The sequence below is a fragment of the Monodon monoceros genome, unplaced genomic scaffold (genome assembly GCF_005190385.1).
Source record: "Monodon monoceros isolate NGI ecotype Baffin Bay Population unplaced genomic scaffold, NGI_Narwhal_1 Super_Scaffold_22, whole genome shotgun sequence".
NCBI lineage: Eukaryota > Metazoa > Chordata > Mammalia > Artiodactyla > Monodontidae > Monodon > Monodon monoceros.
Window position 1 is genome coordinate 110,355,498 of NW_021703779.1, and position 144,179 is coordinate 110,499,676.

The following is a 144,179-nucleotide window of genomic DNA, read 5'->3' on the forward strand; positions in this document are numbered from 1 at the left end:
CTACATGTGAATGAAATTGTTCGGGCCACATCTACCTCTCAGTACTGTAACCAATTGGTGAAGGCAAGAAGTAATGAGCTCAATTCTGTTCATACTTAAATGCAAATATTGCAAAGTGAGTAAGCGTACATGTAAAGAAATGTTCTAAGCAGGAAACCGCTTAAGCAGCATCTGCTTCCACCCACCTCCTCCGTTGCTCTACTCCCCTCAGTAGTGTCAGGAAGTAAAGCTAGCAAGAAAATTCAGCTGTGCTGAGTCTTAAATGCTAGGTTTTTGTTATAAATAATACTATGGCAGAGTACTGTGCGAGCCCCCAAAGGTGCAAGGTTATTTAGGAGAATTAAGCAATTACACAGGTTTAATGCTCCTTGACCAAGAATTGATTCAATATGTTTTTCTTTGGGATGCTTTGCTGGAACAATAGCGAGGTTACAACATCCGCAAGAACTATTATTTCGTGCTTTCCAATTTGATACCCACAGAGAGTAAAGTAAAGAGGAGAGTTACGGTATCACGTATGCTTTTGTAAAAAAAAGAAAACGAAAAGAAAAGAACCTTTGAATGTTATATTTCCAAATATCAATAGAGTCTAGTAGCTTAAATCAAAATATTCCTATCACTGGATGGTGAGGTTCTAGAATTACCCAGATAATTTCCTTTAGTTTCAAATATTCAGATAATTGAAAGAAATTCAGATAATTATATCAACTTCTCTTACACTTCAGACATATATGCACTTTATACATTTTAATGTAGTGATGAGTCTCAAAATGTGACCGTCTAAAATGTGAAACCCTACCTTTGAATTTTATAAAGTGGAGTAAGAGGTCAAATTTATCTCGATGAGGTAACATATTTGAAGGCTCCTAGGTAATGCCCGGTACATTAGAACATGCTCCATGATTACATTTTTTAACACAAATCATTAAATTTTGCTTAAGGTTATTTTCTGTTCAATAGTATTTTTCATTAAGTAGTATTCACTCTTTGGGGGAAGATAATCTATGGTCTATACAAAGGTGGCATAAAAATACTGCTTTGTTTCCGGTACCCCCTTGATGTGGCCCAATATCTTGTGGGATTGTTTGTTTCTTTGTTTTAGCCCCAGCCACCACATTGAACTAAAATCTTCAGGGAACAAGGATTCTTAAGTCTGATACCTTGTTATGGGACTTCCCTGGCGGTCCACTGGTTAAGACTTCACCTTCCAATGAAGGGGGTGCAGGTTCGATCCCTGGTTGGGGAGCTAAGATCCCACATGCCTCGCGGCCAAAAAACCAAAACAGAAAACAGAAGCAATATTGTAACAAATTCAGTAAAGACTTTAAAAATGGTCCACATCCATTGGTTCTGTTTTATGTTTTGGTTTTTTGGCGCGAGATATGTGGGAGATCAGCTTGGTGCTTTGTGTCCACATAGACGGGTGGGATAGGGAGGGTGGGAGGGAGATGCAAGAGGGAGGGGATATATGTATATGTATAGCTGATTCACTTTGTTATAAAGCAGAAACTAACACACCACTGAAAAGCAATTATACTCCAATAAAGATGTTAAAAAAATGGTCCACATCAAAAAAAACTTAAAAAAAAAAGTCTGTCACTTGGTGAGTAAACCCTAATGCAAAGAGTATAGAGCATGGTGTTTCAAACCTTGGCACCATGGACATTTTGGGCAGGCTAATCCTTTGTTGTGAGGGCAGCCCTGTGCATTGGAGTATGGTTAGCAGCATCTCTGGCCCCTACCCACTACCACTAGCACCCTTCCCCCCAATTCATGACAACCAACAATGTCTCCAGGAAGCAAATTTGCTCCTGGTTGAGAACCATGGCCCTAATGCATTACCTCACTATTGCCTAAATTAAAGTTTGGCCATTTCTGTCTACCTACACTTTAGCTATGAACCCAGTCCATTCAGTAAATATTTATAAACGTGGGAAAAGTTAAATATTTAATATTGAGGGTATGACAAATGTCAGGAAACCGAAGCCACAGATTGTAAATTTAAATTAGTAACTCTTATTGGGTTCAAGGGCACAGTCTAACTTGGAATTCACTGACTTTGCTTAATCTGCATATACTTTTGCTTTATTTATGTGGTTATTAAGTATTCATACCCACTCAGGTATGAATCAAGCAGGTACCAAATCCGATCTGATACACTATGTCACACTCTATGCAGCTACTCAGAACATAAGATGTGGTGTCTCCCCTCAAGCTGTGGGAACACATTGTAATATGTTATTAGATTCTAGGCTGACATTTTGGAGTAAAAATATTCAAGTGCCGTTTTTGGGGGGAATAACAAAAGCATATTTGAATTTCTTGTCATTTTGTTTAAATTAAGAAATAGACACGTGAAAAAGCATAAGCAAACTACAAGGAACTCCATATAAAAACTCAAGTGATCTCTATCAATAATAACAACAACAGTTTATTTAATAGCAGGAAACATAAAGAAAGATCAGAAAGTTCACTAAGATCTCAAAAGCAGTGTTTTTAAGGAAATTTCTCAATAGTTCAGGTCTCAAAATTTACCATTCAGTCTTCCACAGGCTTACATAACTCTGGCCCAGAATCATGTCAAGAAAAGTCACTTCTTAGATATGCTTACCTTATTTATTAAAATTACACAACTTGCTCTTAGGTAGTTGTGAAATTAAAGTAATGGAAAATAATTTAGGAGACAAAAAAAAGAAAGATGTAACATATAGTAAAGTGAACAATTTAAAGATTCAGCAAGAGCAGTGCCTAGGAGTTAAACCAGGCCATCAATAAAACACTATAACAACTAGCACTATGCCAACCTCAGTGAAGAGTTCAAAGGAAATCCATCCATCCATTCATTCAACAAATATCTATTGAGGGCTTCCTATGTGCCATACACTGTTCTAGGCTCTGAGGATACAGCAATGAATAAAACCGACAAAAATCTTGCCCTCAGAAAGCTGACATTCTATCTGAATAATTCTTACATAAGAGAAGCAAATGAAATGCATGAAATAAGAAGAAAGAACTGGGCTTCCCTGGTGGCGCAGTGGTTGAGAGTCCGCCTGCCAATGCGGGGGACGTGGGTTCGTGCCCCGGTCCGGGAAGATCCCACATGCTGCGGAGCGGCTGGGCCCGTGGGCCATGGCCGCTGGGCCTGCGCGTCCGGAGCCTGTGCTCTGCGACGGGAGAGGCCGCAACAGTGAGAGGCCCGCGTACCGCAAAAAAAAAAAAAGAAGAAAGAACTACAATGTGAGTGCTGCTTCCACCAACATGCAATAGGAGGAGCTTGAAGGAGGGCTTCGATCAATGAGGAAGTCAGTGGGGGTGGGACTTGAGATGAGCCTTAAATGATGGAGCTTGATTCAGACCCTTGCTACTCAAAGTGTGGTCTAAGAATCAGCACTATATGCACCACCTGGGAAATTGAGAGCAATGCAGAATCTTGGGCCACTCCAAACTTGCTAAGTCAAAATCTGCAGTTTAAAAATATCCCAGGGAATTTCTATGGACATTAAAGTTTAGATGGCACTGCAGGTTTCTGGTCAAGCTGGCATTAAGTGTGAACTGGGCTGGTGGGAAATAGAGACTGGATTGTGGCCTATCGTCAGTTTAGAAGTGGTGAGGGCCTGGACTTGAGGATGATATCCTTTGCCATCTGAATGGATAAAGAAAATGTGGTGTATATACATGAAATGGAATGTTATTTGGCAATAAAAAAGGAAATCCTGCCATTTGTGACAACATGGTTGGACCTTGAGGGCATTATGCTAAGTGAAATAAGGCAGACAGAGAAAGACGAATACTGTATAATCTCACTTATATGAGGAATCTAAATAAATACCAAACTTATAGAAACAGAGAGTAGATTGGTGGTTGCCAGGGGAGGGTGATGGGGGAAGTAGGTGAAGGTGGTCAAAGGGTTCAAACTTCCAGTTAGAAGATTACTAAACTCTGGGGATGTAATGTATGGCATGGTGACTTATAGTTAACAATACTATTTTGTATACTACTTGACAGTTGCTAAGACAGCAGACCTTAAAAGTTAGAAGGACTTGGGTTTGAATTCCCAGCCCTACCACTTCTTAATTATGTGATATTTGGCTCAAATTATTTAACCTCACTGAGCCTTTTTCTGCATTTCTGCAAAATGGAAGAAAAGCAATGTGACCTCAGGGGATCCTTGTAAAGATTTAATAAGGTAACATATATATAGCAGTTAGTGGTCCCTGGCACAAAGAAAATGGCACCCATTAACAATAACTATATTGATAACAATAATTTGCTATCTTTTGAGACAGATTCTAAAGGAACAAGAGAAACATTTATTGTCTGCCGGAGTCCCAACACTGTGTTGGGTACAGACCTACAACAACCTGCAAGTTAGGGAACTCCATCCTCATTTTAAACTGGCACTTGTATTACATATTACAACCCCTTGTGGGTTCTCAAAGGTTCCTTCATAATGAGATGACCATAATTGCTATTATTATTATAGCGGTTGTTATTGTTAGGTTATTCTCAAAAGAGCCTGTCTCCCTGCTGGAGTGAAACTTCAAATGGGGTGGAGGCAGGGAGTTGCTAAAACCACTGCTATGTATGCTGAGTTCAGTAATACGCCCATCTAATGACCCAATCTCATTTCCCATGCCTCTATTTCCTCATTAATTTTTCTGCCGATGTACCATCTGTTTTCCAACTTCCCTCTCTCTTACATGTGCAGAACTTGTGATGAAGAGAAGCCCCAGTCTGGTCGCCCTCACCAAACCCCCCAACTGACAGCCCAAGAGATAGGTAGGGGTAGCCTCAGTTCTAAGTCACCTGAAGCCTGTCTGGGGGCGGGGAATCCGGAAAGAGGAGAGTGGCCACGGACCCGCCCAGTGGCCCGGCCCGAAGCTGGGGAAAGAGCAGGGGTCCACCGACTCGGCGGCTCTCTGCGTCCCCGCCCTCGACCAGATCGGGGAGTCAAGAAGGACTTCCAACACCCGCCAAGTTTCAACTCAAGACTTCTGCGAGGCCGCGTGTGCCCGAGCCCTTGCACGCCTGCCTGCAACGTGGCCGCGTCCGGGACGCCCTCGGACCCCGAGGGTCACCCGAACTCTTCCCTTCTCTCTCCAGGCCGAGCCGTGTTCCAGGCCCCCCTGTCCGCGGGTTCTCCTCTCCGTGGGCCGGGAAAGCCTCCCTCCTCTCGGGCTCCAACCACCCCAGCCGAGCCCCTTCCCTGCGCGGAGCCTTAGCTCTCCTGACACCGCCCGGCTGCAGGGCGGAGGCAGGGCCAGCGGCGGAACCGCCCCCAACCGCCTTCCCGGCCCGGCGAGCAGGCGGGTGGCTGGGGCGCCTCCACCTCCTCTTCCTAAAGCGGCGAGGAGCAGACGAGCGGCATCACTCGAGCCCAGGTCCCGGCCACCGCCACACACGGTGCCCAGCGTTCAGTAGGGGGAGCAGCAGCTGAGGCGGCTGCCACAGCGGCGGGCCGGCGCCAGAAAGGTAGACTGAGTCTCGGGGAGCCGCGCCGCGGACCGCCCACCTCCCGTCCCCGGGCCGCGCGCGCCACCCGCCCCGTAACCCCACTCGTATGTGTCCTTCCAGGCCCGGGTCGAAAAGCCTGGGAGGGCCGCCGACCTACCCCCGGAGGAGGAGCCAGTCGGAGCCCAAGGCGCCACCGCCGCCGAAGCCGCGCGGAGCTGCTTTCGCCTTCATGGCCCACTCACCGGTGGCTGTCCAAGTGCCCGGGATGCAGGTGAGGACGCCCGGGCCTCCCCCGCCGTCCACGTGACTGCCCGGGAGCCGGGGGCGCGCTCCGCGCTGGGCACGGGCGACGAGAGGCGGCCCAGGGCTTCCCCGAAGCCGGGCCGGGCGCTCCGGCCAGGTGACCCGGGAAGAGCGTTCTCAGTGTTTCCCGGCGTGTAAGCTAGGTGGTGCACTGCGCCGGCCGGGCGCGGAGGGACTGGGGGCGCGGCAAGGTGGGGATGCTGGGGGGCGAGGGGGGGTGCACAAAATAGCCCGGAGCGAGACACCTGCGCCGGCTGACCGTGGTGCGGTTGGGGGTTGGAGGTGGGAGCACTTAACTTGGGAGAGATGGAGGTGTCTCGGAATTCGTGGGGTAAAACGCAAGTGGTGCTCCCCCCTCACACACACACACACACACACACACACACACACACACGACACAAGTTGGGGCGGAGCAAGGCAACGGGGTGTCGGTGGTGGCGGCTTTGAATTGGGCTCTTCCTGTATGCGTAGAGCAAAGAGCGAGGTGACTTCTTTTCCCCTTTTGGTGCTGCTGCTTCAGGGCCAAGTTGTATCTCGCTCCCCCAACCTGGTCCAGCCCATAGGGTGGCGTGAGAAATGCAGGGTCCTAAGTTAGAGTAGCGGAGGTGATGACTCCCCCGCCCCGCCCCCTGCCTTTCCCACAGGAGGTCTGTTGCAATGCGGTTAAAGGAAGCTTTTTGTCCTGAACAAGGGACTACTTGCCTGGGACCCAACTTTTTACTCGACATCTTCCCAGCTCTCTCCCATTATATTTTCATTTTATTGAAGAAGAAATAAGCTATGGCCACACACTTTTTATGCTGTTATGTTTTTAAATCGGTGCATTTCAAGCTATCTACTAAATGTTATCCAAGTTTACTGACTTTTAAGCGTTCACATTTTATTTTTTTTCCTTTGCTAGACAGCCTAAACAACCTATTTATGAATAGGTCAGAGACTAGAAACACTTAAGCCTCATTACCTTCTAAAAATGTGAAAGCAAACATTTTCTACGTTCAGAAAAAATGTTTAGAGTAGTAAACAGCTTATGTTTCTAGTAGAAATCAAAGTGCTATGGATTGGGGCCTCAGTTTACTAATTAATTAATGGAATTCATTTTTTTAAAAAAGCAGTTGGTTACATTTGATGCATGGTCACACAAAAAAAGGGATTTTTAAAATACTTTCCCCCAAAAGGACCGTTTGTGTCGGACATATATCTAACCTAGGACGCCTGTGTCTCCTAAGCACCAGGCCTTTTAGCTAAATATAGGGCAAGTCTGGGTTGAGTCCCAGGAAGTCGCTGTGTAGTTAATAAAAAAGAAAGGAAGAAAAAGGGAAATGAGAAATATTAGGGCCTTTTTATAGGTTGATCCATTCAAGCTTTACAAAATGCCTCAAACTTCCTTCTTCTCACGCCACCCCCCTCCTTCCCTCCCTCTTTCCCCCAGCCACTGCCCCTCACCCCATTCATTCAGTTCTGCCTTTGATTATATCAAGAGAATTAGTAATTTGCATTACTAACTACAGTTTTGCTCTGTCTGATGTGGAAGAAAGTGCGAAATTTTTCCCACCGTGCTCTCCTTTCCATTCTGTGAAGAGTAGAACGTTACGGATGTGTAGTTTGTCTCTGAGGGTCTCGGTACTTCTCTCTCCATTGTGTGCACGCGCTGCCTGCGTGCGTGCGTCAGCAGATTGAGTGCCTCCCGTTCATCAAGTTTGTGATTCTGTGGAACTCTGTGTGCTAAGGAGAAAATGGTTTCTGGTCTTTATTTCATTTGTCTTGACTTTATTTGATTTATATGGTTTCTGGTCCTTATTTGATTTGTCTTTATTTGATTTATATGGTGTAGGAACTGCTTGCTGTTCAGTATTTATTATGGCTCCCTGCTTTGTTTCATTATCTGAGTTCCCTATCTCTTGAATTTTAAAATCTTAATTAAGGTGGTTTAGAATGTGAATCACATATTTTGAATGATAAATTCTGCTTTTCACTTTATGTCTGCCCAAAGTTGTGATTACTTTGTCTACCCTGATTTGGGGAGGGCAATCATCTCAATATTAGAAAAGAGGAGAGGAATATTTATTTGTCATTTTCTCTGTCTGAATGAAATGGTACATTCTTAACTTCTTATTTCCATTTTCTTTGTATATGTGGTTCTTACGCATTTGGTGCAACACAAAAGTTTTCCACTTTTAAAATTGTGGAGTATCCTAAAAATAAATTTGATGGCATGCAGTGCGACTCTTGAGCCTAGACTACTTTGACTATTCTTTTGTTTAAAAATATTGCAGATGAGATGCAGAAATATATCATGAGCTTGTAGAATTCTCCTTGAGTTTTGTGAAAGAGGGGCAACTTTTAGACCTATAGAGTAGTAAGAAAACGTGAGTTAGCCATGTGTTCTTGAAATTCATGTATAGTATTTCCACAAATCTGGGTGAAGTGGTTGACCGGCCTATTACTTTTTAACAGTTTATTTTAGGGAATTATGAAGATTGATGGAAAAAAATGATTTTTCCAGAAATAAAAACAAATTTACTTTATCCACAGTGTTTTTCTCCCCCCTGAGGAGAGACGTGAAGTCGAGCTACCTGTTCTATCACTTAAGACTTCCAGCATTCCTGACTTTCAAACAAAGAAATTTCTGTTGCCACTAGTTTAAAATAGAAAAGAAACTTGGAGTGATGAAAGAAAACCCAGGATTTGGTCCAGTTCAAACCCTTCCTTGTGAATTAGTTATTCAGACTCATATTGTTAATATTTCTTAATATTGTGGTAATGAACTTTTGCCATATTACACCAAATGTGGAGGGTATGAATTTTTTTGGTACTTAATTTGTGCTTACTTCTCTAGTATATAACTAATTTTCCATACCAGGAGCTAAACTCTTGAAAAATATTTAAAGCACAACTTAAAAAAATAAGCCAATAAACCTGTTTCTTTCCACTCAAATATTTACTCTTTAATGATTTAAAACATGTTTTTTCTTTGAAGTTCTCAGTTGTAAATCATACTTAAGTTTAAGATATTTCCCCTTAGAACCTGCATTAGTATTTATGAAGACAAGTGTTCTAAATTGGGTGTTAAATCTTTCATAAAATGTGGGTGGGAGAATAAGGCTAAATGTTGAATTAGAGTACTAAGTATTATTATGTTATGCTTTGTGTTATGCCTTTTGTGAAAGAATTTTTTAAACTTCCTGCTAAAGAATTTAAACATTAGTCTTCATGTATCTTTAAATGTGATCAGGGTGGTACAGTTTGTAAATGGTAGTTATTTGAGATGTGAGATGGAAATGAAGTTTAAGGATTAATGAACACTTTATTGGAGACTTTTATCTAAGAGTTGGAAAACATTGCCTTGCATTGGTGAACCTAGTTACTGGGTTCTGGGAAGGATACAGAAGTATACTACATGATGTCTGCCCTTAAAGATCTTAAAATGTTGTTGGGGAGATAAATCTAGCACATGAAATATCAAATAATGCAAAATCTGTGATACTTACTCTATAATAGAAGTTGCTGACTGGAAGAGTTGAAGGCTTGCCCCCAAAGGATTTTTAGGATCCATATTGGGGAGGGCATCTCCAAGCAGGGAAATACCCTGAGCAAGTGTGTGCACGCACACGATCTTTGAGCGTGGGATAAAATAATAGGGGGTAAGATTGGAAAACTTGACTGCGTCCAGATTATGGTGGTTCTTGAATGCTAGGGAAGGGTTTTGGCCTTCAGACTAGCCACTAAACATTTCTAAGTAAGGGAGGCTCAATGAACAAAGTTGTATATAGGAAGAGAAATCTTAAGATTGGTTGAATGGATGAGCTGGAGGATTGAGAGACTTGAGGCAGTTTGATCTACTGAGACTACTTCAACAAGGTATTCATATCTGTACAGATGTAATGGACCTTGCATTGACTGATTGCCTTCCCTATGCCTAGTACTATGAGGTAGAAAATATAATTACCAGACTTGTAATTAGCTAGTTACAGGAGGAAGAATCGAAGCCTTTGTGATGTTGAATATGGGCAACTGGGACAATTATGGTACATCCAAAAGAAATCGGAAAGTCAGGGAGAAGAGCCAGATCCAGCAGAACATTAATGATTTCTGTTCTAGGCTTGTGAAGTTCGAGGTAACAGTGGGATGACAAAATAAAAATGTAGAGCTGTATGTCTATTATCTTGATTGTGGTGATGGTTTCAAAGGTGTATACATATGTCCAAACCCATCAAATCGTATACATTAAATATGTACAATTTTTTTGTATCTCAACATGCCTCAGTAAAGCTGTTTTTAAAAATGTCCAGCAAATACTTGAAGATATAGATCTGGAGCTCTGGTCATTCATCAGACATTTACTGAGCATTTACTATATGCCAGTTTCTTTACTTGAAACTGAAGGGTGGGAGCCACCAAGGAGGGAAAGGTCATAATGCCAGAGAGCATGTGGAAGTGAGGGCACTTGTGAGGCAGGAAGCATAGGTGGAGGGTTGGCTTGTAAGAAAAGGAAGGGTGACTTAAGATGCATGGCGGCGGGGGGCTTCCCTGGTGGCGCAGTGGTTGAGAGCCTGCCTGCCGATGCAGGGGACATGGGTTCGTGCCCCGGTCCGGGAAGATCCCACATGCCGCGGAGCGGCTGGGCTCGTGAGCCATGGCTGCTGAGCCTGCGCATCCAGAGCAACGGGAGAGGCCACAACAGTGAGAGGCCCGCGTACCGCAAAAAAAAAAAAAAGCATGGAGGGATGAGAAAATGTGTCAGGATCGGGAAGGAGTTAACTGGGGTGGGGGGACTTCTTAATTTAACTCTCATCATGAAACCTAAATTGGAGAAAGAATTCAGTTTGGTGTCAGAATCTAGTATGTAGGCTTCTTACCTTCCTTCCGCCTTCTGAAAGGAATGATCAGCTTTGCAATTTGAGGTGGAAAGAGGTAGAGAGCAATGCTTGCACTAATAGATAAAGCCAAACCATTGTCCTCGTTGGTGGGAAGCATATTCAGAGATGTTGAATATGCTAATGATAGTGGCAGAAGACCAGCTGAAACAGAATAATCAAAGACAACTGTGAGCTGGGAGAGTTGGAGGTAGTTGCAGGGTATGGGGTTAGCAGGCTGGGGGCTGAACGGAGAGTAAACAGGAATTGGGCATGGTAGGACATGTGCCTTGAACACTAATGAGGGTCTAAAAATGGCACATGAGGACAAATGTCCATCATGTACCTCCCTTGCTTGAGTTATAGAAAATGAGAGAATATAATTTAGCTGGTACCTAGGAACCATTGAACATTGTGATACTGTGTTTTTTTATTCTGCCTTTCATTTATTCAGTGACCTTGAGCAAATCATCTACAAAATGGGGAATAATAAAAGCTGCATTTCCTTTGCCTCAGTGAGGTGCTATTAGGATGAATTAGCTATCATCTGTGGAGTATATTTTGAACTCCTTCATCAAAGGTGTTATGATGTATGTGGGCAGTTCATCCTACAGAACAATGCTAGGCTAATCACATGAAAACACTGTCATTATCCCCTCTCACTCCTGCTTGACAACCCATGTTTTTCTATTGAAATCCAGTCTCCCCACCCCCGCAAAACACCCACACACATACCACCACCACCAGACCCAAAGTCTCCTGCTCAGCTTTCCAGACTTTCTGTTATCTGGCTCCTCTCTACAGATCTGTACTTAGTTATTTCTACTCCCCAACAAGAAATCCCTTTTGTTCTACCATGCCAGTTGCAATTCAGCAATCACTGACTGGCCAAATCCTACCTGATTTTCAAGGTCTCCATCTTGCTTTCCCTATGAACTTTCTGAGTGTTCCAGGCTACGGAAATCACTCCCATTTCCAAGCACCTGTTATATCCCTTGTCAGTAGCAGACAGTCCGGTCCTTGATTTATATACTGCCTTAGATTTTCCCTAATTATATATGTTATACTTGTCTCCCAAACTAGGTTGTAAATTTCTTGAACGCAGGGACCATGTATCTTACTTTTATTTATACCGTTAGGTATGAATTATATGTAAAAGTGTAGGCTAGTGAGTGCAGTACATATAGACTAGACTTTTCTGACTTTTTTCCATTGTTTCTGTAAATATATTGTGTAATGCTTGAATTCTTCTAGCTCATGAAGGCTAATTTATGTGTGTACAATGTAGAGATTTTATACTTAGTAAAATGATTTTAATGTATTACATGTAATAGGTCTAACAAAATATACTTGTAACTAATCAGCTGTCCACACACTGAAGCTCTCATTCTCATCTTGCAAGACCTTTGAGAGAAAAAGGAGCCCTCATTGCTTTCCTAGTAACTAGGGCTGATTTCAGACAAATTTATGGCTTTGGGAGAAATAACCTCTTGTTCCTTCCCTTTGTTCCCCCATCCCCCAAATATACAAACAAATAAATAAAAGAAACTTCTTTACTTCTCTGTCCCAGCCATCACATTAGAAAGAATCTGATACATTTCACTGATATTAAGGTGTTTTTGATTAATGGCTCACCATGTGACCTCTCCCATGGATGTTCACATGTTACAGGAAGTAATGCCTTTTAAAAAGAAATATAATAGTAGAATTTCAAACTGCTTGGTGATAATTTTTGAATGAATTGTATCTTTTGAAAGACTCGTGGTTTTACTCATTTGTTGCTAGAAAGCAGAGTTAGGAGAACAAAAACTAACACTATTATTAGGTGTGATGCAACAAACTCCTTTTCATTTCTTGTAGTTAAGACCCAAAGAATTTCTACCACAGGTACATATAAAACAATGTCTCTGGAGGAATGCCATGAGGTAACTCATTTTTGAAAGAACAAAAATCAATAAAATATGAACAGCTAAAATTTTCACTCCATCTTATGTACATTTCTCATTTGGTCATCTGCCACTTTAGACCAAGGTGTTATATGGTAGGGACCACAGAAAGCAAACATTTAAATAAGATATTAACTAATTCCTCTCAACAATCCTATGAAATAGGAAGAGTTCTCCAATAGGAAAATGACTTCAAATTTATATTTAAAAACAGAAGAGCATATTGCTGGCCAACTCTACCCATCATCCTCTTTGTTGTCCCTCCCCCAAATCCCATATATTTCAAGCAGATCTTCTGAAATGCACATTCAGAGAAACCAGGAAACCTAGTGCAGAGCAGATCCCATCCTTCTCCTCTATTCCTGCTTGTCTCTCCCCATTACCTCTCACCAGCATTTACCTTACTGGGGATAGAGCTATACTCTCCCTCAGCCTTTTCTGGACTTGTTCCAGCATACTTCTGACAGCAGCCCGCTGGCCTTTCTTTTCCTTCGTTTATCATACGATCATGGATTAGAATGATTCGTGTCCTAAAATATTGGATTAGCCATTGGTACGACAGCTTTGGATATTCTAGCAAAATATGAACAAAATTGTGGTTCATACTTCCTGGGGACTAGAGTAAACAAAACTATAGACAGCTTAGGTGTAAGAGTTAAAAAATATTCTAATTATCTTTTTTAAAATGTCCACTCTCCTCCTTTTTGATCAAGTACCTTCAAGAATGTGCTGCTGAGGAAATCCAAGGCATTGTGTTTTTATCTTTTTCTCATGAAAAATGTTTACAGAAAAAAACTTCTCAACCTTTCTTTAAGATCCTTGTAACAGAGATCGTGTGTTCGTAGTGGTATTTTTTCCCCTCTTCCCCTTTCACCTGTTTTATAAAAAAGTGAGGAAAAGAAATCTGTAAAACCCTATCAATTTAAAATGTAAAGGACTGAAAAAAGTAGGGCTCAAATCAACTATCATTGAATTTTTCAATTTGTTTATTACAGAACAATAGAGTGTCTAGCTGAAGAATAACAGTTGCTTTGAATTATAGAAATAGCTTCCCAGTATCAACTTAATGAAGTTTTTACTGGATTTGAAATCCATACCATACTAGATATGTTAGGGAATTTCTAAGCACACTAGTGAATTACTCTACCAGATTTCAATAGTGCCTAGTAACACAATCCTAGGAGTGAATTTTTGGCAGGTGGAGTAAAGACTTCAAGGACATTTAGACGCATCCAGATTTTTCTTTGAAAATGCATTTTTGAGTTGCTCTGTTAGTGCCTTTTTATCCCCCTCCCCCGGCTTTCCATTAAGCCATTGGCTTTGGGACATATCACTTTACAGTATGTTATATTAAGCTAGGATTTAACTGCTTGCTGCAGTATAGTATAAATAACATAGCAGTGGGTGATGGGGAAGGGATGGGCAACATAGATAATCAAGTGGGGCATAAGTTGTTATTAATGCAAGAAAATTTGGGGCAGCTGAGCCAGTAGAAACCATGAAGTCATAATTTCTTCCCAGAGCTAGGTTCATCATTATTGTTGCCCCCTAGAGCTGGGAAAGTTTCTGGCCTCCCTGGTCTCAATTTCCTGCTGCCTGCCTTAACTTTAAGTAGAAGCATAAAAGAAACCAATCAGCAAAGCATGCACACATGCTACTAAGTATAGGGATAGAAAATAGAACTTTGACCTCTTGTGGTTAAGGAGACTACAGTCAGTGTGTCTAGCAGCCTCAGGGAAAGGAGCATATTTCAAACGTATGCTTTTTAAGTGCTACCGACCCCATGGGAAGAACAGTTAGCAAGCTCATTAATTAGGGTCCTGTTTGCTTCTCTAGTTTTATTTCAAATCCTTTGTTTGAACTTTGCTCTGAGCCTTCCTATGTGCCTGTCAGTTAATGGTAATATATTAGACTTTCACAAGTTGGACGCTGGTGATCCAGGTTTAATGTCTTTACACGCTTAGTCTTCATGAAACAACTAGGTGTGATTTAAGCTAGAAAATTATTAGCAGCAAAGTTTGGAAGACCCACATTGTGTAGGACATAGTGCTTGATACCTATCTTTGAGATACAAAAAGTATAAAGGAGTCCCTGACCTCAAGAAGTTTATACTGAAACTGAAGAGATTAGACATCTACACATTTAGGCATCTAACAATGCAGAGCAATAGTAATGAATCCCAAATGTGATAGAAACTGACGTAGTAGCATTCCAAGGAACATCAGACTAAGGAAGGGAATTATCATTTATAGAATGCCTTTATGCTAGGCACTTGTGCTTTTGTCACTGCACTACCTTGCTTCTAGGCAGGGCATCCCTGAACAGACCCTTAAAGGAGAGTGGGAGACAGGCAGGAGAAAAGGCATAAAGGGACACACACAAGGTTCCTTCCATAACAGAGGTGTGAGGTAGGTGCTTGTTGCCATGAACTACGTTAGGACCAAATTATGAAAGGCCTTGAATGCCAGACTGAGACAGTTATTTTTAACTCAGTCTACAGCAAGTTGTTGTTGTTGTTGTTTCTGTTGTTGTTTTTTAATCAAGAAAGTGAACTGATGAAAGCAATGGCTCGTTGTCTGTTTTTGGAAGATTACATTAGGCTTCCAACCTAACAGGCTGGGTTGGAGAGGGAAAGGCTAGATATAATAAGTGGATGTTGTAATAGCCCAGGCTTTAGCTGTTAAGGGTGTGATCTAGGGCAGTGATGGTCAAGCTTGAGCATGTATCAGAACCACCTGGAGGGTTTGTTAAAACACAGATTGCCAGGCCTCATCTCCAGAGTTTCTTTTTTTCTTTTCCTTTTTTTCTTTAAACATCTTTATTGTAGTATAATTGCTTCACAATGTTGTGTCAGTTTCTGCTGTATAACAAAGTGAATCAGCTACATGTATGCATATATCCCCATATCTCCTCCCTCTTGCGTCTCCCTCCCACCCTCCCTATCCCACCCCCCTAGGTGGTCACAAAGCACCGAGCAGATCTCCCTGTGCTGTGCAGCTGCTTCCCACTAACTGTCTATTCTACATTTGGTAGTGTATGTATGTCCATGCCACTCTCTCACTTCGTCCCATCTAACCCTTCCCCCTCCCCATGTCCTCAAGTCCATTCTCTACGTTTGCATCTTTATTCCTGTCCTGCCTCTAGGTTCATCAGAACCTTTTTTTTTCTTTTAGATTTCATGTATATGTGTTGGCATATGGTATTTGTTTTTCTCTTTCTGACTTACTTCACTCTGTATGACAGACTCTAGGTCCATCCATCTTACTACAAATAACTCAGTTTTGTTTCTTTTTATGGCTGAGTAATATTCCATTGTATATATGTGCCACATCTTCTTTATCCATTCATCTGTCGATGGACATTTAGGTTGCCTCCAGAGTTTCTGATTCAAGTAGGTCTGCAGTGTCCGTGAATTTGCATTTCTAATGAGTTCCCAGCTGCTCCGTTGGTCTGGGGACCACTCTGAGCACCATGTAAGGAAGACTTGACAGACCTTGGTGACTAATTGGATATGGGAAGGGCAAAAACATGATGGGAGAGTAAAGACTCAAAGATATGGTTGAGTTTGGGAGAAAATGGGTTTATTTTTAAAACTTGAATTTGAAGCACTGGCCACACAACCAAGCAGAAGCAATTAGTAACAGGTTTGTTCAGGAGTGAAGATGGAGATGGGAGGTCCTACATGGAGAGACATAGTAGATGAAATTGTGAGAAATCAAAATAACATGATTTTCAATCATCCTTCCAAGAAGCTGAACTCAATTTTGTATTAAGTTTTGTAGCTTCCAAAATCTCGCCGTCACCCACCACTTCTGTGCTCCTTGATCCAGGTAGGTTTGACAGCTCAGTAAATGCTCTTCAAATGCAAACACTTTTATTAAGAACATGAAATCTATTTATGCTTATACTTGTGAAAATGCAGTTTGACTAAAGTGAAATAAAATGCCAATTTCCTAAATGCCAGTAAGTGGCACCATTTACCCCAAAGATAGACATTTTAAAGACTTTTTCCAATTTTGATACATCTCATCAATTTTGTTGTACAGAATCCCTTTCCCTCACTCTGTATTCCCCCCCACCAACAAAACCCGGATGTAATAACTCTGAGCTGCTATTATGTCAAAAATACCCATTCAAAGTTATCATATTCCAAAGCCACCTTGTGTTTACATATGGAAATTCTTGGAGGGGAGAGGAAGTTACTTCTGAATCATTAAGGAAATATCAAACCACTTCCTAAATGGCCTTTCTGACTCCAGCTTCTGCTCTCTAAAATATTCTCTATACCTGTCAGATTAATATATTACCATTTGCCAACAGGTGCCATGTAGGAAAGCTCAGAGCTCAGTTTAAACAAAGGATTAGAACTGAAAATAAGAGAAGCAAATGGGCCTACTTAATGAGTTTGCCAACACCAAACAATGTGAGCAAACTTGATTCCCCACTTCATTCACCAGCCTTGGACCTAAGTCACTTTTCAATTTCTAAAATGAACACACAGCTAACAAAACCGAAATTATCCTTCAGAATCGAAGATGTGCCACCAGTGAGGATGTTCAAAAACATGTGTAGAAATGTACCTCTAAACACATTTTAGGTGATGTTTAATTACCATTAAAATAAGTTCCTTGAGTACCTAGGGGACTTTCTCCCCCTTTAGGCAATACAATTTGTTTGGGTGTAAAATTCTGATATGTTTACCTTATACCTCTCACCTCTTTTGGGGTAGCTGTCTCTTTTCCAGGATACTTAATTACTTTTGTGACCCATTTTTCATTATTTTGGACGGTAAATTAAGTTTTCATTGGGGAAAATTGATGGGGGCTGTGTGTATATGCACATGAAATGTATATTGTACATGAAGTATATTTTGTGTTTGAAAACACTGTTGATCTATTCAAGAAAATGAGGCTCAACATTGGCCAGTAGTTTTTAGTCAGCTGTACCAAATTTAGACATAACTATTTTAAAAAGTAGAAAAGTGCATTGTCAAAATAAAAATGGGTGAAAGATAGGATGAAGCAGAAAATGATGATTTGGTAATGTCATTTAAGAAGGTCTGCAGGGCTTCCCTGGTGGCGCAGTTGTTGAGAGTCCGCCTGCCGATGTAGGGGACACGGGTTCGTGCCCCGGTCCAGGAAGATCCCACATGCCGCGGAGCGGCTGGGCCCGTGAGCCATGGCCGCTGAGCCTGCGCGTCCGGAGCCTGTGCTCCACAACAGGAGAGGCCACAACAGTGAGAGGCCCACGTACCGCCAAAAAAAAAAAAAAAAAAAAAAGAAGGTCTGCATATAAAAGGAATTCAGTAAAACTGATGTAAAAATTATGTACTCAGTAAAAATTATGGTATCCATGGATTTGCTAAATATTTTTATTATATAGTAAATATATAGAGTTCTTTACCACCTTTAAAAAGATTTATAAAAATCTTTAAATATGTATTTATAAAAGGTAAATACATATGCATATATGTACCTATGACTAAATACATAACAGTGTTATCAGGATTTTACATGTTGCAGTTTTATCACCACTAGTTCCTTTTTCTGTCTTTAATATTTAAACTATTACTATCCTTAAAGAAATTGGACTCACAGCAGTCTATTCCATACAGGAAACAGGTCATGGAAAACAACTTTTAATGAAATTCAGTACCAGTGTTAAGCTGTTTTAGTGAATTAGAATTGGATTGAACATTACGTAGGATTATATTAAGATTCTCAATTCTCTGCTTAATTTCTCCCATAGAATAGTCTTACAGAGAATCATTGCATCAAAGGAACTGCTTTTGATAGATATAAATCTGTTTACCTATTAGTAAAATCAGAGGCATGTGAGTAGTATACAAATGACTTCTGGTTAACAGAAACTTGTGATCATTGTCTAAGCTCTTATTTTGAAGCTAAAATTGTTATCGGTACTTTACACTGGATTCTAAGGTGATAGGGAATGGAGGGGGTTACGGCATTGGATTCTGTTTTAGTGGCAAACAAAATCTCATACAGGAGAGCTGCTTTTTTTTTTTAACTATTTATCTCTTCATGAAAAATGGTGACTGTCACTGAAAGATCTTTTTTTTACTCTGTCACAGGCTTCCCAAAGGGTACATAAAATGAAAACGTGGGATTTAACTAGTTAAATAGTGAATCAGGTTTTAGCATAGGTGACACCTCCATCGTCGTCTTTTCGGACTGTGATTTCTGGTAATAGCAAGTGAAAAAAAACTATCACCGCTGTTGCTATGGCTCTTCTATGTGCTGAGGTTCAGGCATCGTTTTGGAGGCTGCAGTGTAAACCGTGCTTTGGGAAGGTAGAATTTCATAATACCAGAGGATTTCTGCTGCTCATGAGCAGACAGAAAATATAGGTGAGGGAAAAGGTGTTGGACACTGGAAGAAGAGAAAGACAGTATTTCCTAGGAAGGGAAAAAGTAGTCTTTTGCTTTAAAGATTGAGAATTCTCTCTATATTTTTTAGAATGGGAAATTTCTCTACTTTCTGCAGAGAGGAGAAAAAGCTAACAGAAAAGGAAATTGGGGAGGTAATAGTAATTCATTTCTTTCTTGTTGCTTATGACTTCTGTGATAAAAGTTACATTTACGTAATCGACTTGTTATGGCAAGAAAATGTAAAGAGTCTTTTGTGGTTGGGAGAAAGCTTGTGAAAGATCAGGGGGAAGAGCTGACATCATAGGGATGGTGATTTCAGCTGCTTTTCTGTTTACGATGTGCAATTTTGGTGGCGTGTGTACTGCACCAATAAATTGTTTCTAGACACTTGGAGTCATTTTGGGTGGCCTTTTTTTCCCTCTGTAGGCAAAATGAATACTTTTCATTAACAAGGAAAAGTGCCAGATTATCACTGGATTATATCTGACTAATTTGGACTGTTATTTGGGGATGGGGAAGGGGAGGCTAAAGAGAAGAAATCTTTCTTCCAAATGACTGGAATTAATATGATTGTTACTTTTCCAGTAGGTTCTGGCCTTAAAATTCTCCCTCAGGGAATGATTAAAACAGTTTTTTGGAGCATTTCAAGGCTGTGTAGCATCTCAGATTTACTTTTAAATAAGTTTGCTTAATCACACTTTTTAGCACCACTTGATTTATGTCTTGGCTGGGAGAAGAATTCTAGAGAAGTTTGTAGTCCAATTATTTTTTTCTAAGAAGACTTATGGATACCAAATACTATATTATTCTATTGTTGGCTTTTAACTTTCCAATAGTTTAAAAGGTATAAATGTCTTCATACTTGGAAAAAACCAACAACAACATTGTATTTTGCCCAGGGATTGCAGCCCCCTCCCCACTTTCCAGGATAGAGACAGCTTTCTCCCATTGTCCATCCACGTGCCTGGGTTTTTGGGGAGAGTCAATCTGTATAACCCAAAGCAATTTAATTTGATTACTCTTGTGTGTTATTCTTTAATGGCAGTGTGTCGTGCAGTCATAGTGTAAGTATGATCCTGATTGAAAGATAAAGCACAGTTTTAGATGATTTTTTAAAAACCCCTTTAACTCAAAAGATGATCCATATATTGTAAAAGAATATTCTTATTTAATATGGCCGAGTGATTCCAAAGTTTGAGAATTTATCTTTTTTCCTAGTAGGACACTAAATTGTCTTCTCCTAATTACTAGAATGAAGAATGTAGTGTATTCTCTTCCTTTATACTGTGAAATAATGCCTGCACACATCTCCTCAAATGTAAAACTGTGAGCTTTGGGGATTCTGCTCAGGAGTCTGGACCTAGGCTATTATTTATAAAAGATAAGAGATCATGTATTCATTCCAAGCAAATTTTGAATTGGATGTAATTAATTTTCTCCTGAGGCAATTAATGTGTAATTACTTTTCTACTATGTGTAATTAATTTTCTACTAAGAGGTAGTAAGGCTGTAATGTTTGGCTTATGTTTTGTACAAAAGGAAGTTTCCTTGAAATTTTGCATTTTCCCCTCTCCCTTGTAAATATTTTTGAATGCCTGTATTTTTTAAAAATAATAATGATCACCTTCTTCCAGTAGTGTTTTTGGAGCTTTGTTAATCTAATGCAGCCTTTCTCAATTGCAATTGTCATTCTGCACCACAAAACAGAGACAATGGTATGAGTTAATGTTTTCTCAATTCTCCCAAGAAGGACACAACTAAAACCATTCTAGATGCACTAGAGAGGAGTTTATTTATTACACACAGTAGATTCCTTAGAGCATCAGTTGGCAAACTATAGCCAAGGGCCAAATCCTGCCTGCAGTCTGTGTGTAGCCTGAAAGCTAAAAAAAAAATTTTTTTTTTACATTTTAAAGAGTTGTTAAAAAAGAATATATGACAGAGACCAGAGACTGTTACCTGGCCCACAAAGCCTTTAAGACATTGACTACGTGGCCCTTTACAGAAAAAGTTTGCCAAGCCCCTGTCTTAGGGCATGGAACCTCATTGAGAATTGCTGATCTAAAAAAAGGAAGCATTATATAGTATTTCCTCTGGGATTAGGTATACAGTAAGATAATAGGAAAGTTTCTCTTTTTGAGGTAACTGACTTGTATATTGGTCCCATTATTGTAATGCTTAATTCAAGGAAAGACTCCAGATCATAGTTAATAGGGAAATACATTTTTATTTGTTTTCTAGATAAAAATTTTAACGGTTGAGTGATATAGAAAGTTCTGTTGGTAACAGAAAATGAACGATAAATTATGTGTATGTATATACAAATATATTTTAATATTTTTCTTAGTTTCTATAGCAAAAAAATGAAAGTGACTGAATTTTATAGGACTGTGAGGGAGGGCATTGATTGCTTTTATCACTATTTTAAATTAAGGAGCTATATCTATTAGAGAAGGAAAGTGAATAGAGAGAATTAGGCATCAGATATAATCACATTTGTTTCTTCCTTGTACTGAATAAGTGTCTTCACCCTACAATTAACATCTCAGGTACCTTGTCAGCAGTAAGGAGAATAGTACTTAATCAAAACTGCATTAAAATTATCTGATCATAGCATATGAAGTAATTAGGCTCTACCAAATGCCACTTAACTACTTGATTTAGTAGGAGAGGTGCCATCAGCCATAAAACATATATTGGTCAATCACAAAATTGTCAAGGGAGAAAAAGACCAGCAGGCATTATTTGTAATTTGCTGCTGATTTCCTTTATCTCCATATTTAGTTAATCATGAAGTTCTAGCAGTGCTTTTTTCTTGGGAAATGTCAGACATCATCCCTTCTTTTATCATGCCATTCTGGCCTCTGTCACTAAATACACTTGGAAAGTTGTGCTGACAACTTTCCAAGGCAATGTGCAGAAATAATGAAATTACCTGAAACACAGACTTTATTTTTTCACTCATCTGCTAAAAGCTTTCAGTGGCTCCCTACTAACCTGATCAGAAATTCCTAGGATGGATGAGTCAAGTGAGGCTTCTGAGATGGTCAGGAAAGGCATCACTGGATGGCTGAGCTGGCTTTAAGACTGGGTGGGAAGAAGGGAAAGAAAGGAAGGGAATGAAATTAGGCAAGACAAGAAAAGACAAATGGACTTCTAAGGTTGTGTTTTTCAAAATCTTCTGTGGGTCCTTTTGCAGAGGGCCATAAAGATTTGTTTGGTGAATGGTACTTTATCTCTGGTTAGGGCTGTAAAATGATAGGGTACCAGTCAGCTCAAGTTGTAGATCACAGATCTTTTTGGGTAGCATACTGTTCAAAGCATTCTAATTACTTTGAATTGCTCATCAAGATTATTTTCGCTATGGCAGTTCGAAAACTAATTAAGGAACTTTGCCATTTGTCTGCATCCTGAGGTTACTTGTTTGTCATTGCCCCCCCACCCCATCCCCAGCTAGAAATCACTCATTATAAAATCAAAACCGCCAAGTATTTTATAAAGAACACTTCCAGTTCTAAAATCCTATGGTCCTTTAAAGTTTCTAAACAGATTGTATAGCATATTTTTTGGAGGACAAAATCAGATTTTGTACATGTATTCAAATTTGGTACTGGATGTTGATTATCCTTATTGGAGAATTACAGTTTCGTTAAGTTGATTGCAAAGTGAACAGGACCATCTATTCCAACTACTAAAATATATTACCTTAGCCATGGTTTTATGGAGAATATGTAAACAGCCTTATGTTTATAATGGTATTCCTTAAAAATTAAAAAATTCAACTCATATTAGTAGGTATCTCATAATTTCAGTAGCATTTTCCCCTTTATTTGAAAATTTATTTTTCTACTATTGTGCTTTGGTGACATAAATAGATTTCAGCAATGTCAGCACAGATCAATGGGGATTAAAAACTGATGAATCTGTACCTTTAGGGATAGGGATTAGAACATTCACAAATGTTATTGACAGTGGGGTGTAGGGTAGGATGGAGATGGGTTTGAGAAACTTTAGTTCAGGAAAAGCTGATGAACTCTAGGCAGAGATTAATTTATAATAAAAAGAAGAAGAGTTCTCTAAGCTGAAATTCTATGGGAAACTGGAAATATGGCAATATTTAGGACTTTTTTTTTCAAATGAACTGGTACTCCCTGTGCAAAGGAAAGGGAATACTGATGATAAAATCCTTATCAGTGAGGATGTTGAAATCCAGACCCTGTTTTGTTAATGTAACAAATTTGTTGATGTGAGCTAATTTCTCATATATGTTGAGTGTATCATGGTGCGGGGCACAGAACTACTTTATGCTCCCTTGTAGTAGTTCTTCTTAGCTTAGGTTTTCAGGTACAACAGTTACACATACACATCCCACTTTACTTCATTTCTGAGTGCATTCCTATTTATTAATGCACTGCTCCAATTCTTTTAAAGAAGTAGATAGGTCATAAAAAATAATAAACATTATTCTTTTAGCCGTGCACCCATACACACACATAAACACACATTGTGATGATATTTTTCACCTTGGGGAAATGAAAAGTGGGAAATGGATTGTTGAGAAATTAGGGAACATTCTTTCAGAGCATTCTATAATCTCTCTGCTCCATTATTAGGGCTGGCCAAGATTAAAATTTTTGCTATTGACACATCATGCCATCGGTATCATTTTCTTGGGATCAATGAATGTTAAAGCCAGCAGGACCCAAGAGATAAATTTCCTTAGTCCTAAGATTCCATTGGGTAACTCCTTGCAAATACTATTTGATTAAATTCGTTCAAAGTATAGATTTGATTAAAGAGGGAAATGTTGGAAGGAAATTATACTGCAACCACTTTCTCATGAAGAATGAAAAGGTAAGTCTATGTAAAATTCCACTTTTTCAGTGTTAATTTTCTAAAAGAACTCATGGTGTTAATAATTTAGTGCTGTGCTTACAAGTTTCAAACCTATTGATTTTAATTGGAGTTCCACATCGAGAAGGAAGATAGTGAGCAAATCAATTTTGTTTTAATTCAATGCATTTTAATAAGTGTGTTGAAGATTCATTATAGCATTATCCATGATAGTTTGATATTTGCTATAAGGGGCCTCTGCCTTAGGTTCTATCCAAAGGTGTTTATTTCTGAAAGTGCTAGAATGACATCCTTTAATTTTGCCTCTAGTATGGATAGCATAAAATGAGGCTCTCAGTGTCCATCATGTTAAAGTGCCCTGTGTGGGTTTGATTAAATAATGGCCTGTTTTATCATTTATATATTAGCAGAATCTTTGTCTTCCTCTCATTGTATAGCCTTGTCTTCCTTTCCAAATGAGTATTTTATAGTTAGAGCTTGTTATCAATCCCAAGCCATATTTATACAATATCCTGTCTAGTCAGTAAAAATCCCTTTAACTTTAACCTTAATGTTTATGGTTAAACCTGATCCTTGATTGAATTGTGCATTTCTATATGTGTTCAGCCCAACTAAATTAAAAGAAATGTTCGGCAGAGTGATACACAGACTGTAGCTCTTTGAGGCCTCTAATCTTTGCATTAATGTATGACATCATGCGAGACTCTCTAGGACATACAGTAGTCATGTGGCTCTGTTTAATAGTGATTACAGATGTGCTTCCAGAATCAGATTTCCATATGCCACTGAGGTGCATCCTTGTGTGTATGGTTCCTACCAACTCTCCTTAGAGTATAGCTCCATATTATTTCAAGAATTGCTGTTTTGCATAAAATAGGTAGCTAGTGGGAAGCAGCTGCATAGCACAGGGAGATCAGCTTGGTGCTTTGTGACCACCTGGATGGGTGGGATAGGGAGGGTGGAAGGGAGGGAGATGCAAGAGGGAGGAGAGTGGGAACATATGTATATGTATAACTGATTCACTTTGTTATAAAGCAGAAACTAACACACCATTGTAAAGCAATTATACTCCAATAAAGATGTAAAAAAAAAAAAAAGAATTGCTGTTTTGCAACCCCAAAGAGCTCCCCAGTAGAAAGGAAAAAACTCAAAGTTGTCACTTTGGAAAGTTTTTATTATGTCAATCACATGTGAGAGTAGGGATTGACTTAGAATCTCATATCTATTTTAACATCCTTCAGTTTATTGAATGTAATCTTCCTTGTACTGAAAGTCAATTCAAATTGCAAATGGAAGGATAACCTCATGCCAAAGATTTCATCTTAGGAGGGCCCCCAGGTAAGCACCCTAAAAACATTCAAGAGCCACAGTATACGAAGTACTGTACTGGGTGCTGTGAGGGTACCTGGTGCTTAGTGAGATAGAGCCCCAACCTCAATGAGCCTACTCATTAGAAAATAGCAATAGAAAAGTCATGGCAATGAAAGAGAATGCAAAAATAATGAAATGCGTGCAAGCAAAGGGCTGTGGGAGGGCAGAGGGTGAAACAATTGAATTTGTTTGGGTGATCAGGTTCCCCTGGGGAGTTCGGAAGGTGGTTTTTTGTTTGTTTGTTTTAATTAGAGATGCGGATTTCCAGAGGAGACGTAGGGTGTTGTTGACTGCGAAAATGGCATGGCCTAAAGGCTCAAACATAAGAAAGTAGAATTGTGCCCCAATGGAACATTGCATTTGTTTGTACGTCTAAGCTACTACTTACTGAAGCATTGGGTTTGAGATATGGTAAGATATCCCTGAAATTTTCCCTTTGGTCCTTTAGTTTTGTTGGATGTTCTAGTTCTGTATATGGGCAAATATAACTGCATTAGTTTCTGCATGCCACTTTACTTTCTGAATGAATTTACAATTAAAAGAAGAGGAAGACGAATATAACCTTAGGTCCTGTATGAGCTGAACTCCTGGCTCCCCTTGTCTTCCTTGGAGCAGTCACTCATGTATAATGGGCCATGGCCAGTGTGAGGGGCCAGAGGTCAGTCTGGATTGTAGTTCACTCTGCTACTCTTTATCCATCCATCCTTGGCTTCTGAGCCTGCTTCATTATAGTATCAGAGAGTTGGAACTTGAATGCAGCCTACTCTAATTCTGAATTTCTTACTGGAACAATGGGATAGTATATACTTTTCATTTGAGCCATTGTATACCACTGTAGAGTTGGCCATGTGGCCAATGCCAGTTCATCCCTTACCTTAATGATTGCTTCAAAACTAGAGTTGGCAACTGCTAGTGATAGAAGGAGGGGAACAAAGGGATTTGGCTTCTAATGCTTCACTAATTGACAGTGTCAGAACAGTAAGGGACTTAACAGTTCCCTGAGCCCACCTCTCTCCCTCATTATACAGATGGTGAAGCCGACATTTAATCGCTGATTTCATGTAATTTCTGGGATAAGCAAAATTATGCCAATTTTGCCTGACCTCTCTGCTGTTTACCTCTGTAATACTTATAAGAAACCAGATCTCCTTTTTTCCTTTGGAATGGCTGTGAGGTCAGAGAGAAATGAGCTAAATGATGCAATGGAATCTGCGTCCAGCATTTATTGTGATGATAGCCTTGACTTTTGGTTATTGAAAGAAGAATGTGATTGTTTGCAGGATGTTTCCTTCCCTTTACCTATGGATATAATTAAAGGTTTAAGGGAACTTCAGCTCCCAGAGAGTTAGTCAAAAAGACAAAATTAGTTATTTCCTTTAATTTAAGAGGTCTTAGATCCAAAGGTGATTTACCTGGCTGAACAAAATAATCTGACATTTCTACTCTCAATTAAAATACTAGGAATTTAAAGATCTGGGAAATGGAGCTAATAAAAGTGCTGCCTGTTATGACTTTGTTTCTTGCTTGAGGATTTCTAAGATGGAGGAAGCTATAATTAAATTTCTTCTCAGTCTTTCTGTAGTTCAGCTTTGTTGAGAAAAATGTGGCATGTGGTAAAGTGACAATAGAATCAAAGAAATGTTTCATTCTTCTTTACCAGATTGTACATTGGACTGTCCTGCAAACTTATGTAAAGAATTGCATTCTTCACATCCCAGAATGTGTCCTGCTTACTTCATTGTTCTTTTCCTCTGATCTGAGGTTGGGTAAAAAGAAGAATGCAACTTAGGGGGCAGAGGAAGCTCTTCTCTTATCCTCTCTTGAGTAGGAGGAATTAAGATGAAGGAATATTATCAATTTTTCTTTTGTTCTTAAAGATGAAGTAGACTCAGAATTATTAATCAGGTGAAACTCTTCAAACAGCTATGTCAAAATCTTTTGTAATAATTTCAACAGAGTTATCCTTTACTAAAATATTTGCATTCTAAGTATTTTTGCTAATGAGGTGCATTTACAAACAGGAATAATAGGGCTTCCCTGGTGGCGCAGTGGTTAAGAATCAGCCTGCCAATGCAGGGGACATGGGTTTGAGCCCCGGTTTGGGAAGATCCCACATGCTGCGGAGCAACTAAGCCCGTGCGCCACAACTACTGAGCCTGTGCTCTGGAGCCCATGAGCCACAACGACTGAAGCCCGCATGCCTAGAGCCCATGCTCCGCAACCAGAGAAGCCACTGCAATGAGAAGCCCACGCACCACAACAAAGAGTAACCCCCTTCGCCTCAACTAGAGAGAAAGCCTGCGCACAGCAACGAAGACCCAACACAGGCAAAAATAAATAAATTTAAAAAGCCCAAAAAACAGGAATAATAAAGGAAAGATGAAAAAGTACTTATAAATTTAATTTTATTTTTGCCTTACGAACACATTTTTCTTGTTGCTGTGCACAGTATTGCTGAAAGTTTAAATTGTTGACTTTATGCTTTGCTATTACGACCAGGGCTGCCTTGTTGCTGCCTCATCCATCTTTAAACTGCCTTTTAAGTGGGTGAGTAAAGACAAGGACTCAACTGTGAGTTTAGAAAATGCTGTCTGAAGACCACAAGGAAGCCCAGGGCTGTTTTAACTATATCTCTGACTACATTTCATTTATGTCATTATGTACATAAAATCAAATAATTTGACTTCTACTTTATGTTGCAAAAGCAAGTTATAATTACCTTTGAGAGATGTGGGTATTCAATAAGAATAGGTTAACTAGGAACATTTTCTTTATACAAGTATTTTGAGCTCTCACAGACATGGAAATACAAACTCAAACGACTGACCACCTCAAGAGATTTGACTTTAAGCTCAATTCTTCTGTTTAATTTGAAACACATACAGACATAATTAATTTTGATCTTAGTTCTTATTCTGTTATATGCAAAATGTAGTGAAGCTAAATATTTTACTTCATAAATATAAATCACAGAGGTCTCTTAAGATTTCCATAAAATTTCATCAGATACTTGTAATATGAACCTGAGGTAAGGTAGAGAAATACTCTGCTAACATCACATTCTTCAAAAATTTAGAAAAATTTATGAGGAGTTTGCTTTATCCTTCTCATTATTAAAGTAATCTGAGTATTCACGTGGTCATTTGAACAATTCTATGCCTATATAAAACCTAGCACAAAAGTATTGTCTTTATTCTTGGGTAATTTCATCAGTTTGAGGGTCTTTTTTCTGAACAGAACTGAAAACCTTAGTGTTAATGGTTACTGAAGTCTACAATAAATCACTGATAAAGCTGGAATTGGAGCTGTTGGCTTCCGGACATTGGGTCCTATGGGAATCATGGTATAGAATACCATTGCTACCTTGCCTCCCACACTTTAGAGGCTACCCCAATCCAGTCTAGTTATTGACATGGAAAAATGGTCCAAGTATAGTAACCTTGTCAGAAAGTCAAGATTACATACTGTAAGACTCTAATATGAACTGTTTGGTAATTGTGCATATATACAGGGATCAGTCAATTGCATAGTCGTTCAAAACTTATAAGAAATCGTATTCAAAGAATAGGAAAGTCCTATTTTAAATTTTTTCAAATTCTTCTAAGTTTAAATTTTTTTCAAATTCTTTTTTTTTCAATTTCTTTAAATGTAGGGATATTAGTATGTAGACATTGGATAGTTGTGTGATCTGTTCATGATGGAAAATAATTTTGGTTTTATAGCAAAAGGGTATAGTTTAGGTTACAAGCTGTAGTGAAAGAAACTTAGACTTAAGAGTCAGGAGACTTGGGCTCAAGTTTGAGCTTTTCCACTAGTTAATTGCCTTATATCACTGAACAATTTGTAACCTCTCTAGACTACAGTTTTTCTCCCTGTAAAAATACATTTTGGATCAATCTAAATTCCTTTTATCCTGCTAAATTCATTCCTTGCTAAATTCCTGTTCATCTCAGAGATTCTATAATTATTTTAATTCCAGGATTTCTGTTTCCGTTTTTAGTCCCTCCCTACATCTACCATCATTTTGACATAAATGGCCTTAAATTTCGCAGCTTCTGTTTGGTGGTATTAACCTAGGACACAGCAGGCAAACAATAAATGCTTGTTGCTGACGGTGGTGATAAGGAGTTGCATTAAATGACAATTTCCTTCCAGCTCTAAACGCCTATGACTGTTATGGTTCTATCCAGAGAGAAGTCAATTGTGCTTAGATCACATATAGCACTTTAAAAAGACAGATAGTGTCCTGTGGTATTGAACGCAAGTAGTGCTAAGGGGTAGATGGCTGTTGATTTTTAATCTTTCCCTTTTTTCTTCTGGCAATATCTTGATTAGGAAGCACGCAACAGACTTTTGAGGCAGTGTTCATAGGGCAATTGAAAAATCTTAACATACCATAATAAAACAAATTGAATTTGAGGCTTATGGAACCACTAGAGAAAGACTTATATTTCTATGCATTCCATATTGTTAAATGACATGTAATAGTACAGACGTGGAGGTAATCTAGAAAAATATTTCCTCTTTAACTTAGGAGAACTAATCTGAGCAACTTAAAGAGGTAGCTAACTGGGTGTATCTCTAGTTTTTAGTACATTGTTAAGCTAATGTTTTTAGTTACTCTCTGTGATTGTCAGGGCATCCTGAGTTCATTGCAGATCCCTTCTGGTTGTTACCACTTGAGAGGCTGGAATGAGTAAGAGATATTCCTTTCTAAGCTTTGATAGCATTAGCACATTCTTTGCTCATAATTTCCTGTGTGCCCCTCCTCATTAGTGAGTCACTGATAGGCCAATACACAGATGATTCTTTGTAAAGTGCAAAATGTATTTTATAGTCAAGAGCACTCATAGTATGGATTTTACTAAGGTTGGGAGGCAAGTGCAAAACCTAGTTTGAGGTCAGCCTTGCTGACTTTGGTTCTCGGTTTTTGAAGGTTCTTTCACCTGAACTCAACCCTTCTTGGTAAAAACCTCTGAGAAATCTATCTTCTTTTTCCTGAATCTATTATGTTTTCACTTTCAGTTCCAGACTAGAGTGCTTACATAGCTACCTCAGATTCAAAGAAACTAGATTCTTTATCTTTGGTTCTTTCCTACCTTTGGCTTTCCAGGTCTTCATACTGCTAGAACCCCAAGACTAATTCTAATTTGGCCTACAATTTTCTTGTTTCTTCTAATTACCTATTCTTAATGTCCCCTGATGGGGTTCAGGACACACTAACCCCAAAATATGCACTTTGGCATGTTGAATATTTTAAGTTGAAGGAGTTTGAGAAAGACCTCCCCCACACTGCTGCCTTGAAGCAGGTCAGAAAACTCTCATTTGAGAGGTGCTCTCCCTATGCCCAGAGGAAAGGAGCATCCTTATCTCCAAAGACAAGGTGGCACCAAAAAGAATCGGAACAAACAGGTGTTGCTAAGTTTCCCACAGTTTGCTGTATTTAGCTCATACCCTTTGCCCAATCACTCTTTCCGCGACGTTCCACTCTTCATCAAACTTAGCATAAAAACACACAGGTTTAACCATTTCTTTCAGTCTTCATTTCCATATGGAGGTTCCAGTGTCATGTAAAACTTTTATTAAATTATATTCTTTTCTTCTGTTCATCTGTCTTAGTTTAAGTTTCAAACCTAGGCAGAGACCCTAAGAGGGCTGAGGAAAAATTTTTTTGCCCCTACACCCCCCTCCACAGTTTGTACCCATTTTCTAGAAGCTAACTAGACCTAAACTTTTACTCTTTGTCAATATTGACTGTTAACTCAAAATGGCCATCAAATACATCATAGCTTATTATATACCCTATTATTACATAGACTGTATTGGGTAAAAATTATTCAAGAATACATACATAAGGAGTATGGGATATGTTGCATGAGTTTGGGTAAATGTTACATTTACAGTCTTATTCGAGGTGTCCTTAGAACGAGTATAGCAGGACTTAATTTTTAAAATATAGGTATGTATATGTAAATACCAAAGTTCTCTTGGTTTTATTTTAATCTCCAAGATGTTCACTTTTAGTGTGCAGAGTTAGAAGAGAGCCACATGCTTGCCTGGGAAAAATAGGGATAATGAGTTCCCTATAATGAAGGATTCAAATTTCAGATCTATCTGCTCAGTGGTTCCTAAATGCTGATTTTAAGACTGGTGCCAAAATGACTAGATAAAAAATAGTTTGGAGTACTTTTTTAAACAAATACTGATTCATGGGCCCTAGTCTCAGAGATTCTGAATCAGTAGTTTTGGAATGAGGCCTATGTATCTGCATTTTAAAAGATGTACTGGTGATTCTAATGTGTAGCCAGGACTGGAGAGTACTTAGAAAGCCTTTAAGAGAGTTCTTCCAGCCCTCTAATTCTGTGATTTAAGTATACAAGAAGCCTTCTTCCATCTGCCCCTGACTTTCCTTTTCTTTTCCTTTTTTAAAATTATAGTTGATTTATAATATTATAATAGTTTCAGGTGTACAACATAGTGATTCAATATTTTTATAGACTATACTTCATTTAAAGTTATTACAAAATAATGGCTATAATTCCCTGAACTATACAATATATCCTTGTTGCTTATACATAGTAGTTTGTACCTCTTAATCCCCTACCCTTATCTTGCCCCTCCCTAGCCCCTCTCACCACTGGTAACCACTAGTTTATTCTCTATATCTGTGAGTCTATTTCTGTTTTGTTATATATATTTATTTGTTTTATATTTTAGATTTCACATATAAGTGATAACATACACTGTTCATCTTTCTCTGACTTATTTCACTAAGTCCATCCATTTCCAGGTCTATCCATGTTGTTGCAAATGGCAAAACTTCATTCTTTTTGATGGCTGAGTAATATTCCATTGGATACATATACCACATCTTCTTTATCCATTCATCTATTGATGGACACTTGGGTTGTTTCCATATTTTGGCTATTTTAAAGAATGCTTCTCTGAACGTTGGGGTACATATATCTTTTTCAATTAATGTTTTTGTTATCTTCAGATATATACCCAGGAGTGGGATTGCTGGATCATATGGTAGTTCTATTTTTAGTTTTTTGAAGAACCTCCAAACTGTTTGCCATAGTGGTTGCACCAATTTACATTCCCACCAACAGTGTACAAGGGTTCCATTTTCTTAACATCCTCGCCAACATTTGTTATTTGTGGTCTTTTTGATGATAGACATATTGACAGGTGTGAGGCAATATCTCATTGTGGTTTTGATTCGCATTTCCCAGATGATTAGTGGTGTTGAGCATCTTTTCATATGCCTGTTGGCCATCTGTATGTCTTCTTTGGAAAAATGTATATTCAGGTCCTTTCCCCATTTTTAAATCAGGTTGTTTGTTTTTTTGATATTGAGTTGATGAGCTATTTATATATTTTGGATATTAACCCCTTATCAGTTATATCATTTACAAATATTTTCTCCCACTCAGTAGATTGCCTGTTCTTTTTATCAATGGTTTCCTTTGCTGTGCTAAAGCTTTTAAATTTAATTACGTCCCATTTGTTTATTTTTGCTTTTATTGCCTTTGCCTGATGAGACAGATCTAAAAAAAATACTATGACTTATGTCAAAGAGTGATCTGCTATGTTTGTTTTCTTCTGGGAGTTTTATAGTTTCCAGTCTTACATTTAAGTATTTAATCCCTTTCAAGTTCATTTTTGTATGTGGTGTGAGAAAAATTTTCTAATTTCATTCTTTTACATGTAGCTGTCCAATTTTCCAGCACCACTTATTGAAGAGACTATCTTTTCCTCATTGTATATTTTTGTCTCCTTTGTCAAATTGACCATAAATGTGTGGGTTTATTTCTGGGCCCTCTATTCTGTTCCATTGACTTTTGTGTCTGTTTTCATTCCAGTACCATACTGTTTTGATTACTGTAGACTTGTAGTAAAGTCTGAAGTCAGGGAGCATGATACTCCACCTTTGCTCTTTTTTTTTTTTTTTTTTTTTTGCGGTACGCGGGCCTCTCACTGTTGTGGCCTCTCCCGTTGCGGAGTACAGGCTCTGGACACACAGGCTCAGTGGCCATGGCTCACGGGCCCAGCTGCTCCGCGGCATGTGGGATCCTCCCGGGCCGGGGCACGAACCCATGTCCCCTGCATTGGCAGGCGGACTCTCAACCACTGCGCCACCAGGGAAGCCCACCTTTGCTCTTTTTTATCAAGATTGTTTTGGCTACTCAGGGTCTTTCGTGGTTCCATATAAATTTTAGGATTTGTTCTAGTTCTATAAAAAAAAAGGTCATGGATATTTTGATAGGGACTGCATTAAATCTATAGATTGCTTTGGGTAATATAGACATTTTAACAATAGCAATTCTTCCAGTGCATGACACAGGATATCTTTCCATTTCTTTGTATCATCTTCAGTTTCCTTTATCAATGTTTTATAGTTTTCAGAGTATAGGAGTTTCACCTCCTAGGTTAAATTTATTACTAGGTGTTTTATTCTTTTTGATACAGTTTTAAGTGGTATTGCTTCTTTAATTTCTTTTTTTGATAGTTCATTAGTAGTGTACAGAAAGCAACAGATTTCTGTATATAATTTTGTATCCTGTAACTTAACTATGTTATTTATTTATTTTTTTGGTGGAGACTTTAGGGTTTTCTACATAAAGTCTCATGTCATCTGCAAACATTGTAGTAACAGTTTTTACTTCTTTCCTTCCAATTTAGATGCCTTTTATTTCTTTTTCTTATCTGATTGCTGTGGCTAGGACTTCCAATACTATGTTAGAAGTGGTGAGAGGGACTTCCCTGGTGGTCCAGTGGTAAAGAATCTGCCTTCCAATGCAGGGGATGTGGGTTCGATCCCTGGCTGGGGAACTAAGATCCCAAATGCCACGGGGCAGTTAAGCCTGTGTGCCACAACTTCTGAGCTGGTGCACCTCAATGAGAGAGCCCGTGTGCCTGCACACTACAGAGTCCATGCGCTCTGGAGCCTACACACCACAATTACAGAGCCCACACACCACAAATAGAGAGAAAACCCGCATGCCACAACTGGAGAGAAGCCTGCGTGCTACAACGAAGACCCCACACAGCCAAAAAAAAAAAAAAAAAGAAGTGAATAAAATAAATGTTTTTAAAAAAACATATGGCCATGTGACGTTAAAAAAATAAGTGGTGAGAGTGGGCATCCTAGTCTTGTTCCTGATTTTGGAGGAAAGATGTTCAGATTTTTACCATTGAGTATGATTTTACCTGTGGGTATGTCATAAATTACCTTTATTATGTTGATGTGTGTTCCCTCTGTACCAACTTTGATGAGAGTATTTATCATGAAAGGATGTTGAACTTTGTCAAAAGCTTTTTCTGCATCTATTGAGATGATCATTTGATCTTTATCCTTACTATTGTTAGTGTGATATATTACAGTGATTGATTTGCAAATATTGAACCAATCTTGCATCCCTGGAATAAATCCCACTTGATCATGGTGTATGATCATTTTAAGTGTTGTATTTGGTTTGCTAATATTTTGTTGAGGATTTTTGAATCTATATTCATCAACGATATTGGCCTAAACTTTTCTTTTCTTATAGTGTTTTTGTATGGTTTTGGTATCACAGTAGTGGTGACCTTGCAGAATGAATTTGGGAGTGTTCCATCCTCTTCAATTTTTTGGAATAGTTTAAGAAGGATAGGTATTAGCTCTTCCTTATATGTTTAGTAGAATTACCCTGTGAAGGCATCCAATCCTGAATTTTTGTTTGCTGGGAGTTTTTCTTATTACAAATTCAGTTGCACTAGTAGCGATCAGTCTGTAAATTCTCTGTTTCTTCTTAATTCAGCCTTTGCAGGTTGCATGTTTCTAGAAATTTGTACATTTCTTCTAGATATCCAATTTATCGGCATATAACTGTTGGTAGTACTCTCTTATGATTTGTTGTACCTCTGTGGTATCACTTGTAATTTCTTCTCTTTCATTTTGTATTTTGTTTTATTGTGGTCCTCTTTTCCTCTTAGTAGAGGTTTATCACTTTTGTTTATCTTGTCAAAACAGCAAGTCTTAGTTTCATTTATTTTTTTCTATTGTTACTTAGGCTCTATTTTATTTATTTTTTCTATGATCTTTATTATTTCCTTTTTTCTGCTGACGTTCGGCTTTGTTTGTTCTATTTCTATTCCTTTAGATTGTAGGTTAGGCTGTAGGAGATTTTTTTTCTTGAGGAAGGATTTTGTCACTATAAACTTGCCTCTTAGAACTGCATTTGCTGCTTCTAATAGTTTTTTTTAACATCTTTATTGGAGTATAATTGCTTTACAATGGTGTGTTAGTTTCTGCTTTATAACAAAGTTAATTAGCCATAGATATACATATATCCACATTCTCCTCCCTCTTGCATCTCCCTCCCACCCTCCCTATCCCACCCCTCTAGGTGGTCACAAAGCACTGAGCTGACCTCCCTGTGCTATGTGGCTGCTTGCCACTATCTGTCTATTTTACATTTGGGAGTATATATAAGTACATGCCACTCTCTCACTTCGTCCAAGCTTACCCTTCCCCCTCCACGTGTCCTCAAGTCCATTCTCTAGGTCTGCGTCTTTATTCCTGTCCTGCCCCTAGGATCTTCAGAACCATTTTTGTTTTTAGATTCCATATATATGTGTTAGCATACAGAATTTGTTTTTCTCTTTCTCAGCTACTTCACTCTGTATGACACACTCTAGGTCCATCCACCTCACTACAAATAACTCAATTTCGTTTCTTTTTATGGCTGAGTAATATTCCATTGTATATATGTGCCACATCTTCTTTATCCATTCATCTGTCAATGGACACTTAGGTTGCTTCCATGACCTGGCTATTGTAAATAGAGCTGCAATGAACATTTTGGTACATGACTCTTTTTGAATTATGGTTTTCTCAGGGTATATGTCTAGTAGTGGGATTGCTGGGCATATGGTAGTTCTATTTATAGTTCTTGAAGGAACCTCCATACTGTTCTCCTTAGTGGCTGTATCAATTTACACTCCCACCAACAGTGCAAGAGGACTCCCTTTTCTCCACACTCTCTCCAGCATTTATTGTTTGTAGATTTTTGGATGATGGCCATTCTGGCCTGTGTGAGATGATACCTCATTGTGGTTTTGATTTGCATTTCTCTAATGATTAGTGACGTTGAGCATTCTTTCATGTGTTTGTTGGCAATCTGTATGTCTTCTTTGGAGAAATGTCTATTTAGGTCTTCTGCCCATTTTTGGATTGGGTTGTTTTTTTTTTGTTATTGAGCTGCATGAGTTGCTTGTATGTTTTGGAGATTAATCCTTTGTCAGTTGCTTCTTTGCAAATATTTTCTCCCATTCTGAAGGTTGTCTTTTCGTCTTGTTTGTGGTTTCCTTTGCTGTGCAAAAGCTTTTAAGTTTCATTAGGTCCCATTTGTTTATTTTTCTTTTTCTTTTCATTTCTCTAGGAGGTGAGTAAAAAAGATCTTGCTGTGATTTATGTCACAGAGTGTTCTGCCTATGTTTTCCTCTAAGAGTTTGATGATGTCCGGCCTTACATTTAGGTCTTTAGTTTATTTTTGTGTATGGTGTTAGGAAGTGTTCTAATTTCATTCGTTTACATGTAGCTGTCCAGTTCTCTGAGCACCACTTATTGAAGAGGCTGTCTTTTCTCCATTGTATATTCTTGCCTCCTTTATCAAAGATAAGGTGACCATATGGGTGTGCGTTTATCTCTGGGCTTTCTATCCTGTTCCATTGATCTATAATTCTGTTTTTGTGGCAGTACCATACTGTCTTGATTACTGTAGCTTTGTAGTATAGTCTGAAGTCAGGGAACCTGATTCCTCCAGTTCCGTTTTTCTTTCTCAAGATTGCTTTGGCTATTCAGGGTCTTTTGTGTTTCCATACAAATTGTGAAATTTTTTGTTCTAGTTCTGTGAAAAATGCCAGTGGTAGTTTGATAGGGATTGCATTGAATCTGTAGATTGCTTTGGAGAGTATAGTCATTTTCACAATGTTGATTCTTCCAATCCAAGAACATGGTATATCTCTCCATCTGTTTGTATCATCTTTAATTTCTTTCATCAGTGTCTTATAGTTTTCTGCATACAGGTCCTTTGTCTCCTTAGGTAGGTTTATTCCTAGGTATTTTATTCTTTTTGTTGTCATGATATATGGGAGTGTTTCCTTAATTTCTCTTTCAGATTTTTCATCATTAGTGTATAGGAATGCAAGAGATTTCTGTGCATTAATTTTCTATCCTGCTACTTTACCAAATTCATTGACTAGCTCTAGTAGTTTTCTTGTAGCATGTTTAGGATTCTCTATGTATAGTATCATGTCATCTGCAAACAGTGACAGCTTTACTTCTTCTTTTCTGATTTGGATTCCTTTTATTTCTTTTTCTTCTCTGATTGCTGTGGCTAAAACTTCCAAAACTATGTTGAATAAAAGTGGTGAGAGTGGGCAACCTTGTCTTATTCCTGATCTTAGTGGAAATGGTTTCAGCTTTTCACCATTGAGGATGATGTTTGCTGTGGGTTTGTCATGTATGGCCTTTATTATTTTGAAGAAAGTTTCCTCTATGCCTACTTTCTGGAGGGTTTTTTTTTTTTTATCATAAATGGGTGTTGAATTTTATCAAAATTGAGATGATCATATTGTTTTTCTCCTTCAAGTTGTTAATATGGTGCCTCATGTTGATTGATTTGCGTATATTGAAGAATCCTTGCATTCCTGGGATAAACCCCACTTGATCATAGTGTATGATCCTTTTAATGTGCTGTTGGATTCTGCTTGCTAGTATTTTGTTGAGGATGTTTGCATCTATGTTCATCAGTGATATTGGCCTATAGTTTTCTTTCTTTGTGACATATTTGCCTGGTTTGGTATCACGGTGATGGTGGCCTCGTTGAATGAGTTTGGGAGTGTTCCTCCCTCTGCTATATTGTGGAAGAGTTTGAGAAAGATGGGTGTTAGCTTTTCTCTAAATGTTTGATAGAATTCGTCTGTCAAACCATCTGGCCCTGGGCTTTTGTTTGTTGGAAAATTTTTAATCACAGTCTCAATTTCAGTGCTTGTGACTGGTCTGTTTATATTTTCTCTTTCTTCCTCGTTCAGTCTCAGAAGGTTGTGATTTTCTAAGAATTTGTCCATTTCTTCCAGGTTGTCCAATTTATAGGCATATTGTAGCTTGTAGTAATCTCTCATGATCCTTTGTATTTCTGCAGTGTTAGTTGTTACTTCTTCGTTTTCATTTCTAATTCTGTTGATTGGAGTCTTCTCCCTTTTTTCCTTGATGAGTCTGGCTAGTGGTTTATCAATTTTGTTTATCTTCTCAAAGAACCAGCTTTTAGTTTTATTGATCTTTGCTATCATTTCCTTCATTTCTTTTTCATTTATTTCTGATCTGCTCTTTATGATTTCTTTCCTTCTGCTACCTTTGGGTTTTTTTGGTTCTCCTTTTCCTAATTCCTTTAGGTAAGGTTAGGTTGTTTATTTGAGATGTTTCTTGCTTCTTGAGGTAGGATTGTATTGCTATAAACTTCTCTCTTAGAACTGCTTTTGATGCATCCCATAGGTTTTGGCTCATTGTGTTTCCATGGTCATTTGTTTCTACGTATTTTTTGATTTCCTCTGATTTCTTCAGTGATATCTTGTTTACTTGGTAGTTTATTGTTTATTCTCCTTGTGTGTGTATTTTTTCAGAATTTTTCCTTTGATTGACTATAGTCTCATAGCATTGTGGTCAGAAAAGATACTTGATACGATTTCAGTTTTCCTCAAATTACCAAGCCTTGATTTGTTACCCAAGATATGATCTATCCTGGAGAATGTTCCATGAGCACTTGAGAAGAAAGTGTATTCTGTTGTTTTTGGATAGAATGTCCTATAAATATCAATTAAGTCCATGTTGTTTAGTGTATCATTTAAAGCTTGTGTTTCCTTATTTATTTTCATTTTGGATGATCTGTCCATTGGTGAAAGTGGGGTGTTAAAAGTCCCCTACTATGAGTGTGTTACTGTCGACTTCCCCTTTTATGGCTGTTAGCATTTGCCTTATGTATTGAGGTGCTCCTATGTTGGGTGCATAAATATTTACAATTGTTTAATCTTCTTGGATTGATCCCTTGATCATTATGTAGTGTCCTTCTTTGTCTCTTGTAGTAGTCTTTATTTTAAAGTCTATTTTGTCTGATATGAGAATTGCTACTCCAGCTTTCTTTTGATTTCCACTTGCATGGAATATCTTTTTCCATCCCCTCACTTTCAGTCTGTATGTGTCCCTAAGTCTGAAGTGGGTCTCTTGTAGACAGCATATATATGGGTCTTGTTTTTGTATCCATTCAGCCAGTCTGTATCTTTTGGTTGGAGCATTTAATCCATTTACATTTCAGGTAATTATTGATGTGTATGTTCTTATTACCATTTTCTTAATTGTTTTGGGTTTCTTATTGTAGATCTTTTCCTTCTTTTGTGTTTCTTACCTAGAGAAATTCCTTTAGTATTTGTTGTACAGCTGGTTTGGTGGTGCTGAATTCTCTTAGCGTTTGCTTGTCTGTAAAGCTTTAAATTTCTCTGTCGAATCTGAATGAGATCCTTACTAGTCAGAGTAATCTTGGTTGTAGGTTTTTCCCTTTTATCACTTTATATATGTCCTACCAGTACCTTCTGGCTTGCAGAGTTTCTGCTGAAAGATCAGCTGTTAACCTTTTGGGTATTCCCTTGTATGTTATTCATTGTTTTTCCCTTGCTGCTTTCAATATTTTTTCTTTGTATCTAATTTTTGATAGTTTGATTAATATGTGTCTTGGTGTGTTTCTCCTTGGATTTTTCCTGTATGGGACTCTCTGCACTTCCTGGACTTGATTAAGTATTTCCTTTCCCATATTAGGGAAGTTTTCAACTCTAATCTCTTCAAATATTTTCTCAGTCCCTTTCTTTTTCTCTTTTTCTTCTGGGACCCCTATAATTCGAATGTTGGTATGTTTAATGTTGTCCCAGAGGTCTCTGAGACTGTCCTCAATTCTTTTCATTCATTTTTCTTTATTCTGCTCTGCAGTAGTTATTTCCACTATTTTATCTTCCAGGTCACTTAGCCGTTCTTCTCCCTCAGTTATTCTGCTGTTGATTCCTTCTAGAGAATTTTTAATTTCATCTATTGTGTTGTTCATCATTGTTTGTTTGCTCTTTCGTTCTTCCAGGTCCTTGTTAAACGTTTCTTTTATTTTCTCCATTCTATTTCCAAGCTTTTGTATCGTTTTTAGTATCATCACTCTGAATTCTTTTTCAGGTAGCCTGCCTATTTCCTCTTCATTTGTTAGGTCTGGTGCATTTTTATCTTGCTCCTTCATCTGCTGTGCGTTTCTCTGTCTTCTCATTTTGCTTAACTTATTGTGTTTGGGGTCTCCTTTCTGCAGGCTGCAGGTTCGTCCTTTCCATTCTTTTTGGTGTCTGACCCCAGTGTCTAAGGTTGGTTCAGTGGCTTGTGTAGGATTTGTGGTGGAGGGGACTAGTGCCTGTGTTCTGGTGGATGAGGTTGGATCTTGTCTTTCTGGTGGGCAGGACAGCGTCCAGTGGTGTGTTTTGGGGTGTCTGTGACCTTATTATTATCTTAGGCAGCCTCTCTGCTAACGGGTGGGGTTGTGTTCCTGTCTTGCTAGTTGTTTTGCCTAGGGTGTCCAGTACTGTACCTTGCTGGTTGTTGAGTGGAGCTGGGTCTTAGCATTGAGATGGAGGTCTCTGGGAGAACTTTCACCGTTTGATATTACGTGGAGCTGTGACGTCTGTGGTGGTCCAATGTCCTGAAGTTGGCTCTCCCACCTCAGAGGGACAGGCCTGACACCCAGCCAGACCACCAAGACCCTGTCAGCCGCATGGCTCAGAAGAAAAGGGAGAAAAAAAGAAAGAGAAAAAGAAAAACAAAATAAAGTTTTTAAAAATATATAATTTTTAAAAATAAAAAATAGTAAAAAGTAATTAGAAAAAGAAAAAAACAACCAAACAAACATAAAAAACAGGCAGACATAACCCTAGAACAAATGGTAAAAGCAAAGCTATACAGAGAAAATGACACAAGGAAACATACTCATAGTCACAGAAAGAGAAAAAGGAAAAAACGTATGTATATATCATTGCTCCCAACGTCCACTGCCTCAAATTTGGGTTGATTCGTTGTCTATTCAGGTATTCCACAGATGCAGGGTCCATCAAGTTGATTGTGGAGATTTAATCTGCTGCTCCTGAGGCTGCTGGGAGAGATTTCCCTTTCTCTTCTTTGTTCGCACAGCTCCTGGGGTTCAGCTTTGATTTGGCCCCGCCTCTGCGTGTAGGTCGCCTGAGGGCGTCTGTTCCCTGCCCAGACAGAATGGGGTTAAAGTAGCAGTTGATTAGGGCGCTCTGGCTCACTCAGCCTGGGGGGAAGATGGGGTACGGAATGTGGGGCGAGCCTGCAGCGGCAGAGGCCAGCATGATGTTGCAACAACCTGAGGCGTGCCGTGTATTCCCTGGGGAAGTTGTCCCTGGATCACAGGACCCTGACAGTGGCAGGCTGCACAGGCTCCCAGGAGGGGAGGAGTGGATAGTGACCTATGCTCGCACACAGGCTTTTTGGTGGCTGCAGCAGCAGCCTTAGCATTTCATGCCCATCTCTGGGGTCTGCGCTGATAGCTGCAGCTTGTGCCCCTCTCTGGAGCCTGTTGAGACGGTGCTCTGAATCCCCTCTCCTCACGCACCCCGAAACAATGGTCTCTTGCCTCTTAGGCAGGTCCAGACATTTTCCCCAACTCCCTCCCAGCTAGATGTGGCGCACTAGCCCCCTACAGGCTGTGTTCATGCAGCCAAGCCCAGTCCTCTCCCTGGGATCTGACCTCTGAAGAAGCTGGAGCCTCAGGTCCCAACCCCCACCCATCTTGGTGGTTGAGCAGACAAGCCTCTCAGGCTGGTGAGTGCTGGTTGGCACTGATACTCTGTGCAGGAATCTCTCCACTTTGCCCTTTGCACCCCTGTTCCTGCATTCTCCTCCTTGTCTTTGAGACTTCCACCCCGCCACCCCCCATCTCCGCCAGTAAGGGGCTTCCTGGTGTGTGGAAACTTTTCCTCCTTCACAGCTGCCTCCCAGAGGTGCAGGTCCTGTCTCTATTCTTTTGTCTCTGTTTTTTCTTTTTTCTTTTGCCCTACCCAGGTACGTGGGGAGTTTCTTGCCTTTTGGGAAGTCTGAGGTCTTCTGCCAGCGTTCAGTAGGTGTTTTGTAGGAGTTGTTCCACATGTAGTTGTATTTCTGTTGTATTTGTGGGGAGGAAAGTGATCTCCACGTCTTACTCTTCTGCCATCTTGAATGTCTCCCCTGCTTCCCATAGATTTTTGAAAGTTGTGTTTCCACTTTCATTTGTCTTGAGGTATTTTATGATTTCCTCTTTGATTTCTTCATTGACCCATTGGTCTTTTAGTAGCATATTGTTTAGTCTCCACTTGTTTGTGTCTTCCCCATTTTTCTTTTGTAATTGATTCCTAGTTTCATACCATTGTGGTTGGAAAAAACTGCTTAATCTAATTTCTAGTCTCTTAAATTTGTTGAGAAACTTGTTTTGTGGCCTAGCATGTGATCTATCCTGGAGAACGTTTCATGTGCACTTGAAAAGGATGTGTATTTTGCTCTTTTGGGATGGAATGTCATGTAAGTCGATATCTATTAAGTCCAACTTGTCTATTGTGTCATTTAAGACCATTGTTACCTTGTTGATTTTTTGTCTTGGTTGTCTGTCCATTGATGTAAGAGGGGTATTAAAAGTTCCCTACTATCATTGTATTATTGTCAATTTCTCCCTTTAAGTCTGTTAATATTTGCCTTACATATTTACGTTCTCCTGTATTGGGTACATACATGTTAATGAATTTAATATCCTCCTCTTGTATTGATCCATTTATCATTATATAATGCCTTTTTGTGTCTTTTGTTGTAGCCTTTGTTTTAAAGTATTTTTGTCTGATATGAGTATTGCTACCCCTACTTTCTTGTCATTTCCATTTGGATGAAATATCTTTGTCTATCCTCTCACTTTCAGTCTATGTGTCTTTAGCTCTGAAGTGAGTGTCTTGTACAGCATATATATGGGTCTTGTTATTTTATCCAATCAACCACCCTATGTCTTTTGTTTTGTTTTGTTTTGCTTTTATTGGAGTATAGTTGATTTACAATGTTGTGTTAGTTTCTGCTGTACAGCAAAGTGGATCAGTTATACATAAACATAGATCCACTCTTTTTTAGATTCTTTCCCCATATAGATCTTTAGAGAGTATTGAGAAGAGTTCCCTGTGCTATACAGTAGGTACCCTATGTCTCTTGATTGGAGCATTTAGTCCATTGACATTTAAGGTAAGTATTGATAGGTATCTATTTATTGCCATTTTATTACTTGTTTTCTGGTTGTTTTGTACTTCTTTGTTCATTTCTTCTTTTTCTTCCCTTGTGGTTTGTAGATTTTCTTAAATGGTATGTGTGTGTTCCTTTCTTTTTCGTTTTTTTTAAATCTATGGTTGGCTTTTGATTTGTGCTTACCATCAGTTTCCTATATGTTGGCCTATAACTATATCTACTTGTTTTAAACTGGTAGTCATTTAAGTTCAACACATTTTAAAGATCTACATTTTTTACTCCTCTCCCCCACATTGTGTGTTTTTGATGACATATTTTACATCTTTGTGTTTGTCTCTTACCTTTGTATCATTGTACTTGATTTTACAATTTTTGTCTTTTTTTTAAATTAATAAACTTTTTTTTAGAGCAATTGTAGGTTCACAGCAAAATTGAACAGAAAGTACAGAGCATTCTCCTATACCCCCATGCCCACATGTGCACAGTATCTCCCCCCGTTATCAACATCCTACCCCAAAGGGGTACATTTGTTAATTGATGAATCTACAGTGATATATCATTAGTACCCAAAGTCCACAGTTTACATTAGGGTTCACCTTTGGTATTGTACATTCTATGGGTTTTGACAAATGTATGACTTGTATCTACCATTGTAGTATCATGTGGAATAGTTCAGCTGCCCTAAAAGTCCTCTGTGCTCCAGCTATTCATCCCTCCCTCCCACCTAACTTCTGGCAAACACTGATCATGTTACTGTCTTCACAGCTTGTCTTTTTGCAGAATGTCATATAGTTGGAATCATATAGTATGTAGCTTTTTCAGATTGGCTTCTTTCACTTAGTAATGTGCATTTAAGGTTCCTCTATGTCTTTTCATGGCTTGATAGTTCATTTCTTTTTTGTTGTTGTTGTTAGTTTCTGCTTTATAACAAAGTGAATCAGTTATACATATACATATGTTCCCATATCTCTTCCCTCTTGCATCTCCCTCCCTCCCACCCTCCCTATCCCACCCCTCTAGGTGTTCACAAACCATACTAGTTTACTTAAGTGATTGGTCTACATCCTTTACTATATGTTTTCCTTTACTAGTGGGATTTTTCCTTTCCTATAAACTCTTACCTCTTGTAGCCTTTTCTTTTCCATTTAAAGAAAACCCTTTAACACTTCATCTAAGGTCAGTTTACTATTGATGAACTCTTTTAGTTTTTGGTTGTCTGAGTAGTTCTTTATCTCTCCTTCAATTCTGAATGATAGCCTTGCTTGGTAGTGTATCCTAGGTTGTAGGTTTTTCCCTTTCAGCACTTTAAATATATCATGCTACTCCCTTATGGCCCGCAAAATTTCTGCAGAAAAATCAGCTGATAGCCTTTTGGGGGTTCCGTTGTATGTGACTCTTTATTTTTCTCTTGCTGACTTTAGAATTCTCTCTTTATCTTTAACTTTAACCATTTTAAGTCTGATATTTCTTGGTCTGGTTCTCCTGGGGTTCATCTTGTTTAGGACTCTCTGTGTTTCCTGTACCTGGAAATCTATTTCCTTCTTCAGCTTCTGGAATTTTTCATCCATAATTTCATCAAGTACATTTCTACCCCTTTCTCTCTCTCTCTTCTCCTTCTGGGACCCCTACAGTGCAAATGTTAGTATGTTTGATGTTGTCTCATAAGCCCTTAAACTATCCTCATTTTCAAAAATGTGTTTTTATTTTTGCTCTTCTGATTGCATGATTTACATTCTTTTATCTTCCAGATCACTTAGGCATTCTTCTGTATCACCTAATCTTCTATTACTTCCCTCTAGTGTATTTTTCATTTCAGTTATTTTATTCTTCAGTTCTGACTGGTTTGTTTTTATACTTTCTAGTTACTTGCTAAAATTCTCACTGTGTTCATCTATTCTTTCCCCAAGTTCAGCTAGTATTCTTATTACTAAAGCTTTGAACTCTTTATCTGGTAAATTAATTATCTCTCTTTCATTAGGATTTTTTCAGGTTTTTTTTTCTTGTTCTTTCATTTGAAACATATTCTTCTGTCTTCTCATTTTGTTTAACTTTCTCTGTCTCTATGAAGTTAGGTGATAGAGTTACCTATCTGACGCTTCTGTGGGAGCATCCCTATACAGTCTACATGTGCCCAGTGGCTATGGTAGGAGAGCCAGATCTGACGTGAGCAAGAGTCACATCTTCCCCCAGGGTGTGCTGGCAGCTATCAGCTTGGTAGAAGGTGGTGCTGGAGATGGAAGGGCTAGAGCCAGAGCCAGGGCTTCTTCTATGCTCAGCGGCCATCACCGCCTCACTGGGGGCAGAGTTGGTGCCCAAGGTACTGGAGCAGAAGCCCTGAAGGTCAGGTCCGAGCTGGTTCCTTTCCCTCTAAGTGTGTGCACCACCCCCCTGGCAATGGCACCTCTGCCACAGTGGAGAGCAGCACTGGAGCAACAGGTACTAGAGGGGGCCTGCGGGACAGGCCAGAGTAAGTGCTGGGACAGTCCCAGCAAGTTAGTCCGAGCCCCAGGCAATTGTCAATCTGCTGCTTCCTCGTGTGCATGCTGGTAATGGCTGCCTTCCCCTTGTTCAGAGGCAGGGTTGGGTCCGAGGCAGCTCCATTCTCTCTAAGTGTGAACACTCTCCTTGGCAGCAGCAGCCTTTGTGGCAGTGGAGAGCTGCACCAGAGCAAGAGAGGCTGTAGTGGGCACCCGGTGCAGGCTGGGGAGCAGGCTGTGGCAGTTGCGGGAAACCAGCCAGAGCTCCAGGTAGTTTTCAGTCTGTTTCCTCCGCCTTGTTCCCTGGGAGTAAGCAAGTGTGTGCATGCTCTTCGTGAGTGGAGTGTCAGTTTCTTACAGCCCTCTGGTAAGTCCCACTGGTTTTCAAACCAGCTAAGGGGACTCGTCTTCCCAGAGTCAGGCCCAACATGTGGCTTGAACCCATCACTACCCACAGAGGATCCTTGAGGCTGTGATATCCCCTGCCTCTTGTGTGTCCCCTCCTTGGGCACTTGTCCCAACTAGATCGCTTTTCCTCCCTTCCTGCCCAACTCTGTGCAACTCTTTCTTTATAGCCTTGGTTGTAGAAGAGCCTTTGTGTCAGACTCCAGGTTGTTTTCAGCAGGAGTTGCTTCATATGTAAGATATATTTTGATGTGTTTGTGGAAGGAGGTGAGCTCAGCATCCTCCTACTCTGCCATCTTGATCTCCCTTCCATCTGCCCCTGACTTTCCACAGGAGACAAGTAAGATGATCATCCTACATTTTCCCCCTTTGGACTTCCTCAGAGTATTTCCATACTAAAAGGTTGTTGTTATCTTTGCTGTTTTAGTGGCGATGATACTGTCTAAGACTTAAATTTGTAACAATCTACCTATAGCTGAAGAGTCCAAATCCAAGCTAAGGAAGGAGAGGTGATGAAGGTCAAGGAATAATGAGAATGTCCTGAGATGGATCTCTGAGGTTTTCATTTTCACAGATGCATTTTTGTGCAACGTGTATAAGTCATCTACCATTAGTTGTAAATCAATGTGACATTAATTTAGCCATTCATCCTTTTTGCTGCTGCAGAACTTAGAGCTCCTTCCTGGGCTATGGCTTTAAGAAGGCAATGCAAACACAGATATAGAAGTAAACTAATTTTGCAATAGAGATAGAAAGATTTAGAAATTTTAATATTCTTAAGAGACTATTTGATTTGTGTTGAGAGGGAGCTGACTTGATTTTCTTAGAGGCTCTAAAGAAGAGTGAATATGAATGATTGGGCAAGCCAGCATCTTTATAAAGGTGGTTTTTAAATTGCATTGCTTGGAGTGTTTACCATTTATTTACTTGACTTTTGCCCTTGCATGAAAAACCAAAAGGAAATATGTCTTACTTTGGTTTAAGAAGCTGGCGACGTGGTGCATGGGGAGTTAGAACTTAGGTATTATCTATCCCAGATTCAGGAAGTCAGGGAGATGAGGTTATACGAATGAAAACTTGTTTTCAAGGTTCCCTCCACTCTGAAAATTGGGGTTTCGCATGAGAAGTTTTAGTCCCAAAATAAAGGATTGGGAAGTGCAAATGTTGTGTAAATGAGAGATCTTTCTCTTTTTCCAACTTGGTACTCCTTGATTGAAAATCTTAAATTATATTTATTGATGAGTTAGGATTCACTTCAGAGCATGTTTAAAATTCAAAATGTGACTTGATTTTTAAATCTTTGATTTACATACTTTCAGGAACCCATTTATTATAGAAATCAAGAACAGCTGTGTTCTCCCTAAGGTTGATTGTTTCAGTCAAATCCTTTTAAAACACGAATTAAGAAGATTAGGATTTAATCTTTGTTTCTTCCAACAACAACAAAAAATCTCATCATAGAGTTAATATACCTCCTAGTCCAGAATGTGTTATCAGAAAGTACATATTCAGTACTGTCTACTTTTTAATCAATGGTATATTTATAACTTTTAGATTATTTTGTAGTTATGTCAGAAAAACTGAAAGATTTGCTCTTTTTATTTTTCCAAATTCACTGAATTTAGGAAGTTATAGGGTGGTGAACCTATCACTGAGCTATTTGGTGAGTATTTTTGCCGCAAGGTACTAGAAAGACAAGAACCATCACCAAAAGTAGGAAGAGGTAACTTGTGGGTTAGCTATTATACAATGTCTTGGTAAGAAGTTAAGCACCAAGTAAATCAATAACGATGGTACGCAAGTTTTGGAGAAGGTATTATAACAAAATGTTAGCATTAAAGAAACATTTGCAACCTACGAAGCCTAAACTATTTTTAAAAGCTCATATGGGCAGCTGAAGATGTATTTGTCCCATGTGAATACTAGAGGTGGGTGGGGATAAAACAAGTAACTTGCCATATCAAAGAGACTATGGCATACATGGAAAGTGTCTTTTAGAAATAGGAAAAAATCCAATCAAGGAGAATGGGGAAGCTTATACATTTAGCAGGTCATGTGCGAACTGTCATTTAGGCTGGTTGAAAAAAGAAAAATTGGCGAAATTCTTTAAAATCAGTCATAAGTTTTTAAGTTACTCAAAAGCAGGCAGTCTACTGGGTCTATTTGGTGATGATGGTGCAACAAACTTGACAGAAAAATAATAAACTTTAATGATCTATTTGTCTAATACAAGAAGATATAAGGGAACATGCTATCTCAATAATTTGTCCCCTGAAATTGATGACCAGGTTCAACTGTAATAAATGAACAGATAATCTAGGTCCAATTAACAAATTAAATATAGACAGTTCATCAGAACTATATAGCATCCTTCTATATTTCGAAGGAACTCAAAGTAAGGTTTTAGGTCTGGACTAATAAAGCACTTAAGTATAAGTTAGATTGACATGTATACACTGCTATATTTAAAATAAAACACCTTCCCATGAAAAAATAAAAATAAATAAAAAATAATAAATTAATAACATGCCATTTCTGTGAGGTTTGGAAATCTTTTTTTCTACTTGATCAGTAGTATATATTCAGCAATATGAGTTTAAGTAAGGTTAAAGGTTATCTTGTGGGAGTAAAATTTGAATTCAGAATTGTACACTGTTAGATAAAGGATATTTCTGAATCAGGAAAGGGCAGTGAATTTATAAATCTAAGTCATGCCTATACATCTGTTAACCTAAAACCTTATGCTTGATTCAGATTTTGTTGTAGCAAAATATTGATTTATTCTGGATTCCTACTGTGAGATGTGTTGTGAAAGTTCAACATATTACCATTTCCTTATGAGTACTTGCAATCATGATAAAAGCATAGAATCTTATTTCAGCCATTGATGAGAACATTACATACAGATAGGATCCCAAGTAAAGAAGAAAAAAAGGACTTGTAGATTCTTGGGTCTTTTGTGCTCTGTGTTGTTTATATGGTGGTTTAGAAGTATAGGTGCAGTGATTAGGATGTCCAAGTTGGAGAGAGAGGAGATTTAAAAGGTAACATTTTGCTGATGGAATGTAAGAATTTTAACAACTCACCTACCTATAGCTTAGATTAGGTATTCTCTCATTATCACTACCATTGCATTAATGTGCAAATTGTGTATATTCAGCTGCTTTATTCTAAAAAGAGTCTGGCCCTTTGGTGTGCACCAGAGACAACATTTGCTATAGGAGATTGTGATCCTTAGCAGGATCAGCTAAGCCCACTTAGTGTGGGTGATCCAATAGAATATGGACTAGTTGGCCATTTGGGATACAGTTGTTCTAACAAAGCACATGCGGAGAGTCAAGGGAGTTTGTATGCTTTTTTTTTTTTTTAAATGTGGTATTGTCATGTGATTTATTTTCCTTCATTTAAAAACTTGATGCAAAATGTTTGTGCTCTTTCCTTTCTTTCTCTCCCCGCCCCCCCTTAGAATAATATAGCCGATCCAGAAGAACTGTTCACAAAATTAGAACGCATTGGAAAAGGCTCCTTTGGAGAAGTGTTCAAAGGTATTGATAACCGTACCCAGCAAGTGGTTGCTATTAAAATCATAGACCTTGAGGAAGCCGAAGATGAAATTGAAGACATTCAGCAAGAAATAACTGTTTTGAGTCAGTGTGACAGCTCATATGTAACAAAATACTATGGATCATATTTAAAGGTAATGTGTACGCTGGATTATTTAAGTCATAAGGTATTTTCATTATAAGTATTTCTTTTTTTTTAACTCTGTTTTTCGAAAGGCAATGTCTTAAATTAGGATTTGACAGCCTTTGGTCTCCAGACAGAACTCAGCTCCATTTGTAGTGCCAAAATAGGCTGGTTTTAGATTTAGCAGCTGTATCCTGAATGCATCCCAGTACTCAGCTGCAACATTTTTCTACACCTGAACTTTTGGGTTGATAGAGGAACAGAAAGGCAGCTGAGCCTTGAGACATATCCTTTGCCTGGAAAGAGCTTTCTCCCTGGGCTTTTACACATTATTCTCAATGGTCCAGTCTGTCTCAACCTCTGAATTGATGGCATATGTAAGCATGTCACTATTCCATTGAGTTATGGTGGTTATTTACACATCTCTCTCTCCCTCTAGGTTGTAAGCTTCTTGACAGCAGGGAGTTTAGTTCAACCCGTCTTGGTTTTCACATCACTTAGCACAGAGCATGGCACATCTTAAGTACATGATAAATATTTGTTGAAATGGAATTAAATAGATTAATATCTGTTCCCCCCCACCAAAAAAAAAGTTGGATTTTTAGTTTCTAGGATTATGGAATTAGCAGACACCTGAAGTTCCAGCAGATGGAGTTATTACTGCATCACAGAAAACTCTTTGGTGACTAAAACCCGAGTTCTTGGGTTCCATATTTATAGAGTCAGGATTTGTGTCTATTGAAATATAAAACAACACATAATTAGAAAAATCTAGCTTAGAGTTTAAATTATCTTAAAATTTAAAAAATGTATCCCCATATTGATATTTTTTAAAGGAGGGCAGTATTAGTTAGATCTTTGATTTTCAGAGCTTACAAGGGGGAAGGTTTTGTTTGTTTGTTTGTTTGTTTGTCCATCTATCTCTAGGCCAAAAGGGTGTGTTTATAACCCATCAGGCTGTTGGCCTGCACAAAAATTGATGCTGTCTTTTTATGTTCTGCTGATCAAATATACCCTAGGATAAACTATCTATATTAGTTAATACTGATATAGAAATTCATCGATTTCCCTGGCTTTTTACAGAGCCTAACCTTTTTTTTTTTTTTTTTTTTTTTGGCTGCGCTGCACGACTTGCAGGATTGAACCCAGGCCCCCTGCAGGAGAAGCGCAGAGGCCTAACCACTGAACTGCCAGGGAATTCCCCACAGAGCCTAATTTATTCTAATAGTACGTGAATTAGGTGACTGTGGCATTAATGCATAGTAGAATGAATCATTAAATAGCCAAACAGTCACTATGTGTCACACACTGTACTAGGTTATGGAGATGTAAAAGTGAACAACTCCTGCCATTAAAGAGCTCACAGTCTCATATTGCACTAAAATAGTGTAGATTTTGTGATTGAATGTGTACAAGGTACAGATGAGGCATAAGTAAGAAAATGGTCACCTCTACCCTTTTTTTCCATGATGGTATGAAGGAAAGGCTTCCAAAAGGAGGGGATACTGCTGGTAGCTCCTATACAATATACTTTTAAGTGTTAGCCATTACTCTATTTTACTGTATACCTAATTACTTGATTCTTTGTGGTTCACTTTGCTTTTATATTCTTTCCTAAAAAGCTTATTTAGTGGGTCAGATTCCTTTTTAGGAATCCTATGGGGGTGGTCATTCAGTCTCAGTGGTTTTAAGTCTCCCTTCTAATTTCCATAGCAGGCGGGGTTGTAGGCAGCCCAGGGAATTTGTTGGTGGTGGTGGTGATGTGTGTGTGTGTTTTGCTTATTCTGGTTTACTCTTTCTGGATTGAATCCTTGTAATTCCAGACCCACTCTAGAGCAAATCTGAACACTTGCTATTTTTAGGCACCTGTATCAGATAAGCTAGTTTTGGTGACTGACTTATATTAAAGAAGCCCTATTTAAAATGCGCTATTGTATATTATACTGAAAATGGGTACTGACATGGTATTGAGTTTTATTGTTTGCTTACAACCTTTCTTTATTCATATTCAGTACTCACATGGAAAATGAATTATAACTCTGTTTTTATTATTTATTCCTAAGATTTCACATTTAAAAAAATTTTCCTCGTAGTGTACATGTACTGGTCACCCAAAAAATACTTAATCTTTTAATAAATCCAACTGATAGTTTGTTTTCTCCAAATCTTGATTGTTGAATGTTCTCAGGCCAGTTAGTGATACAAAACTGTTATCCAAGATGTCTTCTTACAGAATTAAACTGCATTATTTTTATCTCGTTTACCCGTCATTAATTAAAATACATGTTGAGAAAGCCTACTTTGAAGAACATGTTACTTCATGATAAAATTGTAGAAATTCACAGATGGCTGCTATTGATTACATTTGTATCTAGATTATCTGTACACACACATGTTATCTCTATATGGATATACATATATATGCACAGAGAAAAAGAAATATGATTTTATAACTCTTTAATACCATTTATTTAAATTACTTTCTTAAATTGACCACTTGTTTATTTTCCATTTATATTAAACCATAGTGTGACTTCACAGGCTTAAATTTTTTTAAACTAAAATCACATCAAATATAACAGGGTTCTGTTTAGTTCAGTCAGTAAAATCAAGGCTACATCCTCTAAGTACCATCGGAGAACTGCATCATCAATCGACTTATGTTCTTGTTGTGCCCCATCCTTCCGTTTCAGATGACATGGGAAATTTTGTGAGTCAAGTTAATTGAGTAAAGTAGGATACAGGTTCTTCTCAGGTTGTCCTAACACAGGACATAACCAAGACCCTCACTGTTAGCTGGAGGAAAATTTATTGCACTTGAGAGAAAATTATATGCTCTCTGCAACTGTATGTAGTTGTAGCACTTTCCTTGAGACATGCAGAAATGTACTAGGTATTCATTTTGACTGAGCTCACTGTATAACTTCGTTTTTAAAAACAAGAGTAAAAACCAGACAGACACATCAGTATGACCACAATATTTTCCTTTAATTTTACTTCACTGCAGATTTTCTTGACAGACAAAGTTAGTCTTTATGACGAGCGCTAAAATAAGCAAACCCTTCCCTTCTGATCTCATAACATTGGAAGAATCTTTTATAATCTTTAAATATTTTCTAGTTCGATGTAAATCTTAAAATGAAGCTCACTCAGGCATTGAATAGAACTTGAATCATGCCTTTATTTGCTGCTGAAAATTGCTTTTAGATTTCTGTTTATGTTAAGGAAATATGCCCCCCTCCCCTTCACATACCACAACGACTGATATTTATTTTTTAAAAAAGAATTGAATGCTTGAAGTAAAATATTCCAGAATAGAGTCTGTACAGCTTTGTTTCCTTCTCATTATTTTTCCTGAGACTTTTGTGTGTGCTTATTTCCAATGTATGGCGACTGTTTCTGGAATATTTCTGGAATATTCTTTAATTTTTAAACATCATAGTTTTCTTATAAAACTTGAAAGAAATTGGAGAGGGAAATATTTCCTCCTTGTACAGTGGTTTTTTCTCTCAAAATAAGAATAGCTTTAAACTTCCTATAATACACCTCTAAGAAGCCCCATATTAGATTCAATTAAGCAGATAATTTATTTTTCGGTCACCTACTCTGTGCACTCCTCTCATTCTGCATATTTGCCCTGGTCGGTCTCATCTACTTTATTCTGACAATTTCTAAATTCATGTCTCTGGTTTCAGCCTCTCTCCTTAGCCCCAGATAGGTATATCTAACTTGTCTCATATCTCCCACTTATCTGTGGGTAGGTACATCAAGTGCAATAACCCAAAACGTGGGGAATAGCATTTAAAGTGGGGCTTGAGTATGATTTTGATAGGGTTTGGGATGTGAGGGTGGGGTATAGACAAGGCATTCTAGACTGGAAGAAAACGATTCCAAGGTGGTAAAGTATCTGGCAAGATGATCTCTACTATTCCTTGCAGTGATATAAGATTTCACATTCTGTTTCTTTTCTTATTGTGGTATAATATATATCACGAAAGTTACCATTTTAACCATTTTAAATGTACAGTTCTGTGGCATTTCATGCACTCATGTGATTTTGCAACCATCACTAGCATTCATCTCCAGAACTTTTTCATCTTCCTCAACTGAAACTCTGTACCCATTAAACTGTATAACTCCCCATTCTCTCCTCACCGTAGTCCTTGGTAACCACCATTCTACTTTCTGTCTCTATGAGTTTCCCTACCGTAGACTCTTCATATAAGTGGAATCATACAACATTTGCCCTTTGGTGACTGGCTTATTTTACTTACACATGCTGGTTTATGTGGTCAGTGTTATGACTGGCTATCTGCTTCATAGACCAACCTACTTAATTCAACATGTACTTGATCTATGTTCAATAATTATCTCATAAATATATATAATGGGTATTTTAAATGTTTTTTAAACATTTTTTCTATGAGCAAATGAATTCCAAGTTCCACAGTAGCATTTCTCCCCCCTATAGCCAAGTGTCTGCTTTAGTGGCAAATTCAAAGGCCCCATGGGGTGATGGAGTTGATACTCCAGACACCAGTGATTTGTTAAAACTAGGCTCCAACTTCTCCCCAGTAAACAGTATAACTCTGAAGTACTTAACTCTTTTTTAAAATTTTTATTGGAGTATAGTTGATTTATAATGTTATGTTAGTTTCAGGTGTACAGCAAAATGAATCAGTTATACATATACATATATCCACTCTTCTTAAGATTCTTTTCCCATATAGGCCATTACAGAGTATTGAGTAGAGTTTCCTGTGCTATACAGTAGGTCCTTATTAGTAATCTACTTTATATATAGTAGTGTGGGTATGTCAATCCCAATCTCCCAATTTATCCCTCTTCCCCCCTTACCCCCTGGTAACCATAACTTTGTTTTCTACATCTGTAACTATTTCTTGAAGTACTTACTCTTTAGGCGTTCTGAATTTTGGAACAGAGAGCCATTTCTTAACCCCTAACTGACCACCCATGTTGATGCAGGGCTTTTTTTAAAATTTATTTATTTTTGGCTGTGTTGGGTCTTTGTTACTGCGTGTGGGCTTTCTCTAGTTGCGGCGAGCGGGGGCTACTCTTCGTTGCGGTGCGCGGGCTTCTCATTGCGGTGGCTTCTCTTGTTGCGGAGCACGGGCTCTAGGCGCATAGGCTTCAGTAGTTGTGGCGCGTGGGCTTAGTTGCCCCGAGGCATGTGGGATCTTCCCAGACCAGGGCTCAAACCCGTGTCCCCTGCATTGGCAGGTGGATTATTAACCCCTGCACCACCAGGGAAGTCCCTGCTGCAGGACTTTAAACTTAACTCCTCCAACCCATTGTTAAAACATTTGGATCATTTTATAATTGGAGAAGTGACATTTTTCCTTCAGGGACTTCCTATACTTAAATGTGCCAGATATATGGTTATGGTTTAGAGGTTTAGAGTCATTTGGCTCTTTTGGATTTGTAAACCAGTATGTAGATATCAACTTAGTCTTTTAAATTATTTAAGAACAAACCAAACATACATATTTGCATTCTCCAACACAAACATCTTTTACCAGAAATCAAAGATAGAAATTGTAGTCCCCCAAAAGAATACAAACACAGAGTCTAGGTTTTTTGGTTGGGTTTGGTTTGTGATTGGTGTTTTCATTAAGACCTGCTGTGGACAAGGAACAAGTAAGAGCCTGTGTGGGTTAAGCTTCCTTGAGTAGGGAGGAGCCCCACTGGCTCGCTATTCCTGCCTGTGCCCACTCGGGCCTCGCTTCAGTTCCCCTGCCTGCCTCACAGTCTTCTGAATGTTTGGACCTATGACCATCCTCCAGCGAGGTTTGTCTGCAGAAGTGACAATCAGAAGGAAGCAGCCAGAAAAGCTATGAGGCAGCTCTGGTTCCCTGCCTGTTTCAGAAGAGTCCTAGATCCACTGAATAGCTCGCTTGCAAAGAGGAAGCCTTCTTTTCAGATCGGGAATTTGCTTAGTCATAAGTTTACGACTTTTTAAGCTTTCTATGAATACATTTTGGTAGGTTTCTGTTTGAATCGGTACCAAAAAAAAGACACACATTGTTTTTAACTTGGAAAACAGGCGCTTTCATTCATGCAGAACTGCAAAACAGATAAACATGTTTTATAAGATCTTTTTATTTTTCTTTGAATGTCAGGTGAATGGGAAGCATTCTGAATTCATGAGGTAGAATGTAGTACTTAGGAAAAAAACGTGGCAAAAGATAAACTTCTCAGGCTGTACGGCATTGTGAGAAACACTTTTTTCTTCTGTAGAAAAAAATAGGAAGACTCATCAGGTTCACAGTTCTCATGTTCTGAGTCCTAATTTCTATACATGGAAACAAGTTACATGAACCACTCCTGGAACTCTTCTCCTCTCCCACTGTTATGGGGATTTATTTCCTCTCCTGCCTACTGTATACACCACTCTTTCTCTTCTCAGTTCAAGCTGGCCTGCTGTGACAGGAGAGAGTTGATGTCAAGATGGGCGGGGGACATTGTTCCTTTCTTTCTCTTATACATTCTACATAATGTCAGCATCTTAATTTAACTGAGCCTTCCCTCCCCGGACCCTTACCCTACACCACAACCCATTCCCCCCCACTACAGTGTCCCCTAAACACTCATCATCATGTTATTGGAGTCCATTCTCTGCCATAATAAAGCCCCAGTCTCATGGAGACACTTGGAAATTTTGAATGGAACTCCTAAGTACTTCCCAGGGATTTTGGAGTTTGAGGACTACTGGCAACAGCTTGAGAATCTTCATTCCACAGCTCGGACCGTAAAGGTGAGAGATGTGTTCCTGGCATCCCAAATCGAAGCACGACACTGAATATATTTTCCCCTAGAAACATTGTTATGGTATAAATGGTAGTGTCTCTGGTATCCTTTCTGCTATACTATGGATACCTTTGTGTTAAATTGTCTTTTTGGAGGACACTGCTCCAGGAACCTAGGCATTATTTTTATGGGAAAATGCTTGCTTTCCAAATTCCAAACATCTTACTTAAAAATGGACTTTTGGAACACAATCCATTCACAACTTGGCTATTGGCCAGTTTAGCAAAACCAACCATTCTGCTTTCAGTCAATTCTGTGGTCCTACAGTAATTCAGAGAATACCACTCATGAAATGGTATGGAGAGAGAGATGTCTTGCATATTTCAAAATATAGCTGAAAGAAAAATGATTTAATGATTTATTCCAAATTTTATCTGATGTAGCTGAATGGTTTGTGTGTGTGTGTGTGTACACCTATTTTGTAATTCAAACAGACGTGTTCCCCCTATGAGCTCCATTTCCTCTTGTACAACTTACAGTGAAGTTAATTCTACATGAATTAATCATAATGCTTTTTAAGTTACACACTCCCTTTCTCTTATCCATTTACCTCTGGAGAGAGGGGGGTCAATGTTCTTTTTAGGTTCCATATGTGTACGAAAAATTCCCGTTAATCCTGGTTGGTAAAAGTTGTAAAGTACATTAAAACAAAAGCCAAAAACTAAAATAAGGCACAGTACCCAGTGTCCTCAAACTCTAAAATCACATGGGAAGTACCCAGAAGCCCCATTCAAAATTTCTACAAGTCTCTATTTACCTCCTCATTCTTTTTCTTTTTCCTCCTCATTCTTTAGTGTAACTATCTTTTCCTTTCAGTATCATTATTCAAAATAATTTAAAGTGATGGTTTTTTCTGGGTTTTATAAAAGTTGCTAACAGTTGAACAATAAGGAACAATAATGTGTTATTTATTTAGCGATATCATATGGTAAATCGGTTTCAGGGAGGGCCAAGACTCAGAACTTGACTTTCATTTGTAATAGTCTATGGAAAAATATATTCTGAGTTCCAAACAACTAATTTTAAACCTGTATTTTAGAACCAGTACATTAGTATGTCAGATTTAACATTTATGCTAGTATGTTACTTGGCTCAGGTTTATAATTATTAAACTATTTCATGGCTTTTACAGGGTTCAAAATTATGGATAATAATGGAATACCTGGGTGGCGGTTCAGCACTGGATCTTGTAAGTATTTTTAAATAATTACACACATATATCCATACTTGCACTTTTTTCTTTTAATTGGAGTAAGCAATGGTTTTTGGACAAGCTAAGCAGTTGTTTAGTTAATATGTTCACTCTGTCTTCAGGACTACTACTCTTATATAGATTCAGCTATATTGCAGGGTTCTGCACATTGCTGGCATTCTTAAAGTATATAAGAAATGCAAACAGCTTAATAAAATAAAATTCCCCCCAAATTAGGAATGAGTGTGTGACAGTTGCCGTCAGTTTAGAGTTTTTACTTTACATGCTTATCCCTGAGAAGACTCAGTGTTCTTAGATTTTTAAAAAAGATATCATTCAGATAACTGTCTCTAAAATTGGCTCTTGGGTTCTGACCAAGAAGGCCTACAGACCCAGCTCTCTGCAGAGTTCTCTCTGCCCCTCTATAGGTCATTTGGAAATGTGATGGCATCTTTGTCACAATGACTTGGAAGTGCCACAGCCATTTTAGTGGGCAGGGACCAGGCTGCTACAATCCTGCAGTATGCGGGAGAAGTTCTAACCAATGAAGATATGTTCGTGCATGAAATGTTTTTGAGAAACACTGGTTGTTTTCCCCAAGTGGTGTGATTCTGTCCGTGTTGTTCCCCGCCTTTTAAATCTTTATTAATATGACATTGTATTTAAAATGCAATATGAATGACTAGAGACAAGTTTGTGTAGTAGAATAACCACTGGGCTGGCCTGTGGGAGTTTGAGGTTCTAGCGCTGGCTCTATTTATAACTAAATCTGTGACTGTGAACCAGACACATAAATTCCTTGGACTTGGATGTCCTATAAAACAAAGAATTTGCACTAAGCTCCTCTTCCATGTTTAATATAATATGACTTTTATATAATATGCTTCTGCCTTTGAAATTATAGAGTCTGCTGTTTCTAAAAGTAATTTTAATTCTTATTTTTTAAAGTGGAGATGAGTTTTTCTGACTAAAAGTAATCAAATATTTTTTAAAGGCTTTCATCCTGACTGCCAATGACTCCAAAGTTTCAGATAATCCTGTGAACAGAAATGACCATAAGCGATTTTCTTCCCTTTAAACAGAACCATACTTAAACCATTCTAAAGAAATGGTAATTAAACTTGATGAAGAGCCTCATCTTCTAGGAATTCATCGCAGTTTAATCAGTTGCTGAGTTTGGTCATCCTTCCTTGTGTCTAATGTAATTCTTATATCCTAAAGCTAGAGTTCATTTTGTTCTTTCTCTCTCCTCTCTAGTGAGAGAACATAACTGGTGTTTCTTTGGATAATAATCCTTCATGCCTATGGAGTCTGGTCTCATTCTCCTCTTGCCGTTAAATGATCTCAGCTCTATTTCTCTTGTCACATGGTTTGATTACACAATAATTTTTTCATTAGCTCCACAAGAAGCCTCACAATTGCTCCACGAGCCTCCTTCCACTTCTTAAATATTAAGAACCCTTTCCAAATTTATCACAGTTAACTGCCCCCAAAAGTGCTTACCATGTCACTTCCCTGTTTTGTAGGCATTGGCAAAGCTAGTGCACTGCTTTCATCGGATTTCTGATAGCAATGTGAAGCACTGGACACTGGCCCAGCCCTAACTAATACAATCTGTATCCCCAGTAGTAGTTTGGTCAGTTTTATGAAATCTCTGAATGAAATGATTGTGAGATCATAATCTCATTCTGCCATTCTGATCTCCACCTAAGTACAACAAATACCTATTAGCATAAATTCAATGAACTTAAAATGTTCTTAAAATCAAGAGACCTAGATCCTAGTCCTGGTTCTGCCATTGATTAGCTGGCTAATACTGGGCAAGCCATTTAACCTGTGCCTCAAATGTTCAATGAAGAAATTAGATGAGTAATCTCTCTAACTCTGTTTTTCTAGCCCTAACGCTTAATGATATTGTGATTTAATTATAAACCTCATTTGACTGGACTTTGTAGGCAGAGCAAGTGATGAGAAAATGTGCTACTTCTTCATATATAGTCCTGTACGAATGAATGCTATCATTTGGGGGAATCTAAGAAAGGATCAGGCTTAGAGGAGGGCACTGCTACCAGGGACAAGAGAAATCAGGAGGGATGCTGGGTAGAGTGTTCATCCCTTAAACTGGTGCCTGACTAATGGAACATGATTATGACCAGTATTGATGTCAACATTATACAGTGTATACCTCAAGATTCCCTCCCATTCTAACAAAAATAATTAGTTGTATGTGAACAGACTTTGAGCATACTGTACATTATTTTATTGAATTGATTATACCTTACTTCTTTCCAAACAGAATTGCAGTGACTTACAACAAAAACACATATAATAAGGTTAAGAGAATAAAACATGAGCACCAAGGGAAAAAGTTGGAAACAGTATGCTAACTGTAAGAGAAAGCATAACAAAACATGGTGCATTAGGGACTGGCTGGAAGTCAAAAGAGTATGAGGAACACCCCCAAGCCCACAAGTAGATAGTCTCTGAAAGGGAAAATGTCCCTCTCTTGAATATCCTCAGTTGACAACAGAGGCAAATCACACAAGGCCAGTACACTGCCCTGGGGGCAGAAGTGTTAGCTATTAGAGACATGATATGGTCTTCAGTCTTTGGAGAGAAGCTCAGTTGTGCGCTCCAGGGACAGTCGACCAAGATCTTGCGTCATCTCTCCCAAGGTTGCGTTGGAAATTTTTTAAAAAGCAATCTGTGTTCCATCTACTTTACCTTCCTTCTCTTTCCAACTCCCTTATTTCTCCTTTTCTGATCATTATCATCATGGCTAAGGAAACATTTTAACCACAAGGTTTGGGACAGTTTTCTGTCTGATAGTGAACAAGAAAAACGCAGCTCTACCACCACCCCATTCCCATTTCCCTGCCACCCAGGCGCCCCTACCATCCCCCTCCGGTACCCAGTTAAGTGAGATTTTACTTTTACTGAATTTTAAACTGGACCTAAGTATACCAGATAAGCAACGGACCACTTTTCTGTTTGTTTTTACTTAAATATATTTTTAAAATTCTGTATTATCCAGGGCACTTTTAGAAATCCTTCAGAATGATAGCTAGTATCTTTTATATGGACCTTGCCCAATTTCCTAAGTGACTGAGGGTATACCTCCTCTGGCCCTGTCAACATTTTATAATCAGTGATACTAAGTACTAATCTTAAGTAGTATGACATTTATCTTTAACTTATTTGGTAGTACCTCAGAATTTCATTGCCAGCAATCAGTAAAATAGTATGCCATTTTCACCTTTTAGATGACTTTAATCACTGCTGTTTAAAAAGAAACTTTTGGGGTGGAAGTTGATATATTTGAAAGTAAACAGATAATGTTACCTAGGAAAGGCACCTATTGAACTATGAACATCCCTGGAGTATACTATATATCCAGAGCATAGTTAATATTAAATGGTGAGACCGAAGTGTGGTTTCTATTTTAAGCTGTTAAATTTCAACATGAAAGTGCCCTTTATTCAGAATAAATATGGCATTCATGAAAGATGAAATACAGAAGGTGCCAAAGAGCTGTGAATCCCTCCCAGTGTGAGGCATAGTGGGCAATATTTGATTTTCACCACCTCTTCCCTCCTTCCAGCAAACAGAACTCTACCTCAGCTCTGACTTTAGATTCCCACCCTTTCCTGTAATAATATTGTACAGTCCACTGTTTGTGCTTTATGAGGTACCAGAATTTTAAAATAACCATTTATTTTAAGGAGAGATTTTCAGATATTCCATTACAAATTCTCCTGAAACCTAATCATTGCTTTCCTTGTATTGCAGTTAAAACTACTGGCTTTAGTACAGGGAAATGTGTTACATTTATTTGAAAAAACGTATCCCTCCATAATTTGATATTTTTTACAATGAAAGTCTGAATAGTTTAATTATTATATTCCTAGCTAAAATTTAAATCTGAGTCTCAAAAAAGGCTCTATGCTTTACAATGTTTTTGAAATACACAAATGCTAAGAACTGTGCTACAGCTGACCTATATGATCAAATTTGGTTGCTGCAAAAATCTTATGGACCGTCTGATCTAAAAATCAGTTCGGTGTAAATATTTAATAAGTTTTAAACAGCAAATGCCAAAATTTAAGTAGCTGATTTCTTTTTTCCTATCTGAGAAAAAGAAAGCTAGTTCTGTCATTATTTAAGCATGTTTCTTAGATCTTTGATGTAAATATTTAAGAATCTTAGGATTTGGAGCTAGTATATAGGTTGTACTATCTTTCAAGATTAAACTTAATCATTAAAAAACCCTTTCTGCCCTTTGACTTAACTTTCCTCACCTTTTAAAATTTTCTCATTTGTTTAAATATTGGTTTAATAAACAGAACTGCTTCATATATCTAAGCGATTCTCTTATTTCAAAGAGAATGTCAAGTTCGAACTTCATTGTTCCAAACTTTTACATGTATATGTATGTATGTGTTTTTCCCCCTAAGCTGAGAGCTGGTCCATTTGATGAGTTCCAGATTGCTACCATGCTAAAGGAAATTTTGAAAGGTCTGGACTACCTGCATTCAGAAAAGAAAATTCACCGAGACATAAAAGGTATACAGAAGTCTAATGTGAACCTGAGAAAAACAGATGCATTCTGAGGAAGCTGAGGGTTTTTTCATCTCTTTTTCCCTCCTAGCTGCCAATGTCTTGCTCTCAGAACAAGGAGATGTGAAACTTGCTGACTTTGGAGTTGCTGGCCAACTGACAGATACACAAATTAAAAGAAATACCTTTGTGGGAACACCATTTTGGATGGCTCCTGAAGTTATCCAGCAGTCAGCTTATGACTCAAAAGTAAAGTGTTACCTGTACAAACTATTTTGTTTTTAATATTAAGTTTTATATAGCGTACTATCCTATTTAATAAACTGCCTTAATACTCCTTCCTTTTAAAGTATTCATAAAGCTAGAGTCATGTCAGTTGTTGCTGGTAAATCATACGTTCCCTTGTTGCTGGTAATATTTGGACCTTCTTCCCTTCAGTGGCCTTTCATCCTACTTGGAATACAATCCAAAGTTCTTACTATCACATATGTGTCTCTCTACAGTCTGGCCCTTGTCTACCTCTGGCTCATCTCTTATCACTCTCCTCTATTTTCTTTTTTTTTGATCTCTCTTCACTTCCACTTTTTAAAAAATTAATTTGTATTGGCCCTCTATTTTCTATCTGCTTCAGCCACAGTGGCCTCATTGCTGGTCCATAAACACAGCAAGTCCCCTCTAGCCTCAGGACCTTTGCACTTGCCTCTCCCTCTATCTGGAATAGCCTTTCTCCCAATTAGGTCTCTGCTTAAACATTACCTGCACAGAACAGTCTTCCCTGGCCATCCTGTGTAAATTTGCAGCCCTTTTACCTTATTCATTATTCCCTTATCCTGATTTACTATTTTCTTCACAGAACTTAGCACCATCTGACATCCTATTATTTATTTATTTATCTGTCTCTTCTACTAGAACATAAGCCCCTTGAGAGCAGGGATTTTGTCTGGTTTGGTCACCACCTGAGTCCTCAGTGCCTAGAATACAGTACCTGGCACAAAGTAGAGTATTTGATCATTTTTTTAAATAAATGAATTATATTAATAAAAATTTATTAACATCACATTTCTTGAGACACTTTCATATTGTATGACCGTTAGACTCCACAGGTTATTTTGTGGCATTATGTTGGAATGGAATTTCAAGGTAATTGTTCTTTCCTCCTTACCTTAGGCTGACATTTGGTCACTGGGAATTACTGCTATTGAACTAGCCAAGGGAGAGCCACCTAACTCCGATATGCATCCTATGAGAGTTCTGTTTCTTATTCCAAAAAACAATCCTCCAACTCTTGTCGGAGACTTTACTAAATCCTTTAAGGAGTTTATTGATGCTTGCCTGAACAAAGATCCATCATTTGTGAGTATATATGCTATGACTACTATTTTCTATGATCAGATCTACATAGAGCCAGTGTGGTTTGTTCAACAGTGAGGAATACAGTGCCTGTGAAAACTGTCTAAGATCCATCCAGGAACGTGATTCTTCCCTCTATGTTGCTAATTTTGTTTAGTTGTTGACAAGATCCGTAGTTCCTTCTCTCCTTCCCCTGCATCTTTTTCTCTTTTTTCTATGGTCCCTAGCTTCTTCTTTATTCTGTTGATCATTTCCTATTTCAGGGGGAAATAAAGTTCATTTTCTAGGGTGTCATTATGAAAGTATATGTATAACTATTCACAATGATTTTTATTCAAGTGTGTTTTCATTTTTCATGAAAAGTTGTTTGCGTTTCACTATTTTTTATTTAATGTTCAGAAATTCCAACATGAAGTTGTATACATTTCCTGAAGTCTAATGAGCTCCATTCATTTACTTGGCAAAGTTGATGACAGTTGTTCTACTGTTTTTAAAATAAAGCTGCCCGATGACTTCGAGAAACTAGAAATATACAAGAACTGAATTTGATGTGACAATTTTTAAGTTGCTAATGGATATTCTCACAGTAATAAAATACTAGGGGGAAAAGTATCCCCCACAGCACCTGGTGTTTGTATTTAGATGCGATATGAATTAATGTGTGATGAAGAAGGGGGTCATATGATATGTACAGATAATTAACAAAGTTACAGCCTTGCTAGTTTTCACCCTTTTTTCCAATTTACAGTAAATATAATAAAAGTATTTTAAAGCACTATTTTGAAACGTTTTTAAATTTTTACTTAATTATCAAAGTCCTGCCATGTGTTTCTCTGCTTTTAAGAAAGCCCTGCTGCCTGTTGCTAGTAGGTAGGCCACCTTTTGCCCATTGGGCTTTAGCAAATTGGTACCAAAATAGTGAATTTAATTTGGTTGCCTTGAGCCACTTCAAAAATAGAATTAGCTATTGTCCTGTGGCATTTTAGTTATCCTCATATCTGCAGACATACTTTTACACCTTTCGGCTTAATAGCTGAAGTGATTTCTTATCACTCCTTGCAATCAAAAGAGCCTAGAAATATTCATGCATCCTTTCTTTTTTGTTCCTTAGCGTCCTACAGCTAAAGAACTTCTGAAACATAAATTCATTGTAAAAAATTCAAAGAAGACTTCTTATCTGACTGAACTGATAGATCGATTTAAGAGATGGAAGGCAGAAGGACACAGTGATGACGAATCTGATTCTGAGGGCTCTGATTCGTATGTACCAATTATTTAATTTTTATGTAGATAGCCCATTTTAATATTGCATATATTTTAACTGTGATCCAATATGCTTTCTCTAGCATAAAATATAAACCTTATTCTAAAGTCTGACTTTAGAAACTGTGAAAATCTTTTAAAATCACCGTCTGTGAAGTACAATGAATTTGGAAACACGTTTTTTTTCTTAGAAGTGAATTGCTTTAGTTTTGAATGGTCTCGGTCTAACCCCTAGTGGATACTTGAGTATATTACAAAATTTTGGAACAAGATTCGATTTAAGGTGTTTTACTAGTTTGCCCAAAGTGATGAGGAGCAATGTCTTCTCTTACTTTGATGGCAACCTGCAAAATCCCTCTGGAGAACTAACGTTTCCCAGCTCTTGGCCATGTACCAAACCGTGATCAGACCGGGACATTGAAATATTCATTTATATCTCATTTGTACACCCTAAAAAGTTGCATTGTTTTTTAACTGCAGCATTTATACTAACATTTTAACCTCTAAGTCCATAATTTAATTTACTCCTTCGCTAGCTGAATTGACACAAAGGCAACACCAAATTTCTTTAGATATACTACTTGCATTTATGAGAAATTGCCCAACTTTTAAAAAGTCTGAAAAATACCAGGATAGTTGTTTTTACTCTGTTCTAATGGTTGTTGGCCTTAGCTGCCCAATGAGAGTCACCCATGGAGCCTTTCAAAAATGTAAATCAACTATACTGCAATATAAAATAAAAATTAAAAAAAAATCACAAGCCATGCTACAGGAGATCCTGATCTAGTCAGTGGGAAGGGGTTGGGGCAGGGCTTTATATATAGTAAGAGACCTTCACGTGTGATTCTGGTACACACTTAGAGTTGAGAACCATTGCTATTCTTCAGTAAAAAGCAGTGTCGATTTGAAACTGAGATCAAATGATTTTTTATACATCGGGACAGTTCTCCGTTCGGAGTCTGGCTGCATTGATTAGGTATTTTCACCAAGCTGTATCATTTAGGAACTTATAGAAGTATCTTTGGCAATCTCTTTAGGGAATCCACCAGCAGGGAAAATAATACTCATCCTGAATGGAGCTTTACCACCGTGCGAAAGAAGCCTGATCCAAAGAAACTACAGAATGGGGCAGTATGTATATGGAGATGATCACTTCCTCTTGGTAGACTTTTTCGAACTATATAGTGAGAGTATGATGGCCAAAAATTGTTAGAATTTAATACCCCTAAACGCTCATCTACCTCACTGTGTCCATAGTAGGTTTCATTTGCCATTCGTTTTGAGCTAATTAAGGAAAGGTCATAGAAGTCATTTAAGTGGCGATTGGTATGTTTTAAAATGCATTTTACCTAGAGATATCTAAACCCATTGGAATCATGTATATCAGTTGTAATCCTCTAAGTTAGAGAACTTATGGATGACGGATGGGAATTAGTGATGGGAAGAAAGCATGGAAACTTGCCCCGTATTGGGTCTTTTGGGAGGAGGATTCCAATGAATGCACATGAATGATTATTTTAATGTCATGTGTATAATCTGTAATATTTGTTCAAAGGAGCAAGATCTTGTACAAACCCTGAGCTGTTTGTCTATGATAATCACACCTGCATTTGCTGAAGTAAGTACAGATTCATTAGCTTTGGATATCTATTTTAAGAAGTATAATAATTTTAAATGTTATAGCTATTGATCTTTCTCAGCTTAAACAGCAGGATGAGAATAATGCTAGCAGGAATCAGGCAATCGAAGAACTGGAGAAAAGTATTGCTGTGGCTGAAGCTGCCTGTCCTGGCATCACAGATAAAATGGTGAAGAAATTAATTGAAAAATTTCAAAAGTAAGCTTGAAATGTCATTTTAAAAAAACTATTTTGACATTTTCTGTTGCATGTTCATTTATGATGCGATAATATAATTACCTACTTGATTGAGTCATTCTGTTTATTCCTAACAAAGTCAATTCTTAATAGTCATATGCTTGAAAACTGTTTGTTTGTTGCCCATCTTAAACATTAGCTTTTGGAATTATTATCTTCGGGCATTACAAGGTAGTTTTCCACTGAACGAAATGGCCTGGCTTTTTTTTTTTTTTTTCCCTCTCCCTGTTAGTAGGAGTACAGACAAAAGGTCAGGGGACATATTCTTATTTGGACCCTTGTAAATACCATTGAGGAATGCTTTCATTCTTGCCACTACTCTTATCACACTGCTGTTCACATTGTTTCAGTGCTAAAGTTCATTAAGTTTAACCCCCATAAGAAAAGTTAAGGATTTTAGGTAGAGAAACTCAAATGAAGACTCTAAAAGGTTCTTATGTTGGATTTCAGTTTCTATACTGCCTCTTGAACTGTTGCTTTAACTTTGTTCACATTCAATAAAGTTCTTACATTTAATTTTTAAATTCCCTTTAAAAACAAGACTTTTGTATGCATATACAAACACAACTCCTTAGCTCAAGCAAGTTATAAAAAGCACTACTAATCTTAGCCTTAATCCCATTATATTGCTTCTCAGTGCATCTTTATATTCCTTTGTATTTGTGATGCCGCTGGGATCAAGTTGGAACAAACCATACAGCCTGTAAAACACATAATCTCCTAGATCTTTCTGGCTGATAAAGCCTATTTATACTCATCAACTAAAGCCCCTCTTAAAATCCCTTAGTTTTTAGTGGAAACCTCCCCTCTTTTCCAATTTGCAAACAAATCAATTGGAAGTTGTAAAATCAGACCCAGAAGGGATTTTTGAACTGCTTTACATTTTAACGTTTACATGATGAGACGCAATACAATTTTTGTTTGCTGAATCAACTCTTTCATTGCAGAGTTCATACAGATGTAAAATAGACACATGTATAGTTGTATATCAATTTAAGTTTTTCTTAATTTTATAGGTGTTCAGCAGATGAATCCCCCTAAGAAACTCCTTGTTAGTGGCTTCTATTTCATATGGACCCAGAGAAACCCACCAAAGCTACTTCAAGCTTAACAATGCTTAACTCATGAGCTCCACGTGCCTTTTGGATCTTTGCGACATTGAAGATTTGGAAGAAGCTATTCAACTATTTTGTGATGGTGTTTATCATTTTATATTTTAAAGAGATTATTTTGTAAGGAATAACTTTTAATACTATAGTTTCACCTGTATTCTAGTAAATGTTGAGATGCAGTTTTGCTTTTAGGTATCATTATTACTTAAGTTACTAGGATGAATACCTTTCATGTTTTGATCTTTAGTTAACTGTACAGTTATGAAACATACAGGTCTTTCAAAGTCATCCTAAATATTCAACTTTTGTAATCATCAAGCCTCAAAAAGCTTTTTTTTTTTTTTTAAACACAAGCATATTCTAAAAATGACTACTGGTGGGGAGGCGGAAACAAGTCACACGTTCTTAAAGCAGAAGGTTTTTTTTTTAATTTATTTTTGGCTGTGTTGGATCTTAGTTTCTGTGTGAGGGCTTTCTCTAGTTGTGGCAAGCGGGGGCCACTCTTCATCGCGGTGCGCGGGCCTCTCACTATCGCGGCCTCTCTTGTTGCAGAGCACAGGCTCCAGACGCGCAGGCTCAGTAGTTGTGGCTCACGGGCCTAGTTGCTCCGCGGCATGTGGGATCTTCCCAGACCAGGGCTCGAACCCGTGTCCCCTGCATTAGCAGGCAGATTCTCAACCACTGCGCCACCAGGGAAGCCCAAAGCAGAAGTTTTTAATAAGCTCTTAGAAATGAAACCTGGAAAATTATTGACTCTTCTCCCAAGTGGGTATGATATTCCAGGCAGCTCAATGATGATCACATCTGAGAGCCCTGCGTTTGAAACATTTAGAGGCAACATGTAGCAACAGAGGCACCTCTTGGTGTGCAGTATTTACTTTCTCTTATAGAAGACACAATTGACCCTTATTTAACATGGTTGGAAAGTTAAAGCAGTACTAATTAGCCAAGGATGGATTTTTGGTAATACCGGAAGAATTAGTTTTTAATTCATTTTTAAAATCAACTCAAATCGCATATTATATGCCTGGCTTTGGGGAGCTTAAAAGAAGCTGATTATCATGTGATTATAAATACCTGATCAACAGGTATGAATATAATTTACACCAGCATATTTTTGTCATGGTCATAAAATGTCCTATAAACTATTTATACATTTTTTTCCTCATAACTATCCAATACATAAACATCATTTGTTCATTTTTGAAAGGGTATTTAAATAAGCATTTTCTAGTTCATATGAAAATAACAATAGTACAGGATGATTTCTGTCTGTACAAAGGTAAGTTAGACTGTACAGTTAATTTTCAGTTATATTTATGGTACTGTTACATGGGTAATACCTTTTTCTTTTAAGCCCAGTATATATATTATGCCTGCCTAAGTTCTGAAGTGGGGCTATATTTCGGTAGTTGTAGAATCATTGATATTAATTAGTTTTGATAGTTAATGTTTTATTGTTTGGGTCTGAACAATTTGGTTTTTGCACAAAAGTCATTTTAATAAACCTGAATAATTGCCAAATATTAGAAGAAAGATTTTCTTCAAGTGAAGAATACAGTTTTTAGTCAAAGCGGCCATTACCTCTTCCTTTTTTGTAATAATACAGACACTTGAATAAGTTGTTTTTGTGTCATATGCCAAGAAAATTTTTCATTGGTGCCTATACTGTAATAATTACTTTTAACACATTGTATTTTGAAGTAATAGTTCAGTTAAATTTTTCACCTGCTATGTAACTGAAACTCAATTACAGTTTATAATTTGTAGAGGTCTGGTGGTAATTTTGCAGCTCATATCATGTATCAAATGAATATTTTTGTAAAAATAAAAGCAACAAATTTTTAAATTGATTATTTGAAACTGTACAGCACAGCTGCACCATGGATAGAAAATTGTATTGCTTATTCATTATAGTTATTAGTCCTGTAAACTGTTTCTGGGTAAGCGTACTTCAGTGTTTTGGGGGGGGGTTAAAAATAAATATTTAAATTTCCTGGTCCCCAATGTTACTTTTCTTGAGGTGGGGGTATGGTGTGGTATTTTAATTGTTTCAAATCATTTCTCCTGTCCCCTTTCATTTATTGTTGGAACTTTTACACCAGTGTTTCCATTGGAAACTAGAAGGTATTCTTCACATTTTATTAAACATTGATTATAGCTCCAGTGAATATGTCCTGATTTCTGCCTCCTGTCCTGACAAAATTATTAATAGAGTCCTCTTTCACTCAAAAAAATGTCCTTCCTAGGTTACACAATAAACTTTATGGTCACCCTAGTTATAGTTTTATTAGGAAATTTTATACAGATTTGAACGCTCTATTTCTCTGGGGGAAACAAATTTCACAAAGATTTCTAGAAACTGAGATGAGAAATAGCATATAATCCTAAAAGAATTTGAGTTTTTCCTAGAGAAAAGGTCAAAGATGAACTTAATATAGCTTTGAGTATCTATAGGATTAATATATAGGTGATTGGGTTTCAATATATTCTTATTATTAAATAGCTATTCTAGACTTGTGAGTTACCGGATTCGATTCCAGGAGCAGGAAGGAAAGTGCTAGCATGTTGGAAAGAGGTAGAGTGAGGTATATTCAAAGGGATTTTTGTGGTGTAAGGACTAGGAGAGTAAGAAAACTATTCCATCCATCTTTTCTCCATTCAGTCATATATAAAAATAGCTTGCTTACATAATTGCATCATTTCTTTGAAGTCACTACCTAACATTATCTTGTAAGTATGTTTTACTTACCATTAAAATCAATAAAGAAAATAAAATTCTCAAATAGAATGCTATACCTTCCAAGGGAAATAATAGAAAAATTTTGAATCGGCCAAGAATAGAATTTTGAAAAAAAAAAAAGAATAGAATTTTGGTTCATTAACTCAGCCTGGAGTACTATCCTTTTTTTTTCAGCTACCCCAATTCTACCACTTCTCCATCCCTGACTATACATTTTTACCTGCTTCCCTCCTTTTCCTTGTTCTCTAAATGTCCCTTCCCTTAATTATAGGCTAGAGCCAATTACTTCTGAAACTGACTGAAACAAAATGAAGTTCATACTTACAACTTAATTTTCAAATAAATGGGTTTCCATCACTCTTTATTAAAATGCTGTTCATCTCATTTCCTTGCCTACATGCACACAACAAGATATGGCAAAAAAAAAATGCTTGCAGGAGAGATTACATAAACAGACCAACATGTTAACTTTTATCTTTCACTACATATTACAGCTAGTTAAGAATAGAGAATAAGTCAAACATCATATTATCCACATCAGGCAGATGTCTGGCTTTAGAAATTGATCAATTCCTGAATTCCTGAGGTTTAGAATTCTGCCAAGTCCTAGATTAATTATAAACTTGTGTTCTGTTGAGAGGATCTATGTTCCTTCTTGTTCCTGAAATATAGGAGAGCCATGCTCCCCCTAACATATGTTATAAAAATTGAAGTCTTTGGGGCTTCCCTGGTGGCGCCATGGTTGAGAGTCCGCCTGCCATTGCAGGGGATGCAGGTTCGTGCCCCGGTCCGGGAAGATCCCATATGCCGCGGAGCAGCTGGGCCCGTGAGCCGTGGCCGCTGAGCCTGTGCTCTGCAACGGGAGAGGCCACAATAGTGAGAGGCCCACATACCGCAAAAAAAAAAAAAAAAAATTGAAGTCTTTAACATAAAACAGGGCCATTTTTACTGGGTCCCACACGAATAATGAGGACTGAAACCTTTAGTTGTAGTATTGTTTAAGAACAACATGACCAACACACTCACAGTCTACTAAATCGCTAAATGATATCAGAACCCAATTCTATAGGTCAATCCATATTGTCACTGTTCTTCAGTGTTGAAGAGCCTGACCTTCGTTTATAATGTCTCTTTGGGGAAATGTATAATGGAGATGACAAATACCCACCTCACTCTGCTATGGGGCTGGTGAGGAAAGGACATGTTCCAGAATGATTCAGAGGGAATAGAAGAGTAAGGCTTGAGGAACGGGGCAGAGCTGGATCTTTCATAAGCTAAGTGCCTAATCTTAGAAGAGTCCCTTAATACCAATGCATAGTAACAAAGAAAGTGGTTTTTGCAGAAGGTTCCTTATGTTTCACCTAAGTTAGTAACATGGAATTGGCCTGGAAATGTTCATAGGGTTCACGTTTTAAGCTAAAAAGTAATTACATGGTTTTCACAAAGTCGTATCTTCAGCACTTGATGTATTGAAAGAGACATCTTCATCTTCTTCATCTAGCTGTAGGCTACCAGAAGACAAGCGGATTCTGGCCGTGGGTGAACTTATTCCTTTGTCATACAAAGAGTAGTAGTCTGGTTTAAGAATCTCTGATTCAGAATCACTGGATTCACTAGCTACATACCCTTCTGTTGCTCCCTGATCCGCTAAAACTGTTGGAAACTCCTGCTCTGCAAACACATATGTAAACAGGTCAGCTTTACGACTCAGAGCAGGACAAGGCCCTAAAGGTCTAAATTCTGATCCAAAAGGAAAACGGATAGTTTTCATGTCTGATTGGCTCTGGGACCGTTTAGGGGCTGGCTCTTGAATGTTATATGCAAATGCATCTTCTAAATTTGGATCTTCCTCTTCTAGATCTACATTGAGGTTGCCCCTGCCAGTAGTTTGGGCCATAGCTTCTTGGAGTTCTTGAAAGTCTTGCTGAAAGCTCTTCATTCTGAGGTTCCTTGGGCTTCTTTTGGCTGGCTTCATTGCGGTAGGCTGTAGACAGCTGTCTGGCCTTTCCCTTTCCTCTGCCATGATTGGAGACTGTCTGGGCCCCTGGGGTGGTCTGCCCACATAAAAGAAGACTTGGGGAGGCATAATATCAACCTGCTGACCAGTACAAGGAATATAGGGCACATCTGTGTAAGTTAGCTGCCTTGCTGGACTCACTTTGCTTGTAAGGGCAGAAGATGTGCTCGTGTGATTGTCAGCAAACTTACAGCTTGTTTGGAAGGAGCTTAGAGGACTCTTTTCCTCAAAGTGGTCAGGATCGGGGTCGGTGGTAAAGACAGGGTCTGTATAAATAAAAGGGAACGAGGAACTGCTCTGGGACTGATGTAATGATGTGGGCTCTGCCTCTGGTTTGGAATGCTCCAGCTCGGCTGCAAAGGTCACCTCCACTGCAGAGTTTCTCCTCCTGCTGTCCAGCACAGGCTCAGAGGCGTGCACTCCATTCACATTTCGGTAGTACCCACTGCCATAGGCTAGTCTCAAATCTTCCACCTTGAGAGAAAGAACATGTTGGTGAAAGAAGGAAAAAGCCATTTGGTTGGGGTGGGGGCAGGGATCTAAATCAGCCTTGAATTTTCAAAGGTAGTTTTTCACAAAGGCCTTTCAACCCATGTTCTATGCCAGGGTTGATAGATAGATACATAAAAGGTAATAACTTGTACCACATCCCAATTTATGTGCAGAAAAATACACATGACACTTTCCTTTCTCAACACCATCACACTCCCAGCCTCCGCATTCTCTATCTACTTGAGCCAGCATCGTACTTCAAGCAATATGGTTAAGTAGCTGTATTCATGAGCTAGGAGTTCTGTCTTTTGGTCCTGGCTCTGCCTTTATTTGCTGTGTGACCTTAGGCAAGTCTCCTAACCTCCCTGTTCCAGCCTCCTCCCTATTTTCTGTAAAATGGTGGGGAGGAGGGCTGTAAATGGCATGAGACGGTCAATCAATAGATGGTACCTTCCAGCATTATACCTCTGTGATGCCTTTCAGATAAAAATTGCCTCTGACTTGAATGAAGACAGAGTTTATGAGACCTCTAATTAATTTTTTTCAAGGGAGAGCAATGGTTCATACTATAAAACTCAAATGAAGCCATCATCTCACAGTTCCAGGAGAATAGTACTTTGTTCTTAACAAAATTACATAGCAAAAGTACTTTAAAACCTTGACCCAAGGGACTTCCCTGGTGGTGCAGGGGTTAAGAATCCGCCTGCCAATGCAGGAGACACGGGTTCAAGCCCTGGTCCGGGGAGATCCCACATGCTGCGGAGCAGCTAAGCCGGTGCGCCACAACTACTGAGCCTGCGTGACACAACTACTGAAGCCTGCACTCCTAGAGCCTGTGCTCTGCAACAAGAGGAGCCACCGCAATGAGAAGCCTGCGCACCACAACGAAGAGTAGCCCCCGCTCGCCACAACTAGAGAAAGCCCACGTGCAGCAACGAAGACCCAACGCAGCCATAAATAAATTTATTTATTTATTTTTAAAGTTACTTTTTTAAATTTTATTTTTGCGGTACACGGGCCTCTCACTGTTGTGGCCTCTCCCGCTGCGGAGCACAGGCTCCAGACGCGCAGGCTCAGCGGCCATGGGTCACGGGCCCAGCCGCTCTGCGGCATGTGGGATCTTCCCGGCCCGGGGCACGAACCCGCGTCCCCTGCATCGGCAGGCGGACTCTCAACCACTGCGCCACCAGGGAAGCCCTAAATTTATTTATTAAAAAAAAAAAAACTTAACCCAAGACCTTATAGCTTCCTCTAAGCCTTAAGATTTTCATAGGTAAAAAAGCAGCTTTTAGTTTTAAAAATACAAAGCCATAGAAATTCGTTTGGATCTGCATTTTGCAAGATGTTAGCAATACAGCTTGCAATTTAAAGACGTGCCAGATCTTTCCAGTCTATAAGGCACACACACCAGTTTACCCAATGGTCTTCTATTGGCTGGAGACTGAGTTGACAGACCTCCCCAGGAGGCTAACCCAACTTGACCAGAGTAACCTTTTTACATACTGGGAGATTCTGGCAGAATTAATTCCTGGAAGCATTTGAAATGTGCATGTATTACATTTATATAAAGAAGAAGGAATTTTCAAAAACCTTACTTGTTTTGACACATCATAGAGGAGGTCTGGTGAGGACCTGCACTGTCGTTCATGGTACTGAGATGGGTAATGTTTCCTGAAATCCCCAAACAGAGAAGGAATTGAAATAGTATTCATGTGAGTACAGGATCCCTATAAATCTCTAAATTCAACTTAAAAATCAATGTGACAAGTGGGAAGCAACCAGATAACACAGGGAGAGCAGCTCGGTGCTTTGTGACCACCTAGAGGGGTGGGATAGGGAGGGTGGGAGGGAGGGAGACGCAAGAGGGAAGAGATATGGGGACATATGTATATGTATAACTGATTCACTTTGTTATTAAGCAGAAACTAACACACCATTGTAAAGCAATTATACCCCAATAAAGATGTTAAAAAAGAAAAAATCAACGTGACAAAGAGAAACAAAACCATGTACCTTTCAAATGGCAAGCTCTTCAAACTCCCCTTTTTCCCATATTCCAAAAGTTGCCTTTGGGTTCTTCCGCTATTATAAAATCAAGATAAACAATTTTATGAATGCTCTTTGTAACCCAGTAGGCTAACTAAAACTCAAAAGTGTCATTTATTGTTGAAATCGAAAGATTCTGGATGAATGACATATGTTGTGAATCTCTGACCATCACATTAATAATATACCCATTTATCCGAGAATCTGGCAGAGCAACCTCAACTATTCAGAACCCAGAAAATTTTAAACGCTTCTGAACAGCGCTATATAGCAGTTACAAATTCTGGCCTTGAAAACTAATATACTTTCCTTTAAAGGCCTTTCCCCTTCCTCCAAATTTACACATAGTTTCTAATGAGGCTATTTGTCTGGTCTCCCAATCCATGACAGGAGAAAAACAGCTAACTAAACAGTAGAAGAAGGTTGCTCCAGTCAGACATACACTAGCAAAGAAAGCCAGCTGATTGCTGGGAGAAACACAAGAGCCAAAAAAGAAATCACTAACATAATGAAATCCAAAAAGTCTGGGCCATTTATCACTGTGGTGCAGGGTCTGACATGCCTCCCGCGCCCTGAGGCTGCCACTGCACTACAGCTGCCAGCAGAGGATAATAAGTGATGTTTATAATAGGTCATTAAGAAAAGGGACAAATATCCTCAGTATCATCTGTTTTAAAAGGCAGGGATTTGTAGAATACATTTTGGAAAGAGTCCATAAAAATATATACATTGTAAAAATCTCACTTTTTACTGGGGCAGGCTTCTACTACTTGAAAAATCCTTCACAGGAAGCACTGGATTCGAATTTTTTATCTTAGCTAAGCGTTTGAAAGCGTCTTCCAAAGAACTCCTAGGCTGGTGGGATCAAGTAAAAACAAGTTCTTATTTTGACCTCGCTTCCTTTCCTCCAAGGTGTTAACGTGTAGTAAGGAGCCTCCACTACAATATTGTTCAACCTCTCAAATCCCTTAGCCCCTGCAGTGCTTTCTCACCCTATCTTTTTCCTAACCACCACCAAAAGGATGTTGTTGAGCTGTCCTTCCTATGGCTAGCATGTAAGTTGCACGTAAGGAAAACAGTAGGTTCATTGACTATGTTTTCTCAAACGGCATATGCCCCCTTATCCTTGCAGAAATTCTGATCTAACCTCTTAAGTGGGGTGTACACCTGCCCCTACCTCCCTGTTAGGAAATATTGACTTAATGAGTCACACAGAGAATGAGCAGTAAAGGGTATCATCCTTTATGTGATTGAAATGGATTCTTTATTGCTTCTAGAATTCAAGCTCCTCCTACTGCCTTCCATGCTATTGAAAAGAAGTTGTGTGTTTAGTTTGCCTGTGTGCAATATTTAATTACCTGTAGCGGAAACTGGAACCCTTGCTGCAGAGTAGGGTTTTGGGCTTTGATTTGGGCTCTTCAGAAAGTCTGAAGAAAGCATGGTACTCCACACAAGTCTTCCAGAAAGTCTTGCAGGCATCTCGGCTGGCCATGGTGAACTCCAAGGTATCCTTGCACAACACCTGTATAAACCAATTTCTATCAAGCAAAACATCCTTCAAGAATATCAAAGACCTTCAAATCCCAACGCCTTCTAAACTATTGGTCCAGGGCCCCATCCAGCTTCTGATTTTCCACTTGGCTCCCTTCGGCTTCACACCTACTGAAACCAAATGATTGGCAAACTTCCAAGGAACAGACAGGGCCACTGCTCAAAAACAGAACCTTCTCTAAGAAGCAAATCTTGCTCTGCACACCCTCCTCACCTCACACGCTTTTTTACCCCCTCTTCTCTGCCAGGAACATATTTATGAAGTTGTAAATTAGGTTAAAATGAACATCAAAGGACATCCTTTCAAAGTGACAAGAAGTTATAAATGACCAACAGGAAAAGGGGAGGAAGGAGGAGATCTTTCTTACAAATGGTAGCCTTTATAGGATGATTGTATATACATGAGTCTTTTTAACACACCAGCTAGAAACATTCTCCCTCTTTATGCTGCCTTGTTCTATGATGCTCTGTGTTGCTCATTTAGCGTATTCTAATCGGCTGTAGGGGAGCTTAGTCTTCCAGACCTAAAGTGCAAGGTTGCCCCATCTCCTGACTCACTATATACCCCCATTTGCCCATGCACGTGTGCAGTCCACTTTGCTGCTCCCCTTCTCTCATTCCTCTCCAGGTCCCTGGATGCAGCCCTGGGATTCGTCACAAGCTTCACACTGGATTCAGTCTTCTGAACTGCTCAAATGAACACTTTTATCTAAGGCTAAGGTTCAGAGGATGAAGCCCAAACTACTGAATTATCTGTAGGTCAAAAATGTAGTTGATACATATTTTTAATTTCCTTTATAGTCATAAAAAATTCTTTCTAGCCCCTTTGTCCCACCCTGTACAATGCAGCCTTGCCCAATAGTTGCTTCTTTTGCTTAATATATACCCACTCCCCACATCCTGCTTTGGGAAAGAGTAGGTATTCAATTATTTGGCATGTAGTAGGTGTTCAATTATTTTTGCTTAAGGAAAGAAGATGAAAATGCTTTATAAAAGGAAGCAAATAATGTTGAATTAATATGTCCACAGTCTTAGATCTGGGCTCTTTCATTTGACTTACCAAATCCCTGAAAAATGGTTTCTAAGGAGACTTGTCTTTCATCCCAGCCACCCCATTTTCCTATTACTTTATTCATTTTGAACTGCCAATAGGATTTCTTAGTGTTTTGCCTTTAGTAAAAATATGACTAAAGCTCTGGTTTATTTATGTAGAGGCAAAAGAGGGAGAATATTATTGGTCAGGGCCAGGCAGATTTCATCACTCACAATCAAACCATTTGCAGAAACAACCAAGAAATCTCAAGTGAGTAGAAAGTAAAAGAAGTTATTCAAAAGCTACTTACCAAGATGTTGGCATGAAGTTTGATGAGAAAATGTTTTCTCTTAAAACTCAACTTGCGAATTTTAGCCCAGTTGAAAGTATTTATCTTTGTATTTCCCTATGATGAAACACATGACAAATTTCAGGATGAATTTCAGCACAAGCTGGTTTGTAAGACAATGCAAACCTGTTGGAAAATGCACTTCATGAACAGGACTATCCTTGATCTATCTCTTGCACAGACTGATCCAGTTGTACTAGATAGAAGCTATGGCCAAAGAAGGCATTCCAGGTGGGACACAAGCCTGCTCTGAAATGCAAGTAAGAAGGGGCATGCCTGGGAAAAGTTTCTAACCAGGATAGGGGATCACAGTAGAAAAAGATTGCAGGTATCCGGGTATACCCCACTTTTAGAAAGTTCACTTTATGCCACTTTGCTTTTACTTCGCTTTTACAAAAGACCCACATTATTACAAGTTTTTGCTAACTGAAAGAAATCCAAAGAGGATTTTTGATTTTACTCCAAAAAAGGAGAAAATAAAAATCAGCATTTGTTTTGCAGTGAGCTGTTATAGAGCCAGCACACACCCTGAGCAGTGAGAGTGGCACCTCTTAAGCTCCTTCCCCAGGAACTACACTCTGCTCGGCAGCTCAGCATCAAGCCACCATAGCTTTGAACTGTACATCGGTACTTTATCTCGATTTATTTTGTGCACCCATTAGCAAAATGTGTCCTCAGGTAATGCTTCTTCACTTTACACTCTTTCAGCTAGGAAAGGTTTCATAGGAATGCTTTACTTTCAAATAGCAGGGGAAACCTGAACTGCAATAGCTCCTCTAATCTCACCCCCTTCCCATGTTTCCAAATTCAACTGCTTTAAAATAAAATCCCATTTATTCTGCCACCTCATTTACTCAAACCCCTTCAATAGCTCTGCACCACCTACATCAACTCTAAACTCTTTTGGCTTGATTTTTTTGCCCCAACTATATTGACTATAACTTTGATCTCACTGCTCCCAGAAAACACCTTTCCATCCTACTCTGTACCTTCCCTCCCATAGGTCTCCTCATTCTCCTTACCCAGAATGACTAGTACCTCCTCTAGGATATTCCATATCATTGCCATAGCCTACACCCATTTCTAACTCCTCTGAACTCCTTTAGGTCTCCTGGACTACTCAAACAGTTTAACTCTCTTGTTTGTTTGTTTGTTCACATAGTCCAAAAATCAAAGGGGGCACAAAAATAAATATATTGAAAAGTCTCACGCCCACCACTGTCACTCCTACCTCTGTCCCCATCTAACCACTGTCTACAGGTAACCACATTATTTTGTTGGGTATACTACTTCTGCAACTAAAGTAAATGTGATAGATTAGCTTTTGATTACTCATTGTCTGATATTGATCGTTATTTCTCTGGTCTTTCAAAATAAATTGTGACTATCGTAATGACAGGAGCCATATGGCATGCTTAATGTTAGTTTCTTGATTATGTCATCCTTTATCCTTCTCAGGGCCTTTGCCTGTGTGCCCTTTCCCTGGAACACCCTCCTTCATCAGCCAATCATAGCCCATTGGTCTGGATAATTTCCTCAGGTCTTGCTTAAATGTTAAGTCCCTTTCACATGTGTTACCTTAGCATCCTGTGCTTCCTCTAGCACAAAGCACATCACATTTGTTTGTAATTACTTGTTTAATTGTCTGTCTTCCTCCTATGGGAATTTACGTTCCTATTAGAATTTAAGTCAGGGTCATGCCTGTTTACCTCTGCAGCTCTAGTACCTGGCACAGAGTGGATGTACAATAAATATACTGATAGAAGGATGAATGGATTGCTGCCCAACTATAAATATACTCAAACTCACTGAATTGTACCATTAAAACAGATGACTTTTATGTTATGCAAATTATAGCTCAATAAAGCTGTTTTTTGTTAAAGAAAGAATAGTACAATGAAGAACAGATAAAGGATACTCAATACATAAATACTCTTTGACTGGATTTCAGGTAGGACAAAATAGACCATCTATATTGTTCCCAAATGTCCACAGAAGTATTCACAATGAAAGAGATCACAACTAACATGACGGTCTTGCTCTCATACCCTTCCCATTTTCTCTCATGCAATAGGAAATAGCAAGAATCAGGGTTAGCAAGAATAGATACATGAAAGCAATCTTGAGAAAGAAAAATGGAGCTGGAGGAAGCAGGCTCCTGGACTTCAGACTATACTTCAAAGGTACAGTAATCAAGACAGTATGGTACTGGCACAAAAACAGAAATATAGATCAATGGAACAGGATAGAAAGCCTAGAGATAAACCCACACACTTATGGTCACCTTATCTTTGATAAAGGAGGCAAGAATAAGCAATGGAGAAAAGACAGTCTCTTCAATAAGTGGGGCTTGGAAAACTGGACAGGTACATGTAAAAGAATGAAATTAGAACACTCTCTAACACCATACACAAAAATAAACTCAAAATGGATTAAAGACCTAAATGTAAGGCCAGACACTATCAAACTCTTAGAGGAAAACATAGGCAGAACACTCTATGACATAAATCACAGTAAGATCCTTTTTGACCCATCTCCTAGAGAAATGGAAATAAAAACAAAAATAAACAAATGGGACCTAATAAAACTTCAAAGCTTTTGCACACCAAAGAATACCATAAACAAGGTGAAAAGACAACCCTCAGAATGGGAGAAAATATTTGCAAACGAAGCAACTGACAAAGGATTAATCTCCAAAATTTACAAGCAGCTCATGCAGCTCAATATCAAGAGAACAAACAACCCAATGCAAAAATGGGCAGAAGACCTAAATAGACATTTCTCCAAAGAAGATATACAGAGTGCCAACAAACACATGAAAGGATGATCAATATCACTAATCATTAGAGAAATGCAAATCAAAACTACAATGAGGTATCATCTCACACCAGTCAGAATGGCCATCATCAAAACATCTACAAACAATAAATGCTGGAGAGGGTGTGGAGAAAAGGGAACACTCTTACACTGTTGGTGGGAGTGTAAACTGATACAGCCACTATGGAGAACAGTATGGAAGTTCCTTAGAAAACTAAAAATAGAACTACCATATGACCCAGCAATCCCACTACTGGGCATATACCCTGAGAAAACCATAATTCAAATAGAGCCATGTACCACAATGTTCATTGCAGCACTATTTACAATAGCCAGGACATGGAAGCAACCTAAGTGTCCATCGATAGATGAATGGATAAAGAAGATGTGGCACATATATACAATGGAATATTACTCAGCCATTCAAAGAAACAAAATTGAGTTATTTGTAGTGAAGCAGATGGACCTAGAGTCTGTCATACAGAGTGAAGGAAGTCAGAAAGAGAAAAACAAATGCTGTATGCTAACACATAGATATGGAATCTAAAAAAAAAAAAAAAGGTTCTGAAGAACCTAGGGTCAGAACAGGAATAAAGACGCAGATGTAGAGAATGGACTTGAGGACACGGGGAGGGGAAAGGGGAAGGTGGGATGAAGTGAGAGAGTGACATGGACTTATATATACTACCAAATGTAAAATAGATAGCTGGTGGGAAGCAGCCACATAGCACAGGGAGGTCAGCTCAGTGCTTTGTGACCACCTAGAGGGGTGGGATAGGGAGGGTGGGAGGGAGAATCAACAGGGAGGAGATATGGAGATATATGTATATGTATAGCTGATTCACTTTGTTATAAAGCATAAACTAACACACCATCATAAAGCAATTATACTCCAATAAAGATGTTTTAAAAGATTAATAAAAAAAGAATAGATACATGTATATGTATAACTGAATCACTTTGCTGTATACCTGAAACTAACACAACATTGTTGATGAACTATACTCCAATATAAAATTTAAAAAAGTTATTACAAGATAATGGATATATTTCCCTGAGCTGTATAAAATATCTTTGTTGCTTATCTAAAAAAAAAATAAAAATAAAAAAGAATCAGGGTTTGAGTGGACTGGGTAAAAATTCCCTCCTGGGTGAACAGGTGTGCCTGTGATCCATTGGGTCTTTTGTCCATCAGTGTGGCTCTCATGCTGTAAAGTTTATAACCACATAAATTAGAAGGTTAAGATTCTTGTTGCCAAGTCTGTACCTGATCTGCTTTGTGACTTATTTCAGTGCTCTAATTCGGTCCTGAGGGTCAGTGGGTCTGAAGCCACCCCTTTCTTTGTCACAGGTGATTCATTCCAAAACCTGTCTAGGTATCTGCCTATAATTCTGAAGCTTCTTAAACCTTAAGTTGGATCTAAATTCATTGAATGCTCACAGATATAAGAAGTCCAAAAAGACTGAAAAACTGTTGAAAAATATGTTCTGGCCACATTCCAAGGAGTGAGGATTAATGGTGATGGAGAGAGCCCTCTCTGGAAAACAGAGTCCTGGGAAAAGGATGAGTCAGTAAACATCAACCATTGCTTTCAGGGTTGGGCACTAATTCCCTACTAGCTGGCACTGGGCACCTCCAACAAAACTGCTAACTGAATGAGAACAACCCTTCAGGTTGTTTCTGGTGGATTTGGACAGGCTGAATGCACTTTATGTCACAGCCTAAGCTTTTAGGATGCCAAAAACCTGTATTCTTATTTAGGGTCTAAAAGTTCCAAAGAGCCTCTTGACTTCATCTCTTCACCATGCTGGCCTGATCTAATGTGTGAGCTCCTGAGAATCAAAACAGTCAGCTCCAGACTGCAAATGGAAGCAAAGCACATCAAGGGGAGGAGACTTACCCTAAACTCTTCCAAGCACTGCCTCCTTTCCTTGCTGGTGGTAAGACTGAGGGGTGGGGTCACCTTGAGAATGGACATTCAAGTTTGAGCCAAGATAACACCCAAAACTGAAGACTTTAAAGGAAAAGAGCTGTTACCCGTAACACCAGTATGCCCATGTGAGCAACAGCCAGTTGGATCTGCATCCCTTCACCATCACTGGCAGGGTGCGGCCTGATGCCGTACATGTCCAGCTTCCTCGCTATGTCCAGTAGCAAAATGTCAGATTCAGCTGGGCTCCTGCCACTGCAAGGGGAAAGAATTTATGAGCCTAATAAATCCAGCAAGAATGACGCCTAAAAAAAAAAGAATGACACCTCTACCCCGAGAGCTCGAAGGGGAACTCAGTGTTTTCTTCAGCCTGAAGTTTCTCTGACTTAAAGGCTTGCTTTTAAGAGTCTGTCCTCAGCTTCAGTCTTCCCTGCCAGCAGAACAGGCGGAAGCAGATGCCAGGGAAAGTACTTACATGTGCTGCTGATGGAAGTGCACGATCTTGCTCTCTAAATCGTCTTGGTTCGGTAAGTACCGGGTTTGTGCCAAATATTTCCTATCTGTTTCTTCATGAAAGTCTCCCAGTTCTGCTGCATGACAGTAAAGTGACATTTTTTACATTACCATTGATGAGTTAAGCAGTGGAGCACCCAGCAGACCCTCTGACCTCCCCCAAACAGCCCTTTCTTTGCAGCCAGTGCAGCCCTAGACCTCCTGAATATATGTATATTTGTTTCAGGATATGGGTGGTGGGGGAGGAACTAACTGGTTCTTCTTCAAATAAGAAGCAGTGGGTTGCTATGAAGTCACAGACACAGTGTAGGTCTTAAAGGCTCCAGGATCATAGATGAATATTTTCTTATTTTCTTCTCCCACATTCTGTTTATGATCTCTTCTATTTCTGATCAGTCCCTGTTATGAGTTGAACTGTGACCTCCCTCTCAAATTCATATATTGAAGTCCTAACCCCCAGTACCTCAGAATGTGACTGTGTTTAGAGACAAGGCCTATAAAGGAGTGATTATTTTAAAAATGAGGCAGTAGAGTGGGCCCTAATCCAATCTGATTGGTATCCTTATAAGAAGAGGAAACTTGGACACCAGGCACCAGAAATGCAGGTACACAGAGGAAAGACTGGGTGAGGACTCATCAGGAAGGCAGCTATCTGCAAGCCAATGAGAGAGACCTCAGAAGAAACCAAACCTGCTGACACTTCAATCTTGGATGTCTAGCCTCCAGAAGTGTGAGAAAATAAATTTCTGTCCTTTAAGTCACCTAGTCTGTTGTATTTTGTTATGGTAGCCCTAGCAAACTAATTCAGTCCCCTAACCTCCCTCTGCCTTGATCAGGCATTATTAAGAAAGGAGAATACAAATGCCAACTCCAATGCAAGCCAGTCACAGCCATTCATCACTCTGTACATTGAGAATCTAGTAAAACCCTGCTATATGGAATCCCCAGTCAGTGAATAATTCTGGAAATTATTCTCACTTTTCCAAATCACTGGGAGTTTATCCCTGCTCATAATCTATTCTAGATGTATCCAATTTATTGTTATAAACATCTGTTATAGCACTGTGCCTACAAAGGCAATTGAGGTATATAGGATTATCTGTCCCTACAGTAAATGGCTTGAAACTGTTTTGATTTTTGAATTCTTGTGTGCTCTTTATAATTATTATGCCTTTTCCCTCTCTGTCAGATTAATAGGAATCACTTCCTGGTCATTGACTTCCCCTGAAGAAGTCTCTACTTGGTTCCAAATCGTGACTTCTAATCTACCATAAAATGGGCACCCAAAACAATTTTTACAATTAAAATTCACATTTTAACATGAAAAAAGGGGAATGCAGATATCCAAACCTGTTAGCATTTTATGAATTATAAGAGTAAATAGACTCTCCATGGAATCATGTGGTGCTCTCTTATTGAGTAAAATTCATGGACATGGGGGCATCAGTTTTGAGTACTAGAAAGTTATTTTCTCTTTTGGCTTGGTTTTCTATTGTATTTTAGACAGATGGCATGCTCATTTTTAGATAGGTGAAGTGTATTTATATATTTCAAAACCACATTAGAATGAAAATCTTTATATAACAAGCTTTTTTAAAAAGACCAAATCAATGGCTCTTTTATCTATTTATTTTTTCCCCAAATTGATAAATGTACAAATCTCATTAAAACTTAATCAGGCCCACCCATATGGTTTCACTAGTTAATGCTATCAAATATTCAGATAAGATACAAATACCAATTTTTCACAAACTCTTCCAGAAAATAGAGTAAGGAACATTTACCAACTCGTTCATGAGGCCAGTATTACTCTGATACCAAAATCAGACACAGACATCACAAGAAAACTACAGATTAATATCTCTCATGAATACAGAGGCAAAAATCCTCAACAAAATACTAGTAAACTGAATCCAGCAACATATAAAAAAGAATTATACATCATGACCAAGTGGGATTTATCCCAGGAGTGCAAGATCAGTTCAACACGTGAAGGTTAATTAATGTAATGTGCTATGTTAATAGAATAAAGGACAAAAAATACATTATCATATCAATAGATGCAGAAAAAACATTGGGCAAAATCCAACACTAATTCATGGTAAAAACATTCAACAAACAAAAAATTGAAGGGAACTTCTTCAACCTGATAAAGTTGGAAAACCTACAGCTAACATCATAATAATACTAAATGGTGAGAAACTGAGTGCTTTCCCCTAAGACCAGGGACAAGACAGGGATGTCTGCTCTTGCCACTTCTATCCAACATTCTACTGGTGATTCTAGTCAGTCAGTCTATATATATATATATATATATATATATATATATATATATATATGAATCACTTGCTGTACACCTGAAACTAACACAACATTGTAAATCAACTATACTTCAATTTAAAAAAAAGAGCACACACACACACAAAGAAAATGAAAAGTCAAGCCAAAGATTGGAAGAAAATTTCACAAATAATATATCTCATAAAGGATTTTTAATAAGAATATATAAAACTCTCTTAAAATTCGATAAGACAACCCATTTTAAAATTGGCAAAAATTTGAATACGCATTTTACCAAAGAAAACATGGGAACAGTTAATAAACAGATGAGAAGGTGCTCAACATCATTAGTCATTAGGAAAATGCTAATTATAATTGCAATGAGATTCATTGCACTAGAATGACCATAATCACAAAGATAGACAATACCAAATTTTAGTGAAGATGTGGAGAAATTGGAAACCTCATACCTTTCTGGTTTTATTGTAACAATTTGGTGAACAGTTTGTCAGTTTCTTAAAATGTTAAACACAAATTTACCTTAAGACAAAACAATTACATTCCTGGAAATCTACAAAAGAGAGATGAAAACATGTGTCCACACAAAGACTTGTACATGAATATTCATAACATTATTCATAATAGCTAAACTGGAAACAATACAAATGTCCGTGGCCAAGTAAATAGATGAATAAAATGTGGTATACCCATAAAATGGAATACTACTCAGCAATAGAAAGGAACAAACTGCTGTGATTCATGTTACAACATGCATGAATTTCAAAAACATTGTGTTGAATGAAAAAAGCCAGATACAAAAGACCACATATTTTATCATTCCTATTACATGAAATGTCCAGAAAAGGCAAATCTATAGAAACAGAAATTAAATTAGTGGTTGAGTGACTGCCAATGGGCATGAGAGAGCTCTTTTGGCATGATGGAAATGTTTGAAAACTGGGTTGTGGTAATGGTTGCACAACTCTGTAAATTTACTAAAAACCATTGAGTTACAGACTTAAAATGAGTGAATTTTATGGTATGCACATTATACCACAGTAGAGCTGTTTTAAAAAATAAATTCACAAACACACACACACACACACACACACACACACCAATCTTTCTGTTTATTAAGCACAAGTATTAAGCACAAGACCTTACGTTGACCCTAAGGAAAACATAGAAACACATAAGACCATGCTTCTTTTTTCTCTCCATGCAGGACTATAACAATCTAGGAAGAGACCTATGACATACAAATGAGTAAATATCATTAGAGATAGAAGGCAGCATGTGGTGTGAGCACCTTCACTGTTACCACGCTGGTCCAAACTACCATCATCTCTCTCTCTCCTGCTGTCGTCTGTTATCTTGTCTCCCCACTTCCACCATCCCTCATAAAGTCTATTTTCTCTCATTTTAAAAAATTGAATAAATTTGACATATAATATTGCAGCAATTTAAGGTGTACAGTATGTTACTTTGATACATTTATAGATTGCAATATGGTTGCCATTGTAGCACTATTTATCACATTACATAATTATAGTACAATATTATTGTCTATATTTATTAAACTGTACATTAGATCACTATGGCTTATTTACTACTTGCTACAAATTTCTGTTTTCACCACAGCAGCCAACATGATGTAGTTAAAACCTAGTTCAGATCATTTCACTCCTCTGTTTCAAATGCTACAGTGGCTTCCCATCACATTTAGAGTAATGTCCTAGGTCTTTAATATGCTTTTAAGGCCCTCCATGATTACTGTCTCCCTCTCTCCCTCAGTTCCAGCCATCCACAAAGCCTGCTTAATGTTTCTTGAATACTCCCAGCATGCTCCTACCTCAGGCCCTTTGCACTGGATGTTCTCTGCCTGGAACTCCCTTCCACCAGATTTCTGCATAGCTTGGTCTTTTACCTCCTTCAAGTTTTGTTTAACTATCACCTTCACAGTGAAGCCTACCCTGACCACCTTATTTAAAAATTCAGTACCCACCCCCCGAATTTCCCTCTCTCCCTTCCATACTTTATTTTCTCCAGTGCACTTATCACCTTCAAACTTACATTATATATTTCCTTATTTTGGTCTGATTGTCCTCCACTGCCAAAATGTGAGCTCCACGAGAGCAAGGATCTTTTTATTTCACTGCTATGTTCCCAGTACCTGGCATGTGGTAGGTACTTAATAAAATTTGCTGAGTGAATGACAAAGAAGAGTTACTGTACTAAGGGCATTCATAAAAGGGAGGCTTCATTTGGAATGTACAAACTGTATTTGGGAGGAAGAGTCTGGCTAGAGCCAGAGGGGTGTGTAAGAGAGGTTTAAGCAGATGAGGTCAGAATGTGGAGGTTCTTGAATGCCTAGAACATACATATTAGATGAATAAATAAATGAACAAACGAATGAGTATCCTGGCTGTGTTCTGCACACTGTCTTAGCAACCAGTGAAATAATCTTACCTGGATGGATTGTGAAGAGCTGACTCCTTGAAACTTTAGCTTTTTTTCTATGGAAAGAGCTTCTATTGACAAACAAAATATCCTCTAGAAAAGCTGAAGTGTTCTGTGCTATGCCTGAAATGGCCACTAGGGAATGCTCAAATCCATAATGTTGAACTATTAAGAATGAAATTGGGCTCCCCCATCAGAGGCTGTCTGGGGACCCCCAATCCTCTGACTGCTGCCTTAAACAGGCAGCTAACGGAGAAGGATAAGTCTTCCAATATTGTTTTCTCCACCTGCCTTACCCCATCTCCCAACCCCACCGCAAGAACAATTACTGGACATATAGTTAGTGTCCTTGGCATTCAAGGCCCTTCAAAATGATGCTTAGTTTTTTGCCACCTCTCCTAAACAGACCCTATGCTCGAGTTGTACTTGAGCTGCATCCTCTGTATATACTTCTTCTTGTACCATCACCTTTTTTTCTTTTCTGTTTTCTCTGCTTATCATTACATATCCAATTCCTATGCATCACTTTAAGGCCCAGCGCAAAAGCCATCTCCTCCATAAGCCTTCCCCGATAACTACTGGTCTCACTGCCTTCCTGAGATCCTGGGCTCTCATCCTGTCTCGCCTATGAGTCACTTGGTAAACACTGATTCATATACTGTCTCTATCCAAGCCCTTCATTCTGGAGTTCCCGGTGAAATCAGAAATCTACCATTTCTGGACTATCAGGAAGGCAATGGATAGAGGTCAAAAATGAACTTTTGAAACAAAAAAATGAAGTTATGATCCTTCAGGAACAGTAAGGAACAGCCTATTCTTGGACGGCCTCTCTAGAAGAGAGAGAAAGTCCAGCCAGCCCTAGAAGAAGAGATAATATTTCCAGCTGCCTTAATCCTGCCCTCGGGGATACAGGAGCAGCCTGACGTGCCCAGCTTCACCCCCTCCCAGGAAAGGCCCCACTGTTCCCCGGGCCTCTTTTCCCTGCCTACATTACTCAGCCTAGTCCAAGGACTTGGCTGCTAGGATATGGGGAACTCTAATAGACGCCTGGGGCCTTTTTCCCTTTTAGTCTCTCTCCACCTGCTGTACTCTGTGCTTTGTTCTCTGGAATCATGATAAAGAGCAACATGGGAATCACATTAAACGTGACAATGTGCTGCAGAAAGCACGTACCAGAAATGGATCCTGGGGCAAGCAGAGGGAGTGGGGGCCTGCCTAGCAAAGTCCATGCCCAGATTAGTCCAGACCAGCTCCTGGAGAGCAAGCCTGGGGCAGTGGGAGGCCAAGGTTAGACCGAGATAGAAGAAAATCAGCATTTACTTTTAATCTACATAACTGCTCTGTGAGAAGGCATTCTTGTCACTCTTTTAAAGACTAGGGAACTCAGGCAAAGACAGATGAGGGGACTTCACCCAAGGCTACAACAGTTAGAACGTACAAGCAGGATTTGAATCCAAATCTCAATGACTACAGTAACCAGCCTCTTTCTACTGGACCCTGCCATTTCTATATATCTCATCCAGGCTTTCTCTCCTCTACAGAGAAGCGCTAACATGATGATAGGGATGTTGAGGGTGCTCAACCTCTTTGCTTAGTTCTCTAGCTGGCGGATAGGCCCGAAGCCGACATTTGATACTTACATTGTAAGATGTGAGATATCATCAACGCTGTACAGTTGTCACTGCATGGAAGCCTTCCCAGAGCCAAATCCTTCTTTATTTGAAGAGTAAAAAGATACCTGCAAAGAAGTGGGGGGAAATCTCTTGAGGAAGAAACAGGAACAAGAAAGAAGCATTTCCCTTCTCCCAGATCAAGATGTTTCAAGAAAGACACGGTGCCCCCAGTCAGGGAGATGCCTTTTGGGGGTGGTGAGTAATGCATAGGCTTTGCTTCGGCCCCTAACCAGCACTAGACCACAACTCGGCTGATCCAGCATTTCAGCAGGCCTCACAGCCATTAGGAATCACCCCGGCCAAATCCTCCCGCCAACTTGAGGGAGTTGGCCAACCATCCTCTGGTGATTTCTGCCACGTAGCAAAGCCACATACCCAGCCAGAGAGAAAGGGAGATTCAGCAAGAATAAGCCTACTCAGGAGGCCAGTACTGCTCTGTTTACAAAATGCTATCAAATACTCACTATCGTAACAACTTAGAAGGCTGGCATCATCACCACATGTTCCAATTACGGAAAGACAGAGGTTAGGCGATTTGGGCAGAGTCATATCACCCCAAGACAGTGAAACTGTGGCAGGACCTCAGGTCTGCCTCTCAATTCTAGGCTGCCTCCTATCCAAAAGACTGTGTTTCAGAAATCAAGAACTTGAGGCCGTGATTCTGCCCCTTCACCTGGACCACCGTTTCCATATCACCAGAGCCCAGCCTAGCCCTTTGCACAGAGCAGGTATGGGATTACTGTATATTGAATGGAATGAAGCCAGACTACCCTTTTTCCTACCGATAATCAGGGACCCATAAAGTACACATTGGTATCCAGAACTCTGCAAAATAGATGGCATTTGTCCCACACTTTTAAGCCCTTATCAAAGGCAATCAACTTTTGAAAAGATGTGTATAATTAAGATTCTACTGCCGACTATGTTCCCTCTTGGTTCAAAATTGGTTCCAAAGTTTTATTTTATATATTAAAACATTTACTATCTACTGTGGGCATTTCCCTAAATAAGATGTAATTTTCTGAATAAAGTTCTATCTAGATTTTTTTTAAACCAATTAAGACTTGACAGCAATGTGGTGAACCAGAATTAATTGCACGTGATAGATGAAAATGCAGACTGGGAAAAAACAGGTAAATTAGTAGGTGATTATTTAATTTACAAAGCCATTCATTATAATCCTTCAAATTGTGATCTCTCTTAATGGATTAGAAATGATTCATTAGAAAAGTTATATTTGCACACCACTCTGAGAAACTCACGTAGTGGCCCCAATCAAGGCATCCTTGTAAAGTCAACTACAGTTAAGTATTCTCAAATGGACCAATGGGGAAAAAATAAAGGAAGTCTAACCGTTGCCATTACCTGCTTTCAAATATAGATGTAAATGGGAATAATCAGCCTCAATTGCTAAAGGGGACGTGAATTTCATTTTACTCCTAGCAAGAAAGAAAGTAACCTTCTTGTCATTTGACACATTCCTTGCTGTTAAGAAGGCAGCTGCCTGCTGCAAATACCAAATCCTTCCTCTGAACAGCTGATGAATCATTTATCATCACATTGATTTTCTCATTCTTTTTTTTTTTCCCAGAGAAAGTTTATCTCCATCAAAATTGGTTACAATTTGAGACTCGACTGAAATGAGTTAGCAAAGGCAAACTGATAGAGATACCAAGACATCAAGTTATCTGGGAAAAGGGCCTACAACTCACAAATTTGGAGAGGATTGGGAGAGAGAGAGAGACTGACTTTTTTTTTTTTTTTTTTTTGCGGAATGTGGGCCTCTCACTGTTGTGGCCTCTCCCGTTGCGGAGCACAGGCTCCGGACGCGCAGGCTCAGCGGCCATGGCTCACGGGCCCAGCCGCTCCGCGGCATGTGGGATCTTCCCGGACCGGGGCATGAACCCACATCCCCTGCATCGGCAGGCGGACTCTCAACCACTGCGCCACCAGGGAAGCCCGAGACTGACTTTTTTAAAGTGACTTCTACAAAGACGCCTCAGAAAAGAACCCCCCCCCCCCACTTTACAAAAAGGGTGAAGAAAAATTGGCCATGAACCATGATGGGGAATATTTCAGGTAAAATAACTGCCAACACGCTGTGACCTTGATCAAGTCACTCTAGTTCCCAGGACCAGTTTCTGCATCTGTAAACCAAAAGGTCTGGACTAGATTATCTCTTACATCCCTTCTATGTGTAGAAGTCTGGAGTCTAAAGTCTAGAAAGCAGAGTAAGGTTTGGGGAGTGTTATGTTGACAAAGTATTTTTGAAGAAGTAGGTTTACATGGTCATTTTAAAGGGCATTTTTATAAATATAAAAATACTTTAAAATGTTTTATACTTTTTAGCTTTTTAATTTTTTGTAAGTATACAAATATTTTACTATATAAATTATTAATAATTATAAAATATCAATAATTTATAATTATGCAAAATAATTTATTAAATTATTTTTTATATTTTTTACTTTTCTACTTTCAAAAAGGTTTTATAAGTGTATGTCATCATCACTTTCTACCTATGGGATATACACACACACAAACGTGCACACACACATGTGCACACAACCGTTTTCAGTATGCAGGGAACTTAGCTGTCAAGCTGCCCTCTGATTAGAACACAGATGCAATGAAGGCAAACACTCTAACTGTTGTAGTAGTTAATGGCTTAACCCCCAAGTGGGCACCCAGGCTGGTTACCACTTTAAGAACACCACCCTTCCTTCTCCCTGAAGTCCCTACCCTTTGGAAGATTAACCCTGGGGACCAGCCAGGTCGTCCTTCTCACCAACTTCTTATGATCTCCAAGAGTGACTGAGACCCAAGCCTTCCAAAGAAGGCTAGAAGCCCATTCCCTGATAAATGGAGAATGATGATTAAGTAACATCATGCATCATGCAAGTACTATACCTTGTAAGCTCTTCTCGCAGATGTCCAGGGTCCACTGGGAAAAATTTCACCATAAATTTGAAAACAACCTCCTTAGGATCTTAAAACACAATATCTCCATAAGTTTTATTTAAATGTCCATCACAACAGTTACAGGGCTTCTCTCTCTCTCTCTCTCTCTCTCTCTCACACACACACACACACACACACACACACACACACACACACACTCCCCTCTCCTCTTCCCTCCTCTCCCCATCACTCCCTCTCACAGACTTTTCATTTAAATTTCAATTTTTCACATTTGTGAGCTGTTGCTATTTTTGAATTGTGCCTCTATGTGGATAACAGTTGGGAAAGTTCTCCTGCCCCTCTTCCTCCTTTCTCTTTCTTTGAGTTTCTTTTTGTAAAGATGTGCCTCGTTTGGGGCCTACTGTGTCCTCTCTTAAGAAGTGTTCCATGTAGAAAAATATACCACTTGCTACTTGGGATTCTGCATTCCTGGCTAAGAGAGGGGCCCAGCTATAGAGGCAGGTGAATATCAGCTGGCTCAAGGATTCATAAAGGGAACTAGAAGTAGTAGGGACTGAGGCCTCTGTGTATCTTAAAATCTACATGAAGAAAACATATCTACTTGCCTTCACTCCTACTTGCATTTGAAAATAAGAAGCTTTCTGTATCAAAAGCAAATACACACATGCAGCATTAACACCGTTGATTCAGTAAATATATGTTGAGTGCCTATTGTATGCTAAGCATTGTACTAGAGGCTCCTGGAAATAAAAATACAGTTAAGCACTCAAAGGTTGGTAGAAGAGGCAGACACCTAGACAGACAATCACAGAACCACAAAGTGTTATAAGCCCCGAGTACTGGGTAAGCACAAGAGGGAGAAAAGAGTTTGGAGGAGGTCAAGGAAGTCTTCCTGGAAGAGCTGACATCTGAGTAGGGCTGCCAGATTTAGCAGATAAAAATATAGGACTCCCAGTTAAATTTGAATTTCAGATATACAATGATTTCTTGGGACATACTTATACAAAGAAATTAGTCTTTGTTGATCTGAAATTCTAATATAGTTGGGCAACTTCTATTTTATCTGAGAAGCCTACACCTGAAGTTAGTTTTGTTCGAATTAGGAGAGGTAGGAGTATGAAGTGGTCAGAGGCAGAGGTAAAGGCTGAAAAGGCAGGCAGAGTCTGGTGCTTTGAGGATCATGTTAAAGAGTTTGGACTTTATTCTAAGGACAATAGGGAGTCATGGAAGCATTTCTAAGCAGGAGACTGATGTGGTCAGGTTTGTATTTGCAATAGTTCCCTTTGGGAGTAGTGTACATGATGGTTTGGGGGGAGTCAGTTGGGAAGCTGTTGGGATCATGTGACAGATTATCAATAGGTAGTGGGAAAAGACAGAACTGTGGGAGACACCAACACGTAGAGAGCAGGAGGGGGAAGTGACACGAAGCAGCCTTTCCCAAAGTGTGGACTGAAATCCACCTGCAGCGGAAGCAGCTATGGAATTTGTTAAAAATGCAGGTTGCTGGCCCCCAACTTGGGGATGAGGCCCAGCAATATGCATTTTAACAAGAACTGCCCCCTCCTGCCGGCCCGTGATCCTAATACACACTGAAATTTGAGAACCACCACACTAGATTGTGACATATAGGGTTCGGGGGAATATTTCATGCATAGTAGGCACTCAAATATGACCTGAAATGGATGCACAATGTCTGTGATGGGATTAAACTGAAAGACCTCCTGGAAGAAGGTGAATGGCATTGCTGCTTGACATCAAGGATGCTCGAAGATTTACAGGTCTAGAGTCAGAGGTGTATTCCTAGAGCCAATCCACAGAGTGCTGTCATTACCAGGGTTCTCGAAATTTACTCAAAGATGCAGCAGCCTGATTTTCCTCATCTCAGGCAAAGTTAAAATGATTTTTTTAAATTGCTAAATTTACTGGATGGATGAAGGATTAAAATAATACATCAAAGCCCTTTTCTCCGCTTATATTAAGGCGAGGAACAGTGTGGTATTGTTGAAATATTTTCAAGTTGTAACTGGGAATTCTATTCCTTAAGTGATTTTCCATACTTACTTTTTACTTGCTTTGTAATGGACTTCAGAAGTTCCAACCAGACCTGTAATAACATTAATGAAAGAATTGGTAGAACATGGCACTGAGTATAGCTTTTTGTTTTTTTGGGTTTTTTTGATAGCAGATTAAAGTCAACATGAAACAAACAAATATCAAGACTCTTTAGACTTCTAAAGATAGTAAGAAACAGCAACGTCAAAGAAATGCTGTGCTTCCACCACACTCAATCTGTCCCATTCTATTTTCCCAATGACAGTGCACATTGTTGATCTATAAACTCTTTGCTGTTGACATTTGAGTCACTGCTCCCCTGCCTCAGGAGAATGACAGAGGTGTCATATACAAGGCTCATTAGTTGCCACAAAGACTAATGAAGGCACGTGGCTCCACATTTGAATCCTACAGCCCCCAAATGCCAGCTTAATAATCATAATGAGCCTTTCTGGGAAGGAGCCAGATAACAGATCCACCAAGGCAGAACACAGCGGGCAGAACATCGGGAATGTTAGGATGTGAGAGAGGGGCAAGGAGCATTCCCGAATACTACTGGTGAGGTTAGGAGTCTTCAGTTTGGAGGTTGAGGTCCAGCCTCTGGAAAGTCAGAATAAAGCACAGAGACCTCTTCACACAGTGGCAAAAGAGGAGCAGAGGGTGGAAGAGTTTGTGCTTGGCAAACTGAGGTGACTTTTAATAGACAAGGAGGGGAAATAGTTATTAAATCCACTCATTTTGCAAGGGTTTAAATGGTTTTTCCTTTTGCAGTTGGGGGTTTGAGCCCTGCATATCTAGCAGCAAGCTGCATTTAGAAGCAATTCTAGACACAAAGAACCCTATAATGAAACCAACTTACATTATTTCCAGAATGGCTACAGAATTCTAATCCAAAATATTCCTTTTCAGCAAGATTTAGATGGCTGCAACTCAGGTTAAACAGCGCCTTCCCGGATGACTTTTGCTAAACAAAACAAAGAGACCATAGCACAGTTTGCGATCCTAAGCTGATATTGTTGCTGTAGTGTGGAGTAAAGGGTAGAAGCAACTAGACTCTCTTCAGTTTCCTTTAAGCACTGTTTTCAGGCCCTGTATCCTCCCAAATGTTGTTGAGTTTTCCACACAAATACATGCATCTATCTGTAGATTGTTTTAGCGGTACCTCTTAAAAAGCCTCAGATTAATGACAAACCCTCTTGGAAAAAGACAGCCTTGCACTTAACTACGTATGGCTAGATCTGCAAATCTACCCTTTCCGTGGAATTCTTTCATCAATTCATCCCACAGGCAATTTGAAAGATTTTCCCCAAATTGACAGATAGTTTAATCAAGATGCAAATCTGACCTGCTTAAAATCCTTCAGTGGCTCCCTTCAGGATAAAGTCTCTACTCCTTAGCAGGAAGGCTGGGCCCTTTCCCTCATGTGGCCCTGCCTGCCCCTCCAGCCTCATCACTTTCCCTTCCCCCTTCCTTTCTAATAATCGCAGCCTGCTCATGTTTCCCCACATGTCAAGTAAATTCATGTCTCCATGCCTCTGCTCATGTCATTCCTTCTCCACAGAACGCCCTTCCCACCTTTCTTTGCTTTGGCTTCCTCCTACTCAGCTCAGATGCCACTCCCCGGGAGACCTTTGGAGCCAAGGGCAACCTCCGTGCTCCCAAACACTCTTGCTTACCTCAAACATGGCACTTTTCACACAGGATGTCTATGTTCCCCGTTAGACTGAATTCCTTCATAGCAGGGGCCTTGCTTTAATTGTCTTGTTACGCACCAGGTCTAACTCAGAGCCTGGCACATACTAGGGGTCTTGAATGTTGGTTGATCCAACATGAAATTGACCAACTTCCTCCTCCGAGCTCCACGAGGAGATTTCATTCTACAGCTTTTCCCACCATAACTGCATCTAGCATACTCCTTTCACATAAGGCCACACATATTTTTTTTTTCTTCATAAAGCCCGCATACACTGGGAGCACAAAACAGTCCCTTTTTCAGGCTTCTCTGAGAATAGGAGCTGTGAAGAGCTCTCTGTGAAAATCTCTATGAGCTGAGTGGGGCTGGAGCTGATCTTCAGCCAGCATTGCTGAGGCCGAGGGTTGCAGTTGCAGGGAGGACGGTGATGGGAAAATTGGGCCCTAGCTGATAGGCACAAAGACACGCTGCTGAAAACCCCTAGTTAAAGCCAAGTCACACGGTGCCTCTGGTGCTGCAAAGGAAGCTGGGTGCAGGGAAATGTAGCTGGAAATCACCGACGCATAGAATTAATGCCAACCTTGAGAGGTCAGAGAGTCCAGCCACCCTCCTCCCACACCCCACCCTCTCCCTCAAGGCAGTCCCACACGGAACAGAACCCACATCTGGTATTTAATAGCTTCCAGGAAGGCGACCTCCCCCATCCCCTTCCCCCAACGACCCAAAATGCTCCCCTCTCCCTTGGACTTCTCTCCACTTGGTTTCGTAGTCCAAAGCTCCACCAACTGAGATTCATGAGGGTTAACCAGGGTCCTATTTTTAAATGCAAATAGGATGCAGAGGGTGAAAGCTACTGCATCCTTAGCGCCTGGAGAGAGAGCTGAGGGAAAGGGGGTTTGATTTTATGTGGGAGGTCACATTGGAGCTGTGATCCAGGAAAAAGGGGTCAGCCCATGGTGGGGTTCGGGGGCTTGAAGGGCATTAGGGGGCAGTGGGGGAGGGGGTGTCTGGGAGGGAGGAGGGAGGGGGCGCTTCTGCCTATGTGGCAACCTTGCCTAGGGCAAGTCCTGACACAGACCATTCCAGACAGATGAAATCGCTCCTATTTTCAAAGTCCTCCAGACAAGGAGCTGTTATGGGATTTTTATTATGAATTAAAAAATTTTCTAAAGAGAGAGAGAGATGACAGCAATACTTTTTCCAACACCAAAGAAACGTTTCAGTCATGAGGACCAAATTCCGTCATAGACTCCAGTTTCTTTGCAAACAATTTAAGAAACTCAAGATTTTCCTTTCTCCTCCTCATTTTTTCTTTTTTTTTTTTTTCCATTGGGGTGCTTAATCATCGCCATCAATGCTGCCACGTTCCATGTGTTTGTATATTTAAATGTTTCTGCAGTCACAAAGAATATATAGCCATTCCTGTAAGGTTTCCAATCCAGGCTGCCTTTTTGCTCCCTTCTGTAAGATCCCATACCATGTTTATAAGAATAATCCCCTGATTCGTCCACCCCTGTACATCTTGCCAACTGGCTCTAAAAGCCTTTGGCATTTGTGCATTAGGAGGTCAGGAGCTCATGTGGCTCAAGCTCTCTACCCACATCTCCGGGAGAGGCATTTCCCTTCAACCCTCCATAGTGTACGTTGAAATTGGCCAGCCTAGTGGAATGTGTTGCACAATAGGTAAGGTCTTGGTTCTGTCTTAACATGCAGCCTTTAATTTTTTTCAACCAATTCCTCAACTTGTATGTTATGATTATTTTTCTCATAATATCTCTATATACAACTTTCTTATTTTCTCTTTTCTGGACTTCTGATTCTCTTTTCCATTGCTTGCTCTTGTTTAAGCTGACACTTTTCAACATTCTAATCAAGCTCCTTAGTGGATCTAAATTATTTATCACCGGGCCTCCCACTCAAGGAATTGGAACTCCAATCCTGAACCCTGTCTTATATTCATCTCCCTTGGATTACAGTAGAGCAGTGTTTGCCTTTAAAAAAATCACACACACACATATAATTTAAAACTTTTCAGAACTTGTATTTATAATCTTCAGCTTACAAGCTCGGTCTTAACCATTGGACACTGATTTCTTGGGGCTCCAAACTCATCTTCTCACAGAAACAATAAATATTCAAGGTGACCGTTTCCAAAAAACAGCCCACCAAATCTTCTATGCACATAGGGCTGTCATATAACAGTTTATTAAAACAGGCCTGTATTGTAATCCTGCTCTACCCACTTACTAACTGGATGAATTGGGACAAATGTTTTAGCTCACAGATTGATCTCCCTTTTCCAGGTACCTGAAGACGGAAACCATGTGTCTGAGTACCTGGCATTATATATAGTGATTGGACAAGAGTGGACATTCCATAAATGCTTACTGAATAAATAGATGAATGGATCCGAACATTTAACTTGATTCATGTGCGTTAGCAGGACAGTCCTCTCAAGAGGAAGAACAAATTAGTTACTATGTGACCTAGGGCAAATTACTGAACTGTTCTGAGCCTTGGTTTACTCATCTGTAAAATGGAGATAATAATAGTATTATGTTACAGAGTCGTTGTGTGGATTAATCAAGATAATTCACATCAAGGCCTTAGTACTATGCCTGGCACATCACAAGACATAAGTAATACACACATATATTTATAGATATATAGAGAGAAGAGTCTGGAAGAATACATACCAACCTGTTAACAACATTATTCCTGGAGAGGGGTTTAGATTAAAGGGAACCTTACCTTTTTAGTTTGTACATATCTGGATTCTTTTTTTAAATGAACAGGGACGGTAGAAACTCTCTTAATAAACTTTAACTCAACAACGCACAGAGAATGCTTTCCATTCCCCCTTTAAAACATTGACAGATGCCTAAGTCATGATGAAAGCTCATGGCTGGTAAGCTAATATGACTTTGCACTTCTACATCCATCGACTGAGTCTCAGGCTTGATAATAATTATTTTCTTGAACATATTTTGACAATTCTACTTATTATTGTAATTATACAATTTAATTATATTGTATGTATATCACAAGAATCATGATCACTAATAACAAGAGTAGTTTCTGTGAAAACTAAATTGAAAAAAATCAATAAGGGGGGAATCCCCCAAAATGTGCTGTCAAATTAGTTTTGGGTAGGACAGCAGTAAAATATTGGGGGATAAAATCTGGAAGGATTCTGTACTCAAATTTTTCCACATTAAATGAACAAATACTGGAAATCATAGATGATGCCTTATGCGTATAAGTCAGAGAAGAAAAATGGAAACACCGATCAGAAGTCCTTACTCAAAATGCCCTTGACCCTGCATCAAAAGCTTGGCATATGAATATAAATGTATACGTTTTATGTTGAAGTAAGAAGTTTAAGGTGTTTGTGTGTAAATGTACATATTTATTATGATTTTCTGCTTTGGCAAATTTTATCAATTAACTGATCAACAATCACCTTTGATCACATTAGATAACAGAGATTCTAATGCATCCACATAATGACTGTGTACTTCAAAAGAATGTAGGCTACAGAATTAAGGTTTCAGAAAAGGATAAGCTGGAACAACAGCGTATTATTAACAGTAGCATGATAGGCCATTTTAATTTTATAATGTGTATTGTGTTTCTCTGGAAAATATAACAAATATAAGGAAAATTAAAGAGTCTTATAGATGCTTCTCCTGTTTCCAGGGCTGATTCCCACATTCAAAATATTTCTCATGCTCCCCTCAGGAAATTGTTTTTGAAGTCACAGATAATAATCACCCATTCTTCTGATTTTATGGTTATGCCTCATTTTTGAATCCCAAAATATGACTATATAAACTCTGGTGACGACAACAAAATAGCAGAGAGAGAGAGAGAGAGAGAGAGAGAGAAAGAGAGAGAGAAAGAGAGACCTGTCTCTTCCTGTTTTATAAAGCCATCTGTCCTATCAGGTTAGGGCCCCACCCTTATGACCTCATTCAACCTTAATTACTTCCTAAAAGTCCTATCTCCAAATACAGTCAGATTAATCACATGGGGAGTGGGGTTAGAGGTTCAACGTATGAATCTGGGTGGGGGGGATACAATTCAGTCCACAGCAATGACCCAACTTGATAGCCCACTTTAGTTATCATACTTGCTCTTTATGACTTTTGACTCTTTCCAAACACGAAATCCACTCTCAAATAATGAAGACTTGTGAGTCATTTTGGAAGCAATGTGCCCAGTTACAGAAGGTCAAAAAGGAGTTCCAAAATGCGCTGAGTACCTGCAATACACAGGAGAAGGCAGCACGTCACGGTGGCTAAGAATGTGGGCTCTGAAGCCAGACACAGCTGGCTCTAGTTCTGACCTGTCTACCTGCTAGAGGGGTAATCTTGGGCAGACTATTTAATCTCTCTGGACCTTCGCCTCTTCAGTTGCAAAATAAGACTGTCAAACACAGAAGGGTCACATATTATATGATTCTATTTATACGAAATGTCCAGAACAGGCAAATCCATAGAGACAGAAAACAGATTGGTGGTGGTCAGAGACTGGGGGGAGAGGGGAATAGGGAGTGACTATTAACTAGTATGGGGTTTCTTTTGGGGAGGATGCATGTATTCTGGAATTAGATAGTTGTGATGGTTGTACAACAATGAATATATTAAAAGCCACTGAATTGTACACTTTAAAAGGATGAATCTTTTGGCATGTGAATGGTGTCTCCATTTTAAAGAAGGGTCATAGCGAGCATCTAATGAGACTATTCTTGTCAAGTACTTTACACAGTATCTGGTCCAAAGGAAGAGCTCAAGAAATGTTGACTGTTTATAGGGCGACTATATAATTTATCATCCAAATTGGGACGGTTTTGAGAGTTGACAGGGCACTAGTAATTGTTATACTGTCACAATAGGTGTAAACCAGGACTGTCCTGGACGAACTCTGATGTGTGGTCACCTGGTTATTTGTATTTGGGCCACTCCAGGGGGTCTGTTTTGACAACGGCAGCATTTATCTGAATATTCAAAATCTGGAATATTAAGAATCAGAGACATGACTTTTAGTTTCCCCTCATAGAAACCGGTGTCTGATGATCATTCCTCTAGTAGCAAGTGAATGAGGTACCTTTCAGTCATGTTAACCCTGGTTCCGTATTTTTATAGGTAAGGCTCAACCGTAACAACCACACAAAAAAACAGGGACAGAGAACTGCTTCACCAGTCTTAACCTTCTCCCTAATAAACATTTTAAAAGTCGATCCCTCTCCTTTAACATGTTTTTTCTCCATTCTTTATTCTCTTTCTTCAGTTCTCTTTGTTTTCCTGTTGTAATTTCCCCCTGTGCAAACTCCAGGCTTACTTTTGATGCGTTTGCCCTTTTCCTCCTGTATATGCCTTTACTCTTTTGTGACACTTTCTACAACCCCTTCAATTCAACACACAATACTGAGTGCCTGTTCTGTGTCAGGTACTTTCCTGAACTGCAGGGATACCGAGGTGAACAAGACCCAGGCATTACCACCAAGGAATACATAGGCTGGCAGGAAAGGCAGGCGCGTCAACAGGTGATCGCAGTGGTTGGGGCTAAGTGTGCTTTTAAGATTGTATGCAGGGGTTAATGTGATATCACACCCAAAGGGCACCTAACCCAGAAATGTGGGTGAGGGTATAGTACATGGATTCTTTTTTTAAAAATTAATTAATTAAATAATTTTTTGGAGGGCTACATTTGGTCTTCGTTGCCACTCAGGGGTTACTCTTTGATGTGGTGCACGGGCTTCTCATTGCTGTGGCTTCCCTTGTTGCAGAGCACGGGCTCCAGGTGTGTGGGCTTCAGTAGTTGTGGCTCGCAGGCTCTAGAGCGCAGGCTCAGTAGTTGTGGTGCATGGGATTAGTTGCTCCGCGGCATGTGGGATCTTCCCAGACCAGGGCTCGAACCTGTGTCCCCTGCATTGGCAGGCGAATTCTTAACCACTGAACCACCAGGGAAGTCCCTGCATAATGGATTCTTAACAGTGGGGACACCTAATCCAAGATAGGATGCAAGAGTTGGAGTTAGCCAGGTGAAGAGGAGGAAAAGAGAAGGGTGTCAGAGGCAGAGATTAGAAAACAGGGTGTGAACAACTCGATTGTAAGCAGTGTGGTGTTCCTAAAGGAGCGAGGGAGATACTGGGACACTGAGCAGGAGCCTCACCAAGATGGGCAGAAATCTTGTAGAAAGTGTAGACCAAGATGCAGAAATCTTGTTCTGCATCTTGGTCTACACTCCCTCACCTCCATCCAGCTCTCTGTTTGTAAGCAGCAATAGGCACACACTTCATTTACAGAGTTTGGACCTTTCCGAAGGAAGGTAAGTCTTTCTCCATTCCTGTTGTCTGCAGGCTACATCCAGAAACCTCAGAACCCTTTAAGTGTTAAACACTGGGACTGCTCCTTTTAAAGGGCTGTTTCACTTTTCATTAAAAATGCAAATATCCTGGGGCTTCCCTGGTAACAGAGTGGTTAAGACTCTGCCTGCCAATGCAGGGGACAAGGGTTCCATCCCTAGTCCGGGAAGATCCCACATGCTGCGGAGCAACTAAGCCCATGTGCCACAACTACCGAACCTGTGTGCCAGAACTGCTGAATCCTGTGTGCCTAGAGCCCGCGCACCGCAACGAAGAGCAGCCCCCGCTCACTGCAACTAGAGAAGGCCCACGCAGCAATGAAGACCCAACGCAGCCAAAAATAAATAAATAAAAAAAATTTTTTTAATGCAAATATCCTGACATTGCAACAAACAACAGCAAAAATCCGACACATATCTTATTCATCTACCAATATAGTCAGATGCAACCAGTTTTCTAAAAACGAAGTTGGACATACTTTCAAAATTTACACTGTGTAAACGACCCGGGGAACTAGGAAACAGAGCTCCTTTGGGGCAGGGCAGAAGAAATTACTGGCCAAGCTATAACCCTCCTGGGGGTTCAACTCCTGGTAAAAAGAGAACTGCTGAGAGTGGTGAGAGGCTAATTACCAGGTAGCTGCAGTTCATTCTAAAATGGAGCCCTCTCTGCAGGCAGTCTAGTCTTTCAGCATCTGGTAGAGAGCAAGGTGCAGTTAGACACATCAAAGAACAAAGAATAAGTAGGATGTCAAGGGAGGCCCTTTCCCCAGAGCCCAGAGGACTCAGCAATAAACCCCGGAGGGAAGAACAGTTTAAATGGGTACTTAAGACTTCCTGGTGGTGGTAAGCAGAGAGAACAAGCCCTGTAGTTGCTTGTGCACGTGTGAAATTCACACCAAATTACAACTGGTTTTTATTTTATTTCTGAAAACATAAAGCAGTTCAAAGTACTGCCTGTGTGATTGATGGAAGGCTTAAAGTTGCTTAAGATTAACAGCTCAGAAAGATTTCCGGCCCACGTGGCTGTCCTAGGGGAGTCCTGAAGGATCAACCTGAGCAGCTGACTGACCACCCGCCCCTTTTTTTTCTATTGAAGTAGAGTTGATTTACAATGTTGTGTTAATTTCTGCTGTACAGCAAAGTGATTCAGTTATACCTATATACCACCCTCTTTACCTGCAGCCATGTTGATACTGATTAAACTAAGTTCAGAAGGGAACTCGGGAGTCAGAGAGCTCGTCTAGGCCCTGATAGATGATACTTCCTAGCAGACACCCTTTTCAAGCTCTAAGGGAATGATGTATTACTGCCTGAGGCCTTAGGTTGGTTTGGCAATGACCTGGACATGTTCCATCTGATTCATACGCTTTGCTGGAATGTGTCTAAGAGACTCTCCTTGCTCAGAATTGCTCTTCATACTAAGGAAAGAAAAAAGAAAAAAACAAAACAAAACACGATTACCACCCTAATAGCAATCTTGCCCCCACTCCTGGGACATTGAAATTACCATGCCTACATTGGAAAAGCTGTTCAAAAGTGACAGTGTAATAATGGCATTCTCAAGCCAGTGCTCCCAAGTCCTGTGGAAATTACTAGCTACTCGGGTAATTAAAACAATTATAATTGTTTGTTTCCACTTAATGCTTTAGCACTAAATCCACGTGCTGTGTGTGATGCACAACCAGCTTCCAAATGGTAGTCAGACTTTTCTTTTAAACTTCAGGTTGATAAAACATTCTGTGCATATCTATCAATCTGAGACATTCAGGACACAACAGAGATCATTCAATGTCATGTAATCCGGGCCCTTCATTTTATAAGTGGGGAGATTTAGATCCAGACAAGGGAAGAGACTTGCCCAAGATCTTCCAGCAGGTTAATAGCAGATCTGGGATTGGAACCCAGGTCTTCTGGCCTCCAGTAATGGGCTCATTTTATTACACTGGGCTGTCCTTAAATATAAAGGGAAAACTAATATCTAGGTGTATGAAGGACAACAAAAAGAGATAACACCTAAACTTGTTCCTTTGATTCACTCTTTCCTTTCATGTTCACTGTTTTTTTCTTTACCATCTTTTCTCAACTTTTGACTGTACTGTTAACTCACCTTTCTCTTCTTCTGCTTATTACTCCAATGTTTCTCCTTCTTTAGCCTCCCTTTCCTTGATTGTTCTACATTCCTGACTCTTCTTTCTAGAATCAGTTTTACTCCGTTTATAAAGTGTTCACTATGTTGCCCAGCAAGGCTGTGAGCGAGTTGGAGGCCACTCTGTTCTGACAGGTTGTGAATTTCACAGAAACTCTATAAAGAAGCCATTAAACAATAATTCCTTTTAAAACGTCTACTTAATAAGAGGCCATGAAACCCAATGTATCAGGGTTACTATGGAGAATCTGTGTTGGCTGAACAGAAAATCTTTTAAAAAATATTTCAGAAACTATTCCAAGTTAAATGGAATCAAGAGACACATGTGGAGTTTAGGGTTCCATAAGAAAGTAGTATTTCAATGTATAAAATATACACGAGAATGTTAAAGTCTGGATGATGGGATTATACTTGCATTTTATTTTCTTCTTTGTGCTTACCAGAATATTCTAATGAATTTATGTTCTGTCATATATAGAAGCTGGATTTGAAACTTGAAAAAAAATCAGAAAGAGAAAGACAAATACCATGTGATATCACTTATATGTGGAATCTAAAATATGACACAAATGAACCTATCTATGAAACAGAAACTGAATCAAGGACATAGAGAACAGAATGGTGGTTGCCAAGGAGGAGGGGGTTGGGGGAGGGATGGAGTGGGAGTTTGGGGTTAGCAGATGCAAACTATTATCTATAGAATGGATAAACAACAAGGTCCTACTGTATAGCACGGAGAAGTATATTCAATATCCTATGATAAACCATAATGGAAAAGAATATATAAAAAAAGAATGTATATATATGTATTACTGAATCACTTTGCTGTACAGCAGTAATTAACACAACATTGTAAATCAACTACACTTCAGTTTAAAACAAAAGAATCTTAGCATCAAATTTTGAAAAAAAAAGAAAATTGAAAAATAAATGAACCTCTAAAGGACTTCTGAGTAGCAAAATGAGTGGTCATCTGAGCCATCACTCAGGCTAAGCTATCTGTCATGAAGTGTCTCATTCCCCCACCCTTTCAACACCCCTACGTTAGCCAGGTGTGCATGCTTGTCAACACCTGTGGACTAGGTTAAGGGACCAGCTCTGCCCCCCAGCAAGAAGCCTATAAGGGCTTCCTGCCTGAGTCTCAACTTGGCTTCTTGCCAAGCTCCACTCTTGCAGAAGTCACTCAGGACCTGTGATTTCATTCCTCTTTCCCTATGCAGACATCTGCCTTAGTTCTTGACCCTTGTTCACTTAGTCTGTTTACTTGGGTTCCTGCTGTTTGGTTCTGGATTGGACCTACAATGCCCATGGGCTAGGCTCCACTCAGCTCTGCTCTCCCCTTGAGTAGTCTCCACCTCTGTTGTGCACACCATAGGTATTTCATGAAGATTGTGGTTTAGCAATATAACTTAACTCCTGGGCCTGCTTGCAGCCTTTTATCCCTTTCCTCCCAGCTACCCTGGCATACAGTCATGGAAGTCCTGAGTGCTAACTCCCTCCTGTGGGCCTTGGGGCGACTTAGGCTCTACAACCCAAAGCCTAAGGGTCGCATACTCCTCTCAGTCTGGCTTAGTCTGGGCTGATACCAGGTTTGCAGAACACTGCCGTCCTCCCTCCACAAGGCTACTTCAATACGGTGGATCTATGGTTAGGGTGTGTGACTCAAAACAGTTGTCTGGGATTCTCTAGCTGTACTCAGAGACAAGCACAACCAAGCCCAGAAAAATGTTAATTCATATATTTTATTAAATACTGCACATCTAAAATTCTAATGTACAAGAAAGAAAGGCATGGTATTCTTTCACTGAAATGAGAGGATTCAATCTTTCATTGTTTCAGCAGATAGCTATTGAGCATCTACTATGTTTCTGGTTAACTGTACTACAGACCATACTACAGACTGTCACTGATGTCACTGAATCAAGAGAACCTACTGTGTCCTTTTGGGTGCATAACCCCCCTCCACGTTGAGCCCCAAAGAAGGACCTAGCTTTTTTGGCTTCATGCAATTCTCAGATGCCCTATACCTCATCGTTCTAACCCTGTCCATGTCTCTGAACCGTTTCCATTGTTCAGCTGTCCCCTGAAAGCTCCCCAACAGCTCTTGCAGGTCCTCCTTACATTGGGTCAGTTTTTCCCTGAAACAGCCAACCTTGTTGTGTCTGCATCACCACTCCCAACACACACAAGAGCTAACTGCTTAAGATGTGAAATGCCGAGTTAACTCCAACACAGTGGCTCTTGAAAAACAAACATTAAAGAGATTATAGTGGTCAAGTGCATGGGCTCTTAACCCAGAGTGCCCCATTCAAATCCTGTTTCTACCACTTACTACTCCGTGACTTTGGGCAACCTACTTCACCTCTCTGCCCAGTTTGCTCATCTGTCAAACAGGGATACTCCATTGAGGGTTTCAGTGAGTTAATATATGTAAAATTTACATTAGTACCTAGTAAATGATAAACATTCTTTTGATATATATTAGCTAGTATCATTACTATTTAGGCTGGAAAGGAAGTGAGTAGTAATTGTGGGCTAGTGGGCAATGGGGTATTTGCGGGGCAGGTGCCACTTTGAGTGGAGCCTCTATTTTGACTGCTTATGCAGCAGCCATTTTTTTGTTTCTTTTGTATTTTTAACAACTTTATTGGAGTATAATTGCTTTACAATAGAGTGTTAGTTTCTGCTTTATAACAAAGTGAATCAGCTTTACATATACATATATCCCCATATCTCCTCCCTCTTGCGTCTCCCTCCCTCCCACCCTCCCTATCCCACCCCTCTAGGTAGTCACAAAGCACTGAGCTGATCTCCCTGTGCTATGCAGCTGCTTCCCACTAGCTATCCATTTTACATATGGTAGTATAGATAAATCCATGACACTCTCTCACTCCGTCCCAGCCTACTCTTCCCCCTCCCCGTGTCCTCAAGTCCATTCTCTACATCTGCGTCTTTATTCCTGTTCTGACCCTAGGTTCTTCAGAACCCTTTTTTTTTTTTTTTTAGATTCCATATCTATGTGTTAGCATACAGCATTTGTTTTTCTCTTCCTGACTTACTTCAATCTGTATGACAGACGCTAGGTCCATCCACTTCATTGCACATAACTCAATTTTGTTTCTTTTTATGGCTGAGTAATATTCCATTGTATGTATGTGCCACATCTTCTTTATCCATTCATCTGTCGATGGACACTTAGGTTGCTTCCATGTCCTGGCTATTGTAAATAGTGCTGCAATGAACATTGTGGTACATGACTCTTTTTGAATTATGGTTTTCTCAGGGTATATGTCTAGTAGTGGGATTGCTGGGCATATGGTAGTTCTATTTGTAACTTTTTAAGGAACCTCCATACTGTTCTCCATAGTGGCTGTATCAATTTACACTCCCACCAACAGTGCAAGAGGACTCCCTTTGCTCCACACCCTCTCCAGCATTTACTGTTTGTAGATTTTTTTCATTATGGCCATTCTGGCTGGTGTGAGGTGATGCCTCGTTGTACTTTTGATTTGTATTTCTCTAATGATTAGTGATGTTGAGCATTCATTCATGTGTTTGTTAGCAATCTGTATATCTTCTTTGGAGAAATATCTATTTAGGTCTTCTGCCCATTTTTGCATTGGGTTGTTTGTTCTCTTGATATTGAACTGCATGAGCTGCTTGTAAATTTTGGAGATTAATCCTTTGTCAGTTGCTTCATTTGCAAATATTTTCTCCCATTCTGAGGGCTGTCTTTTCGTCTTGTTTATGGTTTCCGTTGCTGCACAAAAGCTTTTAAGTTTCATTAGGTAACATTTGTTTATTTTTGTTCTTATTTCCAGTTCTCTAGGAGGTGGGTCAAAAAGGATCTTGCTGTCATTTATGTCATAGAGTGTTCTGCCTAGTTTTTCCTCTAAGAGTTTTATAGTGTCTGGCCTTACATTTAGGTCTTTAATCCATTTCAAGTTTATTTTTATATATGATGTTGAGTGTTCTAAATTCATTCTTTTACATGTAGCTGTCCAGTTTTCCCAGCACCACTTATTGAAGAGGCTGTCTTTTCTCCATTGTATACCCTTGCCTCCTTTGTCATAGATTAGTTGACCATAGGTGCATGGGTTTATCTCTGGCCTTTCTATCCTGCTGCATTGATCTATATGCCTGTTTTTGAACCAGTACCATACTGTCTTGATTACTGTAGCTTTGTAATATAGTCTGAAGTCAGGGAACTTGATTGCTCTAGCTCCGTTTTTCTTTCTCAAGATTGCCTTGGCTATTTGGGGTCTTTTGTGTTTCCATACAAATTGTGAATTTTTTTGTTCTAGTTCTGTGAAAAATGCCATTGATAGTTTGATATGGATTGCATTGAATCTGTAGATTGCTTTGGGTAGTACCGTCATCTTCACAATGTTGGTTCTTCCAATCCAAGTACATGGTATACCTCTCCATCTGTTTGTATCACCTTTAATTTCTTTCATCAGTGTCTTATAGTTTTCTGCATACAGGTTGTTCGTCTCCTTAGGTAGGTTTATTCCTAGGTATTTTATTCTTTTTTTTGCAATGGTAAATGGCAGTGTTTCCTTAATTTCTCTTTCAAATTTTTCTTCATTAGTGTATAGGAATGCAAGAGATTTCTGTGCATTAATTTTGTATCCTGCTAATTTACCAAATTCATTGATTAGCTCTAGTAGTTTTCTGGTACAGTCTTTAGGATTCTCTATGTATAGTGTCATATCATCTGCAAACAGTGACAGCTCTACTTCTTTTTCTCCAATTTGTATTCCTTTTATTTCTTTTTCTTCTCTGATTTCTGTGGCTAAAAGTTCCACAAGTATGTTGAATAATAGTGGTGAGAGTGGGCAACCTTGTCTTCTTCCTGATCTTAGTGGAAATGGTCTCAATTTTTCACATTGAGAATGATGTTGGCTGTGGGTTTGACATATATGGCCTTTATTATGTTTAGGTAAGTTCCCTGTATGCCTACTTTCTGGAGGGTTTTTACCATAAATGGGTGTTGAATTTTGTCAAAAGCTTTTTCTGCATCTATTGAGATGATCATATGGTTTTTATCTTTCAGTTTGTTAATATGGTGTATCACATTGATTGATTTGCTTATTTTGAAGAACACTTGCATTCCTGGGATAAGCCTCAATTGATCATGGTGTATGATCCTTTTAATGTGCTGTTGGGTTCTGTTTGCTAGTATTTTGTTGAGGAGTTTTGCATCTATGTTCATCAGTGATATTGGCCTGTAGTTTTCTTTCTTTGTGACATCTTTGTCTGGTTTGGGTATCAGGGTGATGGTGGCCTCATTGACTGAGTTTGGGAGTGTTCCTCCCTCTGCTATATTTTGGAAGGTTTTGAGAAGGATAGGTGTTAGCTCTTCTCTAAATGTTTGATAGAATTCGCCTGTGAAGCCATCTGATCCTGGGCTTTTGTTTGTTGGAAGATTTTTAATCACAGTCTCAATTTCAGTGCTTGTGATTGGTCTGTTCATATATTCTATTTCTTCCTGGTTCAGTTTCGGAAGGTTGTGCCTTTCTAAGAATTTGTCCATTTCTTCCAAGTTGTCCATTTTATTGGCATATAGTTACTTGTAATCTCTCATTATCCTTTGTATTTCTGCAGTGTTAGTTGTTACTTCTTTTTCATTTCTCATTCTATTGATTTGAGTCTTCTCCCTTTTTTTTTGGTGAGTCTGGCTAGTGGTTTATCAATTTTGTTTATCTTCTCAAAGAACCAGCTTTTAGTTTTATTGATCTTTGCTATCATTTCCTTTGTTTCTTTTTCATCTATTTCTGATCTGATATTTATGATTTCTTTCCTTCTGCTAACTTTGGAGGTTTTTTGTTCTTCTTTCTCTAATTGCGTTAGGTGTAAAGTTAACTTGTTTATTTGAGATGTTTCTTATTTCTTGAGGCAGGATGGTATTGCTGTAAACTTCCCTCTTAGAACTGCTTTTGCTGCATCCCATAGGATTTTGGTCATCGTGTTTTCATTGTCATTTGTTTCTAGGTAGTTTTTGATTTCTTCTTTCATTTCTTCACGGATCTCTTGGTTATTAAGTAGTGTATTGTTTAGCCTCCGTGTGTTTGTATTTTTTACAAATTTTTTCCTGTAATTGATATTTAGTCTCATAGCATTGTGGTCAGAAGAGATACTTGATATGGTTTCAATTTTCTTAAATTTACCAAGGCTTGATTTGTGACCCAAGATATGATCTATCCTGGAGAATGTTCCATGAGCACTTGAGAAGAAAGTGTATTCTGTTGTTTTTGGATGGAATGTCCTATAAATATCAATTAAGTCCATCTTGTTTAGTGTATCATTTAAAGCTTGTCTTTCATTATTTATTTTCATTTTGTATGATCAGTCCATTGGTGAAGGTAGGGTGTTAAAGTCCCCTACTATGAGTGTGTTACTGTCGACTTCCCCTTTTATGGCTGTTAGCATTTGCCTTATGTATTGAGGTGCTCCTATGTTGGGTGCATAAATATTTACAATTGTTATATCTTCTTCTTGGATTGATCCCTTGATCATTATGTAGTGTCCTTCTTTGTCTCTTTTAATAGTCTTTATTTTAGAGTCTATTTTGTCTGATATGAGAATTGCTACTCCAGCTTTCTTTTGATTTCCATTTGCATGGAATATCTTTTTCCATCCCCTCAGTTTCAGTGGGTATGTGTCCCTAGGTCTGAAGTGGGTCTCTTGTAAACAGCATATATATGGGTCTTGTTTTTGTATCCATTTGGCCAGTCTATGTCTTTTGGTGGGAGCATTTAATCCATTTACATTTAAAGTAATTATCAATATGCATGTTCCTATTACCATTTTCTTAATTGTTTTGGGTTTGTTATTGTAGGTCTTTTTCTTCTCTTGTGTTTCCTGCCTAGAGAAGTTCCTTTAGCGTTTGTTGTGAAGCTGGTTTGGTGGTGCTGAATTCTCTTAGCCTGTGCTTGTCTGTAAAGCTTTTTATTTCTCTGTTGAATCTGAATGAGATCCTTGCTGGGTGGAGTAATCTTCATTGTAGGTTTTTCTCTTTCATCACTTTAAGTATATCTTGCCACTTCCTTCTGGCTCACAGAGTTTCTGCTGAAACATCTGCTGTTAATCTTATGAGGATTCCCTTATATGTTATTTGTTGTTTTTCCTTTGCTGCATTGTTTTTCTTTGTGTTTAATTTTTGATAGTTTGATTAATATGTGTCTTGGTATGTTTCTCCTTGGATTTATCCTATATGATACTCTCTGCACTTCTCAGCTTATATAATTAGTACTGGTCATTTGGGCTCAGGTTAGATATCTTCTCCCTCTATGCCGGAGCACAGGCTCTAGGAGCATGAGCTTCAGTAGTTGTGGCGTGTGGGCTCAGTAGTTGTGGCTCATGGGCTCTAGAGCGCAGGCTCAGTAGTTGCAGTGCACAGGCTTAGTTGCTCCGCGGCCTGTGGGACCTTCCCAGGCCAGGGCTGGAACATGTGTCCCCTGCATTGGCAGGCAGGTTCTTAACCACTGTGCCACCAAGGAAACCTGTCTGACCATCCCCGCAACAAACACACTTCAATCTGTGTTAGGTGCCCCTCTCCTGTTGTGCCATTAAAAAACTCTTTGCCACTGCGTTTGTATAGATCATACTGTAGTGTACCTGGTTTTTTACATTCTGATTCTTCCACTAAACTATGCTGTCTTTGAGGTCAGGTACTATTTCTTATTTTTCTCTGCATCCTCATTAGCCAACCCAGTGTATGGAAGCAATGAGGGCTCATAAGAAGTTGTTAAGTGAGTGATGAATGAATGAAGCAGGATAGTAATACCTATTTAACACACTTATTAACTAATGATTGTATGAAATAATGTAAGTGGAAATTTCTGGAACATAGGCCAGGAAATTGTATCTCATAGCATTGAAGGCAATTGACAGTAACTTTATGACAGATCTCGTGAAATCATTTGAAATATTCTGAGTATGAAATTCTGGAGAACCTTTGTCTTTGTTTAAGTCTGTTGAAAGGTGAATTTCGTCATCATAGAAGGAAGCTCAGAGGACAAAAGACCTCTTGTTTAAGACAGCTAAGCCCAGCGATTAGTGGTGAGGCACCATGCCTAAGTGCTTTCAGGGCCTGGGGTCAGCTAGCCCAGACAGACCCCCCCTTCCACCCTAGCTCCACACCTTGGACCCAGAAGAGAAGGAGGAAGTGGGTAAGGAGAAAGACAGGGAATAAAGGAAAGGAGGCTGGAGTAAGATTCTGTGGGGGTAATAATTGTAACTTTTGCATAGCAGCTGTGTTTAGAACAGGCAAGCTATACATCAGAGAGTTCCACAGCCCCCAGAGAAGAGAAGTGCCCCCCTGAACGCCTGTCACTTTGCATGCTTCCTGAGCTCTGCAGCCTTCAGCAGATCTTCCCTGTGGTGCCTTGCCCTGGCATTTCATTGGCCAATTCCTTCCTACCTCCTGTGGTGTCAATGATCTGTTCAGGGTGGATCTCTCAGCAGTAGAACTGGTCTAACCAAATGTTTTTCCAGTTCTGACAGTCTGGCACACAACTGCTTAGTGGCACCCAGTATCACAAAGGCCAGCATCGCTCTCTGCTGCTGGGATAACATGCTCCAGGTCCTTTTAGGAAATTGCTGGGTCAGTCCTGCCACCTCCTGGGTGGTTCTGCCCCTCAAGCCAAGCCCTTTTGACCCCAAGATATTGGACTCAGCTCAGCCAGTTTGAAGAATTTCTGTCGCTAAGTTGCAAGTGACAACTTCACTGTCTTAAACCACAAGCTAAGGCTAAGCTCTTATTAGTGTAATATATTTGTATTTGTGACTGGTCAAATAAGGATGCAAACAAAAAGTAAATGACATTTAATAGAAAGAGAGAAACTCCTGTAGAATCCAGAGGAATCTTGCCCTCGAGCAAGTTTCACTCTGAGAGAAGCTCTACAGAGAGCTCTTGCTACAGGGTAGGGAGCCTCAGCTGGTCCTCCCCAGCACCCAGGCAGCAGGTGGGGCCCTGCACTGTTCTGAAAGGTGAAGGGGTGGCAAGGCCCCAACTAACTGAAACCCTTCACAGAGATTCCCACGAGTGCAGACTTGAACAAACGTCCAACCGCCACCCACCCAGCTCCAAAGAGAGTTCCCCAATCCCCACCTCCAGCACCTCGAATGTTCTTGGCTTCAGGCTCCCTCTTCCTGTCAGCTGTGGGCTTGGGAAGAGAAAGGGCAGGAGAGGGGTGGAGTGGGAAGGCTTGAGTCCAGGCCTCTCCTCTAAGCTCAAGCATCAGGAGAACAGCCTGACAGCCAGGTGACCGCAGATACGATATGGGAGCCCTAGAGGGGTATGACAGGCAGCACCTAAACCACATTTAGCCCACAGTTCCACCTGGCCCCTGGCCAGACAAAGCACAAGCACTTTCTTTCTTTTTCAGTTCAATTTATTCTCTGAATCAACAAACCTTAGGCTATGAGGGGCAAAGCAAATTCAGGAGTTTAAACAAAGGCATTCATCAGGCAGCTGGGGCCCCCTGCAATGAAAAATAAATCCCTGGCAAAGAAATGGTCAACATTGGCTAGCCTGGGACATTATGACTCCAGGATGATTTTCTCTGATGTGGTTTAGAAGCTCCTTTGCTTGGAGTATTGTACTTTGTACAGGCAGAGGGGTGGGGATGAGCTGATACGGTCAGCCTGTTGGTCAGTCTGTCATCAAACAGTGATTGTGCAACTAGTGTGGGGCAGGCTGCTTGGAACTAGAGGATACGTTATCATGTCCTGGAAAACCAGGAAGCTTTACAACACATTATAGCAATCCCACTCGAGTCACAAGCCCCCCACCAAACCAATGACCAGCCAGGGTTTTTAATTTTTTTCTGAAGTGTGAACTTATTCCATAAATACATGCTTTATATTTAAGTTATATTTCACAATACAAACATAATGCTTTTAAATGCATAGTTTCAAACAATTTTTTTTAAAAATTGTTAAAAGTTGAAGTATAGTTGATTTACAATATTGTGTTAGTTTCAGGTGTACAGCAAAGTGATTCAGTTATACATATACCTATATATGTATATTCTTTTTCAGATTCTTTTCCATTATAGGGTATTACAAGGTATTGAATATAGTTCCCTGTGCTTTACAGTAGGTCCTCATTGTTTATCTATTTTATATATAGTAGTGTGTATATGTTAATCCCAAACTCCTAATTTATCCCTCCCCCCTCCTTTCTCCTTTGGTAACCATAAGTTTGTTTTCTATGCCTGTGAGTTTGTTTCTGTTCAGCCAGGGTTTTGAAACTAGACAGACTGGGGCTTGAACCCCAGCTCACTCATTAACTTAAATAGCAATGTGACCTTGGGTAAGTCAACCTTTCTGCACCTTGGTTTACATGCCAGTAAAATAAAGATAAAAATAATGTTCTAGGCCCCATCAGCTTGGAATATTGCTGCTTGGATATAAGTATCAGGATGTGTATCCACCACCTAAATTTGGAGCTAAATTCCACAAGGCATCAATGTAGCAAATACCTTTATAGCACTTGCTAGCACTGTTCTAAGTGTTTTACATATATTAATTCATTTAACCTTTGTCACAATCTTATAGAATGGGTATTAATATTATTTCCATTTTATAGATGAGAAAGCCCAAGGCACAGACAGGTAATGGAACTACCCTAGATAGGACACTCATTTGATTTGTGTGAACATAACATGAAGTAGTGCATGCAAAATTCACCTAGAACATAGGCTATTGACAAATACTATCCATGATTAGTAGTCAGTAGTATTGTTGTTATCATTATTATTAACTGTGTTAGTGTTACTATGAGTAGCTACCACAGAGTAATTTAAAATGTAGTTAAACACACTGGCTTAGAGGCCAAGATGGCCGAGTAGAAAGACCCTGATCTCACCTCCTCTCATGGGCACACCAAAATTACAACTATTTATAGAATAACTATCGATGAAAAAGACTGGAACCTACCAGAAAAGATCTTCTATAACTAAAGATATAAAGAAGGAACCATAATGAAACAGGTAGGAGGGGTGGAGTCACAGCATAGTCAAGACAAATACCCCTAGGTTTGTGACCCACAAACAAGAGAATAATTACAATTGCAGAGGATCCAAGGGTCTAAGCCCCACATTGGTCTGCCCAGCCTGGGGTTCCTGTGCCAGGAATACAAGCCCCCAGAACATTTGGCTTTGAAGGCCAGCAGGGCTTACTTTCAGGGGACCCAGGGGCTGTGGGAAATAGAGACTCCACTCTTAAAGGGCACAGACAAAATCTCACATGCTCTGGGACCCAGGGCAGAAGCAGTAATGTGAAAGGAGCCTGGGTCAGACCCACCTGCTGATCTTGGAGAGCCGCCCAGAGAGGAAGGAGGCAACTGGAGCTCACCCTGCGGACATAGACACTGGCGGCACCCATTTTTGGGAGGTCCTTCTACCACGTGGAGACTGGTGCAGGCAAATGCCATTTTGGAATCCTCCCTCTGGCTCCTTAGCCTCAGGACCCAGCCCCGCCCACCCCCACCAACCTGTAAACACCAGTACTACTGGGATGCCTCAGGCCAAACATCTAGCTGCGGGGAGACACAACTCCACCTACCAGCAAGCAAGCTGAGACCACAGCCACCCCTGGACATGGCCCTATCCACGAGAGGGCCCAGGACTCAGCCTCACACACCATTGCACAGGCACTAGACCTGGGACCCTCTGGGCCCTGAAGCCAGAGACCCCAGGACACAGATCTACCCACCACTGGGCAGGCACCAGCCCCAGGATCTTTGGCTCTGCCCAACAGCAAGCCTGTTCTAGCCTTGGAACCAGCCTCACCCACCAGCAGCAGGCAGACTCCAGCCCCAGGACAACCACAGACTGCCAACACAGCCCACCTACCAACAGACCAGCACTAGCCCAAGGACCAGATGAGCCCAGACCCCACCTACCAGCAGGCCAACACCAGCTCTGAGACCCCTGGGTCCTGCAGCCAGACCCCTGGACTCAGCTCTGCCTACCAATGGGCCAGCACTAGCCCCAGGACTTGGCTTCACCCTGTGGTTGTCAAGCACCAGCCCTGGGATCTCCTGGACCCTGACTCCAGTGAGCCAGCACTAGCCTTGGTGCCCCAGGTGTTCCACAGACAGCCACCTTGTGACCCAGCCCCACCAACCAGCAGCCAGTAGCCTCTACACAAGGCAAAACCTGGCAACCAACCAGACTTAGGGCCAGCCACACCTATGAGACCACACATTGTAGTCAACCTGCTACAACAGAAGGACCCACGCAGCCACATGGGGGCACCCCTAGAGCATATAGCTGGTGACTAGAGGGGAGTGCACTGTTCGGATGCATAGGACATCTCCTACATAAAGGTCACTTCTCCAGGATCAGGAAACATAACCAACCTATCAGATACATAGAAATAAAGAACAAATTAGGCAAAATGAGGCAACAGGGGAACATATCCCAAATGAAGGAACAAGATAAAACCCCAGAAGAAGAACTAAGTGAAGTGGCGATAGGAAATCTACCCAAGAAAGAGTTCAAGGTAATGATTGTAAAGATGATCAAAGAACTCAGGAGAAAAATGGATGAACATCAAGAAGTGAGGAGTTTTTAATAAAGAGTTAGAAAATGTTAAGAACAACCAAATAGAGATGAATAATATGATAACTGAAAGAAAAAATACACTGGAAGGAATCAATAGTAGACTAGATGATACAGAGGAATGGATCAGTGAGCTGGAAGACAGAGTAGTGGAAGTCACTGAAGCTGAAAAGAAAAAAGAATGAAGAGAAATGAGGACAGTTTAAGAGACCTCTAGAATAACATCAAGTGTACTAACATTTGCATTATAGGGATCCCAGAAGGATAAGAGAGAGAAAGAGGCAGAGAACATATTTGAAGAAATATTAACTGAAAACTTCCCTAACCTTGGAAAGGAAACAGGTGTCCAAGACCAAGAAGCACAGAGAGTCCCAAACATAGTCAATCCAAAGAGGCCCACACCAATATATAGTGTGTGCAGATGACATGATACTATACATAGAAAATCCTAAAGATGCCACCAAAAAACTACTAGAGCTCATCAATGAATTTGGTAAAGTTGCATTTCTATACATTAAAAATGAAGTATTAGAAAGAGAAATTAAGGAAACAATTCCATTTATGATTGCACCAAAACAACAAACTTACCTAAGGAGGTAAAAGACCTATTCTTAGAAGACTATAAGACACTGATGAAAGAAATTGGAGACCACACAAACAGATGGAAAGATATACCATGTTCTTGGATTGGAAGAATTAATATTGTTAAAATGACCATACTACTCAAGGCAACCTACAGATACAATGCGACCCCTATCAAAATACTAGTAGCATTTTTCACAGAACTAGAACAAATAATTTTAAAATATGTATGGAAACACAAAACCCCCAAATAGCCAAAACAATCTTGAGAAAGAAGAACAGAGCTGGAAGTATCATGCTCCCTGACTTTAGACTACACTACAAAGCTACAGTAATCAAAACAGTATGCAACTGGTACAAAAACAGACATATAGATCAATGGGACAGAATAGAGAGCCCAGAAATAAACCACACACTTTTGATCAATTAATCTATGACAAAGGAGGCAGGAATATACAATGGAGAAAAGACAGTCTCTTCAATAAGTGGTGCTGGGAAAACTGAACAGCTACATGTAAAAGAATGAAGTTAGAACATTCTCTAAGACCATATACAAAATAAACTCAAAATGGATTAAAGATCTGAATGTAAGATTGGAAACCATAAAACTCCTAGAAGAAAACATAGGCAGAACAGTCTTTGATATAAATTGTAGCAATATATTTTTTGGATCTGTCTCCTAAGGCAAAGGAAACAAAATAAAAAATAAACAAGTGGGACCTAATTAAACTTAAAAGCTTTTGCACAGCAAAGGAAACCATGGACAAAATGAAAAGTCAGCCTACTGAATGGGAGAAAATATTTGCAAATGATTTGACCAACAAGGGGTTAATATCCAAAATATATGAGCAGCTCATACAACTCACTATCAATCAAACAAACAACCCAATTAAAAAATGAGCAGAAGACCTGAATAGACATTTTTCCAAAGAAGACATAAAGATGGCCAACAGGCATGTGAAAAGATGCTCAACATTGCTAATCATCAGGGAAATGCTAATCAAAACAACACTGAGATATACTGACAGAGAAAGACAAATATCATATGACATCACTTATATGTGGAATGTAAAGAAATGATGCAAGTGAACTTATTTATAAAACGGAAACAGACTTACAGACATAGAAAACAAACTTATGGTTACCAAAGGGGATAGCAGGGGTGAGGCGGGGGAGAGAGATAAATTAAGAGTTTGGGATTAACATATACACACTACTATATATAAAATAGGTAAACAACAAGGACCTACTTATAGCACAGGAAACTATAGTCAATATCTTATAATAACCTATAATGGAAAAGAATCTGAAAAAGAATATATGTGTGTGTGTGTGTGTATGTGTGTGCATGTGTGTGTAACTGAATCACTTTGCTGTACACTTGAAACTAACACAATATTGTAAGTCAACTATACTTCAATAAAAAATATTTTAAAAAACAATGATATATCACCTCACACCTGTCAGAATGGCTGTCACCAAAAAGAACACAAATAAACACGGGCGAGGATGTAGAGAAAAGGGAACCCTTGAACACTGTTGGTGGGAATGTAAATTGGTGTAGCCGCTATGAAAAACACTATGGAGTTTTCTCAAAAAACTAAAAATAAAACTACCACATGATCCAGCAATTCCACTCCTGGGTATACATCCAAAGAAAACAAAAATACTAATTTGAAAAGATACATGCACCCCAGTGTTCATAGGAGCATTATTTACAATAGTCAAGACATGGAAGCAACCTAAGTGTCCATTAACAGATGAATGGATAAAGAAGATGTGATATATGTATGGATGGACCTGGAGGGTATTATGCTTAGTGAAATAAGTCAGATGGAGAAAGACAAATACTATATGATATCACTTATATGTGGAATCTAAAAAAGAAAACAAACTAGTGAATATAACAAAAGAGGTACAGACTCACAGATATAGAGAACAAACTAGTGGTTTTCAGTGGGGAGAGGGAAAAGGTGAGGAGCAAGATTGGGGTAGGGGATTAAGAGGTATAAACTATGTATAAAATAAATAAGCTACAAGGATATATTGTACAGCACAGGGAATATAGCCAATATTTTATAATAACTACAAATGGAGTATAATCTATAAAAATTGTGAATCACTATGTTGTACACCTGAAACTAATATAATATTATAAATCAACTATGCCTCAATTTAAAAGAAAAGTATACCTCAATTTTTTTTAAAGTATCAAGTTAAAAATTTTTTAAATTAAATGTCGTTAAAGATAAAGGGTTTGGCTGTTTCCATCTGCTTCCTTAAAGGAAGCCCACCATAATTTTAGGTAACTCTAGACAGTTATTATGGACCCTCTCAGGATTAATGACTGGGGGGGGGGGAGAAGAGCAAATCCCCTGGGGCTGCTGACTAAGCAAAGGGCAAGCCGCTCAGAAAAGCAAGATGAATTAACCCCAGGAAGCCCCAGAGGAAGAGCAAAATGAGGGGAAACACAGCTCTGTTTTGCTTGGAGGTGGGCTGCAACATCAAGTGTTATCAAAAGAAACTTCAAGTTGAGGGTGAAAGACTGTTCTCTGTTGGTTTGCAAAGTATAGAAATAAAAAGGTCTCTAAGCAAGGGAGAGGGGAATTAACATGCTTTTAGCACATTCTTTGCATCAGGAACCTTACCTCTGGTACTTCATTCATCTTTACAATGATTTCATGAGGTAGGTGCTATGATTATTGCAATTTTAGTGATAAGCGCACAGGCTCAGAGAGGTGAAGTGACTCACATAATGTTCCACACCTTAAAATTGTTAGAGCTGGCAAGATATGGAAAGAACCTAAACAGCCATTAACAGATGAATGGATAAAGAAAATGTGGTATATATAAACAATGGAATATTACCCAGCCATAAAAAGAATGAAATAATGCCATTTGCAGCAACATGGATGGACCTAGAGATTATCATACTAAGCGAAGTAAGTCAGACAAAGACAAATACCATATGATATCACTTATATGTGGAATCTAAAATATGACACAAATGACCATATGTACAAAACAGGAACAGACTCACAGACATAGAAAACAGACTTGTGGTTGCCAAGCGGGAGGGGAGGTTGGGGAGGGGTGGATTGGGAGTTTGTGATTAGCGGATGCAAACTATTATATATAGGATGGATAAACAACAAGGTCCTACTGTATAGCACAAAACTTTATTCAATACCCTGTGATAAACCATAATGGAAAAGAATATGAAAAAGAAGGTATATATGTATAACTGAATCACTTTGCTGTACTGCAGAAATTAACACAACATTGTAAATCAGCTATATTTCAATAAAATAAACTTAAAAAAAATTTTTAGAGCAGAGACTAGAACTCAGGTCTGCCCAAATCCAGGTATATTCCTCTTCCCATATTCCCATCAGTAAATCCAAAACAAAACTCCTTGCCCACCCTAAACTTGCTCCTTTTATTCTGTTTCTCTGTCTTGGTGAATGGAGGCCACCATCCAAACCATTACTTAAGCCAGAAATTTGGATGTCATCTAGACTCCTCAACTCACCTCCTGTATCCAGGCTGACATCAAATGCTTCTAGAAATTCTACCTCATTAACATCTTTTGTATCCATCCTTTCTGTCTGTCTCCACCATTCTCTATCGGGCTGGAATATTGATGTTTGGGCATATGTGTTAGGATAGAGGCTGGCTATCTAAAATTGGAGCCACTGAACTTGAAACTGTTATTCCGATTCTACCTGGCATCTCCAGCACTTAGAACGCATATTTCATTAAATATTGGATGAGCAAATGAACGCATAAATTAATGAGTTAACAGATGCTAATATCCCCATTTTGAGCTTCTTAAGCTCTTTAGTGATTCTCTATCACCTTCAGGATAAAGCCCAAACTTCATATATATACCACTTGACCCAAATGATATAACTGCTGACCACCTCTGCTTCAGCTTGAATTCAAGCTACTCTCCATCTTCCTTTCAACACTCCATTCTTCACTCACACTGACCTTTTTTTTTCCATGAAAGGGCCATGTTCTCTTTTGCACATTGACCTTCAATCTTTCCCTTGTGTAACCACCATACAACCCCCTTCCCCCTAGCTTCCACTTTTCACCTCCTTAGCTCCTACTCAGCAACTTAAATGGTATATTATTTGGAAAGTTTTTCCTGATAGTCCAAGTTTTTAGCATTGATAGAACTAAATCCAAGATAGGTTAAGTGAGTTGCCAAAGGCCACACAGCTTGGAAGTAGCAGAGTCAAATTTTTGTCCTGCTTTATCAGACTCCAAATATACATTATATCCTTTATATCACTCCTCACAACTCAGGGAGATAACGGGTTAAGTGACTGGCCCAAGATCACACACCTAAAATGGTGCAGTTTTTGTAGTCCCAAATCCAGGTACATTTTGCCACACCAGAGCAATTCCATTTCACTGGTGTTGAAAGAGTTTTTCTTTATGAAGGGGAGGGGTATCTATTTTGCTATTGACAAAACTACAAAAGATTCCTCATCATTATAAATTGAAAAAACAGCTCCTGGACAAATATCCCAAGGGTAAATACCACTACCAATAAAAAATCACTAAGCAGTTCTTGGCTTTCTTATCCAGCTTGAATAGTGCTCAGTCCTGGCAATGCTTCCCCTCTGCCTCCTTCCAGAAAATGAGGCCTGGTGGCCTTTATGATGGGCTCCCAAGGGAATGGGGTAAGCTGACTCACTATATTCTCTCACTGGGTAAGCCACTAGGTACCCACTGTGCTGGTCAATACAGTCACTTAGCAATCAGGTAAATGTAAGTCTTGAGATGTTTCAAACCTCTTATTTTGACCTTAGCTTCCAAAAACCATCAAAATAAAATGTGCTTTTGGGGGCTTCCCTGGTGGCGCAGTGGTAGAGAGTCCACCTGCCGATGCAGGGGACAGGGGTTCGTGCCCCGGTCCGGGAAGATCCCACATGCCACAGAGCGGCTGGGCCCGTGAGCCATGGCCACTGAGCCTGGGCGTCTGGAGCCTGTGCTCCGCAACGGGAGAGGCCACAACAGTGAGAGGCCCGCGTACCGCAAAAAGAAAAAAAAAATGTGCTTTTGGGAATTCACAAACAACAGCTGCTCTTCCCCTTCACTATGCTTCTACAAAGATAGAACTGAAGCAGGCAGGAGGCATATCAGACAGAACTGTGTCAAGTATGGTGATGGGATTATTGTTTTGAAAACTCTGCATCTAAACCTCAGAGAAGCAAACAGTTCAGGCTTAAAAGGAGGTCACCCTCCAAGGATGCTCATTATTACTACTGGTATCTGTGGCTATTGGGAGGTTCCTAGTAAAGCTAGAAACCTGACCTTCTCTATTCTTTCTGAGTGCTCAAAAGCCTTAGCTTTGGTCTTATCCTTCCTTTTTCTATCCAGAAAAATCCCAGTCCCCATGTTGAAGAGGCAAAACTAAAACACAAAAATCTTCAATTTTTTTGGCCATGCCATGCAGCTTGCGGGATCTTAGTTCCCCAACCAGGGATCAAATCCATGTCTGCTGCAGTGGAAGCATGGAGTCCTAACCACTGGACCACCAGGGAATTTTCAGTTATCTTTAAAATCGTTACCTTATTCCGTTTCTCCTCCTGCTTACCCACTCCCATCATCATTCTGGAGAGTCCTACCAAGTGCAACACTAGAGATGCTGTTGATATTTAACAGTGATCAATTTCATCAAATAAATTGACTTGAAAACTAAGATGAGGTTTTTACCAAACACATTTTCTTCATTGGATTAAACATTGGTGGGCATATTCCAGCAACTCTGGAGTCCCATATCTATCCTGCATCCCCAAAGACTCTTGGAAATTCAGAAAGGAAAAGTTTGACTCATATTCTCAGAGAGTTCATATGTAAATATCAGCACCCCGTATCTCAGATTACAGATATGCAAAGAAGCTTCAAAAAACCAGGACATTTCAGGGGTCAGACACTCTTCTCAGTAATCTAACTGAAGGCATTAACAAATTAAAGACATGTCAATCGCAAAGGGAGTTTGTCAACCATGCAATGAGAGGAAAAGGAATCACTGAAGCCCAAGTTGGCAGCTACCAGCCAGACTCCCCAGGCGAGAGTGTTCCCTTGCTCAAGAACTTTACTTACCCATATGGTAGAGTCGACTGTGCCCGGAACAGGGCCTGGAACATACTAGGATCTCAATAATAATTTGTTAATGAAATGACTAAATGAATGAATAAGTGACTTAAAAGGTGTCAATGACAGGGCCTTTGTGGAGACAGATGCATTACCAGGCTATTCAGTACTAGGATCATAAATCTAATTCCTTTAAATCTGACTCTTCTGCCCTTTGGCATATTATGTAACTGATGAGAGAACCCTAGTGTTCCCAGTCCCACTGTAAATGGTAACACTGGCCTCCTGATTTTAAAATACCAGTTTCTGACTTCAGATTTGTGGAGTGCTGACAAATCAGGCTTCTGAGTCTGTAGTCCTGAGCCAGATCTTGGACACCAGCAAACTCACTAAGATAATGCTACTGGGGGGTGGAATAAAGGGTTCTGGATGTCAATTAGCCTAATCCAGGTGACATTATTCTATCTGATCATCATATTTCTACTACTGTACTTTCTGTAAAAACAACACGAATGCCCAAGATGCCATTATTTCCCCCCATGCAACCAATTATTTTCTTAAATCTTATCTTGAAGAACAATTGTCCCTGGGACTGATACATGCCTCTTGAGACTTCTACTAATTGGTTCATAACAGTCATTAAAGCCTTACTGTATGCCAAATTCTATGCCCTTTGAGGGCCACAGAAACTAATGTGCAGTGGCAATATTACAGGACTAGGCAGCTACTGACAGATGAGTCTTCGGACACAATTGTACATGGGGTCGTGGGAAGAGTCCTGGATTGGAAGTCCCAGCTCTGCATTCATCTTTTCCCTACTTTCACTCACAGGGTGGAATGGAGGATCAAATGAACTAATGGATGTGAAATTGCTTTTTAAATTTTTGTGTTATCCATTGGCGACCCTCTACTACTACTATTATCGTCATCATTTTCATTATCATTATCATCATCATGATTATCAGTCTACTACTGTTAAGGAGAGAAGATACAGTTAGATGGCTGTATGCTAACTTAAGGCTCCATTTCCCTCAAGACTAAGCTGCCCATGGGACCACAGTTAGTGCTACTGCCACTCTCGGTAATGCCATGATTGCTACTTACAGAGCAGCCCTCCGCAGAGCAAACGGGATCAGATGCTGTGACACCCAAATTGCTGGGTATCAAATCTCTCCCATTATCTTCCCAAGGAACACAGTGTGTTGCAGCTGGAAGGAACAGTCTGACTTAAAGCCAAATCATGCTGGCTTCAAGTTGCTAGAATCAGCTCCTCGGAAGGTGAATTTTGTGAAGCTAGGGTACTGTGCCTCCCACCCACCCCCCATTTAATTGGATCTGTATTTGAGCTGTACATTCAGAAAGCTCTTCTGTCACTTTTTGTCAAAGATTTCTCTTTGAGTAGCTTGAAATATCTATAAAAATTTAGCCTAAAGCAGTGTCTTTTGAATCCCCAACTCACTAATTCAGGTACTGGAGCACTGTGAGTGTACACCACCAGCCTGCAAATGGATAAACTACTCAAAAGACATTTCCACCCCTTAAATACAGTTCCAAGAAAGAATAGGAAATGCCTCATACCTCTAATGGAAGCTATTTGCTACAAAAACAAATCATCAGGTCCGTGGAGCTAGAAATGCCTTTTGCAAATAAAAGTGAAAGGAAGAGACAGCAAAACAGCCGCTGAAACCATGCAGTCATCACCCACAAAGCACATGATTCAAATAAAAATGAAATACTTATTTGAAAAATGGGTTACCTACACACCCAACAGCAGTTGTCAGTTTATGTATAAAGGAAAACAACCAGCATTTTGTATGAATTTCAAAGGAAATGAGCTATTTGTTCCTTGTTAGTAGCTAATGTAAATATCAGAGCAAATAGCATTTTTTTATTCCAATAAAATTGTAGAACATTTCCAAATGCTCGTACGTAAATCCTGACATCAAAATGTACATCTCTTAAGATACTGAAAGATGAGCTCCAAATGATGTGCTTAACACATTTGTTCTTTCTTGAAGAGATGAGGTATAATTGTATCAGTCATCTTGTAGCTAGGAATTATATGAAGAACCCTGAACTATAAGTACTAAATCAAACTAAATAGTCTCTTATCCTATTTTTCTCTCTTATACTTGTCATTACTTCCTGAAGTTCTCATTACAACTGCATAATTCTACCCACTGCCCTCCACCCTCCGAAACTCCATAGGTTTTCTTCAGAAAGGGAGGGTAGCGTTCCCCTTCTCCTTTCCCTCAGAACCACAGTTTTCTCCCCACAAATATTCATGGGGTGAGACTCACAGGCAAATTATTTCAATGAGCAATAATACCTTTTTGGGTAGGACAACTAAGTTATTCCTGCTTTGTCTTCTTACATATATTTAGATTTGCTGTTGTTAACCCTTGAGAAAAGAGAACCTGTTCTAGAAGAAAGGTTAGTGGGAAAGCATGAGCTACACTGTGATATTAAATACAGATTTCTTTTTCCAAAGCTAAAACCTACAGTCCTCCTTCGTTCGGTCCTAAAGAAGACATAATATCTCCAGCTAATGGGCTGTCCACAAATGACCATTATTGAATGAATAATAAAGGAATAATAGCAATGTGGTTTCCACTTACATCAACCACAAAAATCTTCTGGGAATCATCCAAAAACTGCACTTTTAAATGTAGCATTCTCGGAGAGGCCGTTGGGCTGCGAGCAGGCTCAGAGTGCTGTGAGTTCTGTGACAGGAAGGGGGCTTTCTCAAGGAATTTCACTCTTGGCTGGAGGCAGTGCGCTCGGGTCCCCCCACCCCCATCCAGGCACCCCCACCCAGCAGGGCACACTTCTGTTTGCTTGAATTGATGCACACTCAAGGGCATGTGTGCTGATGATCAATAGCATCTGGGCTACCTCCTATTGGTCAACGTCAAATCCAACTGGACTCACTCTAGCCCTCTTAAACTCGGTTCCTTTCTTCAAAGAAAAAGAAGAAAGAAAACACTTGCAACCCCTGGGGATTTTCTTTATTTCACAGGAGCACGATTTTGAAAACCCTAGATGAAGCTTTGATAAACTGAGAATAGCCATTCTCAAAAGTAAAAGGATTAGAATTAGTCTCATATTGTACTAGAAATTTCATGGCTGAACTAGGAAACTTTATGTGTAATAATTGTAATTGTTTTGAATGTACGTGATTTAGAAATGAAAATTATATAAAAAGGAATATATGGAAAAGCTCAATTCCACGTCTGTCCCCTCTATTCTGTGCCCCCATACATCCCTATCAGTAACCAATTTTATTAGTTTTTTGTTGTTGTTATTTAGCCTTCAGTGTTTCTTTACGCAAATACTGTACAAGAAAATACGAATGTATTTCTCATACATATGTAGCATGCTGTTAAACTGTTTTGTGCCTTCCTTTACTCACTTCATATATCATTGTTGATTTCTCTTTAGCTTTGCATGGAGAGCTTCCTGATTTTTTTACAGCTGCATAATTTTTCACGGTGTAGGTGAAATACAGTTGACTCAGATAATCCCCTATTTGCGGACATGGGTTGTTTCCAACTCTTTGCTTTTATAAACAAAGTTTGAAATGAATATCCTCATATATATGTCATTTTATATGTATGTCATTTTATCTGCAGGATCGATTTCCAGAGGTGGAATTGCTGGACAAGGGTAATGTACTGGTAATTTTTATAGCGACTTCTATTTCCTTCCATAAAGGTTGTTATGATTTGATTTGTGTCCCCCAAAATTCAAGTGTTTAAGTCCTAACCCCCAGTTACTCAGAATGTGACTCTATTTGGAGATAGGGTTTATAAAGAGGTAGTTAAGTTGAAATGAGGTCATTAGGGTGGGCCCTAATCCAATATGACTAGTGTCCTTACAAGTAGAGGACATTAAGACATAGACATGTACAGAAGGAAGACCATGTGAAGACACAGGGAAGAGAAGATGGCCACTTACAAGCCAAGGAGAGAGGTCTCAGAAGGAACCAACCCTTCCAGCACTTTGATTTCAGACTTGTAGCCTCCAGAATTGTGAGAAAATAAATTCAAATAAATTTCTGTTCTTATAAGCCACCTAGTGTCTGGTACTTTGTAATGGCGCACCTACTAACCTAATACAAGTGTTGTACCAATTTGCAGTCCTACTCACAATGTATGAGTGTTCCTATTTTCCCCAGGCTCACCAACAGAGTACGGTGTCAAACTTTTTGATTTTAGACAAGTTGATAAGTGAGAAAAAGAATCTCAGTGTAGTTTTAAATTTGAATTTTTCATATTATGAGAGAAGTTGAGTATCTTTTCAGATGTTTCAGGGTATTCTTTTTTTTTTTAATAAACTATCTTTCCATGTAGCTCCACACACTTTTTGAAAAAATACTGGTTATTGTCCCTTTTCCTCAATCTCTAGAAACTCTTTAAAAACTAGGAAAATTATCCATTTGTGATATGAATTACAAATATTTTCCCCATTTATCCTTTGTCTTTGCTTATGGTGTATGTGTATGTGTTATTTGCCATGAGAAATTATTTATTTTGGTGAAGTGAAGTTTGTCAATCAGTTTTTAAATGGCCTCTGGATTTGTGTCATAATTAGAAAGGCCCGCTTCACTTCAAGGTTTACCGTTAGTACTTTTATGGCTTAAATTTTTTAAATTTAAATCTTTGATCTATTTAGATTTTATCTTGGTATATGGTGTGAAGTATGGATCAAATTTAACCTTTTTCCAAATAGCTACTCAGTTGTCCTGATGTCATTGATTAGAAAGTTCATTTTTACCCCCATCGATTTGAGAAGATGCCTTTATCATATATTAAATTGCCATATGCATTTGGGCCTGTTTTTGGATTTTTGTTTCCTTCCATGTACTAGTTTCACATTGTTTTAAGTTTTGAGGCTCTAGAGTATGTTTTAATATCCAATAAGTCTGCTCTACTCCACATTGCTCTATATTTACAGAGTTTTCCCTGCTATTCTTGTTTACTTATTTTCCTATATAAGCTTGTACAGTTTCACGCAAAGAATCAGGTATATTTATAAAGATGTGTTAAAAATTATAAATTTATTTATGGAAAACATATCTTTCTGATGGTGAGTCTTTTTTTTTAACATCTTTATTGGGGTATAATTGCTTTAAAATGGTGTGTTAGTTTCTGCTTTGTAACAAAGTGAATCCGTTATACATATACATATGTTCCCATATCTCTTCCCTCTTGCGTCTCCCTCCCTCCCACCCTCCCTATCCCACCCCTCCAGGCGATCACAAAGCACCGAGCCGATATCCCTGTGCTATGCGGCTGCTTCCCACCAGCTATCTACCCTACATTTGTCAGTGTATATATGTCCATGCCTCTCTCTCACTTTGTCACAGCTTACCCTTCCCCCTCCCCATATCCTCAAGTCCGTTCTCCAGTAGGTCTGTGTCTTTATTCCTGTCTTATCCCTAGGTTCTTCATGACATTTTTTTCTTAAATTCCATATATATGTGTTAGCATACGGTATTTGTCTTTCTCTTTCTGACTTACTTCACTCTGTATGACAGACTCTAGGTCTATCCACCTCATTACAAATAGCTCAATTTCGTTTCTTTTTATGGCTGAGTAATATTCCATTGTATATATGTGCCACATCTTCTTTATCCATTCTTCCGATGATGGGCACTTAGGTTGTTTACATCTCCGGGCTATTGTAAATAGAGCTGCAATGAACATTTTGGTCCATGACTCTTTTTGAATTATGGTTTTCTCAGGGTATATACCCAGTAGTGGGATTGCTGGGTCATATGGTAGTTCTATTTGTAGCTTTTTAAGGAACCTCCATACTGTTCTCCATAGTGGCTGAACCAATTCACATTCCCACCAGCAGTGCAAGAGTGTTCCCTTTTCTCCACACCCTCTCCAGCATTTATTGTTTCTAGATTTTTTGATGATGGCCATTCTGACCGGTGTGAGATGATATCGCATTGTAGTCTTGATTTGCATTTCTCTAATGATTAGTGATGTTGAGCATTCTTTCATGTGTTTGTTGGCAGTATGTATATCTTCTTTGGAGAAATGTTTATTTAGGTCTTCTGCCCATTTTTGGATTGGGTTGTTTGTTTTTTTTCATATTGAGCTGCATGAGCTGCTTGTAAATTTTGGAGATTAATCCTTTGTCAGTTGCTTCATTTGCAAATATTTTCTCCCATTCTGAGGGTTGTCTTCGTCTTGTGTATGGTTTCCTTTGCTGTGCAAAAGCTTTTAAGTTTCATTAGGTCTCATTTGTTTATTTTTGTTTTTATTTCCATTTCTCTAGGAGGTGGGTCAAAAAGGATCTTGCTGTGATTTATGTCATAGAGTGTTCTGCCTATGTTTTCCTCTCAGAGTTTGATAGTTTCTGGCCTTACATTTAGGTCTTTAATCCATTTTGAGCTTATTTTTGTGTATGGTGTTAGGGAGTGATCTAATCTCATACTTTTACATGTACCTGTCCAGTTTTCCCAGCACCACTTATTGAAGAGTCTTCTTATTCATGGGGCATGTATGTCAATTTGTTCAGGTCTACTTTTATGTCCTCTTCTACAATGTTGTATTTAATATAAATTTTCAAACATACACAAAACCAAAGAGTTTAGTACAATAAACTCCCATACATTCATAAACCAGATCAAAAACTGTTATGAGATGAACTGTGTTCCTCCCAAATTCATATATTGAAGTCCTAACCCTCAGTACCTCAGAATGTGACTGTATTTGGAGATAGGGCCTTTAAAGAAATAAGTAAGTTCAAATGAGACCTTTAGGATGGGCCCTATTCCAATCTGACTGGTGTTCTTATAAGAAAAGAAAATTTTTACACACGAGAGAGATCAGGGATGCACACACACAGAGGAAAGTTCATGAGAGGGCACAGTGAGAGGGCAGCCATCTGCAAGCCTAGGAGAGAGGCCTCAGAAGAAACCAAACCTGCCAACACCTCGATCCTGGATTTCTAGCCTCCAGAATGGTGAGAAATAAATTCTGTTGTTTATGCCATTTAGTCTGTGGTATTTTTTTAAATTTATTAATTTATTTATTTTTGGCTGCATTGGGTCTTCGTTGCTGCACGCGGGCTTTCTCTAGCTGTGGTGAGCAGGGGCTACTCTTTGTTGTGGTGTGTGGGCTTCTCATTATGGTGTCTTCTCTTGCTGCAGAGCACGGGCTCTAGGCGTGCAGGTTTCAGTAGTTGTGGCATGTGGGCTCAGTAGTTGTGGCTCGCGGGCTCTAGAGTGCAGGCTCAGTAGTTGTGGCGCACGGGCTTAGTTGTTCTGCAGCATGCGGGATCTTCCCGGACCAGGGTGCAAACCCGTGTCCCCTGTATTGGCAGGTGGATTCTTAACCACTGCACCACCAGGGAAGTCCCATACTATTTTTAAACTATCTTTCTTCACTGATCTGTACAACATGGACATTTTTCCATATTAGTACATTAGATCTATCTAGTTTTTTTATGCACTATTATATATTTTCTCAGTTCCTTTATTAATAGACATTTGGGTTGTTTTCCCTTATGAACAATACTGCAATAAACATCCTTGTACATAAATCTTTGCACCTTTGTGGTGACGTCTCTCTAGGATAAATTTCTAGCACTTGAAATGGTGGATCACTGGGTCTGAAAATTTATCTTTTAATAGATACTATCAAGTTGCCCTTTGAAAATGTTATACCAATTTTCACTTTCAGCAAGAGTGTGCTAGCTAATACATCCAATGAAACATTAAATAATAGTGCCAATAGTGAGCATCATTTCCTTTCTCCTGACATTAGCAGGAATGCTTCCAGGGTTTCCCCATTAAGTAAAACTCTGGCTTTTGAAGGATACATTTTCAAAAGTACATTTAAACCTGATTGGGTAAGAATCCCAAAACACCACTCTTGATCTATATTGAACCAACTTATCCTATGTCACTAAATAAATAGGCTGGTAAAATTAGACCAACAAAATGCTGTCATCTGATGTACACGAGAGCATACCTTTGCTAATATTTTGACAGCTCACAGCACAGTCTCCACAACAACTCCAAGTGGAGAGTCAGCTGCAAGGCTGGTGGAAAAAGCTGTAGCTCTGGTGACCAAAGAATCTATTTAAAATCTTACCAGCAATGTGACCTGAGACAGGTCACTTCAGCTCCCTGTGCCTCAGTTTCCTAACTTATAAAGTAAGGTGACAATTCTAATTCATAGAGTTGTTGTGAGAAAGAAAAGATCTAGATATATGAAATCATAAAATTCAGGGCCTGGCACACAGTAGGCACAAAATAAACGTTTGCTGAATGGGTGAGTATCAAGGAAATAAATATAAATAATTCACTGTTTGCTGAAGTTTAAAACAGTAAATGAAGAATGAGTTCTCTCTTTTCCTCTCTCTTTTTCCACCTAGACTTCAGTCCTTCAGTTATTACTGGCAAAATGTTACTAATTGACTGTGATCCAAAACAGGAAACTGTCTTAAAGGAAATTTTCATATTCTACTTTAAAGTAAAAATCCTAAGTTGGGCTCACCCCTGGAAAAATTAGCCTGGCCAGTCTGTCTTCACTTTAGTCCCTCCACACATAAGGAGGTGGAGAGGGAACGCTGAGCAGGAGGCCAGAATAGGAGCAAAAGGAGATTGGGCGATGGATCCCAGGGTTGGCGAGCTAGGATGTAAATGGAAGAGTATACTAGATAGCTTTTACCCTTACCATTTAAAAATAGACCTAAATCAGAAATAAAAATAAAAAGCACCACATCACTGTTTTTCCCTAAGGTCCAAAGGGTGAACTGTGATATGACTTTAAGGGTAAGAGTTAAGAATTCTGACCAAAATTAGGGCCCCAGTTCCTGGCATTTCATCATTAGTATCTTATTTCTTTGGGGTTAAAGACTATTCTTTTTCAAAAGTTCCTTATTTTTTCCAGCTTTATTGAGATATAATTGACATAAAACATTGTGTAAGTTTAACGTGTACATGCGATGATTTGATACACTTATACATTGTAAAATGTTTACCTCAGTAGGGTTAGTTATCACCTCCATTACCTCATGTAATTACCATTTCTTTTTTGTGATGAGAACATTTAAGATCTACTCTCTTAGCAGCTTTCAATCATATAATACAGTATTGTTAACTATAGTCACCATGCTATACTTTAGATCCCCAGGACTTATTCATGTTATAAGTGGAAGTTTGTACACTTTGGCTGACATCTCCCCATTCCCACCCCCGCCCCCAGTCACTTACAACCACCATTCTACTTTGTTTCTGTGAGTTTGGGTTTTATAGATGCTACATATAAATGATATACAGTATTTGTCTTTCTCTGTCTGACTTATTTCACTTAACTTAATGCCCTCAAGGTCCATCCATATTGTTGCAAATGGCAGGATTTCCTTCTTTCTCATGGCTCAATAATATTCCCTTGTGTATATATGCCTCATTTTCTATATCCATTTACCTGTAGACTGACACTAAGGCGGTTTCTATATCTTGGTTATTGTGAATAACATGGCAACGAACATGGGAGTGCAATATCTCTTTGAAGACTTGATTTCATTTCTTTTGGATATGTACCCAGAAGTGAGATTACTGGATCATATGGTAGTTCTATTTTTAATTTTTTGAGGAAACTTCACACTGTTCTCCATAGTGGCTGCACCAGTTTATATTTCCACCAAAAGTACACCAGGTTTCCCCTTTCTCCACATCCTTGCCAAAATTTATCTGTCTTTTTTATAATAGCCATTCTAACAGGTGTGAGGTAACATCTCATTGTGGTTTTGATTTGCATTTCCCTGATGACTAGTGATATTGAACATCTTTTCACATACCTGTTGGCCACTTGTGTATCTTCTTTGGAAATGTGTCTACTCAGTTCCTCTGCTCATTTTTTTTTTTTAAGAAGATGTTGGGGGTAGGAGTTTATTAATTAATTAATTTATTTTTGCTGTGTTGGGTCTTCGTTTCTGTGTGAGGGCTTTCTCTAGTTGTAGCAAGCGGGGGCCACTCTTCATCACGGTGTGTGGGCCTCTCACTATCGCAGCCTCTCTTGTTGTGAAGCACAGGCTCCAGACGCGCAGGCTCAGTAGTTGTGGCTCACGGGCCTGGTTGCTCCGTGGCATGTGGGATCTTCCCAGACCAGGGCTCGAACCCGTGTCCCCTGCATTAGCAGGCAGATTCTCAACCACTGCGTCATCAGGGAAGCCCCCCCCCGCTCATTTTTTAATCATATTTTTTGTGTGTTTGTTATTGAGTTTTATGAGTTCCTTCTATGTTTTGGATATTAACTCCTTATCAGATATATGATTTGCAAATATTTTCTTACATTCCATAGGCTTCCTTTTCATTTTTTTAATTATTTCTTTTGCTGTGCAGAAGATTTTTAGTTTGATTTAGTCCCACTTGTTTACTTTGGCTTTTGTTGCTTGTGCTTTCAGTGTCATAGCCCCCAAAATCATTGCCAAGACCACTGTCAAGGGGCTTTTCCTCTATGTTTTCTTCTAGAAGTATTATAGCTTTAGATCTTATGTTTAATTCTTTAAATCCATTTCAAGTTAATGTTTTGTGAGTGGTGTGAGATAGGGTCCATTTTATTCTTCTGCATGTGATTATCCAGTTTTCCCTATTCCAATTATTGAAGAGATTATCTTTTCGCCATTGAGTATCATTGACTCCCTTGTCAGTATTAGTTGGCTGTATAAGCAAGGGGTTATTTCTGGGTTCTTGATTCTGTTCCATTGGTCTTTGTGTCTATTTTTATGCCAGTACCACACTGTTTTGATTACTATACGTTTGTAATAACATAGTTTGAAATCAAGATGCGTGATGCCTCTCACTTTGTTCTTTTCAGGATTACTTTGGTTCTTCAGGGTCTTTTGTAGTTCCATAAAAATTTTAGTATTTTTTTCTCTATTTCAGTGGAAAATGCCATTGGAATTTTGATAGGAATTGCATTGAATCTATAGATGGCTTTCAGTAGTATGGACATTTTAACAATATTAATTCTTCTAATACATGAACATTAGATATATTTCCTTTTATTTGTGTCCTCTTCAATTTCTTCAAATTGAACAATCTCATGCAAAATTATTCAATCTTTTTGCAGATTATATTATATTATAAATTGTTACAAGGTAATAGCTAAAAATTCCCTGTGTTCTACAATGTATCCTTGCTGCTTATCTATTTTATTCATAGTAGTTTGTATCTGTTAATCTCTTACCCCTAGTTTGTTCCTCTCCCCTTTGGTAACCACTAGTTTGTTCTCTATATCTGTGACTCTATGTTTTGCATATACATTATTTTTTAGGTTCCACATATAAGTGTTATTATACAGTATGTGTTTGACTTATTTCACTAAGCATGATATTCTCTAGGTTCATCCGCATTGCTGCAAATGGCAGAATTTCATTCTTTTTTATGGCTGAGTAATATTCCATTGTATATATATAAATATATATATATATATACTGCATCTTCTTTATATATTCATCTGTTGATGGGCATATAGTAATCTCTAATGGTTTTTCTAATTTCTGTGGTATCAGTTGTAATATTTCCTTTTCATTTCTGATTTTATTTGTTTGAGTCTTCTCTTTTTAAATTTAGTCAGTTTTTGTTGTCTTCAAATTAAAAAACAGCTCTTAGTTTCATTGATCTTTTCTATTTTTTTTTTTTGGTCTCTATTTCATTTATTTCTGCTCTGATCTTTATTTCCTTTCTTCTACTAAATTTGGGCTTAGCTAATTCTTCTTTTTCTACTTCTTTGAGGTGTAAAGTTAGGTTATTTATTTGAGATCTTTCTTTTTTCTTAATGTAAGTACCTATTGCTAAAGCTTCCCTCTTATAAGTGCTTTTGCAGCATCCTATAAGTTTTGGTATGTAATGTTTCCATTTTTGTTTGTTTTCAAGATATTTTTAAATGTTCCTTTTGATTTCCTCCTTGACCCATTGGTTGTTCAGGAGTGTGTTGTTTAATTTCCACATGTTTGTGTGAATTTTCCAGTTTTCCTTCTGTTATTGATTCCTAGTTTCATACCTTTGTGGTCAGAAAAGTTACTTGGTATGACTTCAGTCTTCTTAAATTGGCTAAGAACTATTTTGTGATGTGATCTTTCCTGGAGAATATTCCATGTGGAACTTGAGAGGAATATATATTCTGCTGCTGTTGAATGGAATGTTCTATATACGTCTGTTAGGGCCATTTGCTCTAAAGTATAACTCAAGTCCAGCATTTCCTTCTTTTATGTCTGGGTGATCTATCTATTATTGAAAGTGGGGTTATTGAAGTCCCCTACTATTATTGTACTGTTGTCTATTTCTCCATTCAGATCAGTTAGTGTTTGCTTAATATATTAGATTAGCCAAAAATTTCGTTTGGGTTTTTCCATAAGATGTTACAGAAAAAGCTCATCCCAGACTGCCCTCAGGCCACATGCCAGCCAGCTCCGTTATGGTGACCCACAGCCCCAGCATTGTGGACCGAATGGCTGGCTTGAGATGTGATGAGGGAGATGGGAGGCCATCACATCATGGGCCTCTGTGTGCTCAAGGGGGGCTATAAATTCTTTGCTGACCTGCTGTATTACATCAAAGCACTGAACAGAAATAGTGATAGATCTGTTCCCATGACTGTAGATTTTATCAGACTGAAAATCTACTGTAATGACCAGTCAACAGGTGACATAAAAGTAATTGTTGGAGATAATCTCTCAACTTTAACTGGAAAGAATTTCTTGATTGTTGAAGATACAATTGACACTGACAAAACAATGCAAACCTTGCTTTCCTTGGTCAAGCAGCATAATCCAAAGATGGTCAAGTTTGCAAGCTTGCTGGTGAAAAGGACCCCTCGAAGCGTTGGTTATAGACCAGACTTTGCTGGATTTGAAATTCCAGACAAGTTTGTTATAGGATATGCCTTTGACTATAATGAATACTTCAGGGATTTGAATTATGTTTGTGTCATTAGTAAAACTAGAAAGGCAAAATACAAAGCCTAAGATGAGAGTTCAAGTTGAGTTTGGAAACATCTGGAGTCCCATTGAAGTCACCAGTAAAATTATCAAACGTTCTAGTTCTGTGGCCAGCTGCTTAGTAGAGCTTATTGCATGTATCTTCGAGGAATTGTATCTGTTTTGCATTTTAGAAAGGTCAGTTGCTGCATTCCTGAACTCTTTATTTGCACTGTGAGTCTATAGACTATCAGTTCCCTTTGCATGGATTGTTATTTCACTTGTGAATGAAAAATCTCTTAAACCACACCACTATTGAATGAAAATATTGAAATTGTATCTGTAAGAAACATTTAAAGAGATGAATATATTAGTTTTTTAACTGAGATTTTAATTTTTATATAGTCAAGAAAGAACAGAAGTGATTGAATACTGTTAATTATACCACTGTGTGTTTAGAAAAGAAGAAGTTTCATATCAGTGACAGCATTTAGAGGTCATTATGTCATATAAACCATATGTCTTGGTATTACCTTAGTAGGCTTCAGTAGTATTAATTGTATTTTCCCACTTGTTCAGATTATTTCTGGTGAATCTTTGTCAGCAGTTCCTTTTAAATACAGGTCAATAAGTTCCAAAAACCTACCACTTTTTGAATTCTTCAGTGTAAAAAACCCTTACAAATAAAGGCTGTCTCTTTAAAATAAAAAAAAAAAAGGTTACAGAAAAACCCACAAGAACTTTTTGGCCAACCCAATATTTAGGTGCTCTGAGGTTGAGTGCATATGTATTTATGACTGTTAGGTCCTCTTGATGAATTGACCCCTTTGTAATTATAGAGTGACCTTCTTTGTCTCTTGTTATAGTTTTTTTCTTAAAGTCTATTTTGTCTGATATGAATATAGCCATCCCTGTTCTCCTTTGGTTTCCATTTGCATGGAATATCTTTCTCCAATCCCTTTGCTTTGAGTCTATATGTGTCCTTATAGCTGAAGTGAGTCTTCTATAGGGAGCATATTGTTGGTTCTTGGTTTTTTTTATCCATTCAGCCACTCTACGTCTTTTGAGTGAAGAATTTAGCTCATTTACATTTAGAGTAATTTTTGATAGGTAAGGACTCACTAATGCCATCTTATTAATTGCTTTCTAGTTGTTTTGTATTTTTCCTACTCAGGGGTCCCTTATAAAAGTGCCAATAGTCTTGAAAGGTAATCAACTTTTTACAATGGATTTAATAGAATGTCAGAGCCTAAAGGAGCTTTCTTAGGTGTACTGACTTATTCTTTTTCTGTGTCTCCCATGAAAATAGTTTTTTATGATCATATAAAAATAAATGTTCATTTTTTAAAGTTTAGCAACATAAACACACAAAGAAGGAATTAGAGTCACCTGAATTTATTCAACAAACCTGAGATATTCACCATCAACATCTTGGTAACTATCTTTAAAAATTATAGTAGTAGTCCTGGTACCATAATTTGCCAACTGGGTGATTTTGGTAGGTTGTTATCTAAGCCTGTTACCTCACCTATAAAATAGGGATAATACCCCCTGGGTAGCAAACCTTGTCAATGTGTCTGTGCTTTGCCCAGATCCCCTCAAATACCTTTTACTATTTTTGTGTGCCCATCTTCCCAGCATCTATGTATTTTGCTTTTAAAGGCCAGCACTTGCAAAAGTTTTTACGAAGACTGTCCCTGGGAGACTGGAGCCACTTTTCCTAAAAGTGCAGACAAATCAGAAAATCCTGAGAAATTTAAATCTCTCCAGGGCAGCCGTTAACCAATTGCTGATGCAGAAGAATAAAAGCTCAGCTCTGATGTATAATTTACATGTTAGAGCCTCCCTGAAGGATAAAACTAAGGTTGGGACTTAGCCCAAAATTGCACCTTTTTTTTGCTTCTTCTCCTTCTGTATCCTACTTGCCCCACTCTTTCCAGTTCTTCCAGGAGTAATTACTTAATAAACCATGTGCACATGAAACTATCTCAGTGTCTGCTTGTGGCGAACCAGCTTAAGACACTCAGGTTGCTTACTTCACAAGTTGTTGTCAAGATAACTCAAGAAAGTGAAAGTGACAACTTTTGCTAGGTAAAGGGCCCTCCCATGACCATCTTTCTACTTTCCTTTTCAAGAATGAGCTCTATATAAGACTGACACTCAGGATCCATGCAGAACCATCTCTCTAGAAATGAGTCTTTGCCCCTGTTTAGAGTTGAAGAAACTGCCACTCTTTCTAGTCCAGTATTTCTTTCCAGGTATGTTAATCCCAAGAATACTAATAATTATAATTACTATATGTAGAGCTCTTACCATATTCTAAAAGTTTGAATATGTTATCACATTTTGTCCTCAAAACAGCCCCCTGAAGCAGGAATTCTTACTATCATCCCCATATTACAGATGAGGAAATGGAGGTCCAGAAAAAATAGGTATCAACAAATGCCAGTGCTGGAATTTTAACTCAGGTCACATATTCATGACTTCAGTGTCCAACTCTTGACCACTACACATATTGTCTCCCACTTTTTGCCTACCTCTCACTCAGGGAACTCAGGAATCCTGGTTTTCCTCCCCATACGAGCATCAGGATTTCACCACTTAAAACATGCCTCCGTTATATCCTAACATTCACCCCTGAGCAAGTCTCTGAATTTCTGTAGTATACATCTTTGATCTTCGCTTTGGGAAGATCTATATAAAACAGTTTATCTTGACAGGATTGTTCTGAGACTTCTGGGAAAATGAGCTTTTGTCGAGTGTTCGTTATGAGCTAGGCACTTTGTTAATCAATTAGCTAATCAGCTCATTTAATTTCCACATAAACCTATGATGTGGGCACTATTTTTATCAGAAAAGGAAGGAAGATCATTTTGTAGGCGAAAAAATTGAGGATCAAAGAGGTCTTACCCAAAGATCACCCTAGCAGTAGCTGGCAAGCCTGGAACTTGGGGCCTATTGACTCCGAAGTTTGAATTTGTTCTTTTTCCATCAGGCTGCCTGTTAACTTTATTTGTCCAAATCTCAAATTTGACTTGTTGGCTACAGAGCCAAATGTGTTGTGTCTGTTCTTAGTGATGCACTGTTACTGAAGAGGATGTTTGGTGAATATTCTGGCTTAACCAGGTGCTCAGTCTGATTTTTGCAAGCTCTGTCACATGCCCAGTTTTGCGGAAGGTGAGAAAGAAATGAAGAGGCCAAAGGCACTCCGTCTGGTGGCTTTTTTGCTCTCGGCATAGCCAGTCTCCCATTACACACCTAACTGGTCTAAGAGAATAGCAAGAGGGGTAAGAAGATGGGTGGGTGAGAAGGGAGGACATAAGTCTTCTCACACGTGTGAGCTCAGCTTCTTGCAGGGCTTTAGTTACGTAAGAGGCACTAAGATTTTCTTGGGTGCCTATTATGTGCCAGGCTTCTTCATATGCTATTCCTCCACCATTCGTTCAAAAATCTCTGTTGAGCCCTGTTAAGGTAAGGCATTATTTATTTTAGACATTGGAGATATAGCAGTGAACATAACAGGCAAAATACCTGCTGCTCTAGAGCTTGCATTCAAGTGGAAACCAAAGAGAAACTTGCTTTTCTTCCCCCAGCTCCAGCTGCAGCTCCACCCCGGGCATATTTGCTTTTATTTATTCAATACATCAGCGTTCCAAGTGAGAATTCATTTGAAAAAAAAGGACCCTGCTGCCTAGAAGAAAATGAAGTTTGAGAAGGACCATGCTAAACAAATCAGATAATTAGATCTAAAGTAGATCTGTAATTTAAACACAGGCCTTTGGGTAAAAAAAAAACTTTTGTTGGAAACTAAATAGATGCTTTTATCAGAGAACATCATTCTCAGTATAAATCAGTTCTGAGTAAAGGCCTCTGGCTTAGAGAGCAAGAAAGAGATTTGAACTCTTTTGTTGTCAAAACTGCAAGAAAACCCCAAATAAATTAAAATATTGTATTTTAAAATTATCAAGTGAGGGTTAATGACAGCAACATTGCTTTTTCATTTCATTTTCATTGGAACTGCATAAAGTAGATGCTATGATTATCCCATTTCTCAGATAAAGAGACTAAAGCTCAGAGAGATTGAGTTCCTTGCTGCTGTTTCTGTGCTTCATCCACACAATCCATATGTGGAAGAGCTGGGATTTGAATCTAAGTCTGTTTAACTCCAAAGTCCAGACATTTTTCACTTGAGCAGATACTGTCTTTTAGTGAACATGCTTGTGTTTCTGCTCCCTACACTCATACTAATGAAAGGCAGTGTTCAAGAGACTTCACTAATGCTTTTTGGCTAAGAAAGAGGAAGAGCAGTGTGGATGCCACAGCATGTGTCTCAGCTGAGCTTCCTGGGGGCCACCTGACCCAAGGTCCCTGGGCTTCACCATGCCAGCATGGGCCTGCACTTGAAGGAAGGCAGTCTTGCCTCCTGTCAGATTCCAGGGATTGAATTTCATACAGCTACAAAGGAAGCAGCCATTTATTAGATCCTTTCCACTCCTTGAAAATTTCCTGTGATCCCTGCGAAGACAATCCAGGTTCAAGGAGGTGCAATGAAACTCTTTAAGAGAAGGGCCACTGGGGGCACATTGTGCTGCTGAGAAAAGCCAATCAAGCCGTAGAGAGAGAGAGCTGACAGTGTGCCAAGATTTCAGCTTAGAAGCATGAAGCGTAGAACATTCTTCCTTATTTGCCCCTCAACTCTGGCTTCCTCAAATACCAGTCTCAGAGCCAGTGTAGCTGGCTAAAACATCCAGCAAGTCATGGATGCCCTCAATTGTCAAAACACAGCCAGGTCTTTGAGAGCAGATACAGTGAAATCCACCAGATGGTGATGTTTCCAAACAAGGTGATGTGGAGCATGACTCGGAGCTGCCTGGGAGGTCTGGAATGTTTGCTGATGCTGGACTAAAAGAAAGCTTCACATGTTGCTCAAAAGTCAAAGGGCATCTCTAAAAGCCATGAAGATGATGGGTCTATGCAGAAAGGAAAAAACGACTTGGGGAAGGCTGCTTGGGGTCCGGAATCATTTGTTCTCTAAACAAGGAGCCCTTTAGCCTCCTGGGGACTAAACGTACCCTCCCTGAGGGCCCTGAGTACTTGATGTCTTGGGGAGAGGGATACATGACTAAAAATTAGGGCTGATGTCAGACATTTCAGCAAGAAAGCAAGTTCCAACGTCTGTCCTAAGATCAGCCCAGATGAGGCCCCATGTCCCACAAGATCTATATCAGTGGTTGGCAAACTTTCAGAAAGGGCAGGCCACAGCTTTATTTAGCCCCTCTAATTTAAGGTTGTGCATGCCAGGAATACATTTGAGCATTTGAGGTCTCTTGACTCAACTCTTCACATATGTACAGCAAATATGATTTCTTAAGTGTTCAAAGGCCTTCCTTTAAAATTCAGCTGCAAAAGCAATTTGGCCACTTTTGTGTGATTCCTTGCCTTGACTTTTCCTTGCAGAATATCTTCATGGATGCTTTAATCTACCTTGACAAAATGTAGCCTCCAGCAGTCACCTGCCCCCACACCCGCCCACCCTCCCGCCCCAGGGTTGTGTCCCTCTGCCTTGCAATTTCCCAGGGGATTAGAGGATTTGTTTCCATAGGGCAAGCCACTGGAATTTTTTCCCTGGTCCTCAAGGACCAGGGAAGCATATGCAGTCCTTCCCTGTAGACGGCCTCAATTCCTACCAGGAATGTGGACTAGCAGGCTGAGCACCCTAGACCTATCAGAGACCAGCCAAGCATACTGGCTTCTCTCAGCCTCCTTCTCTTTCTCTTAGCCCTCTTCCCCAGGCTAATTTACTCATTCTCCATGCTGCAGCGGAGGCGTCTTGCCTGAATACTTGGACTAGAAGAGCCTTCTCTCTTAAGCATGCTAATCAGCCCCTTTGTAGCATTAATCGTAACTCTAAATTAAAAATTACTTAAGTTTTTAATGCCTACCCTCTGTACTAGACTGTAAGATCCATGAAGGTGGGGAAGTATCAATTTTATTCACCATTATATCCCTAGTGGGTGATAAAGTCAAGCATTATAACGTTCACTTATAGCAAGCCCTTAAACGTGTCAGACATTGCTCTATGTGCCTACGTGTGTGCTCTGTGTATATTAATTCATTTAATCCTCACAACAATCCTATAAGGTGTGCACTATTATCATCACTGTTTGAGAGGTGAGGAGATGAAAGTGTGGAGAGGTTAAATAGCTTGCCTAAGGTCACAAAGCTAGGAAGTAATAGGGCTGGGATTTAAACTCAAGTAATAGGGCTTCAGGGTCCATGTTCTTAACCATCACACTCTAGTGCCTCTCCCTGAGACTAATACATGAATGGAAATGAGTGAAATGAGATAATCCACCTCTAACATATTCTCCAGTTATGATCAAAAGTAGTGCTTTTCTTGGACCCCAGAAATAATCTTTTGTGTTTAAAACTGGAAGCCAGATGGAAGTAAGCACACAAGTATTGGCAATCTTGGTTTAGAGGGGTCCATCCAAGAATTGTCCTTTGCCTGGCTAACAAGAGAATACCTTAGACTCAACTCATTTCGTATCACACATTGAAAAACACACTCTTAAAGCTCAAACAGGGATTTAGGAGGATCTTATCTTTAAGACAAGGCAGAG

The 144,179-nt window shown here is 39.2% G+C and overlaps 2 protein-coding genes and 1 pseudogene across 3 annotated transcripts; 2 read left to right on the forward strand and 1 right to left on the reverse strand.

Moving 5' to 3' along the window:
* The first annotated feature begins 5,265 nt into the window (after window positions 1–5,265).
* On the forward strand, window positions 5,266–68,781 carry STK26 (serine/threonine kinase 26). 2 transcript variants are annotated; one of them, XM_029240339.1, is made up of 12 exons: window positions 5,319–5,472; window positions 5,575–5,725; window positions 49,852–50,082; window positions 58,033–58,089; window positions 62,547–62,655; window positions 62,741–62,898; window positions 63,817–64,002; window positions 65,111–65,259; window positions 66,300–66,393; window positions 66,818–66,880; window positions 66,963–67,099; window positions 68,155–68,781. In XM_029240339.1, the coding sequence occupies exons 2-12, from the start codon at window positions 5,684–5,686 to the stop codon at window positions 68,177–68,179; spliced, it is 1,251 nt and encodes a 416-aa protein (XP_029096172.1). In that variant the 5' UTR covers window positions 5,319–5,472; window positions 5,575–5,683; the 3' UTR covers window positions 68,180–68,781. The 2 variants fall into 2 exon arrangements, with proteins under 2 accessions (XP_029096171.1, XP_029096172.1); XM_029240338.1 differs by having other exon boundaries at window positions 5,266–5,725.
* Window positions 68,782–72,404: 3,623 nt separating this feature from the next.
* On the reverse strand, window positions 72,405–96,932 carry FRMD7 (FERM domain containing 7). The gene is given in 12 exon segments (XM_029241514.1): window positions 72,405–73,484; window positions 75,098–75,173; window positions 75,516–75,584; window positions 76,907–77,070; window positions 78,443–78,538; window positions 83,337–83,484; window positions 83,705–83,819; window positions 90,123–90,220; window positions 93,066–93,099; window positions 95,139–95,181; window positions 95,989–96,093; window positions 96,806–96,932. Coding segments are annotated over 12 exon segments (2,037 nt in total). The 5' UTR covers window positions 96,815–96,932.
* Window positions 96,933–133,241: 36,309 nt separating this feature from the next.
* On the forward strand, window positions 133,242–137,604 carry LOC114905891 (annotated as a pseudogene).
* Window positions 137,605–144,179: the final 6,575 nt, after the last annotated feature.

Coding starts and splice junctions, on each gene's coding strand:
- STK26 (XM_029240338.1), top strand. CDS start 5,561: ATGTGTCCTTCCAGGCCCGGGTCGAAAAGCCTGGGAGGGCCGCCGACC. Junction 62,656..62,740: donor AATTCACCGAGACATAAAAG/GTATACAGAAGT, acceptor TTTCCCTCCTAG/CTGCCAATGTCTTGCTCTCA. Junction 64,003..65,110: donor TGAACAAAGATCCATCATTT/GTGAGTATATAT, acceptor TTTGTTCCTTAG/CGTCCTACAGCTAAAGAACT.